At 43.8% G+C, this 144,179-nt stretch overlaps 1 protein-coding gene, 1 long non-coding RNA gene and 2 pseudogenes across 2 annotated transcripts in view; 1 reads left to right on the top strand and 3 right to left on the bottom strand.

Annotated features, from left to right (window-relative positions):
• The first annotated feature begins 50,604 nt into the window (after nucleotides 1-50,604).
• Nucleotides 50,605-115,254, top strand: LOC121559288 (annotated as a pseudogene).
• On the bottom strand, nucleotides 50,819-89,610 carry LOC123484619 (annotated as a pseudogene).
• LOC121560961 lies at nucleotides 51,902-55,341 on the bottom strand. The gene is made up of 2 exons (XR_005999075.1): nucleotides 55,301-55,341; nucleotides 51,902-52,075 (listed from the first exon to the last, which is right to left on the bottom strand). It is a non-coding gene; the product is annotated as an uncharacterized LOC121560961 (long non-coding RNA).
• Nucleotides 115,255-139,174: 23,920 nt separating the features above from the next.
• LOC121559290 (E3 ubiquitin/ISG15 ligase TRIM25-like) overlaps nucleotides 139,175-144,179 on the bottom strand; it is an 11,551-nt gene continuing 6,546 nt past the window's right edge. The window contains exons 3-5 of the mRNA XM_045215127.1: nucleotides 140,383-140,616; nucleotides 139,534-139,604; nucleotides 139,175-139,320 (exon numbers count right to left, since the gene is read on the bottom strand). Of these exons, the coding sequence (XP_045071062.1) occupies nucleotides 139,245-139,320; nucleotides 139,534-139,604; nucleotides 140,383-140,616 (381 nt within the window). The 3' untranslated portion in view covers nucleotides 139,175-139,244. The remainder of the gene's footprint in view (nucleotides 139,321-139,533; nucleotides 139,605-140,382; nucleotides 140,617-144,179) is intronic.

Below are 144,179 nucleotides of genomic sequence, written 5' to 3'. Positions count from 1 at the left end.
GGCTAAAACCGGCACTTTTACTGAAACGTTGATTAATGTGCACTGTCCCTGTAAAAAATATACTCAAACTCAAACTCAAACTTAACTCTCCCTCATTCATTTCCATTTCACCTCCAGAACTCAGTCTGGCGAATGGCTCACTCTGTTTGCACTTCAATTATAACATGTGAATTGTCTCTATTCCTTTGAACATTTTGTGAGTGCAATGTTTACTGTTAATTTCTGATTGATTATTTCACTTTTGTTTATTATCTATTTCACTTGCTGTGGCAATGTAAACATATGTTTCCCATGCCAATAAAGCCCTTTAAATTGATTTGAATTGAGAGAAGAGAGAGAGAGAGAGAGAGAGAGAGGGCTCCATGTTAATGTTTAGGGGACATGAGTCAGTCATGGTTACTCATGGTTATGTGATGAAGTAGCCCCGCCTGCGATTTCAAAATCAGTGTCGGCCCTCAGCCCAATAGGGAATGTCCTCTTGGTGTAACGGTCAAGCTGTTGCTTTCTCCCACGGTAGACCTGGTTCATATCCCGTCGGTTAGATTAAGCAGTCTATTCTCTGAACAGAGTCCAGAAAGCATGTTCCCAACAGTGAGGTCAGTGGGATTGGAGAGAGTCCCCTCTCCCTCTCTCTGTCTCTCTGTCTCTGTGTCTCTGTGTCTCTCTGTCTCTCTGTCTCTCTCTATCTCTCTCTCTCTCTCTCTCTCTCTCTCTCTCTCTCTCTCCTCTCTCTCTCTCTCTCTCTCTCTCTCTCTCTCTCTCTCTCGCTCTGACTGGAAGAGAGAAGTGAAATTGTGTGTCTCCTCTGGTCAACAATACTCACCTTGAGAGACTCCACAGCCTGTTGGAGCTCCTTCTCTCTCTCCTGGAATCTCTGCTGGACCTTCTGCTGACTCATCCCCAGCTGCATCTGTGGAGAATCACTCTTCAATGAGCTATCAAGCTTTATATTTCCAGTAGATCAATAGTATAGAAATGGGACATAGGGCCCATAGAGAGGAAGGTCTAAAATCTTGAGGAAGTCCCTTTACCATATTACATTTTCTATGTTGCTATGTGAATGATTATAGTGTTTATGGTAGGTGTACATGTATCAAGGGGTTGAGACTGAACTTTGAACTCTTAAAAGGGCATTCGGAATGATAATAGTGTTTGAGTTCAGAAAATGGTGATACATTGGGAGCAAACCCAATATACTCAAGGTTTGTGTTCATATTTGTTCTGCCATGGATTGATTTCATTTGTATGATCTCATATTCAAACAGACTTAGTTCCTACTGTATCTTTAATTCTTTGTTTATCAGACAGTCACCAACAAGTAGTTCTGGTCTTACCTGTTTCTCAGTCCTCTCTGCTGCAGCTGACACTGTTTTATGGCCTTTATGTTCATCCATCACACACAGCAGACAGATACACTGCTGATCGGTACGACAGTAAACCTCCAGCAGTTTGTCATGATGAGAGCAGATCTTCTCCTGTAGTTGTGCGGTGGCTTTGACCAGCTTGTGCTTCTTGAAAGCAGGAGATTCATAGTGAGGTTGGAGGTGTGTCTCACAGTAAGAGGCCAGACACGCCAGACAGGACATGAGGGCTTTCTGCTTTCTGGTCCCAGTGCAGAAATCACATGCCACATCTCCAGGTCCAGCATAGCACAGAGCAGGAGGGGGAGCAGCCTGGAGTCCTGTCTCCTTCAGTTTCTCCACCACCTCAGCCAATATGTTATTTTTCCTCAGATTAGGCCTTGGAGTGAAGGTCTGTATGCACTGAGGACAGCTATAGACCCCTTTCAGAACATCCTGATCCCAGCAGTCCTCAATACAGCTCTTACAGTAACTGTGTCCACAGGGGATGGTGACCGGCTCCTTCAGTAGATCCAGACAGACAGAACAACAGAACTGATCCTGGTCGAGCAGAACTCCCTGCTGAGCCATTTGGACAGTTGTTTACTCTCACACAGACAGACGACACAGAGACTCAGATCAGTTTCGTTTCCTCAGAAGAGAGTTTGTGGAGGGGAGGGACTTCCTGGTTCTGCCAGAGGGGTGGGGTTAAAAGGAGGGAGGGAGGGGTTAGAGGAATGGAGGAAGAGAGAGAGGAACTGCATGCAACAGGAAGAGGGAGACAAATAGTTTTGTTCCTAGGTTACAGTCCTTAACATGGAACAAATGAAATAATGAATCTTAAAATGTGAGTTGTTAGAATATATAAAAGATAACAGTTTCTATGAAGAACATATGTATAATTATTTTAATGACCTTTATAATGCCTTATAATACACTAATGTGTTCTACTTAAGCAATAAAGCCTGAGGAGGTGTGGTATATGGCCAATATACAATACCACAGCTAAGGGCTGTTCTTCGCCACAACGCAATGCGGATTGAGAATTATGTAACACTTTCAAAAATCAAATCAAATTATTGGTCGCATACACATATTTAGCAGATGTTATTGCAGGTGTAGCGAAATGCTTGTGTTCCTGGCTCCAACAGTTCAGTAATAACTAACAATACACACATCTAAAAAGTAAAGGAATGGAATTAAGAAATATATAAATATTAGGACGATGATGTAGGAGTCTGGAGTGTAAATATATTTATAAACTGGGTAGTTCAAGCCCTGAATGCTGATTGGCCGACAGCCGTGGTATATCAGACCGTATACAAAACATTTATTTTACTGCTCTAATTACGTTGGTACGTTAATAGCAATAAGGCAGTTTTAGAACACCTACTCATTCAAGGGTTTTTCTTTATTTGTACTATTTTCTACATTGTAGAATAACAGTGAAGACATCAAAACTATGAAATAACACATATGGAATCATGTAGTAACCAAAAAAGTGTTAAACAAATCAAAATATATTTTATATTTGAGATTCTTCAAATAGCCACCCTTTGCCTTGATGACAGATTTGCACACTCTTGGCATTCTCTCAACCAGCTTCATGAGGTAGTCACCTGGAATGCATTTCAATTAACAGGTGTTCCTTCTTAAAAGTTAATTTGTGGAATTTCTTTCCTTCTTAATGCGTTTGAGCCAATCAGTTGTGTTGTGACAAGGGGAGGGGTGGTATACAGAAGATAGCCCTATTTGGTAAAAGACCAAGTCCATATTATGGCAAGAAGAGCTCAAATAAGCAAAGAGCAACGACAGTCCATCATTACTTTAAGACATGGTCAGTCAATACGGAACATTTCAAGAACTTTGAAAGTTTCTTCAAGTGCAGTCGCAAAAACCATCAAGCGCTTATGATGAAACTGGCTCTCATGAGGACCGCCATAGGAAAGGAAGACCCAGAGTTACCTCTGCTGCAGAGGATAAGTTCATTAGAGTTAACTGCACCTCAGATTGCAGCCCAAATAAATGCTTTACAGAGTTCAAGTAACAGACACATCCCAACATCAACTGTTCAGAGGAGAATCAGGCCTTCATGGTCAAATTGCTGCAAAGAAACCACTACTAAAGGACACCAATAAGAAGAAGAGACTTGCTTGGGCCAAGAAACACAAGCAATGGACATTAGACCGGTGGAAATCTGTCCTTTGGTCTGATGAGTCCAAATTTGATATTTTGGGTTCCAAGCGCAGTGTCTTTGTGAGACACAGAGTAGGTGAACGGATGATCTCCACATGTGTGGTTCCCACCGTGAAGCATGGAGTAGATGGTGTGATGGTGTGGGGGTACTTTACTTATGACACTGTCTGGGATTTCTTTAGAATTCAAGGCACACATAACCAGCATGGCTACCACAGCATTCTGCAGCGATACGCCATCCCATCTGGTTTGCGCTTAGTGGGACTATCATTTGTTTTTCAACAGGACAATGACCCAACACACCTCCAGGCTGTGTAAGGGCTATTTGACCAAGAAGGAGAGTGATGGAGTGCTGCATCAGATGACCTGGCCTCCACAAATCACCCGATCCTCAACCCAATTGAGATGGTTTGTGATGAGTTGGACCGCAGAGTGAAGGAAAAGCAGCCAACAAGTGCTCAGCATATGTGGGAACTCCTTCAAGACTGTTGGAAAAACATTCCTTATGAAGCGGTTTGAGAGAATGCCAAGAGTGTGCAAAGCTGTCAAGGCAAAGGGTGGCTACTTTGAAGAATCTAAAATCTAAATTATATTTTGATTTGATTGAACACTTTTACTACATGATTCCATGTGTTATTTCATAGTTTAGATGTCTTCACTATTATTCTACAATGTAGAAAATAGTCAAATAAAGGAAAACCCTTGAATGAGTAGGTGTTCTAAAACTTTTGAGCAGTAGTGAAGATATCCAAACTTTTGACTGGTACTGTACAACAGCTCTGCAGGAGAAATTTTTGTTGTTGTTGTGGAATAGCCCTGTAGTTTAACAAAGCTAGATTCGGATCTGTCTGAGTTGAGAGCTTTCTCAAGCAGTAGTTTCACTGTTTTGGCACCGTTCTCGACTAACCCATTAGACTGTGGGTACAGTGGGCTGGATGTGACATGCTTGAACCCGTACAGTTTAGCAAAATCACTGAAAGCTGAACTGCTGAACCGTTGTCCGTATGGACTACCTCTGCGACCCCATGACGAGCAAAGAATGACTTAATGTGAGTTATCACCTGACTAGCAGTAGTGTCCTTCAGCAAAGCTCTCTGGGTAATGAGAGTAATAGTCCATCATTATACAACGGGTGGGTCTAATCCTGAATGCTGATTGGTTAAAACCGCATTCCAGCCAGTGTCTATTCCTACTTTGCCCCATGGTCTCAATACCTTTTTTTCCTCAACCCACATTGGCTATTTGCTCTGTTTTGACCTGTATTTCTGGCATGTTTCACAGGCTGTAAGTGTCTGCTCTATATCAGCATTCATCTTGGGCCAGAATAACACCGCTTTAGCACCTCGTTTTGACTTTTCCATCCCTGGATGGTCCTTGTGTATTTTGATCAGAATGTTTTTCTGTAACACACTTGGTATCACAATTCTTGAACCCTTAAATAGAATTCCATCAAGTCCAGATAGCTCATCCCTGTATTGACCATAAGGGTATGGTATAGCTTGTACAGACTACCTGCATGTTATGGCTTGAATCACCTTTTGCAAACACTCATCTTCTGCAGTAGCACGTGAAATAACTGTCCACATTTCATCTGAGACTGGGCAACTCTTTCTGATAAGGTTTACATGTATGGTCTCGTCCTGCTCATATATTCTGGTTTGGTTCTGAGCTGTCAAAAGCTCTGGACAATGTGTCTGCCACTAACAAATTCTTTCCCTGGCCTGTACTCGAAAGTTGCAAGTCATATTTCTGAAGTTTTAGAAACAGTCCCTGTTCTCTTGGTGGTGTGTGTGTTAGACCCTTCCTTGCAATAGTAACTTAAGGTTGATGATCTGTTTCAGCCCACACTGTTTTACCACAGATAAACACACTGCATTTCTCACATGCATATGACAGTGCCAATGCCTCTTTCTCAATCTGAGCATAGTTACACTCAGAAGATGTCAGAGCCCTGGAGGCATATGCAACTGGGCGCCATCTAGTGCCATACTGCTGTAACAACACTGCACCTTAACCTGCTTTAGAGGCATCTGCTGAGATTTAGGTTTTGAGCTTTTTATCATATAACCTCAGTAGTGGAGCATGCATGATGTAGTGGACATTCTAATCAATAATGAGGAGAGACAGGGTCAATCACCAATCAGGATATTACTTTATTCAAAACGTATCAATAAGGTAATAAGTGAGGCCGGTCGACCCAACAGTCTTGACACAAAGAATACTAAAGATATTTTATAGCAAAGATACACCCTCTTAGTCTACATGACAAATAACAGATGTATGGAATGAGTCAAAAGGTGAGACTTGATATATGAGAAAGGAGTATCCCCAAGCCAGAAAGCATTTGCTATGAAGACTGTTCTTACTGTATGGAAATCAGAGTTTAGCCTCCAAAACAAGCTTCCTCTCATCATTATCCATAGCCAAGCAATCTCTCCCTGGTACCTCATTACACCAACTCATTCTATGGAATGCGTTCTGTAGGTTTTATCACCAAAGGCATCGTAAATCTACTGTCAGTGTTAACACAGACACATGAGAGTTCTAAGAACCCTTTTCTACTGCAGAAAACAACCATTTGATGCAATAACAGTATTATAACATCATCTAGTCATTGTTGTCCTCACAATGATCAATGCCTTGAGCTCCTCAAAACTCTTTCTGATGATTACTGTTCCAACACCAATCTGTAGTTTTACACAGTAGACTTCTCATCTGACTAGTGTGAGTTGCCAGATTAGGTACAAATTAGCCCACATAGTTAACCATCCCTAAGAACCTTTGTACGTCCTCTTGATCGGTAGGCAGTGGCATGTTCTTGATGGCGGTCACTTTGCTCTGGTCTGTCTGAACACCTTCACATGTTAGTTTTTCACCCAAGAAGGTTATTTCTGTCTTTCTGAATTCCCATTTGTCTGCGTTTAGCTTTAGCCCATTATCTCTGGCTAGATCAAGTGCTGCTTTCAACCTGGTGTTGTGCTCTTCAAGAGTCTGAGCCCATATTAGCACATCATCAATGGACACTGTGGTGCCTGACACACTCTCAGATATCTGTTGGACTGTCCTGTGAAAGACTTCTGGTGCTGAAGTGAGACCAAACGGGAGCCTTTTAAATGACTACCTACCAAAAGGAGGCTTGAAAGTACAAAGCCTTGTACTCTCCTTGTCTAGACTGATCTGCCAAAACCCTGAAGAGGTGTCTAGCTTTGAGAAGTATTTAGCCCCTGCTATGTCCCTGAATATCTCCCCTCTGGTAGGCAGCTGAAAGGGTTCCCTTTTTACATGCTTGTTTAGCTCTTTTGGATCCATACACAGTCTGAGCGAGCCGTCTTCCTTCTCAACTATTACTAGTGAGTGGACCCATTCAGTAGGCTCTTCTACTTTGTCTAGGATATCTAAGGACTCTAGCCTCAGCAGCTCTGCTTTTAGCTAGTCTCTTGGTGATTATGGTACCTTTCTAGGTCCTCTGTAGCTCAGCTGGTAGAGCACGGCGCTTGTAACGCCAAGGTAGTGGGTTCGATCCCCGGGACCACCCATACACAAATAAAAAGTATGAACGCATGACTGTAAGTCGCTTTGGATAAAAGCGTCTGCTAAATGGCATATTATTATTATATTATAGGTGCATGGATCACTGGTCTATTTGGCTGATCTAACTCCATTTTGTACTGCACCTTGAGTTTTCCTATTCCCTGAAAAACATCAGCATATGCATCCTCAACATTAGTCATTTCACCATATGAACCCATTTCACTAGACCCAGTAAGTTACATGACTTTAACCCAATGATGGGTGTTGTTTCTCCCTTTACTATGACAAACGGAACCTTGTGAGATTCATCATCTACCTCCAGCACCAACCTGCATGTCCCTGAAGACCACTGGTTTTACCTGTAACCGTAACAATTCAGTCTCTGGAATGATGTTGACCTGTGCTCCAGTGTCAAGTTTGAACACAATATCAGTTCCATTAGTCTTGTAGGTAGCAGTCCTCGTCTAGTCCTGCAAGTGCGACTGTTCCCACAAAGAGGTCACCAAAAGACCCATCACTGTACTCGTTGTCACCACTGTTGTCCTGGTCCTCGTTGACACAGTGTACTGTATTTTGTTGTCTCCGCTGCCGGTGCATTTGAGTGAGAAGGGGTTCTTCATGCCACAGTTGTAACACTCTTTTCTATATGCTGGGCACTGGCAAGGTCTGTGCTCTCCTCCACAGCTGCTGCAGGAGCGCTGGTTCCCTGAAGTGTGCTGCTGTCCTTTGAAGTTAGCCGTAGCTCTTCCTTTGCTAAAATACTCCACTTTGCATACTGTTTCACTAAGACCACCACTGTCCATTGACCGTATGCTACTCTGAGTCACCCCTCTAGCTTGTCTCTCACCCCCATGACAATTCGCTCTCGTATCAGCGAGTCTGCAATTTAACCGAAATTACACAACTGACATTTCAGTTTGATGTCCATAATAAATTCCTCTAGTCTCTGTTTTATTCTGACATCTACTGTTGAAAACATACCTCATTTCTTCTGGGAGTACAAAAAGACAGAAATTTGGCTAACACCAGTTCATAATCTGCTTGCTCTTCATCCATTAGCTGAAAGCTGTTGTAGACATCAATAGTGTCCTAGACTGTGAGAAACAGTGCGACCTTCTGTGCGTCGTCTTTTCCAGCCGCTCCTATCGCCGTCAGATCAATCAATCAATCAATTTTATTTTATATAGCCCTTCTTACATCAGCTAATATCTCGAAGTGCTGTACAGAAACCCAGCCTAAAACCCCAAACAGCTAGTAATGCAGGTGTAGAAGCACGGTGGCTAGGAAAAACTCCCTAGAAAGGCAAAACCTAGGAAGAAACCTAGAGAGGAACCAGGCTATGAGGGGTGGCCAGTCCTCTTCTGGCTGTGCCGGTGGAGATTATAACAGAACCATGCCAAGATGTTCAAAAATGTTCATAAGTGACAAGCATGGTCAAATAATAATCAGGAATAAATCTCAGTTGGCTTTTCATAGCCGATCATTAGAGTTTAAAACAGCAGGTCTGGGACAGGTAGGGGTTCCATAACCGCAGGCAGAACAGTTTAAACTGGAATAGCAGCAAGGCCAGGCGGACTGGGGACAGCAAGGAGTCACCACGGCGGTAGTCCCGGCGTATGGTCCTAGGGCTCAGGTCTCTCAGTTGGCTTTTCATAGCCGATCATTAAGAGTTGAAAACAGCAGGTCTGGGACAGGTAGGGGTTTCGTAGCCGCAGGCAGAACAGTTGAAACTGGAATAGCCGCAAGGCCAGGCGGACTGGGGACAGCAAGGTGTCATCATGCCCGGTAGTCCTGACGTATGGTCCTAGGGCTCAGGTTCTCAGAGAGAAAGAGAGAACGAGAGAATTAGAGAGAGCATACTTAAATTCACACAGGACACTGGATAAGACAGAGAAGTACTCCAGGTATAACCAACTAACCCCAGCCCCCCGACACATAAACTACTGCAGCATAAATACTGGAGGCTGAGACAGGAGCGGTCCGGAGACACTGTGGCCCCATCCGAAGAAACCCCCGGACAGGGCCAAACAGGAAGGATATAACCCCACCCACTCCGCCAAAGCACAGCCCCCGCACCACTAGAGGGATATCCCCAACCACCAACTTACAATCCTGAGACAAGGTCGAGTATAGCCCACAGAGGTCTCCACCACAGCACAAACCAAGGGGGGGGCGCCAACCCAGACAGGAAGATCACGTCAGTAACTCAACCCACTCAAGTGACGCACCCCTCCCAGGGACGGCATGAAAGAGCACCAGCAAGCCAGGGACTCAGCCCCTGCAACAGGGTTAGAGGCAGAGAACCCCAGTGGAGAGGGGAACCGGCCTCACCACCTTGGGGCCCGTCAGGAAGACCAGGACTATGAAGGTAAATTAATGTCATAAGTGTACAAGCAGGTAAAGTATGATTTGAAATGTAAAATATGAGTTGTGCCTGTATAATCAGGCAATTTTGTAGTTCAATTATAGCCTTGGTTTCTCATATGACTGCCTCTCCTGGTTCACCAACTACTTCTCAGATAGAGTTCAATGTGTCAAATCGGAGGGCCTGTTGTCTGGACCTCTGGCAGTCTCTGTGGGTGTGCCACAGGGTTCAATTCTCGGGCCGACTCTATTCTCTGTGTATATCAATGATGTCGCTCTTGCTGCTGGTGACTCTCCGATCCACCTCTACGCAGACGACACCATTTTGTATACATCTGGCCCTTCATTGGACACTGTGTTAACAAACCTCCAAACGAGCTTCAATGCCATACAACCCTCCTTCCGTAGCCTCCAACTGCTCCGGATGACTATGTGATCACGCTCTCCGTAGCCGATGTGAGTAAGACTTTTAAGCAGGTCAACATTCACAAGGCCGCAGGGCCAGACGGATTACCAGGACGAGTACTCCGAGCATGTGCTGACCAACTGGCAAGTGTCTTCACTGACATTTTCAACATGTCCCTGACTGAGTCTATAATACCAACATGTTTCAAGCAGACCACTATAGTCCCTGTGCCCAATAACACTAAGATGACCTGCCTAAATGACTATCGACCCGTAGCACTCACGTCTGTAGCCATGAAGTGCTTTGAAAGGCTGGTCATGGCTCACATCAACACCATTATCCCAGAAACCCTAGACCCACTCCAATTTGCATACCACCCCAACAGATCCACAGATGATGCAATCTCTATTGCACTCCACACTGCCCTTTCCCACCTGGACAAGAGGACCACCTACGTGAGAATGCTATTCATTGACTACAGCTCAGCGTTCAACACCATAGTGCCCTCAAAGCTTATCACTAAGCTAAGGTTCCTGGGACTAAACACCTCCCTCTGCAACTGGATCCTGGACTTCCTGACGGGCCGCCCCCAGCTGGTAAGGGTAGGTAACAACACATCTGCCATGCTGATCCTAAACACGGGGGCCCCTCAGGGGTGCGTGCTCAGTCCCGTCCTGTACTCCCTGTTCACCCATGACTGCATGGCCAGGCACGACTCCAACACCATCATTAAGTTTGCCGACGACACAACAGTGGTAGGCCTGATCACCGACAACGATGAGACAGCCTATAGGGAGGAGGTCAGAGACCTGGTCGTGTGGTGCCAGGATAACAACCTCTCCCTCAACATGATCAAGACAAAGGAGATGATTGTGGACTACAGGAAAAAAAAGAGGACTGAGCACGCTCCCATTCTCATCGACGGGGCTGTAGTGGAACAGGTTGAGAGCTTCAAGTTCCTTTGTTGTCCACATCACCAACAAACTATCATGGTCCAAACACTCAAAGACAGTCATGAAGAGGGCACGACAAAACCTATTCCCCGTCAGGAGACTGAAAAGATTTGGCATGGGTCCTCAGATCCTCAAAAAGTTCTACAGCTGCACCATCGAGAGCATCCTGACTGGTTGCATCACCGCCTGGTATGGCAACTACTCGGCCTCCGACCGCAAGGCACTACAGAGGGTAGTGTGTACGGCCCAGTACATCACTGGGGCCAAGCTTCCTGCCATCCAGGACCTCTATACCAGGGAGTGTCTGAGGAAGGCCCTAGAAATTGTCAAAGACTCAAGCCACCCTAGTCATAGACTGTTCTCTCTGCTATCGCACGGCAAGCGGTACCGGAGCGCCAAGTCTAGGTCCAAAAGGCTTCTCAACAGCTTCTACCCCCAAGCCATAAGACTCCTGAACAGCTAATCATGGCTACCCGGACTATTTGCACTGCCCCCCCCACCCCACCCCATCCCCCTCTTTTACGCTGCTGCTACTCTGTTTACTATTTATGCATAGTCACTTTAACTCTACCCACATGTACATATGACCTCAATTACCTCGACTAGCCGGTGCCCCCGCACATTGACTCTGTACCGGTACCCCCTTGTATATAGCCTCCTTACTGTTATTGTATTTTACTGCTGCTCTTTAGCTTTTTGCTTTTATATTTTATTAATTAACACTTTTTTATTTTACATTTTTATTTTAAAAACTGCATTGTTGGTTAAGGGCTTGTAAGTAAGCATTTCACTGTAATGTCTACCCCTGTTGTATTCGGCGCATGTGGCAAATACAATTTGATTTGATTTGATTTCAACGCTAGTAAAACTAAATGCATGCTCTTCAATCGAACGCTGCTTGCAACTCGCCGCCTCCCGACTAGAATCATTACTCTCGTGGGTCTGACTTAGAATATGTGGACAACTACAAATACCTAGGTGTCTGGTTAGACCGTAAACTCTCCTTCCAGACTCACATTAAGCATCTCCAATCCAAAGTTAAATCTAGAATCGGCTTCCCTATTTGCAACAAAGCCTCCTTCACTCATGCTGCCAAAATGCCCTCGTAAAACTGACTATCCTACCGATCCTTGACTTCAGCGATGTCATTTACAAAATAGCCTCCCAACACTCTACTCAGCAAATTGGATGTAGTCTATCACAGTGCCATCCGTTTTGTCACCAAAGCCCCATATACTACCCACCATTGTGACCTGTACACTCTCGTTGGCTGGCCCTCACTACATATTCGTCGCCAAACCCACTGGCTCCAGGTCATCTATAAATCACTGCTAGGCAAATCCCCGCCTTATCTTAGCTCATTGGTCACCATAGCAACACCCACCCGTAGTATGCGCTCCAGCAGGTATATCTCACTGGTCATCCCCAAAGCCAACACCTCTGGCCGCCATTCATTCCAGTTCTCTGCTGCCAATGACTGGAAGAACTGCAAAAATCTCTGAAGCTGGAGACTCTTATCTCCCTCACTAACTTTAAGCATCAGTTGTCAGAGCAGCTTACCGATCACTGCACCTGTACACAGCCCACCCAACTACCTCATCCCCATATTGTTATTTATTTTGCTCATTTGCACCCCAGTATCTCTATTTGCACATCATCTTTTGCACATCTATCTCTCCAGTGTTAATACTAAATTGTAATTATTTTGCACTATGGCCTATTTTTTGCCTTAACTCCATAACTTACTACATTTGCCCACACTGTTTATAGATTTTCTATTGTGTTTTTGACTGTAGTTTTATTTATCACATATGTAACTCTGTGTTGTTGTTATTTTTATCGCACTGCTTTGCATTCATTCTCATTCTGATCCCAGTTCCAGGGACATCACCAGATAGAAAATCCAATATGGCTGCCAACGCAATGCCATATATGGACATGTGTGTGTTACATCTGAACTCAGTAGCTCTACTCTCATTGGTCCTAAGGATTTGTTTAAATATTTTTGCATTTAGCTTGCAACACAGCCCTCAAGACATCATGGATGAGATCAATGGATCATCAGAAATGGGTATAGATAGATAGCTGAATAGATATCTACTTAGTCAGTTTGCAACAAATAATATATTTTATTGTTGGGTTCTATTTTTCTCGTAATTGGATATGTATGTGATGAATAACTTAGAAGGAATGCATTAATGAGGAGCATAGGTTTGAACTATACTGATATAAATTGTTTCACATAACAGGCTGTGATTCATGTAAGGAACGTTAGTGGGTAGGACAGATAAGACTTGTATTTCTTACAGATACGAACACTCTCTCTTTGTTGTCTGTGAAACCGTCCTTGAACGTAGGTACATAGAGTACAGATTGGAAGGGTGTCTTTTGGGTGCTGACTCTACAGGTTATTATGATAGCAACTTATGCCTGGGAACGGTGGAGCGCCAAGGGGTGGAGCGCCAAGGGGTTGGGACTAACCCGTGCGCCAACGGATTGGCTGAGTAAAGTCTAAACCACACTCAGTCCTTTACTCTGATTGGCCAACAGAAGAGGTGGGAACTCTCTGTCAGAGTATTTGAGAAAGAACCTGTAAACAATGGTTTCGTTTTTTGAGTGCCCTGCGTGGTATTTCAGCGGACCCGTATATACGAACCTTCATACTTATCATACATACATTTTGCATATAATAAATTAAGCTTGGATTGATGATCTCTTGATTCTTATTCCAATACCAGATTTGAATTACGCAATTTCTAACAATTGGTGACCTCCGACTGTGATCTGGTGGCGGAACTTCGCTGGAATTCACCCAGCCTATTGGACATCACTGTCTTCGAACGGTGTGTTTCACAAAGTGCTTCTAAAAACACAGGTAAGCAGACACCCATTGTTAAATAACTAAAGTTCTGCATATTGGCTTTATCCAAATTAATTTTGTGAAACACCTGTTTGATGTAAGTGAACCCTATTGTACTATAAATAACGATTACAGTATACTATTTCGATTTCATAATATACTATGCAAATGTTTTATAATTGTGATGGTTAAACCCATGGGAGTGCGAGCTATGTCTAGAGACTCATAGGAGGCACTTTAAAATAGATTAGACAGTGCGACGCTATGACTGAAGGCTCATAGGAGGTACTTTAAAATAGATTAGACAGTGCGACGCTATGACTGAAGGCTCATAGGAGGTACTTTAAAATAGATTAGACAGTGCGACGCTATGACTGAAGGCTCATAGGAGGTACTTTAAAATAGATTAGATAGTGCGACGCTATGACTGAAGGCTCATAGGAGGTACTTTAAAATAGTTTATACAGTGCGAGCTATGACTAGAGGCTCATAGGGGGTACTTTAAAAGTTAGACAGTGCGAGTGTTGTCGTATGCATGAGAGTGTGAATGACAAACCTGTATACCTTGATAGAAAACTAATTGGGAATTAAAACGTCTGTGGCTGTCCAAACTGTATAATTTAGGGATAACTGTTGGGTTTGTGGCTGCTTAAACCATATAACCCGTTAAAAACAATTGGGAACATAAAGCTAAAGTGATGAATTGTGTGACTGAACTGAAACGTTTGAGCTGATATGTTTGAACTGTGCCGTTTGGTGTTAGACATAGCATAATTCTGGTTTTAGGTGCTTGGGTTGAGGCTTTTTTGTTGATTATTTGATGTAATGTTTGATGTTTGACCCTGCAGAATACTGGTTAAACAATTAGACTGAAATAATTTGGTTTATCGTTTAAATATAAACATGCACCAACTTTAACTAATTAGGTGGGAATAATTTGATTTAAATAACTAGATTAAAGTACTTTAAATAACTACAGAATATTGGAAACACTAACACAGCTCCTCAAAAGAGCCTACTCCCAGAGGAAGAGAGAGTTGCAAGGGGAGGGGCTGGAGACAGCGAAAGTGTGGCTTTTGGAGCCATGATAGACTGGGAGTTGGCTGGGAACACCACGGGGTGATTATTTGAGAGGTGCATGTGGGTTTCTGACGAGGGATGTTCTAAACTTGCTCACCCGATCGTAGACGTACGTCATGGGTGGGAAAGTAGAGAATATTTACATTTGCACTTTTGGTAATTTGGCAGACGCTCTTGTCCAGAGCGACTTGCAGGAGCGATTGGGGTTGAGTGCCTTGCTCGAGGGCACATCGGCAGATTTTTCGCCCTGGTCGGCTCGGGATTGGAACCGGCGACCTCTCGGTTGTTGGCGCGCGCTATGTGATCACTAAGCTGCCTGCCGCCCCATATGAGTTTAAGGTTGTGGCGTTGTTTGATCATGTGATAAGGTTTAATGGCTAATCGGACCATAACTAATGTGGTTATGGGAAGTAATGTATAGGTAGGGAGAGCCAATAGGGGGGCTCCATTGAACTATTATGGTTTATTTGGCATTTCAATGGCATAAGGTGAAATCTGTATGCATGAGGGGAATTCGATTATGTATTATTATAGTATTATGGACACTCCGTATTAAATAAACTGAACCAAACAAGACGTTACTACAGCAATAGAGAATGGTTAAGGTTGATACGTTAGTTCTTAAACCCGATGATAGAGGTAAATGCAGAACGCTGTTAGAGAGTGTGTTTTATTTTTGCTACTAGGGTGTTTGAGATGGAAGGGCTGGCTAGACGGGGGTGATGACGTGGCTGGTTGTGCGACGTGAAAGTATTTACTTTGAGAGAATCGTAGATGGTGTGGAGTGACTGGCGATGTATCTAAATGTCCCTGGTTCGAACACAAGTAGGGACAGTAGACAAAGCTTTCGCAGTGGGGCTATATACCTAGATTACTATGTGGATTGAGAAATGTGAAAGGTTGAATTAGATTGCTTAAATAGAAGTATTCTAGAAAGGTCTATGAAAATATGTTATAAGGTTACCATGCGCTTTCCCCGAAGGAGCAAGAGGAGGGTGAGAGACAGTACAGTTCAGATGGTAGGAACATCATTAAATGTATGCTTATCAACGATAGCAAGTATTTGTTTTATTAATTAGGGCATAATCAGAGAGAACAGTTAAATAAATTGAATAGCGAACTGAAATGGGTTAGCAGGAAAATATACATTTTTGGTACATTTTAGAACGATAATGTATTTTGGTTACGTGGATGCAAGTGACATTGGCTGTTGTGATGGGGGAATAGCGCCAGCCTGTGGTGGGTTCTGGAATTGTTACATAAAACAAACGTATATTTTAACTAAAGTGATGGAGTAGGCTACAATTATAACATTATCAGAAAAAAGGCACAATTTAATGTGAAATAGTTATTACAATTATTATCATTGATCCAGTAATGATATAAGGATAGTAGAGGAAGGCAGGGGATTTAATCTCATTTAGGGAAGTTATATTAGGAAGAAAATACTATTAAATGAGGGAACATTTGATGTAACCGTGATTGTATTGGCTAAAAACTCAAATATGACATTTACAGGGCGGACAGGAACAATAGAAGGGGAGACAGATTTTCCTAGGGGGTTGAACAAATAATTGATAATGGATCATTTGAGATGAGATCACATGTAGCAGAGTTAGGGTAATCAATTAAATAATCATTGTATACTCGAGGAATTTTGAGCGGTTTTATGGATTAGTTATGAGGAATTAGATTGATACAAACAATTATTGATGTGTTAAGACTGGGGATATCTGTATCATGTTTTTTGTGTACTACCATCTTTAGATTATAACCAGGAGAAAGAGATTAGCTCATCTCAGTTAGGCAGTAGTTAGGTCATAAAAGTGAGCTACCAAATTAACTGAGGCCTGGCTATTTGTGGTTGTTATTTTTCAAATTGGGTTTTTCAAACAAAAAACAACACACCTAGTATGATGTTTATAAAGCCTTGTTGTTTAAATTTTGGGGGGTTTTCAGCAGGTCAAGGGTGATAGGTCTTAGAGGAGCACACACAGTGAATTTTATGGAGTTTTTTAGGTTTTGGCTGAGTTTGGGGTATATATGATTTCTTATGAGAATGAATTGATAATAACTGTAGGACTTAATGGACACTTGGGATAACTAACATTTATGAAATATTTAGAATTAATATTTAGAATAATGGTAATGTTGGGTATACTATGGGATGGAACAGTTCATTGAATAATTTCAATTGCCTCTGAACTCTGTTTTAACCTTCTGGTGTTAATTAATCATCCACACTAGTAAATTCTAAAGGCATGAGAGGAGGACTTTAAGATAGTTTATTTTACTAAGTTGAGGGTAATTTATAGTACTGTGAAAATTGTGAAGAAGATTATAATTTGGTAATAATATATTTGATTTGAACCATTAAATAAAAGAAGAGAGAGTGGAGGGATGACAATTGGATAATGAATTACCAATATTACCTAAGTGATTGTTTAGGTAGGTGGTAATAGACACATGGGCAAATCATATGTCAAATGGGGGATGGATGGTACGGTAGGAGATGGTAAGATTAAATAATAAATATATACGAAGGAGAGGACAAAATACTTTAAAAAAACAAAAACAACATGTATGATAGTTTATTAACCACACCTGTATGTCAGAGGTTTTGTGCCCCACAGGTGAACTAAGGGAGAAGGTGACCCACTCTATCTAACCAGGAGACTGAAGCAGGCCTGGCGGGAAGGGCCCTACCAAGTACTGCCTTTGCCAGCAGAATAGCTGAGAGATCCATCTGGGTGCATGTCACTCACTGCAAAAAGGTAGACCCAGCTACACCTGACGAACAAACACAGAGTTAGGAGAAAGAACCGATCACCACTAGGGCTCGGGGGTTGGCTCCTTAACGAAGATTCCCTTACCCTGTCTGATCATCCCTGTGTGAGTTCGATAGAAGGTGAAGCAATGGGTTGGCCTCTGGCGTCTGACATGTTCTCAGGGCGAGGGTGGGGATTCACAGGTCTCCCGATGGTAGGTAGCTGTCTGATTGTGGGGGCCATATTCCTAACACACACAGACCCTCCTGATCAGCCAGAAGTAGTAGTTAACCTAACACAAGTTGATAAGGCATAGGAGACAGCTAGACGTAGGGAAAGGGGAAGTACTAAGGACTTTAGGGAAGGACATCACCATATGTATGTCACCATGTAAATCCTGGGACTATGTAGTTGCTTATACCAAGCGGGGGGGGATATGTCAATCTCCATACACAGTTTAGGGACAGGTGTAGTATTGTGAAAGTAGGGAATTATCAGAAAATGGCAGTGCGACCCATATAAGGGTAGGTACTGTCTGAAAGTCTGAATTATGCTAAAACAGATTACAGACCTGACAAGTGAGATATCCTCTTCAACTGGGGCACCCTATAGAGTAAACCTCTCTGAGGGAGGTAGTGAGACAGTTCAAACTATATACCTGAAGGAAGTAGTACAGATGGAGACGGAGTAAATAGATTTTAACCTGTGGTTGGAATGGATTCAGTATACGGTCTAAAGAGTACTGTTGTACCTGTAGGACAGCCAAACCAAGGTTAACAACTACTCCGTTCCCCTTGACAGGCTTTGACTCTCTGTCAGGTTTATCCTCCATTATTAAATTGTTCAAGCCACCTGGGAATGTGGTGAAGGAGTCTTATGGTAACTTGCACTATCTGTTTCCCCCGATAACAAAGTCATCCCGACCTAGGTTGCCTCAGTTTGAAGTCACAGGGGATTCTTATTGTTTTTCTAGGATTAATAAGACAGGATACAGGGTAGGGCATCTTAGCTCCTGCTCCCACACAGAGAATATCACAACTAAAGAGACCATGACTAATCTCTCCTCTTTGTAGCAGCCTGAGGCTTTTAGGAACCAAAACCAGGCCCGTGCTGACATCTGATGGTTCTGTGGTGATAACTGATTGTGAACTCACCTACATACGCAAACAATCAAACGTGTCAGAGACTGGTGAGTTGTCACATAGAAAGTAGGACCTCCTCCCGGGATCCTTTGATGAAAGGATATATATATTGATGGGATAGGAGTACCTCCAGGGGTTCCAGAACAATTCAAAGCTAGGAATCAGATCGCAGCTGGGTTTGATACAAGTATTTTCTGGTGGTCAACAATTAATAAAAATGTAGATTGGATACATTATATTTAATATAACCAGCAAAAGATGTATAAACCACACTCGTGATGCAATAAAGGGATTAGCTGAGCAGACAGCGGCAACTAGCTTAATGACATGGCAGAATAGAATAGCTTTAGATATGCTTTTGGCTGAGCGGGACGGGGTTTGTGTTCTGTTTGGATCTCTGTGCTGTACTTTCATCTCCAACAACACAGCACCGGACGGGTCCGTGACCAAAGCGCTTCAGGGAGTGACTACGCTGGCGAATGAACTGGTTGAGAACTCTGGTATTGATAGCTCCATAAACGGTTGGTTTGATAACATATTTGGTAAATGGAAAACTATTGTTGTAACTATTCTGGGTGAAGTTATAGCTTCTATGGGTATACTTGTTCTTTGTGGATGTTGTCTTATTCCCTGTGTCTGAGGGTTGGTGAGAAAAGGAGATGGAGAAGGTGGTTTCCAAAGAGATGGTGAGATACGGCCCAATCCCGGACTCCGACCTAAGGAATGAAGGATATGACCTACCAGACTTGGAGGAGTGACACCCTAGAGGGTGTCTAAAGGGGGGCACAATTTACTTCCCTGTTTGTGTTTTATGCTTTATTAATCAAGCTAACCATTGTGAATGTTTGTCTTTCCTTATGTGAAGGTTTGAAGTTCCTGGGTGACTGGTAGCCAACCGTTTGCAAGTTGGGTGTAGATGGAAGGACTGAAGGCCTTTTATTATCATAATTGTAATAAAAGTGTGATTCTTTTTGTTTGTATTGTATTGTGTTTCACATAACAGGCTGTGATTCATGTAAGGAACGTTAGGGGGTAGGACAGATAAGACTTGTATTTCTTACAGATACGAACACTCTCTCTTTGTTGTCTGTGAAACCGTCCTTGAACGTAGGTACATAGAGTACAGATTGGAAGGGTGTCTTTTGGGTGCTGACTCTACAGGTTATTATGATAGCAACGTATGCCTGGGAACGGTGGAGCGCCAAGGGGTTGGGACTAACCCGTGCGCCAACGGATTGGCTGAGTAAAGTCTAAACCACACTCAGTCCTTTACTCTGATTGGCCAACAGAAGAGGTGGGAACTCTCTGTCAGAGTATTTGAGAAAGAACCTGTAAACAATGGTTTAGTTTTTTGAGTGCCCTGCGTGGTATTTCAGCAGACCCGTATATACGAACCTTCATACTTATCATACATACATTTCGCATATAATAAATTAAGCTTGGATTGATGATCTCTTGATTCTTATTCCAATACCAGATTTGAATTACGCAATTTCTAACATTATAAATAAAATATAAAAGCAATTCTGAAAGCGATGCTCACGAGTTCTGTTCACAAAACGATCAGCTAGCTAGCTAGCTTGGTTAGCTAACGTTAGCTAGCTACAGATAGCTCGATAGACGGGTAATGGCCCATATTTAATGTGTTAAACAGGGGAAATACGCATTTCATATTGCACAAGTTCAGATAGTATTCTACCTCCTGTTTCACTGGGTTTTCTTCTGTGTTGTTCCTTCTAAACATTACCCTGTCCTTTATTGACTTCTTCTCTGTCCGTCTCTGTAGTGGCCTGTTGTTGTTATTGTTGTATTGACCATGTTGTCTTCTGTTCTTATTTCCCCAGTGTCCTGGCTGTGAGGTGGTGCTGGTCTCTGGGTGCTGGTCTAGGCAGGAGGAAGCTGCAGTGGAGGAGTGGCTGTGGGTGTTGATGTGGTGCCCGTGCCAGGCCATGCCTGGGTGTCACGCCCTGACTCATGGGACTCTTGTATGTTGAGTCAGGGTGTGGATATTCTATGTTCGTTTTTCTATTTGTATATTCTTGGGTGTGAATATTCTATGTTGTGTTTTCTATGTTTCAGTCTAGGTTTTGTATTTCTATGTTTGGCCGGGTGTGATTCCCAGTCAGAGACAGCTGTCGCTCGTTGTCTCTGATTGGGGATCATCCTTAGGCAGCCTGTTGGCGTGCGTTAGTTGTGGGATCTTGTTCCGTGTGAAGGCTTGTTTAGTGTTCAGCCTTAGGACTACACGTTTCGTTGGTTTGTTGTGTGTTTATCATTTTAATAAACATGTACCTGTAGTCCCCTCTGTCTAGGAGCAGTAACACACGCTAACCCACTACCTGTAGTCCCCTCTGTCTAGGAGCAGTAACACACGCTAACCCACTACCTGTAGTCCCGTCTGTCTAGGAACAGTAACACACGCTAACCCACTACCTGTAGTCCCCTCTGTCTAGGAGCAGTAACACACGCTAACCCACTACCTGTAGTCCCCCTGTCTAGGAGCAGTAACACACACTAACCCACTACCTGTAGTCCCCTCTGTCTAGGAGCAGTAACACACGCTAACCCACTACCTGTAGTCCCCTCTGTCTAGGAGCAGTAACACACACTAACCCACTACCTTTAGTCCCCTCTGTCTAGGAGCAGTAACACACACTAACCCGCTACCTGTAGTCTCCTCTGTCTAGGAGTAGTAACACACACTAACCCACTACCTGTAGTCCCCTCTGTTTAGGAGCAGTAACACACGCTAACCCACCACCTGTAGTCCCCTCTGTCTAGGGAGCAGTAACACACGCTAACCCACTACCTGTAGTCCCCTCTGTCTAGGAGCAGTAACACACACTAACCCACTACCTGTAGTCCCCTCTGTCTAGGAGCAGTAACACCACGCTAACCCACTACCTGTAGTCCCCTCTGTCTAGGAGCAGTAACACACACTAACCCACTACATGTAGTCCCCTCTGTCTAGGAGCAGTAACACACGCTAACCCACTACCTGTAGTCCCCTCTGTCTAGGAGCAGTAACACACGCTAACCCACTACCTGTAGTCCCCTCTGTCTAGGAGCAGTAACACACACTAACCCACTACATGTAGTCCCCTCTGTCTAGGAGCAGTAACACACGCTAACCCACTACCTGTAGTCCCCTCTGTCTAGGAGCAGTAACACACGCTAACCCACTACCTGTAGTCCCCTCTGTCTAGGAGCAGTAACTGTGTGTCTCTCTCGGCCCTCATCACAGCGGAACCTGTACATCAACATCTAAAGGACCCTATAGTCATCCTGCTGTCTCTACCTCTCTGGTGGGTTGTAGTACAGACACACAGTACATTAATATATACAGGAGTGTGTGGTGGTAACCCTATAGTCATCCTGCTGTCTCTACCTCTCTGCTGAGCACACACACACTCATTCCTTCAGTGTGTTTATGTTGTCTCATGTCTCTGCAGAATTTCCGTCTGATGGACTATCACCTCACTGTGATGCTGGCCAGGAGACTGGTGTAGACCATAGAGTCATGGGTACTACCCCTTCTATCTGTCTCCATCACGCTATCTCTCTTTCTCTCTCTCTCTCTCTCTCTCTTTCTTTCTCTGTCTATCGCTAGGGGCCAGGAGACTGGTTATTACATTAGAAATGGAAAAGCTATTACATCATTGTCAGTTATTACATTATGGACTAGTCGTAAATGGGCCTAAGATTGTCCACTCCTGGTTAGGGCTGGGAATTGCCAGGGACTTCATGATGCGATATTATCACGATACTTAGGTACCGATATGATATGTTTTGTGATTCTCATTCTCTCATTTTTATTGTGATTCGATGTTCCAAACATATTGCTCACCATATGTCTGCTGCAGAGGGACAAGAGAGAGACATGAGAAAACAAGTTTTGATCAGTCATGGAAATAAAAGTGCTGAAAACAAATTGGCTCCCTGTTTAAAAAGATGGAGAACAAACTATGAAGGAAAAATACTGGAGTTTTGGTTAACTAGCACAAATATAATATTGCGATATTGTCAAAATGACACGATGTGATATATATATAATTTATATGAAAAAGAATATCACGATATGTAACTACACATGTGACCAGGCTCTTCAGCAGTCCTGGTACAGTGCATGCACACGCATACACACACACACCTTCTGGTACATATTGTTGTGCCCCCAACAGAGCCTGGCCCTCATGTCTCTCTCCCTCCCTCAGGATTGATGGAGACACAGCCCTGGATGAGAACATCCATGAGTCTGTCAGCGCCCAGATCAAGAAGAACTTTGCCAAGAGCAAATGGAGGGTGGGTTACTCTTACTGTCCTATGCTGCTATCAGCTGTTATACCTTCATGGAACATTTTGGGAGCTTTATGGTGCAAAACGGCCTTTTACAATAAGGGTCTCTTTACAAGAAGTTTATAAAGGGTTTATAATTAGTTTATTAATGGTTAATGAATCCTTTATAAATGCGTAAGTCTCTGATGGAAATGTGTTTGGTCCTGCAGCAAGCGCTTAATGCCACAGTGGTGGTCCGTCACGAAGCATCTCCAGCTGGGGACCAGTCAGGAGGCTCCCAGCCAGACCACCCTACCCAGCCCTGTAGAAGAGGCTCCCAGCCAGATCACCCTACCCAGCCCTGTAGAAGAGGCTCCCAGCCAGATCACCCTACCCAGCCCCTGTAGAAGAGGCTCCCAGCCAGATCACCCTACCCAGCCCCTATAGAAGAGGCTCCCAGCCAGACCGCCCTACCAGCCCCTATGAAGAGGCTCCCAGCCAGATCACCCTACCCAGCCCCCTGTGGAAGACACCTGCTGCTGCCTGAGGAACACACAGGTCAATGGCTCCCAGCACCACCCATCAGGATGACATGTAGTGGAATAGCAAAACAACTGTCTCACTTACTAAAACTATGATAGTTCTCCCTCACTAGAACTAGTAACGTTTGAGTCTGACATGGAATATCATGCCTAACCCTAACCTGTCATAAATGTATTTACTGACACAATATCCTCCCTACCCCCAATTCAGTAGTGGTCTTCAGTGAGGCACAGCTGCATGTTTCTGTCCTCCATGACTGGGAAAGGCCCAGAAGACCCTACATCCATCTCATTAGATCAGAACAGTATGGATCATCAGTGATTCATATTTCTGGTTTACATCCCAAAATATATTGTGTTCATTCTTTTCACAGCCCTTTATGTGATGAGAACAAGGACAGGTGTCACATGATGGATTAAAGATGTTTGCAGAATTTGACATAGTGGTTCCCAACTTGACTTCTTTGACACATGCTATACAGTGGCTTGAGAAAGTATTCACCCCCCTTGGCATTTTTCCTATTTTTGTTGCCTTACAACCTGGAATTAAAATTGATTTTTTGTGGGTTTGTATCATTTGATTTACACAACATGCCTACCACTTTGAAGATGCAAAATCATTTTTTGTGTGTGAAACAAACAAGAAATAAGACAAAAAAACAGAAAACTTGAGCGTACATAACTATTCACCCCCCCAAAGTCAATACTTTGTAGAGCCACCTTTTGCAGCAATTACAGCTGCAAGTTTCTTGGGGTATGTCTCTATAAGGTTGGCACATCTAGCATTCTTCAAGGCAAAACTGCTCCAGCTCCTTCAAGTTAGATGGGTTCCGCTGGTTTACAGCAATCTTTAAGTCATACCACAGATTCTCAATTGGATTGAGGTCTGGGCTTTGACTAGGCCATTCCAAGACATTTAAATGTTTCCCCTTAAACCACTCAAGTGTTGCTTTAGCAGTATGCTTAGGGTCATTTTCCTGCTGGAAGGTGAACCTCCGACCTAGTCTCAAATCTCTGGAAGACTGAAACAGGTTTCCCTCAAGAATTTCCCTGTATTTAGCGCCATCCATCATTACTTCAATTCTGACCAGTTTCCCAGTCCCTGCCGATGAAAAACGGATGGTGTTCTCGGGGTGATGAGAGGTGTTGGGTTTGCGCCAGACATTGCGTTTTCCTTCATGGCCAAAAAGCTCAATTTTAGTCTCATCTGACCAGAGTACTTTGCATTGGCAGGATACCCAGGATGTAGACCACAGTTTTCTGGCTGCTGTGGTGATGGTAGTAATACTGGAGGATGTCCTGGGTAAACCCCAGGATGTAGACCACAGTTATCTAGCTGCTGTGTTGATGGTAGTAATACTGGAGGATGTCCTGGGTAAACCCCAGGATGTAGACCACAGTTATCTAGCTGCTGTGGTGATGGTAGTAATACTGGAGGATGTCCTGGGTAAACCCCAGGATGTAGACCACAGTTATCTAGCTGCTGTGGTGATGGTAGTAATACTAGAGGATGTCCTGGGTAAACCCCAGGATGTAGACCACAGGATATAGAGTTAGTATTTTTTTAGGCCTTATCTATTCAGATTCACCAATGTCCCCCTTTCTGAGAATATGAAGACACCAACAAAAGGTTGGTTGAACCTCACAAAGTAGTCGGTCTATGAAGGAACAATATGTTTCTCTCATGATATTTTGACTATCAGGGAGGGATTCAACAGTCTTAGTCAAGGGTTTTTATTTAATCAGGTACTTTTTCATATAGTACATTAACTGTTCTCACACACACACACACACACACACACACAGATACTTGTTAATATGGTTTATGAGGACAATCAGTTTATAACATGGTTTATGGAGACACACCTTTCCCATGGTCCTATCAATGAAATGTAATGTTTTATGTAGAAGACACATCTGACTTCAGATTGGTTCATAGGATCATACTGAAGTAACATGCCTGTAAACACATGAGTTGATATAATTCTCCTCACTCCTACTCTTGAGGAGGGCTGGATGGAGGGCAACTTCAACCTGAAAACAAACACATATTGTCCACATACCCTCTCAGGTTGTACAACGCATTTAACACAACAGTTGTTTGGAAAAAAATATTTACCCAACCGTTGTGTCAAATGCTTTGTATATCAGTGGTACAACCTGAGTCTGTATGGGGCCATTAAGGGGAAAATGACACTGAGTATACAAGCTGGAATTTCAATCAAATTGACAAGTTCAAACTTAGAAAGGAGATAATAGTTACACACCCCATGTGTCCTGATAACTACAGGAATGAAACCATATTGAGGTTGTCTGCTTTCTATACGGTTTGATGGGAGAGAGAGAGAGAGAGAGGCAGAGAGAGAGAGAGAGAGAGAGAGAGAGAGAGAGAGAGAGAGAGAGAGAGAGAGAGAGAGAGAGAGAGAGAGAGAGAGAGAGAGAGAGAGAGAGAGAGAGAGAGAGAGAGAGAGAGAGAGAGACAGAGAGAGAGAGGCAGAGAGAGGAGAGAGAGGAGAGAGAGAGAAGAGAGAGAGAGAGAGAGAGAGGAGAGAGAGAGACTGGACATCAGGTAAAGTTCTGGAGATGAGGGAATATGTGTGCAGAAAGAAACCCTCCAGTATGGTTAACCCCAGTTAGGCCCAGTATGGACTATCAATACAAGTGACCATTTAGAATGTGACCCAGTTCAATGGTTCTTAACAGAACTGGGGGATGTCAGCCATGATGTTGTCTAAACACAACTGGAATATAATTTGTTTCTGATTCATTGTTAATGGATTTTCCATTAGGAACACAGGGGAAAAACCTAACACAACAACACACAACCAATAAAAACAAAGGGGGAGGAAACCACTAAAGTCATTACCATATTGTCTACTTTAGATCTGGTCAGAAGTAGCCTAGTGCACTACGTAGGGAACAGGGTGTCATTTGGGCCAGAGTCAGTAACTCCCCTGGGTATGAATTCTCTCTCTATCTTATCTGTCTTCTATATTATGTTCTCCTCTCCCTCCTCTCTTCTCTCCTCTATTCACTCTATTCTATCATCCACACCACATGCCAGCTTCAACACAATCCATTTACAAGTTAAAGACACACCTTGGAATAAATAGCAAAGGAAAACTACTACTAGATGTATTTTTTATTTCCCATCACCATGAATCATATTTAATAACTGAACAGTAGCAGACCTAACTTCATCTGTTCCTGACTCTGGATAGTGGATTAAAAAGACCATCAATCTCCAATGATATTAAAGTACAATTCTGAACATTACTGATATACTGAGTGGCAAGTCAAGATATCTGCTGTTTTTATTGTTTGGTTAATAGCATCACCTGCTGGACAGGTTTAATGTTGCTTGACTGAGCAGTATGGCAGAATAAAAGATGTCAAATTTAGGGCCGGTTTCCCGGACATCTCCATTGAACATGCTTTTTAGTCTAGGACTAGGCTTCATCTGTGTCCGGGAAACCGGCCCATATAGTTCAATTAGCAAGTAAGTAACACTACATGTTCCATGATACTGAGGAAAATGACATTGAGACAGAGAACCAATTGAGAAAACATTTCAATGGTTCTGAATGACAACCAACATACATTAACAGCATACATCATGATTAATGTGAATATATAAGATTAAAAAATTAAAAAAATATGAATGCATTGAATTGTAATTCATAACATCTTCTGAAGATCAAATCAATCAAATCATTGTACATAAAAACAGAGCAGAATGAATCATCACATCTGGGGACCATCACCACCAGCATGACTAGTATCTATGTGGACCCTACACAGTTTAACCAGCTCAGCTATAGAGCTACACCAGCATGACTAGTATCTATGTGGACCCTACTACAGTTTAACCAGCTCAGCTATAGACTACACCAGCATGACAAGTATCTATGTGGACCCTACTACAGTTTAACCAGCTCAGCTATAGACTACACCAGCATGACTAGTATCTATGTGGACCCTACTACAGTTTAACCAGCTCAGCTATAGAGCTACACCAGCATGACTAGTATCTATGTGGACCCTACTACAGTTTAACCAGCTCAGCTATAGACTACACCAGCATGACTAGTATCTATGTGGACCCCTACTACAGTTTAACCAGCTCAGCTATAGACTACACCAGCATGACTAGTATCTATGTGGACCCTACTACAGTTTAACCAGCTCAGCTATAGACTACACCAGCATGACTAGTATCTATGTGGACCCTACTACAGTTTAACCAGCTCAGCAGTCCCAGAGAGACAAAACCCAGGATAGAGGGGCTGAGTGAATGTGGTCCTGACTCTGTGGAGGAGGGTCATTGTGTCAGAGACACTGTAGAAGGACAGAGTACCTGCCTTGTGATCCAGGTACACTCCTACTCTGGAGGACTGAGGGAATGATACTTTAGTGTCAACATTATTGTGTCTGAACCAATAACCACCACTAGAGCACACTAAACACCAGGATTTGTCATTGTATCCAAATGCACCATCTGTCTCTGTTCTGCTGATGTCTTTATATGAGACTGCTGTATAAACACACTCCCCACTCCACTCCACCTCCCAGTAACAGCGTCCAGACAGACCCTCTCTACACAGAACCATCAAGTAGTTTGTGAATCTGTCTGGATGAACAGGATATGGTTGGACTTGGCCTGTATAGGTCACCTTTCTGTTCCCTTTAGACAGAGAGAGGCGTTTGTGTGCTGTGTTTGGGTCCAGTGTGAGCTGACAGGAATCTGGGAGAAGAGCAGAGCAGAGACCAATGAGGGAGTTAGAACAATAAGTGAAGTCAGATACTGTATCTACCCTGTCTTTGATTAGAGCACAGCAGAGAGTCAAATCAGAGAAATATGAGGAGTCAGATAGATACCCAGTCTTTGATTAGATCTACTATTGCTATATATTTCTAGAGGGATTGTTAGGAGTGTCAGTAAAAAGAGACTGTTAGTTACTTCAGAATAAAGAGACTCACATTGTAAGAACTGTTCTCTGGTCTTGGGCTCTGGAGGCAGTACAACATCCACTATATTCACTACAGACACACAAACACATTCACAGAGAGAGGGAATGTTATCATCACACCATATTCCACATGTATATGACTAGTAGGGAACTTTCAATGGTGTAAAGTTGATGTTCTTATTATTTCAACACACCTGTAGTGGAGATCTTGGTCCATTCTCCTTAAAGGGAAGTCTTCTAGTTTCTCTCTCAGTTCAGACACAGTCTTACTCACATCTCCAAAGTACTGAAGAGACGGACAACGATGCTGGGTAAGTCTGAAGATACACTGGTACTGGAGAGAGACTGATAACTCTGGAGAGAGGAGAGAGGGGAGGAGAGAGAGTGAGAGGGAGCAGAACCAAATGATTGAGAGTTTTAATTTCATATCACATGTATCAAGGCAGTTGAGTTACCTGGAGGAAATGGATGTGATCCTCTGTGTGTGAGAGCTGCTCCAGCTCAGTGCTTCTCTTCCTCAGCTCAGCTATCTCCTACTCCAGTTGCTCCAGGAGTCATTCAGCTTGACTCACTTGAGCCTTCTCTTGGGCTCTGATCAGCTCCTTCACCTCAGAGCGCCTTCTCTCAATGGAGCGGATCAGATCGGTAAATATCTTATCACTGTCCTCCACTGCTGCCTGTGCAGAGCGCTGTTAAGAGAGAGAGAGAGAGAGAGAGAGAGAGAACTGACTTGTCTTACTTTAATGAGCCATCCTCATTACACTAACACCCCCCACCCCTAAAAGCACATTGCGTGACACCACAACCTCTACACAATCACATTATCCAGTACCCAACACCACAGTACAATACACCATCCAGCACCACATTCCAACCGTCATCCAACCCCTCCTCTCCAGCCGTTACAGACAGCCCCCCTGAGCCCCCCATACCTCCTGAAACATCTCCACACTGTTGATCATTTTGAACAACTCAAACTCAACCCTAAGGCGTCAACAGTAATGGCATTACCCTGGCAACACAGAAAAAACATGATGAACAGTCTGTCATTGCAGAAAACGGACACCCCTCCCCAACTCCCAGGTCAACCCGAGCCAACCAGCTATTGGTGTCCAGGGCTCCATTTAATACCCTCCACTGGACGACCCCTGACCTTTTCCAGCACTGGGAGCTTATAGAGCCCCCTCCACCTATACCCTGCCATGCTCTCCAGCCCCCACAACCCCCTGCCACTGATGCCCCTTCACTCCCGCTAAGCTCCTGATGTGTCTAACCTTGACACTGAGGGTGTACAGCACCTTTCCACCCCCACCTCCTCAAACTCCCCCAGGCTCAGAGTGTTAAAAGTCAGTAAGTCCTCCGGACTCTCCTGCCAGTCCCCAGTCTCTGCTGTCACTTGCAGTGGTGGAAACGGTGGTGGCCCCTCCTCAGGCTGCTCCAGCCCCCTCCTCACTGGGTCAGGCAGAGCCTCCTGGACCTCCCCATGACTCTCTCCAGCAGCCTAAGAGACGTTTGTCCCGCCTGCTGTGCCGACTCTTGGGGGGTTTTCCACCCCCCGGCAGCCGCAGGTCTGCTAGTCAGAGTCCGACCCTACCTTACACAGAAAGCGGCACAGGTCCTAATCCAGGCACTTGTCATCTCCCGTATGGATTACTGCAACTCGCTGTTGGCTGGGCTCCCTGCCTGTGCCATTAAACCCCTGCAACTTATCCAGAACGCTGCAGCCCGTCTGGTGTTCAACCTTCCCAAGTTCTCTCATGTCACCCCGCTCCTCCGCACACTCCACTGGCTTCCAGTTGAAGCTCGCATCTACTACAAAACCATGGTGCTTGCCAACGGAGCTGTGAGGGGAACGGCACCTACTTACCTTCAGGCTCTGATCAGACCCTACACCCCAAAACGAGGGCACTCACGTTCATCCACCTCTGGCCTGCTAGCCCCCCTACCTCTCTGAGGCTACAGTTCCCACTCAGCCCAGTCAAAGCTGTTGCTGCTCTGGCACCCCAATGGTGGAACAAGCTCCCCCACGATGCCAGGACAGCGGAGTCACTGACCACCTTCCGGAGACACTTGAAACCCCACCTCTTTAAGGAATACCTGCAATAGTATAATAGTTATCCTTCTACCCCCCCCTTTACTACCACTGTCTTTTGTCTAAACTAACACCTGACTTGTTTAAAGAAATGTACTTATTGTGATCGAGATGTAGTTGTCCCACTGGCTATCCTAAGTTGAATGCACCAATTTGTAAGTCGCTCTGGATAAGAGCGTCTGCTAAATGACTTAAATGTTAAATGTTAATGAAGAGCTGCTGATCCAGCCCCAAACCACCAGCCCTCCTCAACAGAGCACATGCTGGTTCCCTCCAGCCCACCTCCGTAGGGTACAGTAGCAACAAAAGTCCTGTCCAATAATTTCCCAGACCTTTTAAAAAAAAAATCAGAGGCAGACCGTCTTGAGAGACGGCAGCTGAGAGTTTGTGAAAGGCCAGGGAAATGTCCATTTGATTTCTCTGTGACAGACATAGTTTAGAAAGGTCTGTGAGCAGAACCTGAGAACACCCAGGATCACAGAGTTCTGCCCTCTAAAAAGTACAACTCCACAGCCCGCTGCCTCATCTCCCCACAACAGAAATTAACCACCCATCAGGCTCCCTCATCTCCCCACAACAGAAGTTACCCACCCATCAGGCTCCCTCATCTCCCCACAACAGAAGTGACCCACCCATCAGGCTCCCTCATCTCCCCCCACAACAGAATTTACCCACCCATCAGGCTCCCTCATCTCCCCACAACAGAAGTTACCCACCCATCAGGTTCCCTCATCTCCCCCACAACATAAGTTACCCACCCATCAGGCTCCCTCATCTCCCCACAACAGAAGTTACCCACCCATCAGGCTCCCTCATCTCCCCACAACAGAAGTTACCCACCCATCAGGCTCCCTCTTCTCCTCACAACATAAGTTACCCACCCATGAGGCTCCCTCATCTCACCCACAACAGAAGTTACCCACCCATCAGGCTCCCTCATCTCCCCACAACAGAAGTTACCCACCCATCAGGCTCCCTCATCTCCCCCACAACAGAAGTTACCCACCCATCAGGCTCCCTCATCTCCCCACAACAGAAGTGACCCACCCATCAGGCTCCCTAATCTCCCCACAACAGAAGTTACCCACCCATCAGGTTCCCTCATCTCCCCCACAACAGAAGTTACCCACCCATCAGGCTCCCTCATCTCCCCCACAACAGAAGTTACCCACCCATCAGGTTCCCTCATCTCCCCACACAGCAAGTTACCCACCCATCAGGCTCCCTCATCTCCCCCCACAACAGAAGTTACCCACCCATCAGGCTCCCTCATCTCTCCACAACAGAAGTTACCCACCCATCAGGCTCCCTCATCTCCCCCACAACAGATGTTACCCACACATCAGGCTCCCTCATCTCCCCACAACAGAAGTTACCCACCCATCAGGCTCCCTCATCTCCTCACAACAGAAGTTACCCACCCATCAGGCTCCCTCATCTCCTCACAACAGAAGTTACCCACCCATGAGGCTCCCTCATCTCCCCCACAACAGAAGTTACCCACCCATCAGGCTCCCTCATCTCCCCACAACAGAAGTTACCCAGCAGGCTCCCTCATCTCCCCACAACAAAAGTTACCCACCCATCAGGCTCCCTCATCTCCCCACAACAGAAGTTACCCACCCATCAGGCTCCCTCATCTCCCCACAACAGAAGTTACACACCCATCAGGCTCCCTCATCTCCCCACAACAGAAGTTACCCACCCATCAGACCAACGTAAACAATGGATTTTATTGGTTTCCCCACTCTGTTTCTCCAACCCAAAAGAGCTGGGAGCATCCATCTCCCTCAACATGGAAAAACTAGCTCTTACAAGTGATCATTTTGCTTTCTCTGAAATGAAAGCCCCTAGGTCCCTGCGTAGTTCAGATAGATTATCTTGTAGCCCCACCCTACCTTGCCCCACCAGCTCAGCCTCCACCTCACTTATGAACCGCTCAAGCTCCCCCAGTACTCTCCTGGCCTCTGAAGAGGAAAAATATGTATACTGCTGACTGAAAACCTGAATCTGTGCTTTCCCTACGTCCCAACACTGACTGAGAGACTCAAACTCCCCCTTCTGCTGTCCCCATCTCTCCCAAAAGCCTTGGAAGTTTGAGCAAAAAGTGGCATCTTGGAAGAGCTTTACATGGAATATCCAATAGGACACCTACCTGGGTCCTGGTGAAACAGAGAACTGAGCCCTGTACTAGGTGCAGACACATTTATGAAAGCAAAGACAAGGTCATTATTTGGGCTCTAAACACTAACAACCTACCCTTACACACCTCTTTTGCTACCCCTGCACTAAGATTTCTGCCATGGCATTTAAATGTTTTTGTTTGACATATTCCCCCAGTCTCTGCCGCCGTTCATGTTAAGGAAGTCCATAAGAGGTGGGAGGGAAATCACCACAATCAGAAACCAGTAGAGAAGCCCATAAAGCCGCCATGCCAGAAAAAAACATCCATTTAAGCAGATTCTGAAGACATGCCCTTAAGAACCCATGACCCATTTTCTCAGCCTATACCGCTTCCTGGGTGAGAGGACACTAAACCCCTCATTCTTCATCACGTGTTGTACTGACCTTACAAACCTTCCAGGATCAATCAAATAAGACTCCAGCAGAACCTTCTTTTTCCCCTTTAGTCTCCATCAGGAACCTAGAAAGTTCTCTCACCGTATATACTGGGCCCTCAGCCTGACTGGCTGTCAGCTCTGGATCCAATGAGCCGTCTGAAACCGAGACGCCTTGTCCTTCGCTCCCGCAGACTCACCTCCCCCTCTTCCTCCTCCTCCATTGGCACGGTACCGTCCTCCTCCTCCCCCAGTCTCTGCCCCCTGCACTTCCCCCTGATCAGTGCCTCTTCCCCAATGACAGGCAATATTTCCTGGGATGAGTCTACCAAGCCTTTGCCCACCGGAGTCTCTGTTACTACAGAAACCTGCCTCAGCTCATGTAGCCCAGCTGCAACCCTCCCCACCACCGCTTTCTCCACGGCCTGCGCACCACCACTTGGCCATGCACTACTACCGTGTAGCTCAGTTGGTAGAGCATGGCGCTTGCAACGCCTGGGTTGTGGGTTCGTTTCCCATGGGGGGACAGTATGAAAATGTATGCACTCACTAACTGTAAGTCGCTCTGGATAAGAGCATCTGCTAAATGACTAAAATGTAAAAAATGTGCTCTCCTCCCTCCTTTTACCCCCGCTATTTATTTTGCAATTCTGAGTAATCACTACTTTAGTAAGGATTAGTAAGTAAAAACACTTTATTCAGTACTACTGCAGTTGCTTAATAATTCCAATAGATGGCAGCATAAGACCATGAATGACATTTCAGAAGATTAGTTTAGTTCACTCCCTGGATACACCACCACTCCCCCTCACAGGAAAACTCCTGCCAGCGCTTTTTTCAGTCCCTTTCCACACTGCTAACACAAGAGGAAGGACTGAAAAAGCATTTAACACAATACTGTGAAGTAATATAATGATGATTCATGTTTATTATTACCTGTTTTTATGGTCATGTTTTGAAATTATACTTTATTACTATAATGATTATCAATAAACCTGAACATTAATTCAGTCACCTCTGGTCGACAAAAACGTATTTTTCTAGAACATTAATTGTCAAATTCATCAACCAGCATCGAGCACTCTGCCTTCTCACGCAAGCGAGGGGCATGTTGAGGTAAATATGCTAACCGCGACGGTTGCATTATGTAATTTATTGGTGGGCTGGAAGATGCAGTGTTTTTTCTTTTCTATTCAGAGGCTATTTACTCCCAATATGAGAATTTAATATAGAAGGTTTTTATAATGCATGTTTACTAGGGTTGAGGTTAGCGCATCTGAGTAGGGATTATTTGGCCGGGGTTCAATACCTGTCCTACCTATCAATCATATTGCTGCTTGTAGCCTATAACTGATGATCCCCACACTAGAAACACCAAAAACTCTGTGCTAGCAAACCCTGTGTTCCACCCCTCCCCTGTGTAACCTTGAAGTTTGTTAAGAAACAAACACTTGTCTACGAAAAGAGACATGATTAAAGGATTCCGCTTGGCACCCAGCCGAGAGCACACGAAAACCACTTGCAAATTTACCAAAACTAACCAACTACTTGCGGTCTGTTCGTAAGTAATAAACGGAGGCAGATTAGCCACCACAACTCTTATCGAAAGAGGCGAAATCTGCACCAACACACCCCTCACAAAAATCCCACTCGCAACAAGACAAACCTTTTTCATTAACACAACCACCGCCTTGTTCATTCTGGATGCAGAGTGCAGATGTTCTGCTCCAAACTGTTCGCCGACCATGAGCAAAACTTCCTCCACACCTTTCTCCGGAACACACCCGAAGCGACAGCGTTTTTTCTCCACTCGGTTGAGGCCATCACGCCGCCCTAACAAACTACCCCTACTCCCCCCTCAACTCTAAACGATAAACAGTGGAAACCAATAAACAAACCTTCCACCATGAGAAAATAAATTCTGAAAATACGCAAGAACCAAAAGAAAAAAGAATAGTAGCCCTCCTCAGGAACCACAAATCTCTCACACGACCAACTTCTTCTTCTATGATATAATGGCGGTCCACAAACCAACGTTAAAGGTGCATGCCGCCACCTACTGTGCTGGAGTGTGTGGTCAATCACGGTTTCCAACATTTCGAAATCCTCCTACCTAACTCAGTACTTCTGAGAAAATAAAGAAGAGCCCTACTAACTTCTAATAGACCCTCCCCCATCCCCAAAATCCCTTCCAACCCCCCAACCCCGTCCAACCTCAATGACCCCTACACTTCAATCTTTTCCCTCTCTTCAACATACTTACAACAATATAACAACACATGCTCCACCGTTTCATCGACCGTACCCCCCAGACACAAACCATTCACATGCTTGCCAACCAGATGTAATGACGAGTTCAATGTACAATGTCCTAAGCGCAATCTCACCCACTGGAGGGCAACTATTATCACCAACAGTTCAACTGAGTATACTGACAGTTCATCTGTTAGTCTTCTACATATCTGCACATGAAATTCAGGAACGTAAATGCCTGCTCCTGTGAGCCCACTATCTGGGTCCTTGGATCCATCTGTGAAAAGCAGTAAAAAATTATAAAAACTTCTACCAATGTAATTGTCAACCAGTTTCACTATATCACTGACTTCTGACCAATCTTTCCTTTTCTCTACCAAGGATAGATCAACAACAGGGTCTGGGAGTAACCATGGAGGAACATCCCTTATCACCACAGAAGAGCCAACCTCCAACTCCCTCAAACCACTTTCATCAGCAAGCTTTCCAACTGTCCAACCAAAACCACTGCCTTGTCTACTAGTATATTCCCAACAGTCATCTAGAACAGTAGCAGTGGGATGCTCAACCTCACAGCCTTTCAACCCAATAAGATAATGACCATTTTTTACGCTGTATATCCAAAGGCATCTCTCCTGCCTCCACCAGTAAGGCACATACAGATGTTGATTTAAATGCACCAATACATATCCTTAAAGCTATATACTGGATTCTGTCCAGCTTCTGAAGCCAAGTCTTTACCTCTGTTCCATAAACTGTACACCAGTAATCAATTGTCGTCCTGATCAGAGCTCTATAAATATCCATCAACAATTGTCTGTCAGCACCCTATTCATAACCAGAGACCCACAAAACCAACTACCGCGAAAGTTAATGAATGAGAGAGACAGAGACATCGTTACAACACTGTACATAGCCATAATTTAACGGTTCTTCTTCTTTGGAGTTTAACGGTGGTTGGCATCAAATATGTTGCATTACCGCCCCCAACTGGACTATAATATAAATCCATTATACTTTGTGACACAAAATGGGAAAAGGGGAAATTATAATAATAATACAAAAAACACCCTTCCAACTAACCCTACACTCATTAAATACCCACTACCCCATTCCACTACTTTGACCCCATCTGCTCCTGCACCATGCCAACAGCCTGGGAGGACGGGACACCACCACTCAACACACCCTGTAACTCTTCTGAAGTCTAATCTTGTATGCCCAAACACTTCTCTGGAAGCTGCCACCACAACATCTATTTTCTGTGATTTACGTTCCATTTGTGCGGTACAGTTGATAACCATTGCTATGAACGCTAGGAAGCTAACTTTACTAAAGCATATATCACTCGTTGGCCTATCCCTCTGTGCTGGCACAGATCTACTACTCACAGGGATCCTCTCAGGATCTCTCACCCTTGACCCATCCTCCTCTACTTTCTTCACTGTCTCAGCATACGACACCTTCTGCACTACTCTGACTCTAGCCACCTCAACCTACCTCTCTCGCACCGGACACTTCCGATCCCCAGCAACATGGGCATCCCAACAGTTGACACACATTTTTATCCACCGAAACTACACAATCTTCTATCCCATGCCCTCCTGCACACTTCACATCTTGGAATCTCCCTCCTACAAACTGCTGCAACATTACCATAAACGTTGCACCTGAATCAGCACAGTGGATTCGCCACAAAAGCTCTAACAGAATAACTGTTATATCCAGGGGTGCACATAACTGGTACGCAGGTACGCAAGCGCGACAAAAATCAGGAATGCGTAATGCCACTGGTGTTACTACGCGCCTTTGCGTACTTGACCGATCTTCTCATCTAACCTTACACATGACATGTTGCTTGTCAACTACTGTCAGGGATGTCCAAAAAGCAACAGACATTAAGCAGCTTCTTTGGCGTTTCGCCACCTACAAAGAAACGCCAACTGGAGCCAGAGCCGAAGAACAGACTTTTTTCGGAAAAGTGGCTCCAAGATGTGCAGTGGCTTGAAGCTAACGATGAGCGCACTGAAATGTGGTGCAAGATTTGCCGCTCAAATCCACATCTAGCAGACAAAGCAGGTGCATTTTACAAAGGCTCAAAGAATTTCAACCATCCTTTATTTGACAAACATGAAAAGAGCAAGGAGCACACGAATGTGGTAATAAACAAGCTAGCCGAGAAGAAATGTCCAGTCGCCCACTTGCCAGATGGCGAGACAAGCTGAATGAAGAACAGCGGCAAGCTCTGTTTAATATTTTTCTCCTCGCCTTCCATAAAGCTAAACACGCACGTCCCATGTCTTCCTATTCTGAGGATGTTCCTGTACTGAAGCGGCTAGGAGTAAATGTCGGAGGTGCATATCATTCACGTGAAGGGGGCACAAAGCATCGCTCACACCATCAGCGGGGAGTTACGAGCCAAGTTGCAGTCTGCTGAATTTTGGGGGCTGCTTTTTAATGGATCTGAGGACATCACAAAAACTGAGCAGGAAATCGTTTACATTGTGTCTGTGTCCAGCAACGGAGAGTTTACTTCAGACTTTATTGGACTGATTGAATTGGGTGCTGACCGAATCGCGCAGGCCACAACAGACGGACTTGTGAGACTTTTCCAGGACACAGGCTTGGATGACTGGACAACAAAGTTGGTCGCTGTGTGCACAGACGGGGCTGCTGTCAATGTAGGTATCTACAACGGCGTTGTGCCAAAACTCCGGCAACTTGCTGTGGTTGGAGACTCCCTTGTGCACATGCTGTGCACTGCACACACACTGGAGAATTGCGCGAAATCAGCTGATCGCAACGTTCCTTACTGTGAGACATTTAATCGCTCTGTGGTCAAGCTGCTGCAGTTTTATTTACAAAAAGGTGGAGAAAAAAAAAACTGCTGCACTGAATAAGCTATATGAAGAAAATGGGCTCCTTTGTGAAACTGGGTAAGTTTCATAATATCAGATGGTCTGCATGGAGGCATGAAACACTGTTAAAAATATCAAGACTATTGCCAGCCATTAAAATGCAACTGGTTACAAGTGATAACAGTGACTTGCAGCATATCTGCACAGAACGTTTTCAGTGCTTTCTGTCAAATATGCTTGACATTTGCAACATTTTGAAGACCACATCCATTAGGTTTCAGAAGGAAAAGCTGACCAGTTCACAATTCTGCTTGATGGTGACAGCCACAGGGCACACACTGTTTCCAATGCTGATGCTGACAGAGACAAGACACACTTACTCAGGGGGTTAATTGAAGAGTTTGAAATCAGATACGACTCCCTCAAGTCATGTGATCATTTCTTAGTATTTGATCCTTCAACATGGCCTCAGGAAATGCAAGACCTCCACAGTTTTGGAAACACAACAGTTTGCAGCATTCTCAAGAAATATGAGGCCACCTTGCAACTTGACAAATATACCACTGTGACAGAATGGATGCGCTTAAAGCTGGCAGGAAAATGCCTGGGAGCCTCTTCTGTGTATGACTTGGTCCAAATAGTAAATACAAGTAACCCAGATGCTTACTCCAACATCAACAAGGTGGTTAAGCTGTCTCTTACACTGCCTTTATGCAGTGCAGCTTGTGAGAGGGAATTCTCACATCTCAACATAATAAAAACCAAGTACAGATCTCGTCTGTCACATGCTCGTCTCTCAGCCCTGATGCACATTCACCTGTCAAAGCAGACCACAGAGACATTTGACCCAAAGCCTGCTGTTGACCTGTGGATGGAGACAGCTAATCGGCGGCTCAACCAAGGACAGGGAGGTGCATCTGCAGCATCTTCATCATCTACCATGCAGGAAGCTGAAGCAGAGGACAGTGGGGGCGACACTGAAGAGGACAGTGGTGGCGGCACTGAGGAGGACAGTGAGGAAGACTGCACTTATTAAGACCACGCTACATATGGGGTGAGTACCATACACCATCTGCTGGTACTCACCTGAGTAACTCACTGAAAAAGTTATGTGCACCCCTGGTTATATCCTACCATGACTTTGTCGGGTAAAGACTCAAAACTCAAAAGGACTGACAGTGACTCCTCTGTTTCACCACGCTCACCACCGGGTCTGTGTTGCACCAAACGGCGGGAATCACAAACACCAGGAATCTTCAACTTGAATTGCTCCACCTCTACACTTAACGCTACCCCAGAAATCACTCCTTTCAATGGTGCCCTGTTCCTAAGAGCAAAGCAAGAAACAGATCTTGACCCAAGTTGCGTGACACGGAGCGCCCACTCCCTCTGGTCAGAAGAAACACAAACAAATATCACAAGTTCACTACTGATTCAACTGCTCCCAACTCCTTTCCCACTGTAGTGTATTAAGAATTATGACTTTGCTATTGTTTTTAAGTGGAACCTGAGAGGATGTTTATTCAGTGTTAGAGGGAGTAGTTTTGTGGTGACACACCATAGAACAGAGGGAGTCTGTTTGTGGGAGACAGGTGATTGGACAGTATGGGGAACCCCCCATATTTTGGGAAAGATTATAAGTATGGGCTAGAGACAAAGAACATTAGAGCAGCAGACATATTCTTTTCGGACACTGCTCTCCGGATGATTGTGACATCTGTAAACTGATGCTGAAATCGTGTGATATGAATAAAACTTATGATCAAAGCTCAGTATAAGCGGACTCCTTTGTTACAGCATAATTAGCCACATTAACTCGACACTACACCACCCACACTGAAACCACAAATGGATCTGCCAAAAGGTATGGATCAACTTTCGCCAAAAATGTATCTCCTACTGCACCAGATTCTTCTTTATCATGTCCATTGATGCCAGGCTCTGGTTCTGAGCTCTTCACCACACCTTCTACTTCACTTAACTCTCCCTCATTCATTTCCATTTCACCTCCAGAGCTTAGTCTGGCGAATGGCTCACTCGGTTTGCACTTGAATTATAACATTTGAAATGTCTCTATTCCTTTGAACATTTTGTGAGTGCAATGTTTACTGTTCATTTCTGGTGGTTTATTTCATTTTGTTTATTATCTATTTCACTTGCTTTGGCAATGTAAACATATGTTTCCCATGCCAATAAAGCCATTTGAATTGAGAGAGAGAGAGAGAGAGAGAGAGAGAGAGAGAGAGAGAGAGAGAGAGAGAGAGAGAGAGAGAGAGAGAGAGAGAGAGAGAGAGAGAGAGAGAGAGAGGGCTCCATGTTAATGTATAGGGGACATGAGTCAGTCATGGTTACTCATGTTTATGTGATGAGGTAGCCCCGCCTGCGACTTCAAAATCAGTGTCAGCCCTCAGCCCAATAGGGAATGTCCTCTTGGTGTAACTGTCAAGCTGTTGCTTTCTCCCGCGGTAGACCTGGTTCATATCCCGTCGGTTACATTAAGCAGTCTATTCTCTGAAAGAGTCCAGACAGCCTGTTCCCAACAGTGGGGTCAGTGGGATTGGAGAGGGGCCCCTCCCCCCCTCTCTCTCCCTCTCTCTGACTGGAGGAGAGAAGTGAAATGATGCCTCTCCTCTGGTTAACAATACTCACCTTGAGAGACTTTACAGCCTGTTTGAGCTCCTTCAGCTCCTTCTCTCTCTCCTGGAATCTCTGCTGGACCTTCTGCTGACTCATCCCCAGCTGCCTCTGTGGAGAATCACTCTTCAATGAGCTATCAAGCTTTATTTGTCCAGTAGATCAATAGTATACTAATGTGACATAGGGCCCATAGAGAGGAAGGTCTAAAATCTTGAGGAAGTCCCTTTACCATATGACATTTTCTATGTTGCTATGTTAATGATTATAGTTTTTATGGTAGGCGTACATGTATCAAGGGGTTGAGACTGAACTTTGAACTCCTAAAAGGGCATTCGGAATGATAATAGTGTTTGAAATCAGAAAATGGTGATACATTGGGAGCAAACTCAATATACTCAAGGTTTGTGTTCATATTTGTTCTGCCGTGGATCGATTTCATTTGAATGATCTCATATTCAAACAGCCTTAGTTCCTACTGTATCTTTAATTCTTTGTTTATCAGACAGTCACCAACAAGTAGTTCTGGTCTTACCTGTTTCTCAGTCCTCTCTGCTGCAGCTGACACTGTATTATGGCCTTTATGTTCATCCATTGTACACAGATAACAGATACACTGCTGATCGGTACGACAGTAAACCTCCAGCAGTTTGTCATGATGAGAGCAGATCTTCTCCTGTAGTTGTGCAGAGGCATTGACCAGCTTGTGTTTCTTGAAACCAGGAAATTCATAGTGAGGTTGGAGGTGAGTCTCACAGTAAGGCCAGACACACCAAACAGGACATGAGGGCTTTCTGCTTTCTGGTTCCAGTGCAGAAATCACACGCCACATCTCCAGGTCCAGCATAGCACAGAGCAGGAGGGGGAGCAGCCTGGAGTCCTTTCTTCTTCAGTTTCTCCACCATCTCAGCCAACATGTTATTTTTCCTCAGATTAGGCCTTGGCGTGAAGGTCTCTCTGCACTGAGGACAGCTATAGACCCCTTTCAGAACATCCTGATCCCAGCAGCCCTCAATACATCTCCTACAGTAATTGTGTCCACAGGCAGTAGTGACCGGCTCCTTCAGTAGATCCAGACAGACAGAACAACAGAACTGGTCCTGGTCCAGCAGAACTCCCTGCTGAGCCATTTGGATGGTTGTTCACTCTCACACAGACAGACGACACAGAGACTCAGATCAGTTTCGTTTCCTTGAAGTGAGTTTTTGGGAGGGCGAGGACTTTCTGGATCTGCCAGATAGGTGAGGTTAGAGGGAGGGAGGGAGGGAGGGATAGAGAGAGAACTGCGTTCAACGTGGAGAGGGAGACAAATATTTTAGTTTCTAGGTCCTTCATTTGGAATAAATCTAACAAATATGAGTTGTTAGAATATATAAAGGGTAACAGTTCCTATGAACTACATATTATAATTATTATAATAAGCTTCATAATGTCTTATAATACACTTATGTGTTATAACACTGATTATAAGTGTCTATAATAATTCATAAGTGGTTATAATGGGGGGGGGGGCGGAGGGGGGTTTGATATTGATACAATATACTGTAGTTTAAATGAATACTGTATGTATTGACTGATCATTGAGAATGAGGTAATACTTTACATTACAGTGTGGTTATTACTGATAGGCCTAGGGTCAGGGTTAGAGTTACTACATTCAGCAGTAACCCTAACCCTAGCCATATCTAGGACTAAAAAGAGAGGATGTTTTATAATCAGAGTTCTTTGTATCTCTTCTTAGTCAGACAGAAACCCCCCACATCTTATAGGTGGACGGGGTTATGAACATATCCAATGAATTATTTCTGCAACCAGATGAAATGAAACTGCCTTTCAGCAGGAAAAGCTTCTCTAATAATCCTAACCATTGCTGGGTGTCTTCAGAGACTGACACTGTCAAGTCAAATCATATGGCTGTGCTTTCATGTCAAAACATTTATTATTTTCTATTCATAAAATTCTATTGTATTATATTCTTTGATAACATATTCTATCCATAGGCTCCACTCTGTATAGTGTTAATGATGACTGTTTGTTCTGTACATTGATTGAATGGTTAGGACTATCTCACTGTATTCACTGTTTAAATCCCAAGAGACCAGGAGACCTAAAGGAAGCCTTCAACACTGTATCCCTTCATCCAGTCATAGTAAACAACCTCTGTCTGTCTGTCTGTATGTCTGTATGTCTGTCTGTCTGTAAACACAGCCAACTTTTCTGCGGTGGTTGTTGTTGCTATCAGTGCTGCACAGCTATTTTCATGTCTCTCCAGAGATGGTAGATCGGGTTCAACTCCAGGATCTGGCTGGACCACTCAAGGACATTCAGAGACTTGTCCCGAAGCCACTCCTGCGTCTTGGCTGTGTGCTTAGGGTTGTTGTCTTGTTGGAAGTTGAACCTTCGCCCCAGTCTGAGATCCTGAGCGCTCTGAAGCAGGTTTTCATCAAGGATCTCTCTGTACTTTGCTCTGTTCATTTTTCCCTCGATCCTGGCTATTCTCCCAGTCCGTGCCTCTGAAAAACATCCCCACAGCCTGATGCTGCCACCACCATGCTTCACCATAGGGATGGTGCCATGTTTTCTACAGACGTGACGCTTGGCATTCAGGCCAAAGAGTTCAATCTTGGTTTCATCAGACCAGAGAATCTTCTTTCTTTTGGTCTGAGAATACTTTAGGATCCTTTGGGCAAACTCCAAGTGGGCTGTCATGTGTCTTTTACTGAGGAGTGGCTTCCGTCTGGCCACTCTACCATAAAGGCCTAATTGGTGGAGTGCTGCAGAGGTGGTTGTCCTTCTGGAAGTTTCTCCCATCTCCACAGAGGAACTCTGGAGCTCTGTCAGAGTTACCATCAGGTTCTTGGTCACTTCCCTGACCAAGGCCCTTCTCCCACGATGCTCAGTTTGGCCAGGCGGCCAGCTCTAGGAAGAGTCTTGGTGGTTACAAACTTCTTCCATTTAAGAATGATGGACGCCATTGTGATCTTGGGGACCTTCAATGTTGCAGAAATGTTTTGGGACCCTTCCCCAGATCTGTGCCTCAACACAATCCTGTCTCAGAGCTCTACTGACAATTCCTTCACCCTCATGGCTTGGTTTTTGCTCTGACATGCACTGTCAACTGTGGGACCTTATATAGACAGCTGTGTGCCTTTACAAATCATGTCCAATCAATTGAATTTACCACAGGTGGACTCCAATCAAGTTGTAGAAACATCTCAGGATGATCAATGGAAACAGGATTCACCTGAGCTCAATTTTGAGTCTCATAGAAAAGGGTCTGAATACTTATGTAAATAAGGTATTTCTGTCTTGTATTTTCAATAAGTGTGTAAAAATAAAAAATACATTTTGCTTTGTCATTATGTGGTATTGTGGGTAGAGTGATGAGGAAAATGTTTTATTTAATCAATTTTAGAATAAGGCTGTAACGTAATAAAATGTTGAAAGGGTCTGAATACTTTCCGAATGCACTGTATGGCAGCTAGAAATCAAAACTGGATGGTCTTCAGAGATAGATGGGAGGGGCTGAGGGTAGCTGAAGGCGGGGACTAAAAACAAACAAAATATAACTAATGTAAAATGTAGTGTCTGTGAAATGTATGTAGTATGTACATTTATAAGCTGGAAGTGGAAGGCTAAGTATTGTTGTCCATTAGTTTAGGAGGGGTGGTAGGGTTAGGGGAAAATAATAAAGAAGGAAGATATATTTAAAATAATATTTACAAAACATATATATGGGGGATTGGAAATGATGCAGACAATTACACAGATAGAAGCCACAATATATCTGCAATATTAAAGCTGATCTACCCCCACACACACACACACACACACACACACACACACACACAACAACAACAACAATACAATAATAATAATTATATCTGATTAAAAAACATATTTTCTGGATATCCTGTCAATTTCCTCCTTGTAGATGTTTGGTAGTTGCTCTTTCAGTTCATTGACACATTTCGTCACATGCTTCAATGTGATAATGATGCTGGGTATTGCTTCAGATCCAGGAGGAACACAGAGAGACTGGAAACTATGATATTGAGAAAGACAAAGGTTATTTGATTTCAAGCACATTTCACTGGGAAAGAGGTCTAGAGATAGTCATTGAACAGTGTTATAGTGTGGACACTATATAAACAATTCCTACTGAATAGGTTGTGTACTTAACTGCAGTATAGTATTATTACCTTACATTGGAGCATGGTTATTATGGACATTGATGTTGACCGTGACCTTTACCCTCCTGTGATGTCATCATCCTAGAGTTGGCACGGCATTAACGGGACACTGCCTCATGTTGAATTGAAAGGCGTGTGGATAATCCTTGTAAAGTTACTACAATCAACATCAATGATCAGCTAATAGCTCACCCTCTTGTCAAATGTTTCCTACAGATGTATTTTGTTTGTTATGAATTTCCAGATATGAATTATGAATGTATTTTTCTTAAGGGGGGTTGCCCTATTTTCAATTTGAGCACATGCTTCTGAAAGGTCTGTGCACGGCCCTGGATACACTGCTGATAGGTACAGCAGAAAACCTCCAGCAGTTTGTCATGATGAGAACAGATATACTCCTGTAGTTGTGCGGTGGCTTTGACCAGCTTGTGCTTCTTGAAAGCAGGAGATTCATAGTGAGGTTGGAGGTGAGTCTCACAGTAAGAGGCCAGACACACCAGACATGACATGAGGGCTTTCTGCTTTCTGGTCCCAGTGCAGACATCACATGCCACATCTCCAGGTCCAGCATAGCACAGAGCAGGAGGGGGAGCAGCCTGGAGTCCTGTCTTCTTCAGTTTCTCCACCACTTCAGCCAACATGTTATTTTTCCTCAGATTAGGCCTTGGAGTGAAGGTCTGTCTGCACTGAGGATGTCACACCCCACATCTAAAGGTCCAGCATGACAGTGAGCAGGAGAAGCAGCTTGGAGTCCTGTCTTCTTCAGTTTCTCCACCACTTAGGCGAGCACAGCACTCCTGTTCAGAATAGGTCTTGGGGTGAAGGTATGTCTGCACTGCACTCAATCTGGTTTATTTAGTACCCCAGCGCAGGTTAAGTAGTGGAAAGAACATGTTGGGTTATTTTGACCCAGACAGTTTGGTTGCGTGAATAACCCAATATGTTGGGTTGTTAGTATTAACAGAACACGGGTTAATTTAACCATCAGTTGGGTATTTTTTACTCTCATGCTTGGTTGACCTAGCAACTGGGTCTGTTCTAATGTCATGCTTGGTTGACCTAGCAACTGGGTTTGTTCTAATGTCATGCTTGGTTGACCTAGCAACTGGGTCTGTTTTAAATGTCATGCTTGGTTGACCTAGTAACTGGGTCTGTTTTAATGTCATGCTTGGTTGACCTAGCAACTGGGTCTGTTTTAATGTCATGCTTGGTTGACCTAGCAACTGGGTCTGTTTTAATGTCATGCTTGGTTGACCTATCAACTGGGTCTGTTTTAATGTCATGCTTGGTTGACCTAGCAACTGGGTCTGTTTTAATGTCATCCTTACTGTAGGTTATTTTAAGGAGGCGTGGCTTATTATGGGCGTGGCTTTCAGCTAGATCTTATTGGCCACCCATGAGAGTAAATGTCATTCCAGTTTATCATATCAAATTTACATACTGTAAACTCAATGTTTCCTTATTAAATTATTCTATAATATGTAGAGTATTTATTACATATTATAATAAGGTATACCACTGTATCATAGCCCAACAATGAGACATACGTGGACTTTTAGGAAACTCTATAAGCAAAATTGAAACTACAAAAATGTCAATGTTCAACCTTAACATGTGCTAACTACGCAACAGACCAGATGAACAGGAATTATATTTACTCTCATGGGTGGCTAAAAATAACTATCTGAAAGCCACACCCCTACTAAACTATGCCTACAGTCTTCTGATCTGACCTGCTGGGTCATATCTCAATAACCAAGCAACAATAACCCAACACCCAGCATCCATAACCCAGCAGTTTTTAAAGAAAACAACCCAACTAAGTGACCCAACGCCTACAACCCAACATTTGGGTCAACCAAACAACCCAGAATTTTTTAGAGTGTGGGGACAGGTGTAGACACCTTTCAGATCATCCTGATCCCAGCTTTCTTTAATACAGCCCATACAGTAGCTGTGTCCACAGGCAGTAGTCACCGGATCCTTCAGTAGATCTAGACAGACGGAGCAACAGAACAGTTCTAGATTGTCAGCCATTTTAGTGCTTTCACCTGAAGGTTGAGCAACAGGGTGTCAAAGATGACTTTCTGTTTCATGGAACTCTACACCAGAGGACAGGGAGTGGCTTCCTCTTGACTGTGTACTCTGTATCTACAGGTTTTTGGGGGGATGGAAGTCAAGCTAAGAAGATGACGTTGCATACAGCTGTGTCCACAGGGAATAGTAACTGGATCCTTTGGTAGATCCAGACAGCAGAGTGGATATTTTAAAAGGGCCTCTGCAATGTCCATACAACAAGCTGCACAGCAGAGTATCAGAGATAACTTTAATGTCTTTGAAAGTCTGAGTGGTGGGGGAGGCCTTTTAGATCTGTTTGGAGACGTTAGTCCTGGATGGATGCACTGAGGTATATAGGGATGGAAGCCATAGTGACGTGTAACCAAATATAAGGTTGTGGTAAAACATTACAACGTTTTAAAGGTTCCATAAATGTACAGTGACCTATTCAGAAGCCACAGTGGTGAATGATGAATATGTCAAATCAAAAGTTTTATTTCATTTTCAGTCATGTAAAATGATCATAAATTGTAAAGAAACATGTGGATGCAGTGGGGTGCAAATACCTCTGTAGAATTAATTAAGCGAGAAATGGCAGTGGAAATGGCTTTATGCACAAATATTGATATAATAACCATCATATTGAAGTAAACTTGGAGTCACACGATGATATGTGGTGTGGTCCTCCCACTACGACTCGGGAAACCATGCAGTTTATTAAGCTACAGATGAAATAAGTTATGCTGAACTTCACAGGGTGGTGAAAGTTCACAGTGATGAGCTTGATGCTCCTTTCCAATAAATATCGAGGGTCTTTTTGTCCATAATAATGTCATCATGTAGGCAGCCTATCCAGAGTGGGCGTGTTCACTATATAATGCCCCCAAAACATCTGACAAAACCATCGGTAGAGTTGAAAATGTGATGGAAACCCATTTAACATAAAGTTTTTAACCGGTTTTTGTATTTTCCCCAAAATATATTTGTATGTGCATTACATCATCACGCACAGCCATTTATCCTCAACAAGTCAATTTGATGGAAATATCTCTGCTAGTAAAATTCACGTTTTTATGAAGATTTTACAATATTCTGTCACCAGTCGAATGGAAACTATTTTTCATGCGAATTTTCAAAAATCTGCATAAAAACAATATCCTCATCTATAAACAAAATCCCAATATAATTGAATGGTAAATTACGTATTGAATCATTTTGGAAATAAGAACATAATATGTTTAAGCGACTCCAAAATGACACAATACATTATTTACCATTCAATTCTATTGGGCACAACATCATCTGAAACACAACCAAAACACACTGCAAGAGTCCCAAGCTTGATGTAGTCATAGCCTGCTAGGAATATGGGACCAAATACTAACTTTTGACAAAATGTAATACACTATAAGTGAATTTGTTCAAATACTTATGACACCTTCTAATGGAGGGCCTAGATAAAGATGAAGTCGGAAGTTTACATACACCTTAGCCAAATACATTTAAACTCAGTTTTTCACAATTCCTGACATTTAATCCTAGTAAAAATTCCCTGTCTTAGGTCAGTTAGGATCACCACTTTATTTTAAGAATGTGAAATGTCAGAAAAATTGAAAAGAATGATTTATTTCAGCTTTTATTTCTTTCATCACATTCCCAGTGGGTCAGAAATTTACATACACTCAATTAGTATTTGGTAGCATTGCTCAATCCTCAACAAGTCAACTTGATGGAAACATCTCTGATGATAAAATGCCCATGTTTTTATGAAGATTTTACAATGTTCACATGAAAATCTGTCGCCAGTCGGATGGAAACAGATTTTCATGCGAATATTCAAAAATCTGCATAAAAACAAAATCCTTATAGAATTGAATGGTAAATTACATATCGAGACATTTTGGAGTCACTTGTATTGTAAATAAGAACATAATATGTTTAAGTGACTCCAAAATGACACCATACATGATTTACCATTCAATTATATTGCGACCAAGCTTTAACTTCCTGACTGATGTCTTGAGATGTTGCTTCAATACATCCACATAATTTTCCTTCCTCATGATGCCAATTATTTTGTGAAGCGCACGAGTCCCTCCTGCAGCAAAGCACCCCCACAGCATGATGCTGCCGCCCCTGTGCTTCACGGTTGGGATGGTGTTCTTCGGCTTGCAAGCGACCTCCTTTTTCCTCCAAACATAACGATGGTCATTATGGCCAAACAGCAGTTTGTCATGATGAGAGCAGATCTTCTCCTGTAGTTGTGCGGTGGCTTTGACCAGCTTGTGCTTCTTGAAAGCAGGAAATTCATAGTGAGGTTGGAGGTGAATCTCACAGTAAGAGGCCAGACACACCAGACAGGACATGAGGGCTTTCTGCTTTCTGGTCCCAGTGCAGAAATCACACGCCACATCTCCAGGTCCAGCATAGCACAGAGCAGGAGGGGGAGCTGCCTGGAGTCCTGTCTTCTTCAGTTTCTCCACCACTTCAGCCAACACAGTGCTTCTGTTCAGAACAGGCCTTGGGGTAAAGGTCTGTCTGCACTGGGGACAGCTGTACACACCTTTCAGATCCTCCTGATCCCAGCTTTCTTTAATACAGCCCATACAGTAGCTGTGTCCACAGGCAGTAGTCACCGGATCCTTCAGTAGATCCAGACAGATGGAGCAACAGAACAGTTCCTGATTCTCTGCCATTTTGGTGCTCTCTCCCGTAGGTTAAGCAATGGCAGTGTCAAAGATAACTTTCTGTTTCATGGAACTCTACACCAGAGGACAGGGAGGGGCTTCCTACTTGACTGTGTACTCTGTATGTAGAGGGGTTGTGTTTTCTTTGATAAGGAAGTGTGACAGAGTGTTGGGTAGTAGCCAGAGATGTTCAGTATTTCTCTTACATCTATTTGAAATACGTATTTTAATTACTTCTGAGTATTTTGTCATTTGAATCACACTGGGTTGAACTAAACATTTCAAAATACTAAATACTTTTCTATACCATTTTTTTTTATTGTGATTCACATTTTGCAATAATTGAAAGTCGCTCTGGATAAGAGTGTCTGCTAAATGATTACAATGTAAATGTAAATGCAAAAATTAATAATTGCAATCACTGAAAAACTCAATTTAAAGGGATTCTTCAGTATTTAGGCAATGAAGCCCTCTATCTATTTCCCCAGAGTCAGATGAACTCATGGACACCATTTTAATGTCTCTGCATCCTGTATGAAGGAAGTTTGTAGTAGTTTTGGGAGCCAATGCCAACTAGCGTTAGCGCAATGACTGGAAGTCTATGGCATGCTAGCAGTTACTATAGACTTCATAGCGCTAATGCTAGTTAGAAACTTCCTTCAAACTGTAGAGACAAATAAATGGTTCCATTCATTCATTGATTTTTAGAACATTTTCAGGTCATTGTTTGTTTTCAGTGGAAAGTCCAAATACATTATTTTTCAGATGTTGGGGGTAAAACTGGCAAATCTATAATGTTTATTTATGCTCCATAAAGTTGTCCTAGAATCTGTTGTTACCCTGACCTCTCCCACAGATTCCATCAGGTTACTACATTCAGACCATGAACTCTAACCTGCACCTGAACAGCTTCCTCCTGCCCATCGGTGCCATGAACGTCATCAGCATCCTACCTCTGCTGCTGCTGGCCCCTCTCGTGGAGTGTGTCACCTCCTGCTACCTGTCCATGGAGAAAACACCCTTCTCCCACGCCAGAGTCATCAGTAAGCACACACACACACACAAACACACACAGAGAAAGACACACACACACACACACACACACCCTACTGGTGTACCTGCCCCCTACTGGTGTATTAGAGACAGACAAGAGACGTTTGAACCAAATGAATGCTTCTTTCTCTTCCCAGTCTTCCTCTCTTCTCTGTTCCAGGCTCTGTGATCTCCTTCCACCTGACACCCAGTCATATCAGAGGCATCTCCCTGCACTTCCTCCCCCTGTGGATATACTGCTACATAGATGACTGGAAATAGCTGATTCATTGTGTCAATCAATTCAATAACAGAGCAATTCCAATGTCATGATTTTGACTTTTATATTGAAAGATCACATTGATTCAGTAATTGATTCAGAATACAGAATTGTTTGGATTCATACATGTACATGGGTGATTTAAATATTCTCATCTGATCATAAATGGATCAACAATGATCCCAGTTTCTGATTTGACTGGTTTGCCAGTACTACAGTTTACATCAAGAGAAAAAGAGACACATTTACAGAGGATTGCAACAGCCAAGAGGTGATCAGGTAGACAGTAAAAGTCTGAAGCCTGAGTGTCAGTCTGTATGTGCTATCATGCCATCTGTTTAGCAAGACCACTAACAGATCTGGGACCAGGCTTTTATTTTTATTTTTACAATAACGTTAAAAAAGGGGAATTGAACCAGATCATAGGCCTACTGGAAGACTGTTAATAACCCAGAAGCTCTCCATCAACATGTCTGAAATGGTTGAAATCATCTGTACCTACTGGTAATTATTGAGATATGATTTTGTACCAATCCCAAACCCAGGATAAAGGGGCTGAGTGAATGTGGTCTGGACTCTGTGGAGGAGGGTCAGTGTCAGAGACGCTGTAGAAGGACAGAGTTCCTGCCCTGTGGTCCTGGTTCACTCCTACTCTGGAGGAGCAGGGGACAGATATTTCTGTTTTATTAGCATTGGGCCAAAACCTACAATGGGGGGGATAGCACTCCAAAGTCCAGGACTGACTGTTACCTAGAAATGTAGACTCTGGGACCTTTCCTTTCCTGATGATCCCTCTATATGACACTGCTATTTCAACCCATCCACCGCTCCACTCTACCTCCCAGTAGCAGACTCCAGACAGGCCCTCTCTACACAGCACCTGTCTCCAGTAGTCAGGATAGGGCTGAGCTTTATCAGTGGCTGTCACCTTCCAGTTTCCATCAGACAGCCTGAGTTCTGGATGAGCTGTATTCAGATCCAATGTCAGCTGGAGGACGTCTGACTGATGAACCACAAAACCCAATAAGTAAAAGAAAGAACATGTATGTTGTCTTTGAGAGGGTGTTTGAATATCACTTACAGAGGGACAACTTTTCTTTGGTCTTCAGCTAAAGAGCAATTTGGAAGTCTGTAACTATTTAAAATTCAATGTAAATTAATATTAAGAGAAGAACGTGTTAGGGTTTTGAGACTAAAACACATTACACAATAAGCAAAAATAGACAACTGCTCAGCAATATACCTCAAATAAGTTGATTGCATTCCATGAGAAATATACCACATATTTTAATAGAGGTTAAAAAACAGCATATCTTGAGATCATATGTGTGCACTCCCTACCATTTTTAGACATCATTCCTATCTCCTTCACATTTTGTCCAGTTGATCTTTCAGTCCAGGAGGATAAAACGTAATGTCGTCAAATGAGAGGTGTGAGTTGGCAGGCAGGATGGGAGAGGCCACAGGCTCAGGAGGGTCATAGAGAGACTTAAGACCCTATAGGGAGAGATGAGAGAACTGTTAACAAATGAAGACTTCCAAAGCTCAAACACATTCCACTAACATGGGGAGAAAGGCCAGATATGACACTTTGAGAGACATATTCTACTGTTGATAGACCAAGTGATATACCAGAGGGTGGTGCGGTCTGCACAACGCATCACCGGGGGCAAACTACCTGCCCTCCAGGACACCTACAGCACCCGATGTCACAGGAAGGTGTCGTATCGGGTGAATGCTGGCAATTATTGCTGATAAACAAAGGAGTCCGCTCATACTGAACTTTGATCATAAGGTTTATTCATATCACAAGCTTTCAGCATAAGTTACAGGTGACATGCCCACCCGGAGAGCGACGCCTCAGATTGCAATGGCCGCTCTGCCCTCTCTTTGTCTAGCCCCTACTTATAAACAATGCAAAAGGATGGGTGGCTCCCTCTGCTGTCCAATCACCCGTCTCCCCTGGGGCGTCACCCCACAAACGCCACATTTGACCTAACATAAACAACATTCCATTTCTTCATGAAAAACATTTAACAAAGGCATAATCCTAATACACGACAAAGGCCAAAAATATCATCAAGGACAACTACCACCCCAGCCACTGCCTGTTCACCCCGCTATCATCCAGAAGGCGAGGTCAGTACAGGTGCATCAAAGCTGGGAGCAAGAGACTGAAAAACAGCTTCTATCTCAAGGCCATCAGATTGTTAAACAGCCATCACTTGCACAGAGAGGCTGCTGCCTGCATACAGACTTGAAAACCACAGGCCACTTTAATAATGCCACTTTAATAATGTTTACATATCTTGCATTACCCATCTCACATGTACAGTTGAAGTCGGAAGTTTACATACACCTTAGCCAAATACATTTAAACTCAGTTTTTCACAATTCCTGACATTTAATCCTTGTAAAAATGCCCTGTCTTAGGTCAGTTAGGATAACCACTTTATTTTAAGAATGTGAAATGTCAGAATAATTGTAGAGAAAATGATTTATTTCAGTTTTTATTTATTTCAACACATTCCCAGTGGGTCAGAAGTTTACATACACTCAATTAGGATTTGGTAGCATTGCCTTTAAATTGTTTAACTTGGGTCAAATGTTTCGGGTAGCCTTCAACAAGCTTCCCACAATAAATTGGGTGAATTTTGGCCCATTCCTCCTGACAGAGCTGGTGTAACTGAGTCAGGTTTGTAAGCCACCTTGCTCGCACATGCTTTTTCAGTTCTGCCCACAAATTTTCTATAGGATTGAGGTCAGGGCTTTGTGATGGCCACTCCAATACCTTGACTTTGTTGTCCTTAAGCCATTTTTCCACAACTTTGGAAGTATGCTTGGGGTCATTGTCCATTTGGAAGACCGATTTGCGACCAAGCTTTAACTTCCTGACTGATGTCTTGAGATGTTGCTTCAATACATCCACATAATTTTCCTTCCTCATGATGCCATCTATTTTGTGAAGTGCACCAATCCCTCCTGCAGCAAAGCACCCCCACAACATGATGCTGCCACCCCCGTGCTTCACGGTTGGGATGGTGTTCTTCGGCTTGCAAGCAACCCCCTTTTTCCTCCAAACATAACGATGGTCATTATGGCCAAACAGTTCTATTTTTGTTTCATCAGACCAGAGTACATTTCTCCAAAAAGTACAATCTTTGTTCCCATGTGCAGTTGCAAACCGTAGTCTGGCTTTTTTATGGCGGTTTTGGAGCAGTGGCTTCTTCCTTGCTGAGCGGCCTTTCAGGTTATGTCGATATAGGACTCGTTTTAATGTGGATATAGATACTTTTGGTCCTGTTTCCTCCAGCATCTTCACAAGGTCCTTTGCTGTTGTTCTGGGATTGATTTGCACTTTTCACACGAAAGTACGTTAATCTCTAGGAGACAGAACGCGTCTCCTTCCTGAGCGGTATGACGGCTGCGTGGTCCCATGGTGTTTATACTTGCGTACTATTGTTTGTACAGATGAACGTGGTACCTTCAGGAGTTTGGAAATTGCTCCCAAGGATGAACCAGACTTGTGGAGGTCTACAATTTAGTTTTCTGAGGTCTTGGCTGATTTCTTTTGATTTTCCCATGATGTCAAGCAAAGAGGCATTGAGTTTGAAGGTAGGCCTTGAAATACATCCACAGGTACATCTACAATTGACTCAAATGATGTCAATTAGCCTATCAGAAGCTTCTAAAGCCATGACATCATTTTCTGGAATTTTCCAAGCTGTTTAAAGGCAAAGTCAATTTAGTGTATGTAAACTTCTGACCCACTGGAATTGTGATACAGTGAATTATAAGTGAAATAATCGGTCTGTAAAAAATTGTTGGAAAAATGACTTGTATCATGCACAAAGTAGATGTCCTAACCGACTTGCCAAAACTATAGTTTGTTAACAAGAAATTTGTGGTGGTTGAAAAAATTAGTTTTAATGACTCCAACCTAAGTGTATGTAAACTTCCGCCTTCAACTGTATATACTGTATTCTATACTATCTATTTTATCTTAGCCTATGCCACTCTGATAATGACATTGCTCATCCATATATTTATATATTCTTATTGCCTTTACTGAGATTTGTGTGTATTAGGTATTTATTGTGGAACTGTTAGATATTACTTGCTAGATATTGCTGCACTGTCGGAACTAGAAGCACAAGCATTTCGCTACACTCGCAATAACATCTGCTAACCATGTTTATGTGACGAATACATTTGATTTTGATGTCACCTGGAGGAAATGGATGTGATCCTCTGTGTGTGAGAGCTGCTCCAGCTCAGTGCTTCTCTTCCTCAGCTCAGCTATCTCCTGCTCCAGTTGCTCCAGGAGTCCTTTAACCCGTCTCACTGCAGTCTTCTCCTGGCCTCTAATCAACCTTTTCACCTCAGTGAGTATTCTCTCAATGGACCCGATCAGTTCAGTAAAGATTGTCTCATACTTAGCAACTTTTGCCTGTACAGAGCACTGATAACTCACAGAGAGAGAGGAGGGGGTCAATTTCCACTGTTACTGGATTCCAGACAACCTGTTCCCCAGTGTTGTCTTGGTACTATTTTCACAAGTGTGTGGTAAAATTTCACAACTCTTAGAACAAAACTCATCACAGATCGTCAAAAAGGCTGTTACTTTTTTCTTCAAAACTTGAAGCACATTTTCAATTGACTAAGTACAAAACACAAAACCACACAGTAACATTTTCACCAAACCTAATCAGTGTTTCATCTAGAAATACCTTTCATATAAAGTAAATGCCTTTCACAATGCAATGCTCACAATACTTTTCATATGATTCTCTTCTCATTTGTTTAAATACATTTGACCATCACTTAATCTAACTGTGCTTAATGGTTAATCACTTAACCGTTTGGTAAAACTATAGATTTTAAACTGGTTTGTCTACTATATAAGGATTTTGAGAACTACAGAAATAAAATGTGTTTGTAAAGTATAAACATCTAGATAACATGTATGATACATGATAACCATACATAATGACTGCTCATTATTGCTAATTGATTCCACATAGTGGGAACCACAATTGGTCACCATATAAAAGGATGTTTATGAACATTTCTTTCAACATGGAGCAGGATAGACAGCAAGGTAGAGGAAGAAATCAAAGAGCTCGTGGACAAGGGGCCAATCAGAGAGGAGGGCATGGGCCCCATTAAAGAGGTCAGAGAGGTCAAAGAGGTGGGCATGGGACCCGTCAAAGAGGTGGACATCAGAGAGAGGGAGGCAGACGGCAGGGAACTGTTGTGTCTAATGAAGTCCGGGCTATCGTCGTTGACCATGTGGTAAACAGAGGCCTTACCATGGCAGAGGCTGCCAGATTAGTTCACCCCAATCTGAAAAGATCAACTGTCAATAAGATCATGAGAACATTTTCTCCAAGAAAACCGGTAAGTCTGAAGGATATGCACTATGCTTTACCATTACATTTACAATAAATTACATGTTGTAATGCATGTAAATTCACATAACTTGTTCCAGTATTCTTCCAGTATGATCTATTTACAGTATACTCTTGTTCTACCCTCTAAATTGACAGAAGACCCCATGGTGGTGGCCGTGTGCTGACCGACCAGCAGGTGTGGGCAGTGGTGGAAATGGTGAGGGCCAGGAATGACATACGTCTGTCTGAAATAAAGCAGGCCATTGAGGAGAATGATGACACCTTTGCCAATGTGGCATCCATCAGCCTACCAACAATCACCCGCCTTTTGAAGAGGCACCAGGTATCTATGAAACACATTTACCTGGAGCCTTCTGAGAGAAACAACTGTGGGACGAGTATGTTCAGGTACAGCACTATATACTGTATTACTGTTACTATTAATGAACATGCTACTTCACAATATCATAATGGAACTATACTGTAAAAAGAACTAACCAAAATATATTTAGAGGGTGATGGTGCTTGATGCTGCTGTGAACCATCACTAGTATATCTTTGTTGATGAAGCGGGCTTCAACCTGGCCAAAACTTGCCGCCGTGGGCGGAACCCTATTTGCCAATGGGTGACCGTCCAATTGCCTGGACAACGTGGGGGAAACACTTCCAAGTGCAGCAGCTGTCTCTGAAGATGGTGTGGTAGGACGTAGACCATTACTTGGATCCTACCACGCTGCACACCTCATTGTGTTTCTCAATGAAATTGAGCAGGCCTGTCAAGGTGAAGGGGTCACCTATGTCATTGTGTGGGACAATGTCAGGTTCCACCATTAAGAGGTGGTTCAGGCATGGTTTCAGGTCCCTCCCTGATTCGTGACCCTATACCAGCCCCCATACTCTCCTTCCTCAACCTTATTAAATTATTTTTTTCATCATGGAGGTGGAAGGTGTACGATCGCCATCCCCATGAGCGTGCCACCCTCCTTCTGGCCATGGAAGAGGCATGTGATGACATCAGTGCAGACCAATGTCAAGCTTTGATTCAACATGCCAAAAGGTTTCTCCAGTGGTGCATGAACAATGAGGACATTTACTGATGTGGATGAGAATTTATGGCCAAATGCTCAAGATAGGCTTGATGCTAATTAATGCGTGCTAAACATTATTTTATTTTCATTCATTTAATGTTTCATTTAATGTCTCACATCTAATTACAGACAGTACTGTATGTTGCAATTACATCAGAAAAATAAAAATAAATCCCCATGAATGATTGTAGAGGATGTCATCATTGATCACACCTTTGATTACACATTGGATAGATATCATGGAAATGATAGATTGTCAATGTTGTTGGGTAATGTAAGTGTATTGCCTAATGTAAACTGTAATCTACAGTACTGTAGCATATTACTTTCAGCACTTCTAAGGGTTATTTGAAACACTTATCTTGCAGTGATTTCTATTGGTAGTTAATGATATATTTTCAATTGAGTAGTTTTAAGTTGTTTTGGTGATTAAACCTATGCTCTCATTACATTTATATTTTGAATCAATGGTTGTGTGGTGAGAGATGTTTCCAATCCAAATGAATGCACAATGACAGGTTTTGAATGAAAGACTGGCTGCCTTACAAGCGTGACCAGCTTGGAGTTTTATACTAAGAGTTGTGAAAATGTACCACCTGCTTGTGAAAATAGTACCAAAGTGATTAAAACAAAACCGTAATAGGATTTTTTGGGCGGGGATGAATTGTTAATTGATTTTCAATAAGGAACACTGAGGGAAAACACAACAGAAGAAAAAGGGGGGACGCAACCACTACAGTGAGGGAAAAAAGTATTTGATCCCCTCTCAAATCAGAAGGATTTCTGGCTCCCAGGTGTCTTTTATACAGGTAACGAGCTGAGATTAGGAGCACACTCTTAAAGGGAGTGCTCCTAATCTCAGCTTTTTACCTGTATAAAAGACACCTGTCCACAGAAGCAAACAATCAATCAGATTCCAAACTCTCCACCATGGCCAAGACCAAAGAGCTCTCCAAGGATGTCAGGGACAAGATTGTAGACCTACACAAGGCTGGAATGGGCTACAAGACCATCGCCAAGCAGCTTGGTGAGAAGGTGACAACAGTTGGTGCGAATATTCGCAAATGGAAGAAACACAAAAGAACTGTCAATTTCCCTCGGCCTGGGGCTCCATGCAAGATCTCACCTTGTGGAGTTGCAATGATCATGAGAACGGTGAGGAATCAGCCCAGAACTACACGGGAGGATCTTGTCAATGGTCTCAAGGCAGCTGGGACCATAGTCACCAAGAAAACTATTGGTAACACACTACGCCGTGAAGGATTGAAATCCTGCAGCGCCTGCAAGGTCCCCCTGCTCAAGAAAGCACATATACATGCCCGTCTGAAGTTTGCCAATGAACATCTGAATGATTCAGAGGAGAACTGGGTGAAAGTGTTGTGGTCATATGAGACCAAAATGGAGCTCTTTGGCATCAACTCAACTCGCCGTGTTTGGAGGAGGAATGCTGCCTAGGACCCCAAGAACACCATCCCCACCGTCAAACATGGAGGTGGAAACATTATGCTTTGGGGGGTATTTTTCTGCTAAGGGGACAGGACAACTTCACCGCATCAAAGGGGACGATGGACGGGGCCATGTACCGTCAAATCTTGGGTGAGAACCTCCTTCCCTCAACCAGGGCATTGAAAATGGGTCGTGGATGGGTATTCCAGCATGACAATGACCCAAAACACACGGCCAAGGCAACAAAGGAGTGGCTCAAGAAGAACCACATTAAGGTCCTGGAGTGGCCTAGCCAGTCTCCAGACCTTAATCCCATAGAAAATCTGTGGAGGGAGCTGAAGGTTCGAGTTGCCAAACGTCAGCCTCGAAACCTTAATGACTTGGAGAAGATCTGTAAAGAGGAGTGGGACAAAATCCCTCCTGAGATGTGTGCAAACCTGGAGGCCAACTACAAGAAACGTCTGACCTCTGTGATTGCCAACAAGGGTTTTGCCACCAAGTACTAAGTCATGTTTTGCAGAGGGGTCAAATACTTATTTCCCTCATTAAAATGCAAATCAATTTCTAAAAATTTTTAAATGCGGTTTTCTGGATTTTTTTGTGGTTATTCTGTCTCTCACTGTTCAAATAAACCTACCATTAATATTATAGACTGATTATTTCTTTGTCAGTTTGCAAACGTACAAAATCAGCAGGGGATCAAATACTTTTTTCCCTCACTGTAACATTACACTATGATATTCTAATGAGGCAACCACTAACATTACAGTATGATATTCTAATGAGGCAACCACTAACATTACAGTATGATATTCTAATGAGGCAACCACTAACATTACAGTATGATATTGTAATGAGGCAACCACTAACATTACAGTATGATATTCGAATGAGGCAACCACTAACATTACAGTATGATATTCGAATGAGGCAACCACTAACATTACCGTATAATATTCTAACGAGGCAACCACTAACATTACATTACGATATTCTAATGAGGCAACCACTAACATTACAGTATGATATTCTAATGAGGCAACCACTAACATTACAGTATGATATTCTAATGAGGCAACCACTAACATTACAGTATGATATTCTAATGAGGCAACCACTAACATTACAGTATAATATTCTAATGAGGCAACCCCTAACATTACAGTATGATATTCTAATGAGGCAACCACTAACATTACAGTATGATATTCTAATATTCTAATGAGTCAACCACTAACATTACAGTATGATTTTCTAATATTCTAACGAGGCAACCACTAACATTACATTATGATATTCTAATGAGGCAACCAATAACATTACAGTATGATATTCTAATATTCTAATGAGGCAACCACTAACATTACATTATGATATTCTAATGTTCTAATGAGGCAACCACTAACATTACAATATGATATTCTAATGCGGCAACCACTAACATTACAGTATGATTTTCTAATATTCTAATGAGGCAACCACTAACATTACATTATGATATTCTAATGAGGCAACCACTAACATTACAGTATGATATTCTAATATTGGAATGAGGCAACATCTAACATTACAATATGATATTCTAATGAGGCAACCACTAACATTACATTATGATATTCTAACGAGGCAACCACTAACATTACAGTATGATAGTCTAATATTCTAATGCCAGTGAGCAAATCTCCACCCTAATCCCTATGTAGTGCACTACTTTTGATCTGGTCAGAAGTAGCCTAGTGCACTACGTAGGGAACAGGGTGTCATTTGGGCCAGAGTCAGTAACTCCCCTGGGTATGAATTCTCTCTCTATCTCATCTGTCTTCTATATTATGTTCTCCTCTCCTCCTCTCTTCTCTCCTCTATTCACTCTATTCTATCATCCACACCACATGCCAGCTTCAACACAATCCATTTACAAGTTAAAGACACACCTTGGAATAAATAGCAAAGGAAAACTACTACTAGATGTATTTTTTATTTCCCATCACCATGAATCATATTTAATAACTGAACAGTAGCAGACCTAACTTCATCTGTTCCTGACTCTGGGTAGTGGATTAAAAAGACCATCAATCTCCAATGATATTAAAGTACAATTCTGAACATTACTGATATACTGAGTGACAAGTCAAGATAGCTGATGTTCTTATTGTTTGGTTAATAGCACCACCTGCTGGACAGGTTTAATGTTGCTTGACTGAGCAGTACGGGAGAATAAAAGATGCCAAATGTAGGGTCAGTTTCCCGGACATCTCCATTGAACATGCTTTTTTAGTCTAGGACTAGGCTTCATCTGTGTCCGGGGAAACCGGCCCATATAGTTCAATTAGCAAGTAAGTAACACTACCTGTTCCATGATACTGAGGAAAATTACATTGAGACAGAGAACCAATTGAGAAAACATTTCAATGGTTCTGAATGACAACCAACATACATTAACAGCATACATCATGATTAATGTGAATATATAAGATTAAAACATTGCACTTAAAAAAATATGAATGCATTGAATTGTAATTCATAACATCTTCTGAAGATCAAATCAATCAAATCATTGTACATAAAAACAGAGTAGAATGAATCATCACATCTGGGGACCATCACCACCAGCATGACTAGTATCTATGTGGACCCTACTACAGTTTAACCAGCTCAGCTATAGACTACATCAGCATGACTAGTATCTATGTGTCCCTACTACAGTTTAACCAGCTCAGCTATAGACTACACCAGCATGATTAGTATCTATGTGGACCCTACTACAGTTTAACCAGCTCAGCTATAGACTACACCAGCATGACTAGTATCTATGTGGACCCTACTACAGTTTAACCAGCTCAGCTATAGACTACAGCAGCATGACTAGTATCTATATGGACCCTACTACAGTTTAACCAGCTCAGCTATAGACTACCCAGCATGACTAGTATCTATGTGGACCTTACTACAGTTTAACCAGCTCAGCAGTCCCATTATAGAGCCAAAACCCAGGATAGAGGGGGGCTGAGTGAATGTGGTCTGGACTCTGTGGAGGAGGGTCATTGTATCAGAGACACTGTAGAAGGACAGAGTACCTGCCTTGTGATCCAGGTACACTCCTACTCTGGAGGACTGAGGGCCTGATACTGTAGTCATAACATGATTGTGTCTAAACCTATAACCACCACTATAACACAGTAAACACCAGGACTTGTCATTGTATCCAAATCCACCATCTCTCCCTGTTCTGCTGATGTCTTTATATGAGACAGCTGTATAAACATCCTCCCCACTCCACTCCACCTCCCAGTAACAGCGTCCAGACAGACCCTCTCTACACAGAACCTGCCACCAGTTGGTGAATCTGTCTGGATGAACAGGATATGGTTGGACTTGGCCTGTATAGGTCACCTTTCTGTTCCCTTCAGACAGAGAGAGGCGTGTGTGTGCTGTGTTTGGGTCCAGTGTGAGCTGACAGGAATCTGGGAGAAGAGCAGAGCAGAGACCAATGAGGGGAGTTAGAACAATAAGTTAAGTCAGATACTGTATCTACCCTGTCTTTGATTAGAGCACAGCAGAGATTAAATCAGAGAAATATGAGGAGTCAGATAGATACCCAGTCTTTGATTAGATCTACTATTGCTATATATTTCTAGAGGGATTGTTAGGAGTGTCAGTAAAAAGAGACTGTTAGTTACTTCAGAATAAAGAGACTCACATTGTAAGAACTGTTCTCTGGTCTTGGGCTCTGGAGGCAGTAGAACATCCACTATATTCACTACAGACACACAAACACATTCACAGAGAGAGGGAATGTTATCATCACACCATATTCCACATGTATATGACTAGTAGGGAACTTTCAATGGTCTAAAGTTGATGTTCTTATTATTTTCAACACACCTGTAGTGGAGATCTTTGTCCATTCTCCTTTAAGGACGTCTTCTAGTTTCTCTCTCAGTTCAGACACAGTCTTACTCACATCTCCAAAGTACTGAAGAGGATGGACAACGATGCTGGGTAAGTCTGAAGATACAATGGTACTGGAGAGAGACTGATAACTCTGGAGAGAGAGAGAGAGAGAGAGAGAGAGGGAGAGAGAGAGAGTGAGAGGGAGCAGAACCAAATGATTGAGAGTTTTAATTTCATATCACATGTATCAAGGCAGTTTATTTACCTGGAGGAAATGGATGTGATCCTCTGTGTGTGAGAGCTGCTCCAGCTCAGTGCTTCTCTTCCTCAGCTCAGCTATCTCCTGCTCCAGTTGCTCCAGGAGTCCTTCAGCTTGACTCACTTGAGCCTTCTCTTGGCCTCTGATCAGCTCCTTCACCTCAGAACGCCTTCTCTCAATGGAGCGGATCAGCTCAGTAAAGATCTTATCACTGTCCTCCACTGCTGCCTGTGCAGAGCGCTGTTAAGAGAGAGAGAGAGAGACTGACTTGTCTTACTTTAATGAGCCATCCTCATTACACTAACATCCCCCCCTCCTAAAAACACATTGCGTGCCACCACAACCTCCACACAATCACATTATCCAGTACCCAACACCACAGTACAATACACCAACCAGCACCACATTCCAACCGTCCATCCAACCCCTCCTCTCCAGCCGTACAGACAGCCCCCCTGAGCCCCCATACCTCCTGAAACATCTCCACACTGTTGATCATTTTGTACAACTCAAACTCAACCCTAAGGCGTCAATCAATCAATCAATCAATTTTATTTTATATAGCCCTTCGTACATCAGCTAATATCTCGAAGTGCTGTACAGAAACCCAGCCTAAAACCCCAAACAGCTAGTAATGCAGGTGTAGAAGCACGGTGGCTAGGAAAAACTCCCTAGAAAGGCCAAAACCTAGGAAGAAACCTAGAGAGGAACCAGGCTATGAGGGGTGGCCAGTCCTCTTCTGGCTGTGCCGGGTGGAGATTATAACAGAACCATGCCAAGATGTTCAAAAATGTTCATAAGTGACAAGCATGGTCAAATAATAATCAGGAATAAATCTCAGTTGGCTTTTCATAGCCGATCATTAAGAGTTGAAAACAGCAGGTCTGGGAGAGGTAGAGGTTCCATAACCGCAGGCAGAACAGTTGAAACTGGAATAGCAGCAAGGCCAGGCGGACTGGGGACAGCAAGGAGTCACCACGGCCGGTAGTCCCGACGTATGGTCCTAGGGCTCAGGTCTCTCAGTTGGCTTTTCATAGCCGATCATTAAGAGTTGAAAACAGCAGGTCTGGGACAGGTAGGGGTTTCGTAACCGCAGGCAGAACAGTTGAAACTGGAATAGCAGCAAGGCCAGGCGGACTGGGGACAGCAAGGTGTCAGCATGCCCGGTAGTCCTGACGTATGGTCCTAGGGCTCAGGTTCTCAGAGAAAGAGAGAACGAGAGAATTAGAGAGAGCATACTTAAATTCACACAGGACACTGGATAAGACAGGAGAAGTACTCCAGGTATAACCAACTAACCCCAGCCCCCGACACATAAACTACTGCAGCATAAATACTGGAGGCTGAGACAGGAGCGGTCCGGAGACACTGTGGCCCCATCCGAAGAAACCCCGGACAGGGCCAAACAGGAAGGATATAACCCCACACACTCTGCCAAAGCACAGCCCCGCACCACTAGAGGGATATCCTCAACCACCAACTTACAATCCTGAGACAAGGCCGAGTATAGCCCACAGAGGTCTCCCACCACAGCACAAACCAAGGGGGGCGCCAACCCAGACAGGAAGATCACGTCAGTAACTCAACCCACTCAAGTGACGCACCCCTCCTAGGGACGGCATGAAAGAGCACCAGCAAGCCAGTGACTCAGCCCCTGTAACAGGGTTAGAGGCAGAGAACCCCAGTGGAGAGAGGGGAACCGGCCTGGCAGAGACAGCAAGGGCTGTTCGTTGCTCCAGAGCCTTTCCGTTCACCTTCACACTCCTGGGCCAGACTACACTCAATCATATGACCTACTGAAGAGATAAGTCTTCAGTAAAGACTTAAAGGTTGAGACCGAGTCTGCGTCTCTCACATGGGTAGGCAGACTGTTCCATAAAAATGGAGATCTATAGGAGAAAGCCCTGCCTCCCGCTGTTTGCTTAGAAATTCTAGGGACAATTAGGAGGCCTGCGTCTTGTGACCGTGGCGTACGTATTGGTATGTACGGCAGGACCAACTCGGAAAGATAGGTAGGAGCAAGCCCATGTAACGCTTTATAGGTTAACAGTAAAACCTTGAAATCAGCCCTTGCCTTAACAGGAAGCCAGTGTAGGGAAGCTAGCACTGGAGTAATATGATCAAATTTCTTGGTTCTAGTCAGGATTCTAGCAGCCGTATTTAGCACTAACTGAAGTTTATTTAGTGCTTTATCCGGTAGCCGGAAAGTAGAGCATTGCAGTAGTCTAACCTAGAAGTAACAAATGCATGGATTAATTTTTCTGCATCATTTTTGGACAGAAAATTTCTGATTTTTGCAATGTTACGTAGATGGAAAAAAGCTGTCCTTGAAACAGTCTTGATATGTTCGTCAAAAGAGAGATCAGGGTCAAGAGTACGCCGAGGTCCTTCACAGTTTTATTTGAGACGACTTTACAACCATCAAGATGAATTGTCAGATTTAACAGAAGATCTCTTTGTTTCTTGGGACCTAGAACAAGCATCTCTGTTTTGTCCGAGTTTAAAAGTAGAAAGTTTTCAGCCATCCACTTCCTTATGTCTGAAACACAGGCTTCTAGCGAGGGCAATTTTGGGGCTTCACCATGTTTCATTGAAATGTACAGCTGTGTGTCATCCGCATAGCAGTGAAAGTTAACATTATGTTTTCGAATAACATCCCCAAGAGGTAAAATATATAGTGAAAACAATAGTGGTCCTAAACGGAACCTTGAGGAACACCGAAATGTACAGTTGATTTGTCGGAGGACAGACCATTCACAGAGACAAACTGATATCTTTCCGACAGGTAAGATCTAAACCAGGCCAGAACTTGTCCGTGTAGACCAATTTGGGTTTCCAGTCTCTCCAAAAGAATGTGGTGATCGATGGTGTCAAAGGCAGCACTAAGGTCTAGTAGCACGAGGACAGATGCAGAGCCTCGGTCTGACGCCATTAAAAGGTCATTTACCACCTTCACAAGTGCAGTCTCAGTGCTATGATGGGGTCTAAAACCAGACTGAAGCATTTCGTATACATTGTTTGTCTTCAGAAAGGCAGTGAGTTGCTGCGCAACAGCTTTTCTAAAATTTTTGAGAGGAATGGAAGATTCGATATAGGCCGATAGTTTTTTATATTTTCCGGGTCAAGGTTTGGCTTTTTCAAGAGAGGCTTTATCACTGCCACTTTTAGTGAGTTTGGTACACATCCGGTGGATAGAGAGCTGTTTATTATGTTCAACATAGGAGGGCCAAGCACAGGAAGCAGCTCCTTCAGCAGTTTAGTAGGAATAGGATCCAGTATGCAGCTTGAAGGTTTTGAGGCCATGATTATTTTCATCATTGTGTCAAGAGATATAGTACTAAAACACTTAAGTGTCTCTCCCGATCCCAGGCCCTCGCAGATCTGTGCAGATCCAGGACAGCTAAGCCCTGGAGGAATACGCAGATTCAAAGAGAGTCCGTAATTTGCTTTCTAATGGTCATGATCTTTTCCTCAAAGAAGTTCATGAATTTATTACTGCTGAAGTGAAAGCCATCCTCTCTTGGGGAATGCTGCTTTTTAGTTAGCTTTGCAACAGTATCAAAAAGAAATTTTGGATTGTTCTTATTTTCCTCGATTAAGTTGGAAAAGTAGGATGATCGAGCAGCAGTGAGGGCTCTTCGGTACTGCACGGTACTGTCTTTCCAAGCTAGTCGGAAGACTTCCAGTTTGGTGTGGCGCCATTTCCGTTCCAATTTCCTGGAAGCTTGCTTCAAAGCTCGGGTATTTCTGTATACCAGGGAGCTAGTTTCTTATGACAAATGTTTTTCGTTTTTAGGGGTGCAACTGCATCTAGGGTATTGCGCAAGGTTAAATTGAGTTCCTCAGTTAAGTGGTTAACTGATTTTTGTCCTCTGACGTCCTTGGGTAGGCAGAAGGAGTCAGGAAGGGCATCAAGGAATTTTTGTGTTGTCTGAGAATTTATAGCACGACTTTTGATGCTCCTTGGTTGGGGTCTGAGCAGATTATTTGTTGCGATTGCAAACGTAATAAAATGGTGGTCCGATAGTCCAGGATTTTGTGGAAAAACATTAAGATCTACAACATTTATTCCATGGGACAAAACTAGGTCCAGTGTATGACTGTGGCAGTGAGTAGGTCCAGAGACATGTTGGACAAAACCCACTGAGTCGATGATGGCTCCGAAAGACTTTTGGAGTGGGTCTGTGGACTTCTCCATGTGAATATTAAAATCACAAAAAATTAGAATATGATCTGCTATGACTACAAGGTCTGATAGGAATTCAGGAAACTCAGAGAGGAACGCTGTATATGGCCCAGGAGGCCTGTAAACAGTAGCTATAAAAAGTGATTGAGTAGGCTGCATAGATTTCATGACTAGAAGCTCAAAAGGCGAAACGCCATTTTTTTTGTGTAAATTGAAATTTGCTATCGTAAATGTTAGCAACACCTCCGCCTTTGCCGGGATGCACGGGGAATATGGTCACTAGTGTAACCAGGGAGGTGAGGCCTCATTTAACACAGTAAATTCATCAGGCTTAAGCCATGTTTCAGTCAGGCCAATCACATCAAGATTATGATCAGTGATTAGTTCATTGACTATGACTGCCTTTGAAGTGAGGGATCTAACATTAAGTAACCCTATTTTGAGATGTGAGGTATCACGATCTCTTTCAATAATGGCAGGAATGGAGGAGGTCTTTATCCTAATAAGATTGCTAAGGCGAACACCGCCATGTTTAGTTTTGCCCAACCTAGGTCGGGCACAGACACAGTCTCAATGGGTATGGCTGAGCTGACTACACTGACTGTGCTATTGGCAGACTCCACTAAGCTGGCAGGTTGGCTAACAGCCTGCTGCCTGGCCTGCACCCTATTTCACTGTGGGGCTAGAGGAGTTAGAGCCCTATCTATGTTGGTAGATAAGATGAGAGCACCCCCTCCAGCTAGGATGGAGTCCGTCACTCCTCAGCAGGTCAGGCTTGGTCCTGTTTGTGGGTGAGTCCCAGAAAGAGGGCCAATTATCTACAAATTCTATCTTTTGGGAGGGGCAGAAAACAGTTTTCAACCAGCGATTGAGTGCTGAGACTCTGCTGTAGAGCTCAAATCACTCCCCTAACTGGGAGGGGGCCAGAGACAATTACTCGATGCCGACACATCTTTCTAGCTGATTTACACGCTGAAGCTATGTTGCACTTGGTGACCTCTGACTGTTTCATCCTAACATCGTTGGTGCGACGTGGATAACAATATCTCTATACTCTCTACACTCGCCAGTTTTAGCTTTAGCCAGCACCATCTTTAGATTAGCCTTAACGTCGGTAGCCCTGCCCCCTGGTAAACAGTGTATGATCGCTGGGTGATTCGTTTTAAGTCTAATACTGCGGGTAATGGAGTCGCCAATGACTAGGGTTTTCAATTTGTCAGAGCTAATGGTGGGAGCCTTCGGCGTCTCAGACCCCGTAACGGAGGAGTAGAGACAAGAGAAGACTCAGACTCAGACTCCGACTCGCTACATAATGGGGAAAACCGGTTGAAAGTTTTTGTCGGCTGAATGAGCGACACCGGTTGAGCATTCCAACAGTATTTCCCTCCAGAAGCCATGAGAAAGTTGTCCGGCTGCGGGGACTGTGCGGGGATTTATACTAACGTTACTATCTGTACTTACTGGTGGCACAGACGCTGTTTCTTCCTTTCCTACACTGAAATTACCCTTGCCTAACGATTGCGTCTGAAGCTGGGCTTGTAGCACAGCTATTCTCGCCGTAAGGCGATCGTTCTCCTGTATATTATGAGTACAGCGACTGCAATTAGAAGACATCATGTTAATGTTACTACTTAGCTTCGGCTGTTGAAGATGTTGACGAACCATGTCCAGATAAAGCGTCCGGAGTGAAAAAGTTGAATGAGGGAAAAAAGTTGCGATGGAAAAACTAAAAATATAAACGGTAATTTAAAAAAAAAAAAAAAAAAAAAACATAAAGTTGTCAGCTAGCAAAATAAAGTAAAGTTGGCAGCAAAAACGCAGAGCAACAAAACGCACAGCAACACGTCTGATGGATATACTGAGATCATGTGACACAGACAAGTCTTGTGAGGCGTCAACAGTAATGGCATTACCCTGGCAACACAGAAAAAACATGATGAACAGTCTGTCATTGCAGAAAACGGACACCCCTCCCCAACTCCCAGGACAACCCGAACCAGGTGGCGAATCGCATCTCTGCATGTCTGGCAGACATATCAGTGTGGATGTCGGATCCCCACCTCAAGCTGAACCTCGGCAAGACGGAGCTGCTCTTCCTCCCGGGGAAGGACTGCCCGCTCCATGATCTCGCCATCACGGTTGACAACTCCATTGTGTCCTCCTCTCAGAGTGCAAAGAACATTGGCATGACCCTGGACAACACCCTGTCATTCTCTGCTAACATCAAAGCGGTGACCCGATCCTGCAGGTTCATGCTCTACAACATTCGCAGAGTACAACCGTAGCTTACACAGAAAGCGGCACAGGTCCTAATCCAGGCACTTGTCATCTCCCGTATGGATTACTGCAACTCGCTGTTGGCTGGGCTCTCTGCCTGTGCCATTAAACCCCTACAACTTATCCAGAACGCTGCAGCCCGTCTGGTGTTCAACCTTCCCAAGTTCTCTCATGTCACCCCGCTCCTCCGCACACTCCACAGGCTTCCAGTTGAAGCTCGCATCTACTACAAAACCATGGTGCTTGCCAACGGAGCTGTGAGGGGAACGGCACCTCCTTACCTTCAGGCTCTGATCAGACCCTACACCCAAACGAGGGCACCACGTTCATCCACCTCTGGCCTGCTAGCCCCCCTACCTCTACGGAAGCACAGTTCCCGCTCAGCCCAGTCAAAGCTATTCGCTGCTCTGGCACCCCAATGGTGGAACAAGCTCCCCCACGACGCCAGGACAGCGGAGTCACTGACCACCTTCCGGAGACACTTGAAACCCCACCTCTTTAAGGAATACCTGCAATAGTATAATAGTAATCCTTCTACCCCCCCTTTACAACCACTGTCTTTTGTCTAAACTAACACCTGACTTATTTCACCTGCTAGCACTGACTTGTTTAAAGAAATGTACTTATTGTGATCAAGATGTAGTTGTCCCACTGGCTATCCTAAGTTGAATGCACCAATTTGTAAGTCGCTGTGGATAAGAGCGTCTGCTAAATGACTTAAATGTTAATGAAGAGCTGCTGATCCAGCCCCAAACCACCAGCCCTCCTCAACAGAGCACATGCTGGTTCCCTCCAGCCCACCTCCGTAGGGTACAGTGGCCTCTGCGCCGCTTTGAGTCAGAACGATGGAACTGTCCCTGGTGAATGCCCCTCCCTACCCAGACTGGCCTACTGAGCCCTCCCCACACCTTGACCATACATGAAGCCCCAGCGTACAACATTTGAACACAGGCCACAAAATTCTCCCCACAAGCAAAAACAACACATTGAACAGATATTCATGGTCCACCCTATCAAAGGCTTTCTCCTGATTATGAACAGATTGTCTGTGTTTGAGCGTCCTGGTACACGGTATGTTTGGTCCTTGTGTGTACAATAGAGTCCAGGTGGGACTTCAGTCTGTTAACGAGGACCTTGGTAAAGACCTTATAGTCCAAACAGAGCAATGCCACAGGCCTCCAGTTCTTTAAGTCGCTCAAATCTACTTGTTTGGGCAGGAGAGTCAAATCCTCCGTCTACAGCTTAGCAACAGCTCCCCCACACCCCGACGCACTGACACAACACACGTCCTGTAAAATAATTCCCCAGAACTTTTTATAAAAATCCACAGGCAGACCGTCTGAGAGACAGCAGCTGAGAGTTTGTGAAAGGCCTGGGAAATGTCTATTTGATTTCTCTGTGACAGAGAGAGTTTGGAAAGGTCTGAGAGCAGAACCTGAGAACACCCAGGATCACAGAGTTCTGCCCTCTATAAATCAGAGTACAACTCCACAGCCTCATCTCCCCACAACAGAAGTTACACACCCATCAGGCTCCCTCATCTCCCCACAACAGAAGTTACACGCCCATCAGACCAACGTAAACAATGGATTTTCTTGGTTTCCCCACTCTGTTTCTCCAACCCAAAAGAGCTGGGAGCATCCATCTCCCTCAACATGGAAAAACTAGCTCTTACAAGTGATCCTTTTGCTTTCTCTGAAACGAAAGCCCCTAGGTCCCTGTGTAGTTCAGATAGATTATCTTGTAGCCCCACCCTACCTTGCCCCACCAACTCAGCCTCCACCTCAATTATGAACCTCTCAAGCTCCCCCAGTACTCTCCTGGCCTCTGAAGAGGAAAAATCTGTTTAGTGCTGACAGAAAACCTGAATCTGTGCTTTCCCTACATCCCACCACTGACTGAGAGACTCAAACTCCCCCTTCTGCTGTCCCCACCACCCCCAAAAGCCTTGGAAGTTTTAGCAAAAAGTGGCATCTTGTAAGAGCTTTACATTGAATTTCCAATAGGACACCTGCCTGGGCCCTGGTGAAACAGAGAACTGAGCCCTGTACTAGGTGCAGACACATTTATGAAAGCAAAGACAAGGTCATTGATTTTGGCTCTAACCACTAACAACCTACCCTTACACACCTCTTTTGACATTGAAATGTTTTTGTTTGACATATTCCCCCAGTCTCTGCCGATGTTCATGTTAAGGAAGTCTAACCGTGAAATCTCCATAAGAGGTGGGAGGGAAATCACCACAATCAGAAACCAGTAGAGAAGCCCATAAAGCCGCCATGCCGCCAACCATCCATTTAAGCAGATTCTGAAGACATGCCCTTAAGAACCCATGACCCATTTTCTCAGCCTATACCGCTTCCTGGGTGAGAGGACACTAAACCCCTCATTCTTCATCACGTGTAAGTCGCTCTGGATAAGAGCGTCTGCTAAATGACTAAAATGTAAATGTAAATGTGTTGTACTGACCTTACAAACCTTCCAGGATCAATCAAATAAGACTCCAGCAGAACCTTCTTTTTCCCCTTTAGTCTCCATCAGGAACCTAGAAAGTTCTCTCACCGTATATACTGGGCCCTCAGCCTGACTGGCTGTCAGCTCTGGATCCAATGAGCCGTCTGAAAACGAGACGCCTTGTCCTCCGCTCCCGCAGACTCACCTCCCCCTCTTCCTCCATTGGCACGGTACCGTCCCTCCTCCTCCCCCAGTCTCTGCCCCCCTGCACTTCCCCCTGATCAGTGTCTCTTCCCCAATGACAGGCAATATTTCCTGGGATGAGCCCACCAAGCCTTCGCCACCGGGAGTCTCTGTTACTACAGAAACCTGCCTCAGCTCATGTAGCCCAGCTGCAACCCTCCCCACCACCGCTTTCTCCACGGCCTGCGCACCACCACTTGACCCTGCTCTACTCTCCTCCCTCCTGGTACCACCACCACTTGACCCTGCTCTACTCTCCTCCCTCCTGGTACCACCACCACTTGACCCTGCTCTACTCTCCTCCTTCCTGGTACCACCACCACTTGACCCTGCTCTACTCTCCTCCCAGCCTCTGCCCCCTAAGTCCTAGTAGGCTGGACAACAGAACAAGTCAAAATTCACTGAAGGCTGTAAAACGGCCAAAGAACATTGGCTGAGCTGGAACACTAGCCTGAGGCCAAAGCAAATGAATTGAAGCGAACCATCACTGAGCCTCTTCTGACTGGAATGATCCTTAGAATTCAATTTTCCCTAAATGGCCCCAAAAAATGTCTACCTTTCTATTTCACCACTACAATCTGTTCTTAGGACGAAACAGAACAAAATAAGTAATAAATAACAACTGGTGTAGAAAGTAAACATCCACACCTCGATGGTGCCAAGTTTGCTTATGTCTGCATTACCAGGAAGTAGGATTTTTTTTAAACTTCTGACTATTTCTGGTCTAGCGATCGATGACAGCAAAGTACACTGCCCAACCTGATGTAATTAGAAAGAGGAGATTATCCTGATTAAAATGGAGTCTGACTTGAAATATACCATTGTGAGATATTTTGTGAAATAAAGAGAAATACCTATATTTCCCCTAAAGGAAACAATGGGACGACCTCAGAGTTCCAGGAATACATGTTGTTTTCTGACGTTTTAACTACCAGCAATATGCTGCCCAAACTTACATCATTAGAAATAATAGGTTATCTTGATTAAAATGATGTAGAACTTCAAACCATTAAAATTAATACATATATTTGACATAATTGGTGAAATATACAGACATGTCCCTATTTCCCCAAAACAATGGCAGTCTGAAAGTTCTAAGAGCAGTCTTTTATTTAACCAGTTTACCATTTATCTACGACCATTTGCCTTTTTGTGGATTGTTTACATTTAGTTTACATTTACTGTGAGTCATTGGCAGACGCTCTTAATCTAGCGGTTAAGAGCGATTGGGGCTATCGAAAGGTGGCTGGTTCAAATCCCTGAGCCGAGTAGGTGAGAAAACTGTCGATGTACCCTTGTACAGATTTAGGCACTTAACCCTAGTCGTTCTGGATAAGAGCGTCTGCTAAATGACTCACATGTAAATGTAAACTAGGCCTCTGTGAAAGCGTGGCAATAACTTATTAACTTTACATTATTCACAGACTGACTCCTCTGAAGGCAGGCAGGCACACACCTCCTGAAAACGAACTGCTCAGCAAAAGCAAAGGCTCTTTTGAGAGCTACCAGATTTATATAAAAAAAGCTCATTTTCAGTGTCTGTGTCCAGTGTCTGTTTATATGTTAAGGGGGTGTTAATTTGGCAGATAATGTCACCCATCTAAATATATATATTATTTTTTAGATAATTAACTAAATATATGGTGTTTTTAGTTTATGTCAGTTTCATTGTTTGTTATGCTATGAATTGTTATTTTATGGTTGTAAGTGATCAAATGAACTAGAACATTTTATATTTAGCAATTTTGAGTAATTACTACTTTAGTAAGGATACACTTAGTAAGGATATACACTTTTTTCCCAGTACTACTGCAGTTGCTTAACAATTCCAATAGATGGCAGCATAAGACCACGAATGACAGCATAAGACCCTCACAGGAAAACTCCTGCCTGAGCTTTTTACTGTCCCTTTCCACACTGCTAACGCAAGAGGAAGGACTGAAAACACATTACTGTGAAGTAATATATTGATGATTCATGTTTATTATTACCTGTTTTTATGCTCATGTTTAAAAATTATACCTCATTACTATAACGATTATCAAAAAGCGCGAACATTAATTCAGTCACCTGTGGTCGACAAAAATTTATTTTTCTACTACATTCATTGTCAAATTCATCAACCAGCACAGAGACACTCTGCCTTCTCGAACAAGTAGCCAACTCAACAAGCCCCGCAAAAAGCTTGTGCCGTCAGCGGTAGCGAGCACTCTGCCTTCTAGCACAAGCAAGGGGCATGTTGAGGTACATTTTCTAACCGCGATGGTTGCATGATTTATTGGTGGGCTGGAATATGAGATATTAAGATGATGTCACAATGCATGTTTACTAGGGTTGAGGTTAGCGCATCTGACTAGTGATTATTTGGCCGGGTGTTCAACACCTGCTAGAGTTAATATTTTGTTGCTCTCCCAAAAGCAACACAGGCCTATCTCGAGATATATAGCTAACTGTAAAGTAATGAGTGACCTTTTTAGAAAATCATAGGACATAGTCTTTGGTTGAATGCTATTTTATGCTTGTAGCCTATAACTGATGCTTTGTGGTCTTATGCAGACATCTATTGGAAATATTTAGCAATTAAAAGTTATTAATTCACGTAAAGACATTGGTGAGGCAGCTGAGAAATAAAGTGTATTTTTCTAATTAATTCTGTAGATCAGTCTCAAACCTGCCCCACCTATGACATGCCAATTGCTGGACTTTCACATAGAGGTTACTAGGTCACACCCAGTTCAAACCACATTAAAAAAATAAAACAAATGTGTTGTTTATCAAGTGTTCTGCCTTGCAATAATACATATAATAAAATGACTAATAAAGGTTACATAGGTTTTACTTAAAAAATAACAATAAATGCTTTTAGTACTATAATGGAATTTACTAACATAAAATTATTACTAAAATAGTTTATAAAACGTGTTCTAGGGCTACCCTACCCTAGAATTAGGGTTAGGGGTTAGAGTTAAGGCTAAAATAGGTTATAAGTAGGGTTAGAGTTTCTGTATAGCACTTTGTGACATCTGCTGATGTAAAGGACTTTATAAACACATTTGATTGATTGATTGTTAGGTTTAGGGTATTTAAAGCAAAAAAAATTAACAAGTTTATAGCCCTCTTGCTGCTCCCTGTGGCTACTACATACCTCATTCACGAACACTTGCTAGGCTCATTATCTGAGGTAGCAACTGTGTCAGATCTATAAATCAATGAGCTACACCTATCCATTTAGTTTACAACTCAGTGAACCTGCGCAGCATTCGCTCAATTCAATGCCTACGAACTTTACAGATTTCGACGCATATCAAATTACCCAGCAGTAATATAGAAACAATAAATGTTTTTAAAAAAGCTAAAAGTTATTTCTTAATTGAAAAATGTATTCTGGCTGTTTAAAATCAGCCACATCTTGAAAAAAGAGGACAGACATGCGTTTTGTTTAGGTTTATACACCTTTTTCTGAAAGAAAATGATTAACCGTGACCAGAAAATGTTTATTGTTTGATTGCCTCTGCGCCAACCATACAGTAGCACTGTGGGTCACCACCAGGTGTACCCAGGTGAACAGTGAGTTTGCTCACTATAGTGGTCATAACCTTGTTAATAATAAGTTACCTGAGGTAAAGCTACAATGTTAATAGGGGCTGGTCTCATTACCAACAATAGTGAAGCTGGCATTGTGACGCAGAACAATGGGCTGGGAAATAGAACTTTCATTAGGCGAAGTTGGTGCCACAGAGCTCAATACAACTAATAGGAGCTGGCAGGGTGAAACATGCCCTATTATTTCTAAACTACGGCAAGCATCTGGGACATATGGTAATATTATGAAACTGGGCTCCATGGCGGATGTAATTAAGTAGTTTATCAGAAAAAGGCGTTAAAAATGTATTGTGTCCAGCCTAGTCCTAGCCCCCGCTGCCGGCTGGTCGCGCTTGTCTGCACTAGCATTATGCCCTACATCCCCACACTAGAAACACCCAAAACTATCTGTGCTAGCAAACCCTGCGTTCCACCCCTCCCCTGCGTAACCTTGAAGTTTGTTAAGAAACAAACACTTGTCTACGAAAAGAGACATGTTTAACGGCTTCCGCTTGGCACCCAGCCGAGAGCACACGAAAACCACTTTCAAATATACCAAAACGAACCAACTACTTCCGGTCTGTTCGTAAGTAATAAACGGAGGCAGATTAGCCACCACAACTCTTGTCGAAAGAGGCGAAATCTGCTCCAACACACCCCTCACAAAAATCCACTCACAACAAGACAAACCTTTTTTGCCATTAACACAACCACCATCTTGTTCATTCTGGATGCAGAGTGCAGATTTTCCGCTCCAACCTGTTCGCCGACCATGAGCAAAACTTCCTCCACACCTTTCTCCGGAAAGTACCCGAAGCGACAGCGTTTCTACTCTCCACTCGGTTGAGGCCATCACGCCGCCCTAACAAACTACCCCTACTCCCCCTCAACTCTAAACAATAAACAGTGGAAACCAATAAACAAACCCTCCACCATGAGAAAATAAATTAAGAAAATAGGCAAGAACCAAAATAAAAAAGAATAGTAGCCATCCTCACGAACCACAAAACTCTCACACAACCAACTTCTTCTTCTATGATATAATGGCGGTCCACAAACCAACGTTAAAGGTGCATACCGCCACCTACTGTGCTGGAGTGTGTGTCGATCACGGTTTCCAACATTTCCTAAATCATCCTACCTAACTCAGTACTTCTGAAAAAGAAAGAAGAGCCCTACTAACTAATATACCCTCCCCCATCCCCAAAATCCCTTTACAAACACCAACCTCAATGACCCTACACTTCAATCTTTCCCTCTCTTCAACATACTTAACAACAATATACACACATGCTCCACCGTTTCATCGACCATACCTTCCAGACACAAACCATTCACATCGCTTGCCAACCAGATGTAATGACAAGTTCAATGTACAATGTCCTAAGCGCAATTGAGTAAACACCACCTCTTCCCTTCCTAATCTGACTTTTGAATCTTGGTCCATCGACGTTTCTGTAAAACTGTGAACTATTCATATAAATGCCCGCCCTTGTGCTCAGAGTACCATCTCTTCTGCCACACATCTATCAAAATGGCTCTGATCTTACATTTGGCCTCACCTCTACCCAGTGGAACATTAATATCAATTATATCTCGTTTTCAAAGCTCTTTTAGCTAACTGGTCTACAATTTCATTCCCTTCCACACCCGAATGTGCTTGGAACCCAGCAGAATCTCACTACTAAACCCATTCTCTCAATTCTCCATAATAACACTAATACCTCCTATAGCAGGTCACTCCTATTAGATTTACCAGATGATAAACTATCCAATACAGACAGAGAATCTGAGCATATTATAATTCTAACAGGTTGTACGTCCTCCACCCACTGGAGGGCAACTATTATCACCAACAGTTCAACTGAGTATTATTGACAGTTCATCTGTTAGTCTTCTACACTCTATCTGCACATCAAATTCAGGAACGTAGAACGCCTGCTCTGTGAGCCCACTATCTGGGTCCTTGGATCCATCTGCAAAACAGGTAGAAAAGTATAAAAACTTATACCAATGTAATTGTCAAACCAGTTTCACCTATTTCACTGACTTCTGACCAATCTTTCTTTTTCTCTGCCAAGGTTAGATCAACAACAGGGTCTGGGAGTAACCATGGAGGAACATCCCCTATCACCACAGAAGGGCCAACCTCCAACTCCTCAAACCACTCTCTCATCAGCAAGCTTTCCAACTGTCCAACCAAAACCACTGCCATGTCTACTAGTATATTCCCAACAGTCATCTAGAACAGTAGCAGGTGGGATGCTCAATCTCGCAGCCCTTTCAACCTAACCCAATAAGATAATGACAATTTTTTACGCTGTATATCCAAAGGCATCTCCTGCCTCCACTAGTAAGGCACATACAGACGTTGATTTAAATGCACCAATACATATCCTTAAAGCTATATACTGATTCTCTCCAGCTTCTGAAGCCAAGTCTTTACCTCTGTTCCATAAACTGTACACCAGTAATCAGTTGGCGTCCTGATCAGAGCTCTATAAATATCCATCAACAATTGTCTGTCAGCACCCTATTCATAACCAGAGACCCACACAACCAACTACACGAAAGTTAATGAATGAGAGAGACAGAGACATCGTTACAACACTGTACATAGCCTTAATATAACGGTTCTTCTTCTTTGTAGTTTAACGGTGGTTGGCATCCAATATGTTGCATTACCGCCCCCAACTGGACTATAATATAAATCCATTATACTTTGTGATACAAAATGGGAAAAGGGGAAATTATAATAATACAAAAAAACACCCTTCCAACTAACCCTACACTCCATTAAATACCCACTACCCCCATTCCACTACTTTGACCCTATCTGCTCCTGCACCATGCCAACGGCCTGGGAGGACAGGACACCACCACTCAACACACTCCCTGTAACTCTTCTGAAGTCTAATCTTGTATGCCCAAATACTTCTCTGCAGCTGCCACCACAACATCTATTTTCTGTGATTTACGTTCCATTTCTGCGGTACAGTTGATAACCATTGCTATGAACGCTAAGAAGCTAACTTTACTGAAGCATATATCACTCGTTGGCCTATCCCTCTGTGCTGGCACAGATCTACTACTCACAGGGATCCTCTCAGGATCTCTCACCCTTGACCCATCCTCCTCTACTTTCTTCACTGCCTCAGCATACGACACCTTCTGCACTACTCTGACTCTAGCCACCTCAACCTGCCTCTCGCACCGGACACTTCGATCCCCAGCAACATGGGCATCCCAACAGTTGACACACACAACTTTATCCACCGAAACTACACAATCCTCTATCCCATGCCCTCCCTGCACTTCCCACATCTTGGAATCTCCCTCCTACAAACTGCTGCAACATGATCATAAACGTTGCACCTGAACTCAGCGCAGTGGATTACGCCACAAAAGCTCTAACAGGATAACTGATATATCCTAACATGACTTTGTTGGGTAAAGACTCAAAACTCAAAAGGACTGACAGTGACTCCTCTGTTTCACGACGCTCACCACCGGGTCTGCGTTGCACCAAACGCGGGAATCACAAACACCAGCAGTCTTCAACCTTAATTGCTCCACTTCTACACTTAACGCTACCCCAGAAATCACTCCTTTCAATGGTGCCCTGTCCCTAAGAGCAAAGCAAGAACAGATCTTGACCAAAGTTGCGTGACACGGAGCGCCCACTCCCTCTGGTCAGAAGAAACACAAACAAATATCACAAGTCCACTACAGGTTACCTTCACTGATTCAACTGCACCCAACTCCTTTCCCACCCACCCTTGAAACCACAAATGGATCTGCCAATAGGTATGGATCCACTTTCTTCAAAATGTAACTCTACTGCACCATATTCTTCTTTATCATGTCCATTGATGCCAGGCTCTGGTTCTGAGCTCTTCACCACACCTTCTACCTCACTTAACTCTCCCTCATTCATTTCCATTTCACCTCAGAACTCAGTCTGCGAATGGCTCACTCTGTTTGCACTTGAATTATAACATTTGAAAGTCTCTATTCCTTTGAAACTTTTGTGAGTGTAATGTTTACTGTTAATTTCTGGAGGTTTATTTCACTTTTGTTTATTATCTATTTCACTTGCTGTGGCAATGTAAACATGTTTCCCATTCCAATAAAGCCATTTGAAATGATTTGAATTGAGAGAGAGAGAGAGCTCCATTTTAATGTATAGGGGACATGAGTCAGTCTTCGACTTCAAAATCAGTGTCGACCCCTCAGCCCAATAGGAATGTCCTCTTGGTGTAACGGTCAAGATGTTGTTTTCTCCCTCAGTAGACCCGGGTTCATAACCAGTCAGTTACATTAAGCAGTATATTCTCTGAAAGGGGTCCAGACAGCCTGTTCTCCCAGCAGTGGGGTCAGTGGGATTGGATAGGGGCCCCCTCTCTCTCTCTGACTGGAGGAGATGTGAAATGGTGTGTCTCCTTTGGTCAACAATACTCACCTTGAGAGACTCCACAGCCTGTTGGAGCTCCTTCAGCTCCTTCTCTCTCTCCCGGAATCTCTGCTGGACCTTCTGCTGACTCATCCCCAGCTGCCTCTGTGGAGAATCACTCTTCAATGAGCTATCAAGCTTTATTTGTCCAGTAGATCAATAGTATAGTAATGTGACATAGGGCCCATAGAAGATAGGGATTAAAATGTTGAGGAAGAGTCTGTGTGAAATTATATTATTATGTGAATGATTATAGTTTTAACAGTGCACAAAACAGGGGGAGCTGATTGGGTGTTTGATAACGAATGATAATGGTGTTTGACTTTAGAAAATTGTGATTCATTTGGAGAATCTGTTACACATATCTATATAATCAAGGTTTGTGTTCATATTTGTTCTGCCGTGGATCGATTTCATTTGAATGATCTCATATTCAAACAGCCTTAGTTCCTACTGAGTCTTTAATTATTTGTTTATCAGACAGTCACCAACAAGTAGTTCCCTGGTCTTACCTGTTTCTCAGTCCCTCCGCTGCAGCTGACACTGTATCATGGCCTTTATGTTCATCCATCACACAAGCAGACAGGATACACTGTTGATCGGTACGACAGAAACCTCCAGCAGTTTGTCATGATGAGAGCAGATCTTCTCCTCGTAGTTGTGCAGTGGCTTTGACCAGCTTGTGCTTCTTCAAAGCAGAAGATTCATAGTGAGATTGGAGGTGAGTCTCACAGTAAGAGGCCAGACACACCAGACAGGACATGAGGGCTTTCTGCTTTCTGGTCCCAGTGCAGACATCACCCGCCAACATCTCCAGGTCCAGCATAGCACAGAGCAGGAGGGGGAGCAGCCTGGGTCCTGTCTTCTTCAGTTTCTCCACCAACTCAGCCAACATGTTATTTTTCCTCAGATTAGGCCTTGGAGTGAAAGTCTCTCTGCATTGAGGACAGCTATAGACCCCTTCAGAACATCCTGATCCCAGCAGCCCTCAATACAGCTCCTACAGTAACTGTGTCCACAGGCAGTAGTGACCGGCTCCTTCAGTAGATCCAGACAGACAGAACAACAGAACAGGTCCTGGTCCAGCAGAACTCCCTGCTGAGCCATTTGACCAAGTTGTTCACTCTCACACAGACAGACGAACACAGAACTCAGATCAGTTTCTGTTTCCACAGAAGAGAGTTTGTGGGAGGGGGAGGGACTTCCTGGTTCTGCCAGAGGGTGGGGTTAGAGGTAGGGAGGGGTTAGAGGAGAGAGAGAGAGAGAGAGAGAGAGAGAGAGAGAGAGAGAGAGAGAGAGAGAGAGAGAGAGAGAGAGAGAGAGAGAGAGAGAGAGAGAGAGAGAGAGAGAGAGAGAGAGAACTGTACGCAATGTTAATAGAGACAAAGATTTGTGTTCTTAGGTTAGGGCCCTCAATATGGAATACATTAAATAGAGTGGTTAGAATATATAAAGGGTAACAGTTTCTATGAAGTACATATGTATAATGCTTTTAATGAATTTTGTAATGCCTTAAACTTATGTGCTATGACACTAACTATAACCATCCATAATAACTAATACGTGGTTGTAAAACTGTACAATGTGTTATAGATAATTAGCTACAATGGGGGAGGGGGGACTTGAAATGGATACAATGTACTGTAGCTGAAATGAATACCGTATGTATTGACTGATCATTGAGAATGATGTAACACTTTACATTACAGTGTGTTTATTGGTGTGTAATTATTCCTGTTAGTACAGTGGTGTAAAAGTACTGTGATGCCTCATTCTTACACTAAACTAGCAGCAGTAACCCTACCCTAACTCTAACCCTAACCCTAACTCTAACCCTGGGATCGAAATGCTACTTTGACACTGACAAACTGAGAATCAGAGATCAATAAAAACGACCTTGTCTTGAATCCATCAATAGCAGGCCTAGGTGTGTGGAGACACATATTGTAGGCTACAATATGAGAGGAAATTATAGTCCTAAAATGCTTTCCAGTTTCACTGACTCACCCAATGATGCACAGCTCCCTCACTGGTGATGGCCGGCGCACTCGCGCCAAAAGCCTACCTCTCTCTCTCTCCTTTGTAAAACAATATTTGGAAGATGATCAAATATTTTGGTGGCCTACAGCATAGAGATCTAAATAAATGATGAAGTGCAACGCTTGAGAGATGAGAGTTCAGGCTCCCTGTCTATCAGAGCAGAGAGAGGGAGAGAGATCATAGAAAGTTAATCTCATTCCTAGTTATGTGAGAGATACAGGCGTGCTTCTCACACAGCCACCGTCACCAACATATACTATACCCACATACTCTAGTGTAGCTGTGGGGCTTACAAGTCTGAATTTCTTACAGCCTAATTTTCAAGACATCAATGTACAGCAACATTTTTAGGTGTCACTGCAGAACACCATCCATATGCATATGAACACACACTCAGAGGTGGGGCTTACAAGACTCACATTTCATATACTCAGCGGTGGGGCTTACAAGACTCACATTTCATATACTTTAAGACATCACTGTAGGACAAACATATCACAATCATTTGATTTGATATCAGAATATACTTCAAATAAAATAAATCAATGTATGCTACAGCAGAATACATATTATAGTATATAGGCCTCCTGCCTATCTGATAATATGAAGCGCATATTCAGATTAACTTCACAGTACAGAACAAGTTTGTAAATATTTAGCAATTAAAAGTTATTAATTCACGTAAAGACATTGGTGAGGCAGCTGAGAAATAAAGTGTATTTTTCTAATTAATTCTGTAGATCAGTCTCAAACCTGCCCCACCTATGACATGCCAATTGCTGGACTTTCACATAGAGGTTACTAGGTCACACCCAGTTCAAACCACATTAAAAAAATAAAACAAATGTGTTGTTTATCAAGTGTTCTGCCTTGCAATAATACATATAATAAAATGACTAATAAAGGTTACATAGGTTTTACTTAAAAAATAACAATAAATGCTTTTTTAGTACTATAATGGAATTTACTAACATAAAATTATTACTAAAATAGTTTATAAAACGTGTTCTAGGCTACCCTACCCTAGAATTAGGGTTAGGGGTTAGAGAGTTAAGGCTAAAAATAGGTTATAAGTAGGGTTAGAGTTTCTGTATAGCACTTTGTGACATCTGCTGATGTAAAAAGGACTTTATAAACACATTTGATTGATTGATTGTTAGGTTTAGGGTATTTAAAGCAAAAAAAAATTAACAAGTTTATAGCCCTCTTGCTGCTCCCTGTGGCTACTACATACCTCATTCACGACACTTGCTAGGCTCATTATCTGAGGTAGCAACTGTGTCAGATCTATAAATCAATGAGCTACACCTATCCATTTAGTTTACAACTCAGTGAACCTGCGCAGCATTCGCTCAATTCAATGCCTACGAACTTACAGATTTCGACGCATATCAAATTACCCAGCAGTAATATAGAAACAATAAATGTTTTTAAAAAAATAAAAAGTTATTTCTTAATTGAAAAAATGTATTCTGGCTGTTTAAAATCAGCCACATCTTGAAAAAGAGGACAGACATGCGTTTTGTTTAGGTTATACACCTTTTTCTGAAAGAAAATGATTAACCGTGACCAGAAAATGTTTATTGTTTGATTGCCTCTGCGCCAACCATACGTAGCACTGTGGGTCACCACCAGGTGTACCCAGGTGAACAGTGAGTTTGCTCACCAAGTAGTCATAACCTTGTTAATAATAAGTTACCTGAGGTAAAGCTACAATGTTAATAGGGGCTGGTCTCATTACCAACAATAGTGAAGCTGGCATTGTGACGCAGAACAATGGGCTGGGAATAGAACTTTCATTAGGCGAGTTGGTGCCACAGAGCTCAATACAACTAATAGGGAGCTGGCAGGGTGAAACATGCCCTATTATTTCTAAACTACGGCAAGCATCTGGGACATATGGTAATATTATGGAAACTGGGCTCCATGGCGGATGTAATTAAGTAGTTTATCAGAAAAAGGCGTTAAAAATGTATTGTGTCCAGCCTAGTCCTAGCCCCCGCTGCCGGCTGGTCGCGCTTGTCTGCACTAGCATTATGCCCTACATCCCCACACTAGAAACACCCAAAACTATCTGTGCTAGCAAACCCTGCGTTCCACCCCTCCCCTGCGTAACCTTGAAGTTTGTTAAGAAACAAACACTTGTCTACGAAAAGAGACATGTTTAACGGCTTCCGCTTGGCACCCAGCCGAGAGCACACGAAAACCACTTTCAAATATACCAAAACGAACCAACTACTTCCGGTCTGTTCGTAAGTAATAAACGGAGGCAGATTAGCCACCACAACTCTTGTCGAAAGAGGCGAAATCTGCTCCAACACACCCCTCACAAAAATCCCACTCACAACAAGACAAACCTTTTTCATTAACACAACCACCATCTTGTTCATTCTGGATGCAGAGTGCAGATTTTCCGCTCCAACCTGTTCGCCGACCATGAGCAAAACTTCCTCCACACCTTTCTCCGGAAAGTACCCGAAGCGACAGCGTTTCTTCTCCACTCGGTTGAGGCCATCACGCCGCCCTAACAAACTACCCCTACTCCCCCCTCAACTCTAAACAATAAACAGTGGAAACCAATAAACAAACCCTCCACCATGAGAAAATAAATTAAGAAAATAGGCAAGAACCAAAATAAAAAAGAATAGTAGCCATCCTCACGAACCACAAAACTCTCACACAACCAACTTCTTCTTCTATGATATAATGGCGGTCCACAAACCAACGTTAAAGGTGCATACCGCCACCTACTGTGCTGGAGTGTGTGGTCGATCACGGTTTCCAACATTTCTAAATCATCCTACCTAACTCAGTACTTCTGAAAAAAGAAAGAAGAGCCCTACTAACTTCTAATATACCCTCCCCCATCCCCAAAATCCCTTACAAACCCCCCCAACCTCAATGACCCTACACTTCAATCTTTCCCTCTCTTCAACATACTTACAACAATATAACAACACATGCTCCACCGTTTCATCGACCATACCTTCCAGACACAAACCATTCACATGCTTGCCAACCAGATGTAATGACAAGTTCAATGTACAATGTCCTAAGCGCAATTGAGTAAACACCACCTCTTCCTTCCTAATCTGACTTTTGAATCTTGGTCCATCGACGTTTCTGTAAAACTGTGAACTATTCATATAAATGCCGGCCCTTGTGCTCAGAGTACCATCTCTTCTGCCACACATCTATCAAAATGGCTCTGATCTTACATTTGGCCTCACCTCTACCCAGTGGAACATTAATATCAATTATATCTCGTTTCAAAGCTCTTTTAGCTAACTGGTCTACAATTTCATTCCCTTCCACACCCGAATGTGCTTGGACCCAGCAGAATCTCACTACTAAACCCATTCTCTCAATTCTCCATAATAACATTAATACCTCCTATAGCAGGTCACTCCTATTAGATTTACCAGATGATAAACTATTCAATACAGACAGAGAATCTGAGCATATTATAATTCTAACAGGTTGTGCGTCCCTCCACCCACTGGAGGGCAACTATTATCACCAACAGTTCAACTGAGTATACTGACAGTTCATCTGTTAGTCTTCTACATATCTGCACATCAAATTCAGGAACGTAAACGCCTGCTCCTGTGAGCCCACTATCTGGGTCCTTGGATCCATCTGTGAAAAGCGGTAGAAAAGTATAAAAACTTATACCAATGTAATTGTCAACCAGTTTCACTATTTCACTGACTTCTGACCAATCTTTCCTTTTCTCTACCAAGGTTAGATCAACAACAGGGTCTGGGAGTAACCATGGAGGAACATCCCCTATCACCACAGAAGGGCCAACCTCCAACTCCCTCAAACCACTCTCATCAGCAAGCTTTCCAACTGTCCAACCAAAACCACTGCCATGTCTACTAGTATATTCCCAACAGTCATCTAGAACAGTAGCAGTGGGATGCTCAACCTCACAGCCTTTCAACCTAACCCAATAAGATAATGACAATTTTTTACGCTGTATATCCAAAGGCATCTCTCCTGCCTCCACTAGTAAGGCACATACAGACGTTGATTTAAATGCACCAATACATATCCTTAAAGCTATATACTGGATTCTCTCCAGCTTCTGAAGCCAAGTCTTTACCTCTGTTCCATAAACTGTACACCAGTAATCAGTTGGCGTCCTGATCAGAGCTCTATAAATATCCATCAACAATTGTCTGTCAGCACCCTATTCATAACCAGAGACCCACACAACCAACTACCACGAAAGTTAATGAATGAGAGAGACAGAGACATCGTTACAACACTGTACATAGCCTTAATATAACGGTTCTTCTTCTTTGTAGTTTAACGGTGGTTGGCATCCAATATGTTGCATTACCGCCCCCAACTGGACTATAATATAAATCCATTATACTTTGTGATACAAAATGGGAAAAGGGGAAATTATAATAATACAAAAAAACACCCTTCCAACTAACCCTACACTCATTAAATACCCACTACCCCATTCCACTACTTTGACCCTATCTGCTCCTGCACCATGCCAACGGCCTGGGAGGACAGGACACCACCACTCAACACACCCTGTAACTCTTCTGAAGTCTAATCTTGTATGCCCAAATACTTCTCTGCAGCTGCCACCACAACATCTATTTTCTGTGATTTACGTTCCATTTCTGCGGTACAGTTGATAACCATTGCTATGAACGCTAAGAAGCTAACTTTACTGAAGCATATATCACTCGTTGGCCTATCCCTCTGTGCTGGCACAGATCTACTACTCACAGGGATCCTCTCAGGATCTCTCACCCTTGACCCATCCTCCTCTACTTTCTTCACTGCCTCAGCATACGACACCTTCTGCACTACTCTGACTCTAGCCACCTCAACCTGCCTCTCTCGCACCGGACACTTCCGATCCCCAGCAACATGGGCATCCCAACAGTTGACACACACAACTTTATCCACCGAAACTACACAATCCTCTATCCCATGCCCTCCTGCACACTTCCCACATCTTGGAATCTCCCTCCTACAAACTGCTGCAACATGATCATAAACGTTGCACCTGAATCAGCGCAGTGGATTCGCCACAAAAGCTCTAACAGGATAACTGATATATCCTAACATGACTTTGTTGGGTAAAGACTCAAAACTCAAAAGGACTGACAGTGACTCCTCTGTTTCACCACGCTCACCACCGGGTCTGCGTTGCACCAAACGGCGGGAATCACAAACACCAGCAGTCTTCAACCTTAATTGCTCCACTTCTACACTTAACGCTACCCCAGAAATCACTCCTTTCAATGGTGCCCTGTTCCTAAGAGCAAAGCAAGAAACAGATCTTGACCAAAGTTGCGTGACACGGAGCGCCCACTCCCTCTGGTCAGAAGAAACACAAACAAATATCACAAGTCCACTACAGGTTACCTTCACTGATTCAACTGCACCCAACTCCTTTCCCACCCACCCTGAAACCACAAATGGATCTGCCAATAGGTATGGATCCACTTTCTTCAAAAATGTAACTCCTACTGCACCATATTCTTCTTTATCATGTCCATTGATGCCAGGCTCTGGTTCTGAGCTCTTCACCACACCTTCTACCTCACTTAACTCTCCCTCATTCATTTCCATTTCACCTCCAGAACTCAGTCTGGCGAATGGCTCACTCTGTTTGCACTTGAATTATAACATTTGAAAGTCTCTATTCCTTTGAAACTTTTGTGAGTGTAATGTTTACTGTTAATTTCTGGAGGTTTATTTCACTTTTGTTTATTATCTATTTCACTTGCTGTGGCAATGTAAACATGTTTCCCATTCCAATAAAGCCATTTGAAATGATTTGAATTGAGAGAGAGAGAGAGCTCCATTTTAATGTATAGGGGACATGAGTCAGTCTTCGACTTCAAAATCAGTGTCGGCCCTCAGCCCAATAGGGAATGTCCTCTTGGTGTAACGGTCAAGATGTTGTTTTCTCCCTCAGTAGACCCGGGTTCATAACCAGTCAGTTACATTAAGCAGTATATTCTCTGAAAGGGGTCCAGACAGCCTGTTCCCAACAGTGGGGTCAGTGGGATTGGATAGGGGCCCCCCTCTCTCTCTCTGACTGGAGGAGAGATGTGAAATGGTGTGTCTCCTTTGGTCAACAATACTCACCTTGAGAGACTCCACAGCCTGTTGGAGCTCCTTCAGCTCCTTCTCTCTCTCCTGGAATCTCTGCTGGACCTTCTGCTGACTCATCCCCAGCTGCCTCTGTGGAGAATCACTCTTCAATGAGCTATCAAGCTTTATTTGTCCAGTAGATCAATAGTATAGTAATGTGACATAGGGCCCATAGAAGATAGGGATTAAAATGTTGAGGAAGAGTCTGTGTGAAATTATATTATTATGTGAATGATTATAGTTTTAACAGTGCACAAAACAGGGGAGCTGATTGGGTGTTTGATAACGAATGATAATGGTGTTTGACTTTAGAAAATTGTGATTCATTTGGAGAATCTGGGTTAACATATCTATATAATCAAGGTTTGTGTTCATATTTGTTCTGCCGTGGATCGATTTCATTTGAATGATCTCATATTCAAACAGCCTTAGTTCCTACTGTATCTTTAATTATTTGTTTATCAGACAGTCACCAACAAGTAGTTCTGGTCTTACCTGTTTCTCAGTCCTCCCTGCTGCAGCTGACACTGTATCATGGCCTTTATGTTCATCCATCACACACAGCAGACAGATACACTGTTGATCGGTACGACAGAAAACCTCCAGCAGTTTGTCATGATGAGAGCAGATCTTCTCCTGTAGTTGTGCAGTGGCTTTGACCAGCTTGTGCTTCTTCAAAGCAGAAGATTCATAGTGAGATTGGAGGTGAGTCTCACAGTAAGAGGCCAGACACACCAGACAGGACATGAGGGCTTTCTGCTTTCTGGTCCCAGTGCAGACATCACACGCCACATCTCCAGGTCCAGCATAGCACAGAGCAGGAGGGGGAGCAGCCTGGAGTCCTGTCTTCTTCAGTTTCTCCACCAACTCAGCCAACATGTTATTTTTCCTCAGATTAGGCCTTGGAGTGAAAGTCTCTCTGCATTGAGGACAGCTATAGACCCCTTTCAGAACATCCTGATCCCAGCAGCCCTCAATACAGCTCCTACAGTAACTGTGTCCACAGGCAGTAGTGACCGCTCCTTCAGTAGATCCAGACAGACAGAACAACAGAACAGGTCCTGGTCCAGCAGAACTCCCTGCTGAGCCATTTGGACGGTTGTTCACTCTCACACAGACAGACGACACAGAGACTCAGATCAGTTTCGTTTCCACAGAAGAGAGTTTGTGGGAGGGGGAGGGACTTCCTGGTTCTGCCAGAGGGGGTGGGGTTAGAGGTAGGGAGGGGTTAGAGGGAGAGAGAGAGAGAGAGAGAGAGAGAGAGAGAGAGAGAGAGAGAGAGAGAGAGAGAGAGAGAGAGAGAGAGAGAGAGAGAGAGAGAGAGAGAGAGAGAGAGAGAGAACTGTACGCAATGTTAATAGAGACAAAGATTTGTGTTCTTAGGTTAGGGCCCTCAATATGGAATACATTAAATAGAGTGGTTAGAATATATAAAGGGTAACAGTTTCTATGAAGTACATATGTATAATGCTTTTAATGAATTTTGTAATGCCTTAAACTTATGTGCTATGACACTAACTATAACCATCCATAATAACTAATACGTGGTTGTAAAACTGTACAATGTGTTATAGATAATTAGCTACAATGGGGGAGGGGGGACTTGAAATGGATACAATGTACTGTAGCTGAAATGAATACCGTATGTATTGACTGATCATTGAGAATGATGTAACACTTTACATTACAGTGTGTTTATTGGTGTGTAATTATTCCTGTTAGTACAGTGGTGTAAAAGTACTGTGATGCCTCATTCTTACACTAAACTAGCAGCAGTAACCCTAACCCTAACTCTAACCCTAACTAACTCTAACCCTGGGATCGAAATGCTACTTTGACACTGACAAACTGAGAATCAGAGATCAATAAAAACGACCTTGTCTTGAATCCATCAATAGCCGAGGCCTAGGTGTGTGGAGACACATATTGTAGGCTACAATATGAGGAGGAAATTATAGTCCTAAAAATGCTTTCCAGTTTCACTGACTCACCCAATGATGCACAGCTCCTCACTGGTGATGGCCGATGCACTCGTACCAAAAGCCTACCTCTCTCTCTCTCCTTTGTAAAACAATATTTGGAAGATGATCAAATATTTTGGTGGCCTACAGCATAGAGTCTAAATAAATGATGAAGTGCAACGCTTGAGAGATGAGAGTTCAGGCTCCTGTCTATCAGAGCAGAGAGGGAGAGAGATCATAGAAAGTTAATCTCATTCTAGTTATGTGAGAGATACAGGCGTGCTTCTCACACAGCCACCGTCACCAACATATACTATACCCACATACTCTAGTGTAGCTGTGGGGCTTACAAGTCTGAATTTCTTACAGCCTAATTTTCAAGACATCAATGTACAGCAACATTTTTAGGTGTCACTGCAGAACACCATCCATATGCATATGAACACACACTCAGAGGTGGGGCTTACAAGACTCACATTTCATATACTCAGCGGTGGGGGCTTACAAGACTCACATTTCATATACTTTAAGACATCACTGTAGGACAAACATATCACAATCATTTGATTTGATATCAGAATATACTTCAAATAAAATAAATCAATGTATGCTACAGCAGAATACATATTATAGTATATAGGCCTCCTGCCTATCTGATAATATGAAGCGCATATTCAGATTAACTTCACAGTACAGAACAAGTTTGTAAAGTTTTCCAGAACCTTCCACAACACGGCCATTTCCTGGTGCGTCTTCTCCTCCCTATTTCTTGTTTTGCTCCTGGTGTCTGTGACACATCTGTGTCCTTTAGCAATCCATGACCTCACATAGGGGACTGGGTTGAATTTGGTCAGGGGTGGGCCAACAAGGTTCAGAAAGAGTAGTCCTGATATGGTGGAGGTATGCAGAGAGGCGCGGGTTAAGGTGCAAATCAGATTCATTTGAGAAAATCCCTGCTGGCCTTCTGCACTGGAGATGAGGATGGTGCTGACCTCCATCAACATCTCTTTAAGTCCATCTGGAGATGGGGATGATGCTGACCACCATCAACATCTCTTTAAGTCCATCTGGAGATGGGGATGGTGCTGACCACCATCAACATCTCTTTAAGTCCATCTGCAGATGGGGATGGTGCTGACCTCCATCAACATCTCTTTAAGTCCATCTGGAAAGTCTCCTTTATCATTACCATCAGTGTCCCTGTACTGCCTGTAGGCCCGTATGACCGTACGTGGACTGTCAATGCCAAACCTCTGGCAGAGAGATTCTATCACTGTTTCTCCATACAGTGCTCCTGCATCCTCTGGCCAGTATTGAGCATAAAGCACCTTCAGCTCCTCTATGAACTGGATGTATCCTGTATTGTCCACTGGTGACTGCCCTGTGTGCAGTAATAACACCCTCACTTCCCTGGTGACTGCCCTGTGTGCAGTAATTACACCCTCACTTCCCTGGTGACTGCCCTTTGTGCAGTAATAACACCCTCACTTCCCTGGTGACTGCCCTGTGTGCAGTAATAACACCCTCACTTCCCTGGTGACTGCCCTGTGTGCAGTAATAACACCATCACTTCCCTGGTGACTGCCCTGTGTGCAGTAATAACACCCTCACTTCCCTGGTGACTGCCCTGTGTGCAGTAATAATTGTGTAGTCTCTCTTTTGGAGCTCGAGTGACAATTCAGATAGTTGTTGAAGTTCATGACACATAAGACCTAGATTGTTAACAAACGCATGCGAGGATATCCCCATGGCAAGGCCACTACAGCTGTGATGGTCACGCCCGTCGTGGGAGGCATCCTCAGCTGCTGTGGTGAAGTGCTTGTGAAGAGCCGGGTAATTTCTCATTTTTGGGGCCATTGTTTGGGCATGTTCAAAACCCCTTTATTCTGAGGGCTCTTTGTTGCTTTTTTTACGTCGGAGGCAGAACATGTTACTGTACATTCCACCCACTCCTTTGCTAGTTTCAACCCTCCAGTCTTTTCCGGGCCCAAGCTCCCTACCTTTTTGCATGTTGTACAGCCCAGCTTTGAATTTTGCATAAGTTTGCTTGGTCTTGAACTGAGCCTCCGTCCAAATTGCACCTGCTCCGGGCACTGCCCCCCCGTGCACTTCGTCGGTGGATGGACATATGTAGAAATAAGAGAGGAGGTCTGAAATCAGTGGGGAAGGATTAGGTGTCACGCCCTGGCTCTGGGGACACTGTTATGTTGAGCCAGGGTGTGTAGATTTCTGTGTTGTAGTTCTAGTTGTTTCATTTCTATGTTAGCCAGTGTGGTTCTCAATCAGAGGCAACGAGTGTCAGCTGTGGCTGGTTGTCTCTGATTGGGAACCACATTTAAACAGGCTATTTTCCCACAGTAGTGGGATCTTGTTCTAGTTGGTTTGTGTTAGACCGTGGACTGTCACGTTATCGTTTTGTTGTTTTGGTCGTGTAATCACTAAATAAAGAGTATGTTCGTCTTCAACGCTGCGCCTTGGTCCACTCACTCTAACGATCGTGACAGAAGATCCCACCAGAACTGGACCAAGCAGCGGGTCCAGGAGCCATCGCCAGGGAAATCCCTAGCGGATATCCAGCGCCTCTCGACTGGGTCAAGCCGGGTGAGGAAGAGAGGGGCTTGACGTGGAAGCAGAAGGGCGAAAGGCTGGCGAGAAGTATGGAGACCTGGTCCACGGGTAGGAGTGAAGCCCATAACATTTTTAGGGGGGGGCTAACGCCGTGGACGACGGGGCAGCAGGAGACCGCGACAGAGCGGCCCAGCGGGTTGGCAGAGGAGGCGGCCAGGTTACGGGGGCCACTGGTCGAAGAGGGGAAGGAAGGTGTAGAGGCACGGCGAGAGGTACTGGGGTGTGTTACCAGTCCGGTCCGGCCCGTTCCAGATCCCTGCGTAGGGCCAGTGGTGTGTGTCCCCAGTACGGTCCGGCCTGTTCCTGCTCCCCGCACCAGGCCAATGGTGCGAGTCTCCAGCCCGGTCCGGCCCGCTCCTGCTCCCCGCACCAAGCCTATGGTGCGCGTCGCCAGCCCGGCCCGGCCTGCTCCTGCACCCCGCACCAAGCCAATGGTGCGCGTCGCCAGCCCGGCCCGTCCTGTTCCTGCTCCCGCACCAGGCCAATGGTGCGCTCGCCAGCCCGGCCCATTCTGTTCCTGCTCCCGCACCAAGCCAATGGTGCGCGTCGCCAGCTCGGCCCGGCCTGTTCCTGCTCCCCGCACCAAGCCAATGGTGCGCGTCGCCAGCCCGGTCCGGCCCGCTCCTGCTCCCCACACCAAGCCAGTGGTGTGCGTCGTCAGTCCGGCACGGCCCGTGCCTGTTCCCCACACCAAGCCAGTGGTGTGCGTCGTCAGTCCGGCACGTCCCGTGCCTGTTCCACTGGTGCCTAGTCCGGCACCGGTCAGATGCTTCACGCCGGAGCTAGAGCAATCCGCTCCACCAGTGTGCAGTCCAGCTCCGGCCAGCGGGGCCAGACCGGACCAGGGGTACTTTGGGGGGTTGGAGAGGGGAGCGGGGATCAGGCCCGGAGCCGGATCCGCCGCCTAGGCGGAGTGCCCACCCGGTCCCTCCCCTGTGGTATTTGGTTGGCGCGGTCGGAGTCCGCGCCTTTTAGGGGGTACTGGTCAGCTCTGGGGACACTGTTATGTTGAGCCAGGGTGTGTAGATTTCTGTGTTGTAGTTCTAGTTGTTTCATTTCTATGTTGGCCAGTGTGGTTCTCAATCAGAGGCAACGAGTGTCAGCTGTGGCTGGTTGTCTCTGATTGGGAACAACATTTAAACAGGCTGTTTTCCCACAGTAGTGGGATCTTGTTCTAGTTGGTTTGTGTTAGACCGTGGACTGTCATGTTATCGTTTTGTTGTTTTGGTCGTGTAATCACTAAATAAAGAGTATGTTCGTCTTCAACGCTGCGCCTTGGTCCTCCTCTGTTCCCGACGATCGTGACATTAGGATGATTGCACAGAAGGATCCCCGCACTTTTACATTATGGTTTTTCTAGGAGGTGGGAGAAATAACCAGGAGGCAACTTGATTTAACTCTGATTGCTTTTTTAAATGTTTACAGTGCAAACAGTGAACAAATTGTATAAATAATGCCGCGTGAGGTACTGGAGCCGGGCAAATAGGTGCTGGAACAAATGAGGTCAAATCTGAGAGGTGCCAGATCCGGCTCAATTTAAGCACTGGAACCCAGGTCTGGAGTGTATGACGTTGGTGTATTGGTTCTGAATATACCAGAGATGGAGACAAGACTGATTGGAACAGAACCAGTGAGACCCAGACCAAGACTCAACCACTAGAGACCTCTAGACCCATGTGTCCAACCTGTAAGGAGACCTAGACCAGTTTAAATGTGGACAAATGAGCCCCAGAGTGTGAACATTAATGCTAGTGTGATGATGATGCTGTCAGTACAGCATAGTGTGGTGAGTTTCAGAGTTGGTCATTAGTCCTCATAGGGGATGGTTTCATTCTATGGAGTAGCAGTGGTCTTCATGACATTGTGCATGTTTTAGATCAAATCCATTGCAGTCAACTGCACAGACTCACTCATCTACAAATCCCCTTGCATCTTAAATAATGACTCACTAAGGGGGCTTTCACACTAAATTGGTTTGGAGCTGGGGGGGTTTTCGAACTTGTTTGGACTGGTGTGAACACTATACGCACTCGGGAGCACACCAAACAATGCACCTAGGTTGGCTCAAAAGGAGTGGTCTCGTTTCCGTTTCCATTCATACCCCTTGGTGCTGTAGTACCGTGGTGTGATTTGCTGCAGGTGTCAACGCAGTCCGGACCAAACACAGGAAAAGATCCAAGCATACAGTATTATTGATTGTTTGACTGTGAGCATTTGATCAAATGCACGCATTATAATATCTTGATATCTCTGAAACATGTTGTGAATAGCAGTACATTTATGAGCGCATCTGTAAGGGGCTTAATACAGTTGTATTCCAGACACTAGGTGGCAGCCCACGGGGAATAAAGAAGAAAAGTTAAAGTGGACTGGGGGAGAGGAAGAAAAACTAACAACAAATGCTGTTACAGTATCTCACAAAAGTGAGTACACCCATCACATTTTTGTAAATGTTTGAGTATATCTTTTCATGTGACAACACTGAAGAAACGACACTTTGCTACAATGTAAAGTAGCGAGTGTACAGCTTGTATAACAATGTACATTTGCTGTCCCCTCAAAATAACACAACACACAGCCATTAATGTCTAAACCGCTGGCAACAAAAGTGAGTACACCCCTATGTGAAAATGTCCAAATTGGGCCCAATTAGCCATTTTCCCTCCCCGGTGTCATGTGACTCGTTAGTGTTACAAGGTCTCAGGTGTCAATGGAGAGCAGGTGTGTTACATTTGGTGTCATCGCTCTCACACTCCCTCATACTGGTCACTGGAAGTTCAACATGGCACCTCATGGCAAAGAACTCTCTGAGGATCTGAAAAAAAGAATTGTTGCTCTACATAAAGATGGCCTGGGCTATAAGAACATTGCCAAGACCCTGAAACTGAGCTGCAGCACGGTGGCCAAGACCATACAGCGGTTTAACAGGACAGGTTCCACTCAGAACAGGCCTCGCCATGGTCGACCAAAGAAGTTGAGTGCACGTGCTCAGCGTCATATCCAGAGGTTGTCTTTGGGAAATAGACGTATGAGTGCTGCCAGCATTGCTGCAGAGGTTGAAGGGGTGGGGGGTCAGCCTGTCAATGCTCAGACCATACGCCGCACACTGCATCAAATTGGTCTGCATGGCTGTCGTCCCAGAAGGAAGCCTCTTCTAAAGATGATGCACAAGAAAGCCCGCAAACAGTTTGCTGAAGACAAGCAGACTAAGGACATGGATTACTGGAACCATGTCCTGTGGTCTGATGAGACCAAGATAAACTTATTTGGTTCAGATGGTGTCAAGCATGTGTGGCGGCAACCAGGTGAGGAGTACAAAGACAAGTGTGTCTTGCCTACAGTCAAGCATGGTGGTGGGAGTGTCATGGTCTGGGGCTGCATGAGTGCTGCCGGCACTGGGCAGCTACAGTTCATTGAGGGAACCATGAATGCCAACATGTACTATGACATACTGAAGCAGAACATGATCCCCTCCCTTCGGCGACTGGGCTGCAGGGCAGTATTCCGACATGATAACTACCCCAAACACACCTCCAAGACGACCACTGCCTTGCTAAAGAAGCTGAGGGTAAAGGTGATGGACTGGCCAAGCATGTCTCCAGACCTAAACCCTATTGAGCATCTGTGGGGCATCCTCAAACGGAAGGTGGAGGAGTGCAAGTTCTCTAACATCCACCAGCTCCGTGATGTCGTCATGGAGGAGTGGAAGAGGACTCCAGTGGCAACCTGTGAAGCTCTGGTGAACTCCATGCCCAAGAGGGTTAAGGCAGTGCTGGGAAATTATGGTGACCACACAAAATATTGACACTTTGGGCCCAATTTGGACATTTTCACTTAGCAGTGTACTCACTTTTGTTGCCAGCGGTTTAGACATTAATGGCTGTGTGTTGTGTTATTTTGAAGGAACAGCAAATTTACACTGTTATACAAGCTGTACACTCACTACTTTACATTGTAGCAAAGTGTCATTTCTTCAGTGTTGTCACATGAAAAGATGTACTCAAATATTTACAAAAATGTGAGGGGTGTACTCACTTTTGTGGGATACTGTACATCGTACTGACATTATGAAAATTAAAGTAAACAGTACCTTTCGCGTTGGAGTTTATAGAGAAAGAAAAACTAACAAAAATGTAGAGCCATAGTAAAGCCCAGTATAGACTATCAATACAGGTACTGTATGTAGAACCATAGTAAAGCCCAGTATGGACTATCAATACAGGTACTGTATGTAGAACCATAGTAAAGCCCAGTATGGACTATCAATATAGGTACTGTATGTAGAACCATAGTAAAGCCCAGTATGGACTATCAATACAGGTACTGTATGTAGAACCATAGTAAAGCCCAGTATGGACTATCAATACAGGTACTGTATGTAGAACCATAGTAAAGCCCAGTATGGACTATCAATACAGGTACTGTATGTAGAACCATAGTAAAGCCCAGTATGGACTATCAATATATGTACTGTATGTAGAACCATAGTAAAGCCCAGTATGGACTATCAATACAGGTACTGTATGTAGAACCATAGTAAAGCCCAGTATGCACTATCAATACAGGTACTGTATGTAGAACCATAGTAAAGCCCAGTATGGACTATCAATACAGGTACTGTATGTAGAACCATAGTAAAGCCCAGTATGGACTATCAATACAGGTACTGTATGTAGAACCATAGTAAAGCCCAGTATGGACTATCAATACAGGTACTGTATGTAGAACCATAGTAAAGCCCAGTATGGACTATCAATACAGGTACTGTTTGTAGAACCATAGTAAAGCCCAGTATGGACTATCAATACAGGTACTGTATGTAGAACCATAGTAAAGCCCAGTATGGACTATCAATACAGGTACTGTATGTAGAACCATAGTAAAGCCCAGTATGGACTATCAATACAGGTACTGTATGTAGAACCATAGTAAAGCTCAGTATGGACTATCAATACAGGTACTGTTTGTAGAACCATAGTAAAGCCCAGTATGGACTATCAATACAGGTACTGTATGTAGAACCATAGTAAAGCCCAGTATGGACTATCAATACAAGTACTGTATGTAGAATCATAGTAAAGCCCAGTATGGACTACCAATACAGGCACTGAAAGGTGTTAGAGAGAGAGAGAGAGAGAAAGAGAAAGAGAAAGAGAAAGAGAGAGAGAGAGAGAGAGAGAGAGAGAGAGAGAGAGAGAGAGAGAGAGAGAGAGAGAGAGAGAAAGAGAGAGAGAGAGAGAGAGAGAGAGAGGACATCAGGTAAAGTTCTGGAGATGAGGGAATATGTGTGCAGAAAGAAACCCTCCAGTATGGTTAACCCCAGATAGGCCCAGTATGGACTATCAATACAAGTGACCATTTAGAATTTGACCCAGTTCAATGGGTCTTAACAGAACTGGGGGATGTCAGCCATGAAGCCATTCAAACACAACTGGAATATAATTTGTTTGTGATTCATTGTTAATGGATTTTCCATTAAGAACACAGGGGAAAAACCTAACACAACAACACACATAACACACAACCAATAACAACTAAGGGGGAGGAAAGCACTAAAGTCATTACCATATTGTCAATTTCTAATGACAGGGAGAAAACATGTAAAATCTAGAAGACTACTTTAGATCTGGTCAGAAGAAGCCTAGTGCACTACGTAGGGAACAGGGTGTCATTTGGGCCAGAGTCAGTAACTCCCCTGGGTATGAATTCTCTCTCTATCTTATCTGTCTTCTATATGATGTTCTCCTCTCCTCCTCTCTTCTCTCCTCTATTCACTCTATTCTATCATCCACACCACATGCCAGCTTCAACACAATCCATTTACAAGTTAAAGACACACCTTGGAATAAATAGCAAAGGAAAACTACTACTAGATGTATGTTTTATTTCCCATCACCATGAATCATATTTAATAACTGAACAGTAGCAGACCTAACTTCATCTGTTCCTGACTCTGGGTAGTGGATCAAAAAGACCATCAATCTCCAATGATATTAAAGTACAATTCTGAACATTACTGATTTACTGAGTGGCAAGTCAAGATATGTGCTGTTTTTATTGTTGGGTTAATAGCACCACCTGCTGGACAGGTTTAATGTTGCTTGACTGAGCAGTACGGGAGAATAAAAGATGCCAAATTTAGGGCCGGTTTCCCGGACATCTCCATTGAACATGCTTTTTAGTCTAGGACTAGGCTTCATCTGTGTCCAGGAAACCGGCCCATATAGTTCAATTAGCAAGTAAGTAACACTACCTGTTCCATGATACTGAGGAAAATTACATTGAGACAGAGAACCAATTGAGAAAACATTTCAATGGTTCTGAATGCCAACCAACATACATTAACAGCATACATCATGATTAATGTAAATGTATAAGATTAAAACGTTGCACTTACAAATAATATGAATGCATTGAATTGTAATTCATAACATCTTCTGAAGATCAAATCAATCAAATAATTGTACATAAAAACAGAGCAGAATGAATCATCACATCTGGGGACCATCACCACCAGCATGACTAGTATCTATGTGGACCCTACTACAGTTTAACCAGCTCAGCTATAGACTACACCAGCATGACTAGTATCTATGTGGACCCTACTACAGTTTAACCAGCTCAGCTATAGACTACACCTGTCACACCGTGGCTCTGGGACTCTATATGTTGAGCCAGGGTGTGTTCATTCTATGTGTTCTGTTTCTTTGTTTGGGTGTTCTAGGTTGTCTGTTTCTATGTTTGCCTGTGTGACTCCCAATCAGAGGCAACGAGTGTCAGCTGTCGGCTGGTTGTCTCTGATTGGGAGCCATATTTAATCTGTATGTTTTCCCTTGGGTGTGGTGGGTTTTTGTTCCGTGTCGGTATTTGTTTACCGTGGACTTCACGAGTCGTGTTTTGTTTGGTATACTTTAACTAATTAAACTTTAACTAGTTTGTTTCACACGCTGCGCCTTGGTCTACTCACTCCTACGACGATCGTGACAACACCAGCATGACTAGTATCTATGTGGACCCTACTACAGTTTAACCAGCTCAGCTATAGACTACACCAGCATGACTAGTATCTATGTGGACCCTACTACAGTTTAACCAGCTCAGCTATAGACTACACCAGCATGACTAGTATCTATGTGCACCCTACTACAGTTTAACCAGCTCAGCTATAGACTACACCAGCATGACTAGTATCTATGTGGACCCTACTACAGTTTAACCAGCTCAGCTATAGACTACACCAGCATGACTAGTATCTATGTGGACCCTACTACAGTTTAACCAGCTCAGCTATAGACTACACCAGCATGACTAGTATCTATGTGGACCCTACCACAGTTTAACCAGCTCAGCTATAGACTACACCAGCATGACTAGTATCTATGTGGACCCTACTACAGTTTAACCAGCTCAGCAGTACCATAATAGAGATAAAACCCAGGATAGAGGGGCTGAGTGAATGTGGTCTGGACTCTGTGGAGGAGGGTCATTGTGTCAGAGACACTGTAGAAGGACAGAGTACCTGCCTTGTGATCCAGGTACACTCCTACTCTGGAGGACAGAGGGCCTGATACTTTAGTCACAACATTATTGTGTCTGAAACAATAACCAACACTAGAGCACACTAAACTCCAGGACTTGTCATTGTGTCCAAATGCACTATCTGTCCCTGTTCTGCTGATGTCTTTATATGAGACTGCTGTATAAACCAACTCCCCACTCCACTCCACCTCCCAGTAACAGCGTCCAGACAGACCCTCTCTACACAGAACCTGCCACCAGTTGGTGAATCTGTCTGGATGAACAGGATATGGTTGGACTTGGCCTGTATAGGTCACCTTTCTGTTCCCTTCAGACAGAGAGAGGCGTGTGTGTGCTGTGTTTGGGTCCAGTGTGAGCTGACAGGAATCTGGGAGAAGAGCAGAGCAGAGACCAATGAGGGGAGTTAGAACAATAAGTTAAGTCAGATACTGTATCTACCCTGTCTTTGATTTGAGCACAGCAGAGATCAAATCAGAGAAATATGAGGAGTCAGATAGATACCCAGTCTTTGATTAGATCTACTATTGCTATATATTTCTAGAGGGATTGTTAGGAGTGTCAGTAAAAAGAGACTGTTAGTTACTTCAGAATAAAGAGACTCACATTGTAAGAACTGTTCTCTGGTCTTGGGCTCTGGAGGCAGTACAACATCCACTATATTCACTACAGACACACAAACACATTCACAGAGAGAGGGAATGTTATCATCATACCATATTCCACATGTATATGACTAGTAGGGAACTTTCAATGGTCTAAAGTTGATGTTCTTATTATTTTCAACACACCTGTAGTGGAGATCTTGGTCCATTCTCCTTTAAGGACGTCTTCTAGTTTTCTCTCAGTTCAGACACAGTCTTACTCACATCTCCAAAGTACTGAAGAGGACGGACAACGATGCTGGGTAAGTCTGAAGATACACTGGTACTGGAGAGAGACTGATAACTCTGGAGAGAGAGAGAGTTATCCAGTTATCACATTATCACATTATCCAGTACCCAACACCACAGTACAATACACCATCCAGCACCACATTCCAACCGTCCATCCAACCCCTCCTCTCCAGCCGTACAGACAGCCCCCCTGAGCCCCCATACCTCCTGAAACATCTCCACACTGTTGATCATTTTGTACAACTCAAACTCAACCCTAAGGCGTCAACAGTAATGGCATTACCCTGGCAACACAGAAAAAACATGATGAACAGTCTGTCATTGCAGAAAACGGACACCCCTCCCCAACTCCCAGGTCAACCCGAGCCAACCAGCTATTGGTGTCCAGGGCTCCATGTAATACCCTCCACTGGAGGACCCCTGACCTTTCCAGCACTGGGAGCTTATAGACCACCCTCCACCTATACCCTGCCATGCTCTCAGCCCCCACAACCCCCTGCCACTGATGCCCCTTCACTCCCGCTAAGCTCCTGATGTGTCTAACCTTGACACTGAGGGTGTACAGCACCTTACCCCCCCACCTCCTCAAACTCCCCCAGGCTCAGAGTGTTAAAAGTCAGTAAGTCCTCCGGACTCTCCTGCCTGTCCCCAGTCTCTGCTGTCACTTGCAGTGGTGGAAAAGGTGGTGGCCCCTCCTCAGGCTGCTCCAGCCCCCTCCTCACTGGGTCAGGCAGAGCCTCCTGGACCTCCCCCATGACTCTCTCCAGCAGCCTAAGAGACGTTTGTCCCGCCTGCTGTGCCGACTCTTGGGGGGTTTTCCACCCCCCGGCAGCCGCAGGTCTGCTAGTCAGAGTACGACCCTACCTTACACAGAAAGCGGCACAGGTCCTAATCCAGGCACTTGTCATCTCCCGTCTGGATTACTGCAACTCGCTGTTGGCTGGGCTCCCTGCCTGTGCCATTAAACCCCTGCAACTTATCCAGAACGCTGCAGCCCGTCTGGTGTTCAACCTTCCCAAGTTCTCTCACGTCACCCCGCTCCTCTGCACACTCCACTGGCTTCCAGTTGAAGCTCGCATCTACTACAAAACCATGGTGCTTGCCAACGGAGCTGTGAGGGGAACGGCACCTCCTTACCTTCAGGCTCTGATCAGACCCTACACCCAAACGAGGGCACTACGTTCATCCACCTCTGGCCTGCTAGCCCCCCTACCTCAACGGAAGCACAGTTCCCGCTCAGCCCAGTCAAAGCTATTCGCTGCTCTGGCACCCCAATGGTGGAACAAGCTCCCCCACGACGCCAGGACAGCGGAGTCACTGACCACCTTCCGGAGACACTTGAAACCTCACCTCTTTAAGGAATACCTGCAATAGTATAATAGTTATCCTTCTACCCCACCTTTACTACCACTGTCTTTTGTCTAAACTAACACCTGACTTATTTCACCTGCTAGCACTGACTTGTTTAAAGAAATGTACTTATTGTGATCGAGATGTAGTTGTCCCACTGGCTATCCTAAGTTGAATGCACCAATTTGTAAGTCGCTCTGGATAAGAGCGTCTGCTAAATGACTTAAATGTTAAATGTTAATGAAGAGCTGCTGATCCAGCCCCAAACCACCAGCCCTCCTCAACAGAGCACATGCTGGTTCCCTCCAGCCCACCTCCGTAGGGTACAGTAGCAACACACGTCCTGTCCAATAATTTCCCAGACCTTCAGAGACGGCAGCTGAGAGTTTGTGAAAGGCCAGGGAAATGTCCATTTCATTTCTCTGTGACAGAGAGAGTTTGGAAAGGTCTGTGAGCAGAACCTGAGAACACCCAGGATCACAGAGTTATGCCCTCTATAAATCAGAGTACAACTCCACAGCCGCGGCCTCATCTCCCCACAACAGAAGTTACACACCCATCAGGCTCCCTCATCTCCCCACAACAGAAGTTACCCACCCATCAGGCTCCCTCATCTCCCCACAACAGAAGTTACCCACCCATCAGGCTCCCTCATCTCCCCACAACAGAAGTTACCCACCCATCAGGCTCCCTCCGCTCCCCCACAACAGAAGTTACTCCCCCTTCTGCTGTCCCCACCTCTCCCAAAAACCTTGGAAGCTTGAGCAAAAAGTGACATCTTGGAAGAGCTTTACATGGAATTTCCAATAGGACACCTGCCTGGGCCCTGGTGAAACAGAGAACTGAGCCCTGTACTAGGTGCAGACACATTTTGGAAAGCAAAGACAAGGTTACTGATTTTGGCTCTAACCACTAACAACCTACCCTTACACTCTTTTGCTACCCCTGCACTAAGATTTGTGCCATGGCTCAGCACCTGCGCCCCCTTCCACCAGACCCCCAATACACTTCATTAATCACATCACTGTGTGTCTCTTGCAAAAAAATCATGTTTAAATGTTTTTGTTTGACTTATTCCCCCAGTCTCTGCCGCCGTTCATGTTAAGGAAGTATAACCGTGAAATCTCCATAAGAGGTGGGAGGGAAATCACCACAATCAGAAACCAGTGGAGAAGCCCATAAAGCTGCCATGCCAGAAAAAAAACATCAATTTAAGCAGATTCTGAAGACATGCCTTTAAGAACCCATGACCCATTTTCTCAGCCTATACCGCCTCCTGGGTGAGAGGACACTAAACCCCTCATTCTTCATCACGTGTTGTACTGACCTTACAAACCTTCCAGGATCAATCAAATAAGACTCCAGCAGAACCTTCTTTTTCCCCTTTAGTCTCCATCAGGAACCTAGAAAGTTATCTCACCGTATATACTGGGCCCTCAGCCTGACTGGCTGTCAGCTCTGGATCCAATGAGCCGTCTGAAAACGAGACACCTTGTCCTCCGCTCCCGCAGACTCACCTCCCCCCTCTTTCTCCTCCTCCATTGGCACGGTACCGTCCTCCTCCTCCCCAGTCTCTGCCCCCCTGCACTTCCTCCCTGATCAGTGCCTCTTCCCCAATGACAGGCAATATTTCCTGGGATGAGCCCACCAAGCCTTTGCCCACCGGAGTCTCTGTTACTACAAAAACCTGCCTCAGCTCATGTAGCCCAGCTGCAACCCTCCCCACCACCGCTTTCTCCACGGCCTGCGCACCACCACTTGGCCATGCACTACTACCGTGTAGCTCAGTTGGTAGAGCATGGCGCTTGCAACACCAGGGTTGTGGGTTCGTTTCCCATGGGGGGACAGTATGAAAATGTATGCACTCACTAACTGTAAGTCGCTCTGGATAAGAGCATCTGCTAAATGACTAAAATGTAAAAAAAATACTCTCCTCCCTCCTGGTACCCCCACCATTTATTTAGCAATTCTGAGTAATCACTACTTTAGTATGGATTAGTAAGGAAAAACACTTTATTCAGTACTACTGCAGTTGCTTAATAATTCCAATAGATGGCAGCATAAGACCATGATTGACATTTCAGAAGATTAGTTTAGTTCTCTCCCTGGATACACCACCACTCCCCCTCACAGGAAAACTCCTGCCTGAGCTTTTTACTGTCCCTTTCCACACTGCTAACGCAAGAGGAAGGACTGAAAAATAATTTAATACATTACTGTGAAGTAATATAATGATGATTCATGTTTATTATTACCTGTTTTTATGGTCATGTTTTGAAATTATACTTCATTACTATAATGATTATCAATAAACCTGAACATTAATTCAGTCACCTCTGGTCGACAAAAACGTATTTTCCTAGTACATTAATTGTCAAATTCATCAACCAGCATCGAGCACTCTGCCTTCTCACGCAAGCGAGGGGCATGTTGAGGTAAATATGCTAACCGCGACGGTTGCATTATGTAATTTATTGGTAGGCTGGAAGATGCAGTGTTTTTTCTTTTCTATTCAGAGGCTATTTACTCCCAATATGAGATCATTTTATATAGAAGGTTTTTATAATGCATTTTTACTAGGGTTGAGGTTAGCGCATCTGAGTAGGGATTATTTGGGTTCAATACCTGTCCTACCTATCAATCATATTGCTGCTTGTAGCCTATAACTGATGATCCCCACACTAGAAACACCGAAAACTATATGTGCTAGCAAACCCTGTGTTCCTCCCCTGTGTAACCTTGAAGTTTGTTAAGAAACAAACACTTGTCTACGAAAAGAGACATGTTTAACGGATTCCGCTTGGCACCCAGCCGAGAGCACACGAAAACCACTTGCAAATTTACCAAAACTAACCAACTACTTGCGGTTTGTTCGTAAGTAATACACGGAGGCAGATTAGCCACCACAACTCTTATCGAAAGAGGCAACATCTGCACCAACACACCCCTCACAAAAATCCCACTCGCAACAAGACAAACCTTTTTCATTAACACAACCACCGCCTTGTTCATTCTGGATGCAGATGTTCCACTCCAACCTGTTCGCCGACCATGAGCAAAACTTCCTCCACACCTTTCTCCAGAACGCACCCGAAGCGACAGCGTTTCTTCTCCACTCGGTTGAGGCCATCACGCCGCCCTAACAAACTACCCCTACTCCCCCCTCAACTCTAAACGATAAACAGTGGAAACCAATAAACAAACCCTCCACCATGAGAAAATAAATTCAGAAAATACGCAAGAACCAAAAGAAAAAAGAATAGTAGCCCTTCTCACGAACCACGAAACTCTCACACAACCAACTTCTTCTTCTATGATATAATGGCGGTCCACAAACCAATGTTAAAGGTGCATGCCGCCACCTACTGTGCTGGAGTGTGTGGTCAATCACGGTTTCCAACATTTCTAAATACTCCTGCCTAACTCAGTACTTCTGAGAAAATAAAGAAGAGCCCTACTAACTTCTAATAGACCCTCCCCATCCCCCAAATCCCTTCCAAACCCCCCCAACCCCCGTCCAACCTCAATGACCCTACACTTCAATCTTTCCCTCTCTTCAACATACTTACAACAATATAACAACACATGCTCCACCGTTTCATCGACCGTATCCCCCAGACACAAACCATTCCAATGCTTGCCAACCAGATGTAATGACGAGATCAATGTACAATGTCCTAAGCGCAATCGAGTAAACACCACCTCTTCCTTCCTAATCTGACTTTTGAATCTTGGTCCAACTACATTTATTTGGAGGGCATATAAATGCCGGCCCTTGTGCTCAGAGTACCATCTCTTCTGCCACACATCTATCAAAATGGCTCTGATCTTACATTTGGCCTCACCTCTACCCAGTGGAACATTAATATAAATTATATCTCGTTTCAAACCTCTTTTAGCTAACTGGTCAACAATTTCATTCCTTTCCACACCCGAATGTGCTGGGACCCAGCAGAATCTCACTACTACACCCATTCTCTCAATTCTCCATAATAACATTAATACCTCCAATAGCAGGTCACTCCTATTAGATTTACCAGATGATAAACTATTCAATACAGACAGAGAATCTGAGTATACTATAATTCTAACAGGTTGTACGTCCTCCACCCACTGGAGGGCAACTATTATCGCCAACAGTTCAACTGAGTATACTGACAGTTCATCTGTTAGTCTTCTACATATCTGCACATCAAATTCAGGAACGTAAACGCCTGCTCCTGTGCGCCCACTATCTGGGTCCTTGGATCCGTCTGTGAAAAGCAGTAAAAAAGCATAAACACTTCTACCAATGAAATTGTCAACCAGTTTCACTATATCAGCATGGAGGAACATCCCCTATCACCACAGAAGGGCCAACCTCCAACTCCCTCAAACCACTCTCATCAGCAAGCTTTCCAACTGTCCAACCAAAACCACTGCCTTGTCTACTAGTATATTCCCAACAGTCATCTAGAACAGTAGCAGTGGGATGCTCAACCTCACAGCCTTTTAACCCAATAAGAAAATGACAATTTTTACGCTGTATATCCAAAGGCATCTCGCCTGCCTCCACTAGTAAGGCACATACAGATGTTGATTTAAATGCACCAATACATATCCTTAAAGCTTTATACTGGATTCTGTCCAGCTTCTGAAGCCAAGTCTTTACCTCTGTTCCATAAACTGTACACCAGTAATCAATTGTCGTCCTGATCAGAGCTCTATAAATATCCATCAACAATTGTCTGTCAGCACCCTATTCATAACCAGAGACCCACACAACCAACTACCATGAAAGTTAATGAATGAGAGAGACATGAACATCGTTACAATACTGTACATATACATAATGTAACGGTTCTTCTTCTTTGAAGTTTCACGGCGGTTGGCATCCAATATGTTGCATTACCGCCCCCAACTGGACTAGAATATAAATCCATCATACTTTGTGACACAAAATGGGAAAAGGGGAAATTATAATAACACAAAAAACAACCTTCCAACTAACCCTACACTCATTAAATACCCACTACGCCATTCCACTACTTTGACCCTATCTGCTCCTGCACCATGCCAACGGCCTGGGAGGACGGGACACCACCACTCAACACACCCTGTAACTCTTCTGAAGTCTAATCTTGTATGCCCAAAAACTTCTCTGCAGTTGCCACCACAACATCTATTTTCTGTGATTTACATTCAATTTCATTCAATTTCTGCTGTACAGTTGATAACCATTGCTATGAGCGCTAAGAAGCTATCTTTACTTGAAGCATATATCACTTGTTGGCCTATCCCTCTGTTCTGGCACAGATCTACTACTCACAGGGATCCTCTCAGGCTCTCTCACCTTTGACCCATCCTCCTCTACTTTCTTCACTGCCTCAGCATACGACACCTTCTGTACTACTCTGACTCTAGCCACCTCAACCTGCCTCTCTCGCACCGGACACTTCAGATCCCCAGCAACATGGGCATCCCAACAGTTGACACATTTTTATCCACCGAAACTACACAATCCTCTATCCCATGCCCTCCTGCACACTTCCCACATCTTGGAATCTCCCTCCTACAAACTGCTGCAACATGATCATAAACGTTGCACCTGAATCAGCGCAGTGGATTCGGCACAAAAGCTCTAACAGAATAACTGATATATCCTAACATTACTTTGTCGGGTAAAGACTCAAAACTCAAAAGGACTGACAGTGACTCCTCTGTTTCACCACGCTCACCACCGGGTCTGTGTCCCACCAAACGAAAAACAAACAAATATCACTACAGGTTACCTTCACTGATTCAACTGCACCCAACTCCTTTCCCACCCACCCTGCAACTACAAATGGATCTGCCAAAAGGTATGGATCCACTTTCTACAACAATGTATCTCCTACTGCACCAGATTCTTCTTTATCATGTCCATTGATGCCAGGCTCTGGTTCTGAGCTCTTCACCACACCTTCTACCTCACTTAACTCTCCCTCATTCATTTCCATTTCACCTCCTGAACTCAGTCTGGCGAATGGCTCACTCTGTTTGCACTTGAATTATAACATTTGAAAGTTTTTATTCCTTTGAAACTTTTGTGAGTGTAATCTTTACTGTTAATTTCTGATTGTTTATTTCACTTTTGTTTATTATCTATTTCACTTGCTTTGGCAATGTAAACATATGTTTCCCATGCCAATAAATCCCTTTGAATTGATTTGAATTGAGAGAGAGAGAGAGCTCCATGTTAATGTATAGGGGACATGAGTCAGTCATGATTACTCAAGGTTTTGTGATGAGGTAGCCCCGCCTGCAACTTCAAAATCTGTGTCGGCCTTTGGCCCGATACGGAATGCCCTCTTGGTGAAACGGTCAAGATGTTGGTTTCTCCTGTGGTTGACCCGGGTTCATATCTCACCAGTGACATTAAGCAGTATATTCTCTGAAATGGGTCCAAACAGCCTGTTTCCAACAGTGGGGTCAGTGGGATTGGAGAGGGGCCTCTCTCTCTCTCTCTCTCTCTCTGACTGGAGGAGAGAAGTCTCCTCTGGTCAACAATACTCACCTTGAGAGACTCCACAGCCTGTTTGAGCTCCTTCAGCTCCTTCTCTGCTGGACCTTCTGATGACTCATCCCCAGCTGCCTCTGTGGAGAATCACTCTTCAATGAGCTATCAAGCTTTATTTGTCCAGTAGATCAATAGTATAGTAATGGGACATAGGGCCCATAGAAGATAGGGATTAAAATGTTGAGGAAGTGTCTGTGTGAAATTATATTATTATATTGTAATGTGAATTATTATAGTTTTAACAGTGCACATAACAGGGGAGCTGATTGGGTGTTTGATAACAAATTACAATGGTGTTTGACTTTAGAAAATGGTGATACATTTGGAGACTCTGGGTTAACATATCTATATAATCAAGGTTTGTGTTCATATTTGTTCTGCCGTGGATCGATATCATTTAATGATCTCATATTCAAACAGCCTTAGTTCCTACTGTATGTTTAATTATGTGTTTATCAGATAGTCACCAACAAGTAGTTCTGGTCTTACCTGTTTCTCAGTCCTCTCTGCTGCAGCTGACACTGTATCATGGCCTTTATGTTCATCCATCACACACTGATAACAGATACACTGCTGATCGGTACGACAGTAAACCTCCAGCAGTTTGTCATGATGAGAGCAGATCTTCTCCTGTAGTTGTGCGGTGGCTTTGACCAGCTTGTGCTTCTTCAAAGCAGGAGATTCATAGTGAGATTGGAGGTGAATCTCACAGTAAGAGGCCAGACACACCAGACAGGACATGAGGGCTTTCTGCTTTCTGGTCCCAGTGCAGACATCACACGCCACATCTCCAGGTCCAGCATAGCACAGAGCAGGAGGGGGAGCAGCCTAGAGTCCTGTCTTCTGCAGTTTCTCCACCACTTCAGCCAGCACGATGTTTCTCTTCAGAACAGGCCTTGGACTGAAGGTCTGTCTGCACTGTGGACAGCTGTAGACACCTTTCAGATGATCCTGATCCCAGCTTTCTTTAATACAGCCCATACAGTAGCTGTGTCCACAGGCAGTAGTCACCGGATCCTTCAGTAGATCCAGACAGATGGAGCAACAGAACAGTTCCTGATTCTCTGCCATTTTGGTGCTCTCTCCCGTAGGTTAAGCAATGGCAGTGTCAAAGATTACTTTCTGTTCAGTGTCAAAGATGACTTTCTGTTTCATGGACCTCTACACCAGAGGACAGGAAGTGGCTTCCTACTTGACTGTGTACTCTGTATGTAGAGGGGGTGTGGTTTCTTTGATAAGGAAGTGTGACAGAGTGTTGGGTAGCAGGCAGAGATGTTCAGTATTTATGTTTGAAATACATATTTTAATTACTTCTGAATATTTTGTCATTTGAATTACACTGGGCTTAACTACACTCCAATGCATTTTGTATTTTGTACTTTCAGAATACTAAATCGTTTTCTATGCCATTTTTTATAGCGGTTCACATGTTGTGGCCCCCCCCCCCTTTCACCCTGCAATGGTATCAGAAGTCTGATAGCACTATGGTGTGATAATAACATCTGCTAAATGAATTACATATAAATGTATATGGGAAAATGTTGATAAATACTTTTTTGAGGGAAAATGTACTTGATACGATTGTAATATATTGTTGTCTCACCTAGCTGTCTTAAGATGAAGGCACTAATTGAAATTCGCCCTGCTAAATGACTAAAATGTAAATGTAAAAATGAATAATTGCAAAGCATGCTGAGTATTATTCTAAAGAGCTCCATCGAAACAAGGCCAAAAATAATACCCAGTGTGCTTTGCAGTTAATTTCTTATGTTCATTTTCACATATACATTTACATTTGAGTCATTTAGCTTATCCAGAGTGACTTGCTCAACTAAGGTAGATAGCAAAATACAGTATCACTGTCATAGCAAGAAAAAAGGTTTTGTCACTGTTTCTGAGAATGTTGTTGGTGTTCGGATCGGTTACTTGCAAATGTATTTTTGTATTTTAAATGAATACATTACATTGAATGAAATACATTACAAAATACAAGTATTTAGTAGTGTATTTTGATACATTGATCTTGATGGTATTTTGTATCTGTATTTTGTAATTGTATGTAGTAATTTCTACCCATCCGTGGTAGTAGAATACTCTGTCTGCATGGGGGTTTTAGGACCAGGACACTGGAGGCAAAGGACCGGTTTAAACAGGAAAATGTCCTGGAGTTTTATTAAAAATAAATGTTTCACAAATCACTTTGAAAAGGCATTGAAAAGGCAAAATAAAATACCAATCTCTCCTCAGAGCATAATTACTGGGCAATCACTTACAAACTCAAGAGATCAGGGTGTTTTGTTTCAGTTCTCGGAACAGGGTTCTGAGAACTGACACATCTCAGTTTTCAACCCTGATGCTGAGCTGTTGTGACTTCTATCTCAACAACTGGATGCTGCCCCTCACCCAGAAGCTCTTTTGGCACTCCTCCTAGAACAGTTGGTTTAGACAGAGGATCAACAACAGGATGCTGCCCCTCACCCAGAAGCTGTTTTGGCACTCCGCCTCGAACAGTTGGTTTAGACAGAGGACCAGAAAGAGGAACTTGTGCGACACACTGTTCTAATAAAGTTTTACTGGCAGAATGTTTTCTTCATTATATCTTCTTCACACAATAACTACGTTTAGTACCTTTAAGACTAACTGTATGTCATCTTACTTAATTACCTTGTACCTAAGTCAATTTCTGTCACCACAAATGGTATCCACAAGTTCATCTGACTGGGGAAATAAATATAGGGCTTCATTGACAACATCCTGAAGTATCCCTTTAAGTCAAAACTATAACTGAAATGTCTTTGGCCACCATACCAATCAAAACTACATCAAAAGAGTTCATCAAGAGGTCCATAGTCTTTGAGATAGTGGCTGGGTTGGAGACCCACCAGCCGCATGGTGGCTCACCAAACGGGCATAGAGAGTTGACTGCAGCAAGGTGTACTGCTTAACTAGGATGTGGCCCTAATTGGAGAGTGGCTTTAGGGTGGAGTACGCTTCCAACAGCAGGCATTCCCTTCAACATGTTACAGAAGATAATGTGGAGACAGAGATGGGCAGTATCTCTGTTATACGTATTTGAAATACATATTTCAATGACTTTTGACTATTTTGTCATTTGTATTGCACTGGCCTGAACTACAATCCTATGTATTTGGAACAAGATACTTTTGAGACATGTAATTTGTAAAAACATTTTGTTGTTGTAAAATACAACATATTTTTCTATAACATTCTTTATAGGGGTTGGACATTTTGTGTTCCCCTTTCATCCTGCATTGGTATCAGAAGTCTGATGGCACTATGGTTTGATAAAGTGACTAGTAAATGACAAAAATGTGTACTCTGTATGTAGAGGGGGTGTGGTTTCTTTGATAAGGAAGTGTGACAGATTTTTTGGTAGTCGGCAGAGATAGTTTGTATTTATGTTACATGCATTTGAAATACATATATTAATTACTTCTGAGTATTTAGTCATTTGAAATATGCTGGGATGAACTACACTCCAATGTATTTTGAAAATACAAAATACTTTTCTATACCATTTTTTATAGCGGTTCACATCTTTCACCCTGCATTGGTATCAGAAGTCTGATAGCACTATGGTGTGATAAGAGCGTCTGCTAAATGAACTAAATATACATGTAAAAAAGAACACTTGAAAAATATGCTGGGTATTAAAATAATGAGCTCTGCACCCAAAAGAAGGCAAATAATAATACCTAGTGTGCTTTGCAATTGTTCATTTTTACATTGTCATTTTAGTCATTTAGCAGAGACTCATATCCAGAGAGACTTACCATCAGTACATTCAACTAAGGTAGATTAACAATCTCATATCACAGTCATAGAAAGTTAAAAGCTGTTTTCTTCCGTCACTGAGAATGTTGTTGTAGTGAAGGTGTATACTAGCAAATGTATTTACCTGTATGTATTTGTATTTTATCTACATACAACTACAAAAGTATTTTGTATTTTAGTTTGATACATTAGTCTTTAGAGTATCTGGTATTTTTAACAAGATCCATTTTTGATGTACAGTATATTTTGCCCATCTCTGTGTTGATATATCATCTCTCAGTGACTAACTGATTTGGTTATGGCTACCTAGATTAATGTGGAGATCACAACACCCTTCTCCCCCGACAGAGTCATCAGTAAGCACACACACGGCACACACACACAGACACACACAGACACACACACACACACACACACACACACAGACACACACACGGACAGACAAACAGACAAACAGACAAACAGACACAAACACATACACGACACACACACACAGACACACACACACAGACACACACACACAAATACCATCCACATCAATGAGCCAGTCAATGTTAATGTCTCTCTCTCTTCCTCTCTCTCTCTGTATCTCTCCCTGTCCCCTCCCTCCTCTCCTCTCTCAGTGCTGGGTCATGCGTGTGCAGCCCTGTCTGTCCTGGTAGCGGGCCTGTCTGAGGTCCACAGGAAGGGCTATCCTCTGACGGAGCAGGCCCTTTCAGGGAAGGTGCTCCAGGTGTCCTCCATGGCCTGCTTCCAGCTGGCTCCCCAGTACATCCTACTGGGGCTGGCTGAGCACGTATTTCTGACACACCTATTGCTCCTACATTGTTCGTACACAGAGACAAACTGGGTTTGAGATTTCGAATGTCAATGGACACCATATGTAGTTAGGATGAAGTTAGAATGTGGAGTGTTGGAACCAACTGCCAACACGGAGGATAGTATTCTGAACTCTGGAAGCTAGGGTTAGGATGCCCCCTACTGGTGTATTAGAGACAGACAAGAGACGTTTGAACCAAATGAATGCTTCTTTCTCTTCCCAGCCTTCCTCTCTTCTCTGTTCCAGGCTCTGTGATCTCCTTCCACCTGACACCCAGTCATATCAGAGGCATCTCCCTGCACTTCCTCCCCCTGTCCTACGGAGGGGGATGTTTCCTGGGAGCCCTCATCATCCAGCTGGTCTACCTACTCTCTGGAGGTAAAGGCTTCACTAACAGATGCATCATCGTAACCATAGAAACTGAAGAGGAACATCCATTCATGTTGGAATGGTTGATGGGGTTCTGTCTGCATTATGGTGATTCAGTCCTATGGCCACTGATAGCACTGTTCTCCTGTCCAACTACAGGTAACTTGTACCCAAACACACTGCATGAAGGGAATCTGGAGCATTTCTTCTTCTTCTTAGCCATGTTGATGACCATAAACACTCTGGTGTTCTGGTGGATATCTTCCAGGTACAGTATGAGAACCTCTCATGTATCAATATAGTCACTGTAGATGAGGCAAAGGACATGAGGATTTTCAGTGATACAAATTTGAGAATTTCCTTGACCTCTTGAGGTGACCTGAACAAAGTATTAATATAGTCTGTGCAGATGAGACAGGTGACAGTATTGAGACAGGTGACAGTATTGAGACAGGTGACAGTATTGAGACAGGTGACAGTATTTGAGACAGCTGACAGTATTGAGACAGGTGACAGTTTTGAGACAGGTGACAGTATTGAGACAGGTGACAGTATTGAGGCAGGTGACAGTATTGAGACAGATCCACCCTAGCAGTCTCTCCTCCCCTGTGTCCCAGGAACCTAGACCTGAGTGTGGTGCAGAGTAGAGGAGTAGGAAGCAGCCTTCTGGCAGAGAAACTCCTGCAGTACAAGACCTGCCTGTGATTCTACGACACCATGGAACGCTCCTCCACAACAGTCTCCATAGAAACAGTGTTGTGACCTCTACACTACCTTAGTCCCCTGTAGCGCTGGACAAATGCATGTGGACACCTAATCATCGAACATCTCATTCCAAAATCATGGGCATTAATATGGAGTTTGTCCCCCATTTGCTGCTATAACAGCCTCCACTCTTCTAGGAAGGCTTTCCACTAGATGTTGGAACATTGCTGCGGGGACTTGCTTCCATTCAGCCACAAGAGCATTAGTGAGGTCGGGCACTGATGTTGGGCGATTAGGCCTGGCTCGCAGTTGGCGTTCTTATTCATCACAAAGGTGTTCGATGGGGTTGAGGTCAGGGCTCTGTGCAGGCCAGTCAAGTTCTTCCACACCGATCTCGGCAAACCATTTCTCTATGGACCTCGCTTTGTGCATGGGGGCATTGTCATGTTGAAACAGATAAGGCCTTCCCCAAACTGTTGCCACCAAGTTGGAAGCACAGAATCATCTAGAATGTCATTGTATGCTGTAGCGTTAAGATTTCCCTTCACTGGAACTAAGGAGTCTAGCCCAAACCATGAAAAACAGCCCCAGACCATTATTCCTCTTCCACAAAACGTAATAGTTAGCACTATGCATTGGGGCAAGTAGGTTTTCCTTGCATCCGCCAAATCCAGATTCGTCAGTCGGCCTGCCAGATGGTGAAGTGTGATTCATCACACGTTTCCACTGCTCCAGAGACCAATAGCGGCGAGCTTTACACTACCAGCCGAAGCTTGACATTGCGCATGGTGATCTTAGGCTTGTGTGCGGCTGCTCGTCCACGGATCCCATTTCATGAAGCTCCTGACGAACAGTTATTGTGCTGACACTGCTTCCAGAGGGAGTTTGGAACTCAGTAGTGAGTGTTGCAACCGAGGACAGACGATTTTTAAGTGCTAAGCGCTTCAGCACTCAGTGGTCCCGTTGTGTGAGCTTGTGTGGCCTATCACTTTGCGGCTGAGCCGTTGTTGCTCCTAGACGTTTCCACTTCAGAATAACAGCACTTGCAGTTGACCAGGGCAGCTCAAGCAGGGCAGAAATTAGACAAACTGACTTGTTAGAAAGGTGGCATCCTATGACGGTGCCACGTTGAAAGTCATTGATCATTTTAGTAAGGCCATTCTACTGCCAATGTTTGTCTCATGGCCCTGTACTCTTTTCAATTTTTACCAGTGACCTTCCACTGGCATTACACAAAGCATGTGTGTCCATGTATGCTGATGATTCAACCATATACACATCAGAAACCACAGCTAATGAAGTCACTGAAACCCTTAACAAAGAGTTGCAGTCTGTTTTGGAATGGATGGCCAGTAATAAACTGGTCCTGAACATCTCTAAAACTAAGAACATTGTATTTGGTACAAATCATTCCCTAAATTCTAGACCTCAGCTGAATCTGGTAATGAATTGTGTGGCTGTTCAACAGGTTGAGGAGACTAAATTACTTGGCGTTACCTTAGATTGTAAACTGTCATGGTCAAAACATATAGATTCAATGGATGTAAAGATAGGGACAGGTCTGTCCGTAATAAAGAGATGCTCTGCTTTTTTGACACCACACTCCACAAAGCAAGTCCTGCAGGCTCTAGTTTTGTCTTATCTTGATTATTGTCCAGTCATATGGTCAAGTGCTGCAAAGAAAGACCTAGTTAAGCTGCAGCTGGCCCAGAACAGAGCAGCACGTCTTGCTCTTCATTGTAATCAGAGAGCTGATATTAATAGTATCCATTCCAGTCTCTCTTGGCTAAGAGTTGAGTAAAGACTGACTATGTCACCTTGTTTTTATAAGAAACATTAATGTGTTGGAAATTCAGTGACACACACACACTTCACTGACACACAAACTTATCCCACCAGACATGCCACCAGGGGTCTTTTCACAGTCCCCAGGTCCATGACAAATTCAAGGAAACGTGCAGTATTACAGGATACAGAGCCACCCATGATAGCATGGAACTCCCTTCCATCTTATATAGTGCAAGTGAACAGCAAACTGTGGTCCTCTGTAGCTCAGCTGGTAGAGCACGGCGCTTGTAATGCCAGGGTAGTGGGTTCGATCCCCGGGACCACCCATATGTAAAAATGTATGCATACATGACTGTAAGTCGCTTTGGATAAAAGCGTCTGCTAAATGACATATTTTATTATATAAAAAACAAATAAAGCAACGCCTCTCCCCCATGTCACCTACTTGTTGTGTGTATGTACTGACATGTATGTGTAACTGATGCACACACACACACACTACATGTTAATGTTTTTAAATGTATGTAAATTGTAAAGTCTTTTGTCTGTAATGTATTTTTTGTTATATGTCGGACCCCAGTAAGACTAGCTGTTGCCATTGGCGTCGGCTAATGGGGATCCTAATAAATCAAATCAAGTCTATGGGGATTGCATGGCTGTGTGCTCGATTTTATACACCTGTCAGCGGTGTGGCTGAAATAGCCAAATCCACTAATTTGAAGGGGTGTCCACATACTTTTGTATATATATATTGTATGTACTGTGTATTCATTTAATTGACAGTCAGTTTTAGACAGTCAGTTTAGATCAGCGGTATTCAACAGTCAGTTTTAAACAGTCAGTTTAGATCAGCGGTATTCAACAGTCAGTTTTAGACAGTCAGTTTAGATCAGCGGTATTCATCAGAATAAATACATTTACTCAATAATGATCTTTCTCCAAAACGTTTGTATATTGTCCCATACAATAATCTGTACTCTTCATTTTTGGTTTCCCCCGTGACCCCACTAGGAGTCGCGACCCCGACTTTGAATACCACTGGTTTAGACGGTCATAGACTTCAATCTTTGTGTTCCTTCCTACTCCAATATAATGTGTGGGTGTATTATGTGTCGTCTATTTGTCTAAATGGATGTGATGTGGGAGTGTTTTATGTATCATCTATTTGTCTAAATATATATTGGTACATAGATTACTGGAAATAGCTGATTCATTGTGTCAATCAATTCAATAGTAGAGCAATTCCAATGTCATGATGATGACTTTTATTTTGAAAGACCACATTGATTCAGTAAGTGATTCAGACAACTGAATTGTTTGGATTCATACATGTACATGGGTGATTTAACTATTCTCATCTGATCATAAATGGATCAACAATGATCCCAGTTTCTGATTTGACTGGTTTCCCAGTACTACAGTTTACATCAAGAGAAAAAGAGACACATTTACAGAGGATTGCAACAGCCAAGAGGTGATCAGGTAGACAGTAAAAGTCTGAAGCCTGAGTGTCAGTCTGTATGTGCTATCATGCCATCTGTTTAGCAAGAGCACTAACAGATCTGGGACCAGGCTACAAAGAATGTGCTATGTCTAATTATTATTATTTTTATTTTTTTACAATAACGTTAAAAAAGGGGAATTGAACCAGATCATAGGCCTACTGGAAGACCGTTAATAACCCAGAAGCTCTCCATCAATATGTCTGAAATGGTTGAAATCATCTGTACCTACTGGTAATTATTGAGATATGATTTTGTACCAATCCCAAACCCAGGATAAAGGGGCTGAGTAAATGTGGTCTGGACTCTGTGGAGGAGGGTCATTGTGTCAGACACGCTGTAGAAGGACAGAGTTCCTGCTCTGTGGTCCTGGTACACTCCTACTCTGGAGGAGCAGGGGACAGATATTTCTGTTTTATTAGCATTGTGCCAAAACCCTCCAATGGGGGGGATAGCACTCCAAAGTCCAGGACTGACTGTTACCTAGAAATGTAGACTCTGGGACCTTTCCTTTCCTGATGATCCCTTTATATGACACTACTATTTCAACCCATCCACTGCTCCACTCTACCTCCCAGTAGCAGACTCCAGACAGGCCCTCTCTACACAGCAGCTGTCCCCAGTAGTCAGGATAGGGCTGAGCTTTATCAGTGGCTGTCACCTTCCAGTTTCCATCAGACAGCCTGAGTTCTGGATAAGCTGTATTCAGATCCAATGTCAGCTGGAGGACGTCTGACTGATGAACAACAAAACCCAATAAGTAAAAGAAATAACATGTATGTTGTCTTTGAGAGGGTGTTTGAATATCACTGACAGAGGGACAACTGTTCTTTGGTCTTCAGCTCAGGAGACATTTCGAATTCTGTCACTATTAAAAAATGCAACTTCATATCACATGTATCAAGGCAGTTTAGTTACCTGGAGGAAATGGATGTGATCCTCTGTGTGTGAGAGCTGCTCCAGCTCAGTGCTTCTCTTCCTCAGCTCAGCTATCTCCTGCTCCAGTTGCTCCAGGAGTCCTTTAACCCGTCTCACTGCAGTCTTCTCCTGGCCTCTAATCAACCTTTTCACCTCAGTGAGTATTCTCTCAATGGACCCGATCAGTTCAGTAAAGATTGTCTCATACTTACTAACTTCTGCCTGTACAGAGCACTGTTACCTCACAAAGAGAGAGGAGGGGGTCAATTTCCACTGTTACTGGATTCCAGACAACCTGTTCCCCAGTGTTGTCTTGGTACTATTTTCACAAGTGTGTGGTAAAATTTCACAACTCTTAGAACAAAACTCATCGCAGATCGTCAAAAAGGCTGTTACTTTTTTCTTCAAAACTTGAAGCACATTTTCAATTGACTAAGTACAAAACACAAAACCACACAGAAACATTTTCACCAAACCTAATCAGTGTTTCATCTAGAAATACCTTTCATATAAAGTAAATGCCTTTCACAATGCAATGCTCACAATACTTTTCATATGATTCTCTTCTCATTTGTTTAAATACATTTGACCATAACTTTAATCTAACTGCGCTTAATGGTTAATCACTTAACAGTTTGGTAAAACTAGATTTTTTAACTGGTCTGTCTACTATATAAGGATTTTGAGAACTACAGAAATAAAATGTGTTTGTAAAGTATAAACATCTAGATAACATGTATGATACATGATAACCATACATAATGACTGCTTATTATTGCTAATTGATTCCACATAGTGGGAACCACAATTGGTCACCATATAAAAGGATGTTTATGAACATTTCTTTCAACATGGAGCAGGATTGACAGCAAGAGAGAGGAAGAAATCAAAGAGCTTGTGGACAAGGGGCCAATCAGAGAGGAGGGATGGGCCCCATTAAAGAGGTCAGAGAGGTCAAAGAGGTGGACATGGGTCCCGTCAAAGAGGTCAGAGGTCAAAGAGGTGGACATGGGTCCCGTCAAAGAGCTGGACATCAGAGAGAGGGAGGCAGACGGCAGGGAACTGTTGTGTCTAATGAAGTCCGGGCCATCGTTGTTGACCATGTGGTAAACAGAGGCCTTACCATGGCAGAGGCTGTCAGATTAGTTCACCCCAATCTGAAAAGATCAACTGTCAATAAGATCATGAGAACATTTTCTCCAAGAAAACCGGTAAGGATGAAGGATATGCACTATGCTTTACCATTACATTTACAATAAATCACATGTTGTAATGCAAGTAAATTCAAATAACTTGTTCCAGTATTCTTCCAGTATGATCTATTGACAGTATACTGTGTTCTACCCTCAGAATTGACAGAAGACCCCATGGTGGTGGTCGTGTGCTGACCGACCAGCAGGAGTGGGCAGTGGTGGAAATGGTGAGAGCCAGGAATGACATACGTCTGTCTGAAATAAAGCTGGCCATTGAGGAGAATGATGACACCTTTGCCAATGTGGCATCCATCAGCCTACCAACAATCACCCGCCTTTTGAAGAGGCACCAGGTATCTATGGAACCCATTTACCTGGAGCCTTCTGAGAGAAACAACTGGGGGCCGAGTATGTTCAGGTACAGCACTATATAAATACACTGTATTACTGTTGCTATTAATGCACATGCTACTTCACAATATCATAATGGAACTATACTGTAAAAAGAACTAACCAAAATATATGTTTAGAGGGTGATGGTGCTTGATGCTGCTGTGAACCATCACTAGTATATCTTTGTTGATGAAGCGGGCTTCAACCTGGCCAAAACTTGGCGCTGTGGGCGGAACCCTATTTGCCGACGGGCGTCCGTCCAAGTGCTTGGACAACGTGGGGGAAACATTTCCAAGTGCAGCAGCTATCTCTGAAGATGGTGTGGTAGGACGTAGACCATTACTTGGATCCTACCACGCTGCACACCTCATTGTGTTTCTCAATTAAATTGAGCAGGCCTGTCAAGGTGAAGGGGTCACCTATGTCATTGTGTGGGACAATGTCAGGTTCCACCATTCAGAGGTGGTTCAGGCATGGTTTCAGGTCCCTCCCTGATTCGTGACCCTATACCAGCCCCCATACTCTCCTTCCTCAACCTTATTAAATTATTTTTTTATCATGGAGGTGGAAGGTGTACGATCGCCATCCCCATGAGAGTGCCACCCTCCTTCTGGCCATGGATGAGGCATGTGATGACATGTCAAGCTTTGATTCAACATGCCGAAAGGTTTCTCCAGCGGTGCCTGAACAATGAGGACATTTACTGATGTGGATGAGAATTTATGGCCAAATGCTCAAGATAGGCTTGATGCTAATTAATGCGTGCTAAACATTATTTTATTTTCATTCATTTAATGTTTCATTTAATGTCTCACATCTAATTACAGACAGTACTGTATGTTGCAATTACATCAGAAAAATAAAAATAAATCCCCATGAATGATTGTAGAGGATGTCATCATTGATCACACCTTTGATTACACATTGGATAGATATCATGGAAATGATAGATTGTCCATGTTGTTGGGTAATGTAAGTGTATTGCCTAATGTAAACTGTAATCTACAGTACTGTAGCATATTACTTTCAGCACTTCTAAGGGTTATTTGAAACACTTATCTTGCTGTGATTTCTATTGGTAGTTAATGATATATTTTCAATTGAGTAGTTTTAAGTTGTTTTGGTGATTAAACCAATGCTCTCATTACATTTATATTTTGAATCAATGGTTGTGTGGTGAGAGATGTTTCCAATCCAAATGAATGCACAATGACAGGTTTTGAATGAAAGACTGGCTGCCTTACAAGCGTGACCAGCTACGAGTTTTATACTAAGAGTTGTGAAAATGTACCACCTGCTTGTGAAAATAGTACCAAAGTGATTAAAACAAAACCGTAATAGGATTTTTTGGGGGGGGATGAATTGTTAATAGATTTTCAATAAGGAACACTGAGGGAAAACACAACAGAAGAAAAAGGGGGGACGCAACCACTACAGTGAGGGAAAAAAGTATTTGATCCCCTCTCAAATCAGAAGGATTTCTGGCTCCCAGGTGTCTTTTATACAGGTAACGAGCTGAGATTAGGAGCACACTCTTAAAGGGAGTGCTCCTAATCTCAGCTTGTTACCTGTGTAAAAGACACATGTCCACAGAAGCAAACAATCAATCAGATTCCAAACTCTCCACCATGGCCAAGACCAAAGAGCTCTCCAAGGATGTCAGGGACAAGATTGTAGACCTACAAAAGGCTGGAATGGGCTACAAGACCATCGCCAAGCAGCTTGGTGAGAAGGTAACAACAGTTGGTGCGAATATTCGCAAATGGAAGAAACAAAAAATAACTGTCAATCTCCCTCGGCCTGGGGCTCCATGCAAGATCTCACCTCGTGGAGTTGCAATGATCATGAGAACGGTGAGGAATCAGCCCAGAACTACACGGGAGGATCTTGTCAATGGTCTCAAGGCAGCTGGGACCATAGTCACCAAGAAAACTATTGGTAACACACTACGCCGTGAAGGACTGAAATCCTGCAACGCCTGCAAGGTCCCCCTGCTCAAGAAAGCACATATACATGCCCGTCTGAAGTATGCCAATGAACATCAATGATTCAGAGGAGAACTGGGTGAAAGTGTTGTGGTCATATGAGACCAAAATGGAGCTCTTTGGCATCAACTCAACTCGCCGTGTTTGGAGGAGGAGGAATGCTGCCTATGACCCCAAGAACACCATCCCCACCGTCAAACATGGAGGTGGAAACATTATGCTTTGGGGGTGTTTTTCTGCTAAAGGGACAGGACAACTTCACCGCATCAAAGGGACGATGGACGGGGCCATGTACCGTCAAATCTTGGGTGAGAACCTCCTTCCCTCAGCCAGGGCATTGAAAATGGGTCGTGGATTGGTATTCCAGCATGACAATGACCCAAAACACACGGCCAAGGCAACAAAGGAGTGGCTCAAGAAGAACCACATTAAGGTCCTGGAGTGGCCTACCCAGTCTCCAGACCTTAATCCCATAGAAAATCTGTGGAGGGAGCTGAAGGTTCGAGTTGCCAAACGTCAGCCTCGAAACCTTAATGACTTGGAGAAGATCTGCAAAGAGGAGTGGGACAAAATCCCTCCTGAGATGTGTGCAAATCTGGTGGCCAACTACAAGAAACGTCTGACCTCTGTGATTGCCAACAAGGGTTTTGCCACGAAGTACTAAGTCATGTTTTGCAGAGGGGTCAAATACTTATTTCCCTCATTAATATGCAAATCAATTTATAACATTTTTGAAATGCGTTTTTCTGGATTTTGTTGTTGTTATTCTGTCTCTCACTGTTCAAATAAACCTACCATTAAAATTATAGACTGATCATTTCTTTGTCAGTTTGCAAATGTACAAAATCAGCAGGGGATCAAATACTTTTTTCCCTCACTGTAACATTACAGTATGATATTCTAATGAGGCAACCACTAACATTACAGTATGATATTCTAATGAGGCAACCACTAGCATTACAGTATAATATTCTAACGAGGCAACCACTAACATTACAGTATGATATTCTAATGAGGCAACCACTAACATTACAGTATGATATTCTAATGAGGCAACCACTAACATTACAGTATGATATTCTAATGCTGTAACCACTAACATTACAGTATGATATTCTAATGAGGCAACCACTAACATTACAGTATGATATTCTAATGAGGCAACCACTAACATTACAGTATGATATTCTAATGAGGCATCACTAACATTACAGTATAATATTCTAACGAGGCAACCACTAATATTACATTATGATATTCTAATGAAGCAACCACTAACATTACAGTATGATATTCTAATGAAGCAACCACTAACATTACAGTATGATATTCTAATGAGGCAACCACTAACATTACTGTTGAGCTGAATTTCAGGAGTGAGTCAAATAACTACACTTCCCAGAGTGCCCCAGCAGCAGCAAACCGGCTGCTTGTCACCTGATCAATCATTAACACTGATTTGGGGCACCTGTGAAGGCATGGCAGGGCTCAGTCATTCAGGAGAACAAACTTCAGAGAGAAGACTCCAAGTTAACTCACAGGTTCAGTCCAAAGACGCCAATGGTAAAAGGCTTAAATGGTTAATTCATTTAAGTTATTTAGAATGTTTATTTAAATGTTTAAACTCATTTAAGTTCATTAAAATGTTTAATTAAAACGGTAACTTTTTGTTCTGTCTTTAAAGGTTTACAACCTAATTTACTGGCTAATTTAACTAATCAACTGAAAGCAAACTAAAAATAAAAAAGATTGAGTCAGAAATTTGAGTTGTCCCTGTGTCCTTTGGATGGTGAACAAGAGGAGGAGTTGACAGTTGTAAACCACGCGGAGCGGCCTGGCCCTGAGGATAAACGGCTTCAGATCCAGAAATAAGCTGTTGACGCAGAGGAAGTCAAGATGGCGGAAGATGTCCTGGGGAAGTCGGTCCAGCAACTCAAAAAGGAGAGGACCACTGCAAAAAGCAGCTTCACCAGACAAGCCAACTTCATTTCAAGAGGAGCAAGCAGCATGCTTCATGTGGAGTTAAAGGAGGAATTCGCTAAGCTTTCAGATTGTTTCAGAAAGATGCTCGATATCAACGATGACTACAGGATTGGACTGGAGGCTGACATGACTGAGGATAAGGAACCAGGTCTTAATGAACAGCAAGAGGCTGACATTGATAGATCTGTAAATGAAGGTGAAACAAAGTTGGCGGAGATAAGAGACATTGTTCAAACAAACCTGTGGTCGAGGTAGGGAAGGAGTGAACTTCTTGTGGCAATCCTGGAAGCAGAAAAAGCCAATGATAAAGCGGCTGATGTACCTGTGGAAAGTGCCAATTTGGAGGGCTATGAAGTGCACCTCGCTCTCTTGGACAAGATAATAAAAGAGGCCATCTCAGCAATGTCAAGATGGGAGCGATGGATCCCTGTAGGATTAAAGGACGAATTAGATGGAAGAGTCAAGGACGTAAGAGCATTCTACTACAGGCTTGAGTTAAGGAGACCTGAATTTGCCACTGCACGGACGATCAATGAGCAAGGCACAGGAGGGAAACTACTACCCCAACCGGCAACATCCACACCAATAGTGAGAATCAAGCCAATTTCTCTACCTATCTTCAATGGAAGCAAGAGAGAATATCACAGATGGAGGAAAGACTGGGAAAGGCTACAAAAGCAGGGAGAGCCATCCGGATCAACTGAAGTTAAGAAAATTCAACTCCTGGAGAGTGTGGATGACAAAATCTCAAAAGACCTCAGACTTTCAACCTACACCACTGCCGATGACATGTTCATAGTCCTGGAGAACAGTTATGGCAACAAGTCAACCATCATAGTGGAAATCCTGGAAGAGCTGGAGAAGATGCTGCATGTGAAAGGGAACCAACCAAGAAAGGTCATTGATCTCATACAGTCAGTGGAGAAGGCTCTAGCAGATCTCACAGAGTTAGGAAACTCTGGAGCCATAAATAACCCACTGGTAATTAGATCCATTGAAAGCAAGTTGCCTGACTTCATTAAAAGAGACTGGGTGATGTTTATGGTTGAACCCAGAAACAATGTCACATCAGACAACGACTTTGTCATGCTCTTGAAGTTCCTGAAAAGTCAAGAAGAAATAATAGAGAGACTCGACCAGCTCAGAACTGTGGAGAAGGTGGAAAAATCAGATCGTTTGGACAAGAAGTATGACAGAAAGATTGCCTCAACAAAAACCACAAAGAAAGAAGAGCTTGATGAGGTATGTGGTGTATGTGGTGTAGTGGGCACAACAACAAAATCTTCTTCTGTAGAAAGTTCAAAAGACTTAAGCTACCTGAAAAGAAAACTGTGTTGAGAAAGCTGGGAGCATGCAGAAAATGTCTCGGATGCCATGATGAAGATGGATACTGCAGAGACACTTTCCTATGCAGAAACAAAGACTGTAAAAGGGGAAGGTGGTGCCCCCAGACCACCATTTCTTCCTCTGCCCAAAAGGAGAAGTCAAAAGAGGGGAAGAGAGAAAGAGTGGAAAAAGACGGCAAAGGTGAAAGCAAGCTAACGGAGGAACAAGAGGAGATCTTGTCTGAACTTTCCCAGGAAATGGCAGATCGATGCAGAAAGGCTTTCACCAACACCAACAAAACTGCAGTGACACTCGATGCTTCAGGCCAGTCTGAGCTACCGCAGAGAAATGGGCTCTCTGAACTTCCTGTCATCATGATGTTGATGCAAGTCACGGCAAACGCAGGGCAGAAGATTGGGACTTTAATTGACCTTGCTTCAGACACAAACTACATTACCCATAAGGCTGCTGAAAGACTGGGGTTAAGACATGAGAAGATAACTTTAGTTGTGCATGGGGTTGGTGGTATGACCATGGAGGTGAACACACAAAGGTATCTCCTCAAAGTCAGAGTCAAGACACCTAAAGGGACAGAGAGAGCTCATGAAATGGTCTGCTACGGCTTGGATGAAATCGCCAGAGTGCATCAAGTAATTGAACCTGAGAAGTTGAAAAAATTCTTCCCAGAAGTCAAACTTACAGAATTGGAAAGGCCAGAAGAGGTTGAACTTCTCATTAGCCACCGAGAGGGAAGACTCGCTCCCCAGAGGGTAAAAATCATGGGAGACCTCGTCTTGTGGGAGGGTCCATTGGGGAAAACAGTGGGTGGAGCACATCCCAACTTATTTGAAGAAGTGGAGGTTGCAGCATATGAGTCCAAAACACACTTTGCTCGCTCCATGAGGACAGCAGCAGTCCAATATCAAGAAATCACAAGTCCAACAACTGACACAGCGCAGCTACAGCAGGAGGATGTGACTTAGACCAAATTTACAGCTGCCAGTAACCGTGAGTTCCTTGAGTGGTGGCACTGGGACCTGGGACAGCATCGGAGCTGCATGTGAGCCAAGATGTGGAGGATGCCGATGTGGAAACTGTCCACCAGGAGGAAAGGAAATGACCCTGGCAGAGGAAAGGGAACTGGAGATCATTAAAGAAGGCCTCACCTACAAGAAGGGGGATGCTCACACACCGGCTCCACATTGGGATGCAAAGTATCCTTGGACGGTAGATCCAGCCTCTCTCCCGAACAACAAAAGTGCAGTCCAGGCTTGTTTCTTAAGGATGGAAAAGCAACTAAGCAGAGAGCCAGACTGGAAAGTCGCATATGCTACCCAGATCCATGAAATGGTCGAGCGAGGCGCAGCCATAAAACTCACCAACAAAATCATGGACGAGTGGAACGGACCAGTGTGGTACGTAAGCCACCTGATGGCACCAAACCCTCATTCGGTGACAACACCGGTTCGTATTGTATGGAATAGTAGCCAGAAATACAAAGGCATGGGTATGAATGATCTTCTTCTGAAGGGACCAGACGTTCTCAACCCTATAAGAGCTGTCTTGCTGAGGTTCAGAGAAGGGACGTATGCATCTCTAGGAGACATCAAAAAGATGTACAACTCTGTATGGCTGGAGGAGCGTGAGATGCATCTTCACAGGTTCCTCTGGAGGGACAGCCCAGATGAAGAGATAAGTGAATATGCAATAACCAGAGTCAACATTGGGGACAGACCTGCTGGTTGCATTGCTCAGTTGGCTATGAGGGAAACAGCACGCCTGCCCAAATTTCTTCACTTGGAGGATGAGCGCAGAGTCATTGAAGAGGACAGTTATGTGGATGACCTCTTAACCTCCCAAAATAACCTGAATAAACTTGACAAGATCACAGCAAATGTCGAAGAGATCTTGAAAGCTGGAGGGTTCTTCCTCAAACCATGGGTCCGGTCAGGGCAAAGTGGGAGGCAAGGAATGGAGATGGAGGTTCTAACAAAGACACAAAGTAAAACCTTAATTCTTCCAAATCAAATGAGGGACGAAGACAACAAAGCCTTGGGTATCGGCTACCAAATGGATGAAGACAAGCTCTACATGTTAACCTCAATTAACTTTTCCAAAAGGAAAAAGAAGATGAGAGTTGGAAAAAATCTTCTCAAGGAGGAGGTGAGAACTGAGACACCTAACCCACTGACTAGGAGGGCTCTCTTAAGCCAAGTGGCTGGACTGTACGACCCAATTGGCTTAGTTACACCTGCCAAACAGAAGGGAGCAATTATTGTTCGAAAAGCATTCCAAGAGGGAGGGGGTGGGAAACTAACCCAAGAAACCTGGGACCAACCTCTCTCAGAAAGCCTCAGAGAAGAAGCCTGGACTCAGGAAAGTCCAAAGAGTGAAACTCAAGAGGGAATACCTGTGGTAAACCCAACTCTTCTTAGAAGGAAGCCCACTGGCTGGGTTAAAGATCTTGTGGAAGTAAGAAGATTCAGTAGCCTGTCCAAACTGGTGAGAGTCGTTGCCTGGGTTTGTCTAGCAGCCAAGCAGTGGCTGAAGAGGAAGGGCCGGGCCCCTAAACAGGCAAAGAGGGAGGTAAGATCACCCAAGCAAGCTGTGCTGACTGTCAAAGAACGTGAAGATGCACTCAAATACCTTTTCCTCGCAGCTCAAGAAGGTACAGATTTTTCAGACACAACTCAAAGCAGACTGACAGTGTACAAAGATGTGAACTCTGGGCTGCTAGTTTGTGGAGGCAGAATTCAGACATTCAACGAAGATAAGACAGCAGTGCCAGTTTTACCCTTTGAAGCATGGGTGTCTACACTGCTGGCACACGAATCCCACAAAGCAAACCACGAGGGAGTGGCGGGAACCCTTCTCCGGATGAGGAAGAAAGCCTGTGTAATAAAAGGCCGTAGACTTGCCAAGAAAATGGTTGACAACTGTGTGGTCTGCAGGAAAAACAAGGCAAAACAGTGTCAACAAATCATGGCTGACCTACCTCTAGAGTGAACAGGCCCAGCTGCACCTTTTGAATTCACCACCATGGACCTGTTCGGCCCTTATGAAGTGAAAGATGAGGTCAAGAAGAGAACTACACTCAAAGTATGGGGAATAGTCTTCTGCTGCATGGCTTCCCGAGCCATACACACTGAAGTGGTGAGTGACATGTCATCTGAAGGATTCCTGCTAGCCTATCAAAGGTTCACTTCACTGAGAGGACACCCCAGGAAACTCTGGTCAGACCGTGGCACTAACTTTGTGGGAGCCAAACCCGCACTTAAAAAATTCCTTAACCAACTAAACAAGTCTGAACTTGAAGACACAGCTGCCAAGCATGGTACAGAATTGTCATGGAAGATCCACCCTGCAGACTCTCCCCATAGGAATGGTGCCGCAGAGGCAGCTGTCAAAGTAGTGAAGCGGGCGTTGAGCAACCTTGGTGGAGATGGTGTTTTCACGTGGGGAGAATTCCAAACTTTTCTCTTCATGGCAGCCAACCTTGCTAATGAGAGAACCATCGATGCAAGAACTCAAAGCAGAGAAGACTGTGTAGAGTACATCACCCTGAATTCTCTGCTTTTAGGACGTACCAATCCAAAGGGAGACCCTGGAGATTTTCAGTTTGATGGCTACCCTCACAAAAGACTTAAACATATTCAAGCAGAGTTAAGCCATTTCTGGAAGAAGTGGAGCCAATTGGCTGGACCTAATCTGTTCATAAGGAACAAATGGCACACCAAAGAGCGAAATGTTGCTGTTGGAGATGTGGTCTGGTTGGCTGACCAAAACGCCCTAAGAGGACAGTACAAGCTGGCTAGAGTGGTCGGTGTCAATGCTGACAGCAAAGGCATCGTAAGAGATGTGCTTGTGAAGACTTTTCCCAGCTATCCTGTTCACATCACAAAGTCAAACAGCAAAAAAGGGCCCACAAGAGCAAACGGTGAAAGAACGAAGAGGCTTCAAACCAAAATCCCAGCCACAATTCTTCATAGAGATGTCAGACGCCTTGTCATTCTACTTCCCATTGAAGAACAAACAGAGGTGGGAAGGGCTTGTGTGACCTCTCTGGATTTGAAAAAACCAGGAGCTCAAGTGGGAGGTGTTGAGCTGAATCTCAGGAGTGAGTCAAAGAACTACACTTCCCAGAGTGCACCAGCAGCAGCAAACCGGCTGCTTGTCACCTGATCAATCATTTTCACTGATTTGGGGCACCTGTGAAGGCATGGCAGGGCTCAGTCATTCAGGAGAACAAACTTCAGAGAGAAGACTCCAAGTTAACTCACAGGTTCAGTCCAAAGACGCCAATGGTAAAAGGCTTAAATGGTTAATTCATTTAAGTTATTTAGAATGTTTATTTAAATGTTTAAACTCATTTAAGTTCATTAAAATGTTTAATTAAAATGGTAACTTTTTGTTCTGTCTTTAAAGGTTTACAACCTAATTTACTGGCTAATTTACTGGACAGACCAATCAACTGAAAGCAAACTAAAAATAAAAAAGATTGAGTCAGAAATTTGAGTTGTCCCTGTGTCCTTTGGATGGTGAACAAGAGGAGGAGTTGACAGTTGTAAACCACGCGGAGCGGCCTGGCCCTGAGGATAAACGGCTTCAGATCCAGAAATAAGCTGTTGACGCAGAGGAAGTCAAGATGGCGGAAGATGTCCTGGGGAAGTCGGTCCAGCAACTCAAAAAGGAGAGGACCACTGCAAAAAGCAGCTTCACCAGACAAGCCAACTTCATTTCAAGAGGAGCAACAGCATGCTTCATGTGGAGTTAAAGGAGGAATTCGCTAAGCTTTCAGATTGTTTCAGAAAGATGCTCGATATCAACGATGACTACAGGATTGGACTGGAGGCTGACATGACTGAGGATAAGGAACCAGGTCTTAATGAACAGCAAGAGGCTGACATTGATAGATCTGTAAATGAAGGTGAAACAAAGTTGGCGGAGATAAGAGACATTGTTCAAACAAACCTGTGGTCGAGGTAGGGAAGGAGTGAACTTCTTGTGGCAATCCTGGAAGCAGAAAAAGCCAATGATAAAGCGGCTGATGTACCTGTGGAAAGTGCCAATTTGGAGGGCTATGAAGTGCACCTCGCTCTCTTGGACAAGATAATAAAAGAGGCCATCTCAGCAATGTCAAGATGGGAGCGATGGATCCCTGTAGGATTAAAGGACGAATTAGATGGAAGAGTCAAGGACGTAAGAGCATTCTACTACAGGCTTGAGTTAAGGAGACCTGAATTTGCCACTGCACGGACGATCAATGAGCAAGGCACAGGAGGGAAACTACTACCCCAACCGGCAACATCCACACCAATAGTGAGAATCAAGCCAATCTCTCTACCTATCTTCAATGGAAGCAATAGAGAATATCACAGATGGAGGAAAGACTGGGAAAGGCTACAAAAGCAGGGAGAGCCATCCGGATCAACTGAAGTTAAGAAAATTCAACTCCTGGAGAGTGTGGATGACAAAATCTCAAAAGACCTCAGACTTTCAACCTACACCACTGCCGATGACATGTTCAGAGTCCTGGAGAACAGTTATGGCAACAAGTCAACCATCATAGTGGAAATCCTGGAAGAGCTGGAGAAGATGCTGCATGTGAAAGGGAACCAACCAAGAAAGGTCATTGATCTCATACAGTCAGTGGAGAAGGCTCTAGCAGATCTCACAGAGTTAGGAAACTCTGGAGCCATAAATAACCCACTGGTAATTAGATCCATTGAAAGCAAGTTGCCTGACTTCATTAAAAGAGACTGGGTGATGTTTATGGTTGAACCCAGAAACAATGTCACATCAGACAACGACTTTGTCATGCTCTTGAAGTTCCTGAAAAGTCAAGAAGAAATACTAGAGAGACTCGACCAGCTCAGAACTGTGGAGAAGGTGGAAAAATCAGATCGTTTGGACAAGAAGTATGACAGAAAGATTGCCTCAACAAAAACCACAAAGAAAGAAGAGCTTGATGAGGTATTTGGTGTATGTGGTGATAGTGGGCACAACAACAAAATCTTCTTCTGTAGAAAGTTCAAAAGACTTAAGCTACCTGAAAAGAAAACTGTGTTGAGAAAGCTGGGAGCATGCAGAAAATGTCTCGGATGCCATGATGAAGATGGATACTGCAGAGACACTTTCCTATGCAGAAACAAAGACTGTAAAAGGGAAGGTGGTGCCCCAGACCACCATTTCTTCCTCTGCCCAAAAGGAGAAGTCAAAAGAGGGGAAGAGAGAAAGAGTGGAAAAGACGGCAAAGGTGAAAGCAAGCTAACGGAGGAACAAGAGGAGATCTTGTCTGAACTTTCCCAGGAAATGGCAGATCGATGCAGAAAGGCTTTCACCAACACCAACAAAACTGCAGTGACACTCGATGCTTCAGGCCAGTCTGAGCTACCGCAGAGAAATGGGCTCTCTGAACTTCCTGTCATCATGATGTTGATGCAAGTCACGGCAAACTCAGGGCTGAAGATTGGGACTTTAATTGACCTTGCTTCAGACACAAACTACATTACCCATAAGGCTGCTGAAAGACTGGGGTTAAGACATGAGAAGATAACTTTAGTTGTGCATGGGGTTGGTGGTATGACCATGGAGGTGAACACACAAAGGTATCTCCTCAAAGTCAGAGTCAAGACACCTAAAGGGACAGAGAGAGCTCATGAAATGGTCTGCTACAGCTTGAATGAAATCGCCAGAGTGCATCAAGTAATTGAACATGAGAAGTTGAAAAAATTCTTCCCAGAAGTCAAACTTCAGAATTGGAAAGGCCAGAAGAGGTTGAACTTCTCATTAGCCACCGAGAGGGAAGACTCGCTCCCCAGAGGGTAAAAATCATGGGAGACCTCGTCTTGTGGGAGGGTCCATTGGGGAAACCAGTGGGTGGAGCACATCCCAACTTATTTGAAGAAGTGGAGGTTGCAGCATATGAGTCCAAAACACACTTTGCTCGCTCCATGAGGACAGCAGCAGTCCAATATCAAGAAATCACAAGTCCAACAACTGACACAGCGCAGCTACAGCAGGAGGATGTGACTTAGACCAAATTTACAGCTGCCAGTAACCGTGAGTTCCTTGAGTGGTGGCACTGGGACAGCATCGGAGCTGCATGTGAGCCAAGAGGTGGAGGATGCCGATGTGGAAACTGTCCACCAGGAGGAAAGGAAATGACCCTGGCAGAGGAAAGGGAACTGGAGATCATTAAAGAAGGCCTCACCTACAGGAAGGGGGATGCTCACACACCGGCTCCACATTGGGATGCAAAGTATCCTTGGACGGTAGATCCAGCCTCTCTCCCGAACAACAAAAGTGCAGTCCAGGCTTGTTTCTTAAGGATGGAAAAGCAACTAAGCAGAGAGCCAGACTGGAAAGTCGCATATGCTACCCAGATCCATGAAATGGTCGAGCGAGGCGCAGCCATAAAACTCACCAACAAAATCATGGACGAGTGGAACGGACCAGTGTGGTACGTAAGCCACCTGGTGGCACCAAACCCTCATTCGGTGACAACACCGGTTCGTATTGTATGGAATAGTAGCCAGAAATACAAAGGCATGGGTATGAATGATCTTCTTCTGAAGGGACCAGACGTTCTCAACCCTATAAGAGCTGTCTTGCTGAGGTTCAGAGAAGGGACGTATGCATCTCTAGGAGACATCAAAAAGATGTACAACTCTGTATGGCTGGAGGAGCGTGAGATGCATCTTCACAGGTTCCTCTGGAGGGACAGCCCAGATGAAGAGATAAGTGAATATGCAATAACCAGAGTCAACATTGGGGACAGACCTGCTGGTTGCATTGCTCAGTTGGCTATGAGGGAAACAGCACGCCTGCCCAAATTTCTTCACTTGGAGGATGAGCGCAGAGTCATTGAAGAGGACAGTTATGTGGATGACCTCTTAACCTCCCAAAATAACCTGAATAAACTTGACAAGATCACAGCAAATGTCGAAGAGATCTTGAAATATATTCTAATGAGGCAACCACTAACATTACTGTTGAGCTGAATCTCAGGAGTGAGTCAAAGAACTACACTTCCCAGAGTGCACCAGCAGCAGCAAACCGGCTGCTTGTCACCTGATCAATCATTTTCACTGATTTGGGGCACATGTGAAGGCATGGCAGGGCTCAGTCATTCAGGAGAACAAACTTCAGAGAGAAGACTCCAAGTTAACTCACAGGTTCAGTCCAAAGACGCCAATGGTAAAAGGCTTAAATGGTTAATTCATTTAAGTTATTTAGAATGTTTATTTAAATGTTTAAACTCATTTAAGTTCATTAACATGTTTAATTAAAATGGTAACTTTTTGTTCTGTCTTTAAAGGTTTACAACCTAATTTACTGGCTAATTTACTGGACAGACCAATCAACTGAAAGCAAACTAAAAATAAAAAAGATTGAGTCAGAAATTTGAGTTGTCCCTGTGTCCTTTGGATGGTGAACAAGAGGATGACTTGACAATTACAGTATGATATTCCAATGAGGCAACCACTAACATTACAGTATGATATTCTAATGAGGCAACCACTAACATTACAGTATGATATTCTAATGAGGCAACCACTAACATTACAGTATGATTTCTAATGAGGCAACCACTAACATTACAGTATGCTCTTCAATCAATCAATCAATTTTATTTTATATAGCCCTTCGTACATCAGCTAATATCTCGAAGTGCTGTACAGAAACCCAGCCTAAAACCCCAAACAGCTAGTAATGCAGGTGTAGAAGCACGGTGGCTAGGAAAAACTCCCTAGAAAGGCCAAAACCTAGGAAGAAACCTAGAGAGGAACCAGGCTATGAGGGGTGGCCAGTCCTCTTCTGGCTGTGCCGGGTGGAGATTATAACAGAACCATGCCAAGATGTTCAAAAATGTTCATAAGTGACAAGCATGGTCAAATAATAAATCAGGAATAAATCTCAGTTGGCTTTTCATAGCCGATCATTAAGAGTTGAAAACAGCAGGTCTGGGACAGGTAGAGGTTCCATAACCGCAGGCAGAACAGTTGAAACTGGAATAGCAGCAAGGCCAGGCGGACTGGGGACAGCAAGGAGTCACCACGGCCGGTAGTCCCGACGTATGGTCCTAGGGCTCAGGTCTCTCAGTTGGCTTTTCATAGCCGATCATTAAGAGTTGAAAACAGCAGGTCTGGGACAGGTAAGGGTTTCGTAACCGCAGGCAGAACAGTTGAAACTGGAATAGCAGCAAGGCCAGGCGGACTGGGGACAGCAAGGTGTCAGCATGCCCGGTAGTCCTGACGTATGGTCCTAGGGCTCAGGTTCTCAGAGAGAAAGAGAGAACGAGAGAATTAGAGAGAGCATACTTAAATTCACACAGGACACTGGATAAGACAGGAGAAGTACTCCAGGTATAACCAACTAACCCCCAGCCCCCCCGACACATAAACTACTGCAGCATAAATACTGGAGGCTGAGACAGGAGCGGTCCGGAGACACTGTGGCCCCATCCGAAGAAACCCCGGACAGGGCCAAACAGGAAGGATATAACCCCACCCACTCTGCCAAAGCACAGCCCCCGCACCACTAGAGGGATATCCTCAACCACCAACTTACAATCCTGAGACAAGGCCGAGTATAGCCCACAGAGGTCTCCACCACAGCACAAACCAAGGGGGCGCCAACCCAGACAGGAAGATCACGTCAGTAACTCAACCCCACTCAAGTGACGCACCCCTCCCAGGGACGGCATGAAAGAGCACCAGCAAGCCAGTGACTCAGCCCCTGTAACAGGGTTAGAGGCAGAGAACCCCAGTGGAGAGAGGGGAACCGGCCTGGCAGAGACAGCAAGGGCTGTTCGTTGCTCCAGAGCCTTTCCGTTCACCTTCACACTCCTGGGCCAGACTACACTCAATCATACGACCTACTGAAGAGATAAGTCTTCAGTAAAGACTTAAAGGTTGAGACCGAGTCTGCGTCTCTCACATGGGTAGGCAGACTGTTCCATAAAAATGGAGATCTATAGGAGAAAGCCCTGCCTCCCGCTGTTTGCTTAGAAATTCTAGGGACAATTAGGAGGCCTGCGTCTTGTGACCGTAGCGTACGTATTGGTATGTACGGCAGGACCAACTCGGAAAGATAGGTAGGAGCAAGCCCATGTAACGCTTTATAGGTTAACAGTAAAACCTAATGATGTAACCACTAACATTACATTATGATATTCTAATGAGGCAACCACTAACATTACAGTATGATATTCTAATGAGGCAACCACTAACATTACAGTATGATATTCTAATTAGGCAACCACTAACATTACAGTATGATATTCTAATGAGGCAACCACTAACATTACAGTATGATATTCTAATATTCTAATGAGGCAACCACTAACATTACAGTATGATTTTCTAATATTCTAACGAGGCAACCACTAACATTATATTATGATATTCTAATGAGGCAACCAATAAGATTACAGTATGATATTCTAATATTCTAATGAGGCAACCACTAACATTACATTATGGTATTCTAATGCGGCAACCACTAACATTATAGTATGATTTTCTAATATTCTAACGAGGCAACCACTAACATTACAGTATGATATTCTAATGCGGCAACCACTAACATTACAGTATGATTTTCTAATATTCTAACGAGGCAACCACTAACATTACATTATGATAGTCTAATATTCTAATGAGGCAACCACTAACATTACAGTATGATATTCTAATGAGGCAACCACTAACATTACAGTATGATATTCTAATATTCTAATGAGGCAACCACTAACATTACAGTATGATTGTCTAATATTCTAACGAGGCAACCACTAACATTATATTATGATATTCTAATGAGGCAACCACTAACATTACAGTATGATTTTCTAATATTCTAATGAGGCAACCACTAACATTACATTATGATATTCTAATGCGGCAACCACTAACATTATAGTATGATTTTCTAATATTCTAACGAGGCAACCACTAACATTACATTATGATATTCTAATGAGGCAACCACTAACATTACAGTATGATATTGTAATATTCTAATGAGGCAACCACTAACATTACAGTATGATATTCTAATGAGGCAACCACTAACATTACATTATGATATTCTAATGAGGCAACCACTAGCATTACATTATGATTTTCTAATATTCTAACGAGGCAACCACTAACATTACATTATGATATTCTAATATGGCAACCACTAACATTACAGTATGATTTTCTAATATTCTAACGAGGCAACCACTAACATTACATTATGATAGTCTAATGAGGCAACCACTAACATTACAGTATGATATTCTAATATTCTAATGAGGCAACCAATAACATTACAATATGATATTCTAATGAGGCAACCACTAACATTACATAATGATATTCTAATGAGGAAACTACTAGCATTACAGTATGATTTTCTAATATTTTAACGAGGCAACCACTAACATTACATTATGATATTCTAATGAGGCAACCAATAACATTACAGTATGATTTTCTAATATTCTAACGAGGCAACCACTAACATTACATTATGATATTCTAATGAGGCAACCACTAACATTGCAGTATGATATTCTAATATTGGAATGAGGCAACATCTAACATTACAGTATGATAGTCTAATATTCTAATGACAGTGAGCAAATCTCCAATCTCCACCCTATTCCCTATGTAGTGCACTACTTTTGATCTGGTCAGAAGTAGCCTAGTGCACTACGTAGGGAACAGGGTGTCATTTGGGCCAGAGTCAGTAACTCCCCTGGGTATAAATTCTCTCTCTATCTTATCTGTCTTCTATATTATGTTCTCCTCTCCTCCTCTCTTCTCTCCTCTCTTCACTCTATTCTATCATCCACACCACATGCCAGCTTCAACACAATCCATTTACAAGTTAAAGACACACCTTGGAATAAATAGCAAAGGAAAACTACTACTAGATGTATTTTTTATTTCCCATCACCATGAATCATATTTAATAACTGAACAGTAGCAGACCTAACTTCATCTGTTCCTGACTCTGGGTAGTGGATTAAAAAGACCATCAATCTCCAATGATATTAAAGTACAATTCTGAACATTACTGATATACTGAGTGACAAGTCAAGATAGATGATGTTTTTATTGTTTTGTTAATAGCACCACCTGCTGGACAGGTTTAATGTTGCTTGACTGAGCAGTACGGGATAATAAAAGATGCCAAATTTAGGGCCGGTTTCCCGGACATCTCCATTGAACATGCTTTTTAGTCTAGGACTAGGCTTCATCTGTGTCCGGGAAACCGGCCCATATAGTTCAATTAGCAAGTAAATAATACTACCTGTTCCATGATACTGAGGAAAATTACATTGAGACAGAGAACCAATTGAGAAAACATTTCAATGGTTCTGAATGACAACCAACATACATTAACAGCAAACATCATGATTAATGTAAATGTAGCCAATTAAAAAACATTATTAAAATGTATTTAAACTCTGAAAATTAAATCAGTCAGACAAAAATAATTGTACAGAAAAACAGAGTATTATATCTGGGGACCATCACCACCAGCATGACTAGTATCTATGTGGACCCTACTACAGTTTAACCAGCTCAGCTATAGACTACACCAGCATGACTAGTATCTATGTGGACCCTACTACAGTTTAACCAGCTCAACTATAGACTACACCAGCATGACTAGTATCTATGTAGACCCTACTACCGTTTAACCAGCTCAGCTATAGACTACACCAGCATGACTAGTATCTATGTGGACCCTACTACAGTTTAACCAGCTCAGCTATAGACTACACCAGCATGACTAGTATCTATGTGGACCCTACTACAGTTTAACCAGCTCAGCTATAGACTACACCAGCATGACTAGTATCTATGTGGACCCTACTACAGTTTAACCAGCTCAGCAGTCCCAGATAAAAAACTATCTAAACGAAACCCAGGATAGAGGGGCTGAGTGAATGTGGTCTGGACTCTGTGGAGGAGGGACATTGTATAAGAGACACTGTAGTAGGACAGAGTACCTGCCTTGTGATCCAGGTACACTCCTACTCTGGAGGACTGAGGGCCTGATACTTCAGTCCTAACATTATTGTGTCTGAACCAATAACCACCTCTATTACACTGTAAACACCAGGACTTGTTATTCTCTCCAAATGCACCATCTGTCCCTGTTCTGCTGATGTCTTTATATGAGACTGCTGTAATAACACACTCCCCACTCCACTCCACCTCCCAGTAACAGCGTCCAGACAGACCCTCTCTACACAGAACCTGGTAGTTTGTGAATCTGTCTGGATGAACAGGATATGGTTGGACTTGGCCTGTACATTTCACCTTTCTGTTCCTTTTAGACAGAGAGAGGAGTGTGCTTGCTGTGTTTGGGTCCAGTGTGAGCTGACAGGAATCTGGGAGAAGAGCAGAGCAGAGACCAATGAGGGGAGTTAGAACAATAAGTTAAGTCAGATACTGTATCTACCCTGTCTTTGATTCGAGCACAGCAGAGATCAAATCAGAGAAATATGAGGAGTCAGATAGATACCCAGTCTTTGATTAGATCTACTATTGCTATATATTTCTAGAGGGATTGTTAGGAGTGTCAGTAAAAAGAGACTGTTAGTTACTTCAGAATAAAGAGACTCACATTGTAACAACTGTTCTCTGGTCTTGGGCTCTGGAGGCAGTACAACATCCACTATATTCACTACAGACACACAAACACATTCACAGAGAGAGGGAATGTTATCATCACACCATATTCCACATGTATATGACTAGTAGGGAACTTTCAATGGTCTAAAGTTGATGTTCTTATTATTTTCAACACACCTGTAGTGGAGATCTTGGTCCATTCTCCTTTAAGGACGTCTTCTAGTGTCTCTCTCAGTTCAGACACAGTCTTACTCACATCTCCAAAGTACTGAAGAGGACGGACAACGATGCTGGGTAAGTCTGAAGATACACTGGTACTGGAGAGAGACTGATAACTCTGGAGAGAGAGAGAGAGAGAGAGAGAGAGAGAGAGAGAGAGAGAGAGAGAGAGAGAGAGAGAGAGAGAGAGAGAGAGAGAGAGAGAGAGAGAGAGAGAGAGAGAGAGAGAGAGAGAGAGAGAGAGAGAGAGAGGGAGCAGAACCAAATGATTGAGAGTTTTAATTTCATATCACATGTATTTAGGCAGTTTAGTACCTGGAGGAAATGGATGTGATCCTCTGTGTGTGAGAGCTGCTCCAGCTCAGTGCTTCTCTTCCTCAGCTCAGCTATCTCCTGCTCCAGTTGCACCAGGAGTCCTTCAGCTTGACTCACTTGAGCCTTCTCTTGGGCTCTGATCAGCTCCTTCACCTCAGAGCGCCTTCTCTCAATGGAGCGGATCAGCTCAGTAAAGATCTTATCACTGTCCACCACTGCTGCCTGTGCATAGCTCTGATAAGAGAGAGAGAGAGAGAGAGACTTGTCTTACTTTAATGAGCCATCCTCATTACACTAACACCCCCACTCCTAAAAGCACATTGCGTGCCACCACAACCTCCACACAATCACATTATACAGTACCCAACACCACAGTACAATACACCATCCAGCACCACATTCCAACCGTCCATCCAACCCCTCCTCTCCAGCCGTACAGACAGCCGCCCTGAGCCCCCATACCTCCTGAAACATCTCCACACTGTTGATCATTTTGTACAACTCAAACTCAAGCCTGAGGCGTCAACCAGCTATTGGTGTCCAGAGCTCCATGTAATACCCTCCACTGGAGGACCCCTGACCTTTCCAGCACTGGGAGCTTATAGAGCACCCTCCACCTATACCCTGCCATGCTCTCAGCCCCCACAACCCCCTGCCACTGATGCCCCTTCACTCCCGCTAAGCTCCTGATGTGTCTAACCTTGACACTGAGGGTGTACAACACCCACCCCCCACCTCCTCAAACTCCCCCAGGCTCAGAGTGTTAAAAGTCAGTAAGTCCTCCGGACTCTCCTGCCAGTCCCCAGTCTCTGCTGTCACTTGCAGTGGTAGAAACGGTGGTGGCCCCTCCTCAGACTGCTCCAGCCCTAAGTACTGCAGCATAGAAATCAGAGACCCCTGCTGTATTGAGTCTCTCCTGCCGCATGATGAAGAGCTGCTGATCCAGCCCCAAACCACCAGCCCTCCTCAACAGAGCACATGCTGGTTCCCTCCAGCCCACCTCCGTACGGTACAGTAGCCTCTGTGCTGCTGAGTCAGAACGCTGCCACCCTGACCAGAAAAAATGCACTAACTTGCGCTGCAGGTCCACAAGCAGACCACCGGGGGCGTTGAGAATGGCCAATTTAAGCCATAGAGAGGATGCCACCAAGTTGTTGATGATCAGCACCGCCCCTCTGTATGCCACTTGGGAGATGAGCCACCTCCACTTCGTCAGCCTCGACACCACCGCTTGTGACACTCCTTCCCAGTTCTTCCTATCCCAACCCTCCGAGCCCAGATACACCCCAAGCATCTTGAGCCACTCACAGACCCACTGCAACCCCCTGGAAGCTGCGGAGGTGCCCTGTCCCTCCATGCCCCACATAACAGAGCCTCACTCTTGCCCCAGTTTACCTAAGCAGAAGACGCCCTCGTACACCCTCAAACTATTCTCCAGGGCCTGTAGGTTCTGCTCATCCCTAACCAACACAGACGTCATCAGCGTATGCTGACACTGCTATGCCTGTCCCCAACCCTATGCCTGGCTCCCACACTCCCTGTAGCCTCCTGCGTAGCAGGCCCAGAAAGGGCTCAATAACAAGAGTGTATAGCTGCCCTGACAGAGGCATCCCTGGTGAATGCCCCTCCCTACCCAGACTGGCCTACTGAGCCCTCCCCACACCTTGACCATACATGAAGCCCCAGCGTACAGCATTTGAACACAGGCCACAAAATTCTCCCCACAACCAAAACAACACATTGAACAGATATTCATGGTCCACCCTATCAAAGGCTTTCTCCTGATTATGAACAGATTGTCTGTGTTTGAGCGTCCTGGTACACAGTACGTTTGGTCCTTGTGTACAATAGAGTCCAGGTGGGACTTCAGTCTGTTAACGAGGACCTTGGTAAATACCTTATAGTCCAAACAGAGCAATGCCACAGGCCTCCAGTTCTTTAAGTCGCTCAAATCTACTTGTTTGGGCAGGAGAGTCAAAGCCTCCCGTCTACAGCTTAGCGACAGCTCCCCACCCCGACGCACTCACACAACACACGTCCTGTAAAATAATTCCCCAGAACTTTTTATAAAAATCCACAGGCAGACCGTCTGAGAGACAGCAGCTGAGAGTTTGTGAAAGGCCAGGGAAATGTCTATTTGATTTATCTGTGACAGAGAGAGTTTGGAAAGGTCTGTGAGCAGAACCTGAGAAAACCCAGGATAATAATAATAATAATAATAATAATAATAAGCCATTTAGCAGACGCTTTTAACCGAAGCGACTTACAGTCATGTGCATACATTTTTACATATGGGTGGTCCCGTGGATCGAACCCACTACCCTGGCATTACAAGCGCCATGCTCTACCAATTGAGCTACAGAGGACCACAGAGTTCTGCCCTCTATAAATCAGAGTACAACTCCACAGCCTCATCTCCTCACAACAGAAGTTACCCACCCATTTGGCTCCCTCATCTCCCCACAACAGAAGTTACCCACCCATCAGGCTCCCTCATCTCCCCACAACAGAAGTTACCCACCCATCAGGCTCCCTCATCTCCCCACAACAGAAGTTATCCACCCATCAGGCTCCCTCATCTCCCCCACAACAGAAGTTACCCACCCATCAGGCTCCCTCATCTCCCCACAACAGAAGTTACCCACCCATCAGGCTCCCTCATCTCCCCACAACAGAAGTTACCCACCCATCAGGCTCCCTCATCTCCCCCACAACAGAAGTTACCCACCCATCAGGCTCCCTCATCTTCCCACAACAGAAGTTACCCGCCCATCAGACAAACGTAAAACAAGGGATTTTCTTGGTTTCCCCACTCTGTTTTTCCAACCCCTCTGGTGAAACAGAGAACTGAGCCCTGTACTATAATGTGCCATTTTGCAGACGCTTTCATCCAAAGCGACTTACAGTCATGCGTGCATATATATATATATATATATATATATATATATTTTGTGTATGGGTGGTCCCGGGGATTGAACCCACTACCCTGCCGTTACAAGCGCCGTGCTCTACCAGCTGAGCTACAGAGGACCAGGTGCAGAAACATTTATGAAAGCAAAGACAAGGTCATTATTTGGGCTCTAAACACTAACAACCTACCCTTACACACCTCTTTTGCTACCCCTGCACTAAGATTTCTGCCATTGCATTTAAATGTTTTTGGTTTACATATTCCCCCAGTCTTTGCCGCCGTTCATGTTAAGGAAGTCTAACCGTGAAATCTCCATAAGAGGTGGGAGGGAAATCACCACAATCAGAAACCAGTAGAGAAGCCCATAAAGCCGCCATGCCAGAAAAAAACATCCATTTAAGCAGATTCTGAAGACATGCCCTTAAGAACCCATGACCCATTTTCTCAGCATATACCGCTTCCTGGGTGAGAGGACACTAAACCCCTCATTCTTCATCACGTGTTGTACTGACCTTACAAACCTTCCAGGATCAATCAAATAAGACTCCAGCAGAACCTTCTTTTTCCCCTTTAGTCTCCATCAGGAACATAGAAAGTTCTCTCACCGTTTATACTGGGCCCTCAGCCTGACTGGCTGTCAGCTCTGGATCCAATGAGCCGTCTGAAAACGAGACGCCTTGTCCTCCGCTCCCAGCAGACTCACCTCCCCCCTCTTCCTCCTCCTCCATTGGCACGGTACCGTCCTCCTCCTCCCCAGTCTCTGCCCCCCTGCACTTCCCCCCTGATCAGAGCCTCTTCCCCAATGACAGGCAATATTTCCTGGGATGAGCTCACCAAGCCTTCGCCCACCGGAGTCTCTGTTACTACAGAAACCTGCCTCAGCTCA

Source organism: Coregonus clupeaformis, unplaced genomic scaffold (assembly GCF_020615455.1).
Source record: "Coregonus clupeaformis isolate EN_2021a unplaced genomic scaffold, ASM2061545v1 scaf0374, whole genome shotgun sequence".
Taxonomy (NCBI): domain Eukaryota; kingdom Metazoa; phylum Chordata; class Actinopteri; order Salmoniformes; family Salmonidae; genus Coregonus; species Coregonus clupeaformis.
The sequence above is the reverse complement of the archived record's forward strand: the minus strand, read 5'-3'. Positions and strand labels throughout refer to the sequence as shown.